General features: G+C 47.1%; 1 protein-coding gene across 1 annotated transcript; it reads right to left on the reverse strand.

Moving 5' to 3' along the window:
- Nucleotides 1-1,626: 1,626 nt before the first annotated feature.
- On the reverse strand, nucleotides 1,627-81,948 carry LOC118087029 (one cut domain family member 2). Its single transcript, XM_035119273.3, has 2 exons — nucleotides 80,826-81,948; nucleotides 1,627-5,320 (listed from the first exon to the last, which is right to left on the reverse strand). Exons 1-2 carry the CDS (start codon nucleotides 81,904-81,906, stop codon nucleotides 5,028-5,030), a joined length of 1,374 nt encoding a protein of 457 aa, XP_034975164.1. The 5' UTR covers nucleotides 81,907-81,948; the 3' UTR covers nucleotides 1,627-5,027.
- Nucleotides 81,949-144,179: the final 62,231 nt, after the last annotated feature.

Below are 144,179 nucleotides of genomic sequence, written 5' to 3' on the forward strand. Positions count from 1 at the left end.
AAAAGATGGACGGGGGTGATTTAGCTTGGGAAAGAGGGGTCTTGGGAGAGAAGGTGGGTCGGTCGCTTGTGTTCTGGGGGGGGGGGGTCTGACACCTACAACCCATGAAAGGTGATGATGATGCAAGAGGAAACATCAATTTTCTTTTTCCAGCTGCATCTCAGGTGGAGATGGGACGGGTAAAAGGTTCTTGAGAACCTAAAACGAGAAGCCAAATTCCCATCAAGACCAGCCACCTCTTCTCATGGTAGCCAATCAAGATTCCTTCAGCAAGCACATGGGCAGGACATACAGGGAACAGCTGTTCTCTCTCCCTCCCTCCCTCCCTCCCTCCCTCCCTCCCTCTCTCTCTCATTCATAAGAACATCTGGAGAGCCCTGGACAACATTTGTTTGCTGGCAACGGTGCACAAGAACACAACAGGTTTCAGCTCCTGCTCATTCGCTGACTTCCAAGGTGCTTTGAAGACCCAAACTTTGGAGCTTCAAAGCACCCTGAACCAGGCGACTGGCAGGTGGGAGACCCCACAAGGCTCTCCAGGGTCCCACAGAACGTGACAGAGAGATGGCTTCCCTCTCACTGGCTGTGTGAGATCCGTTTCAAACCAGAGATGTTTGGGACTGGACCTGCAAGCAGATCATGTGCTCTGGCACTGAGCTATGGAGTCTCTTCTTACCAGATTCATTGGTACAGACAAAGTTCTGTCTCCACCCCTATCATTCTGCCTGGACACTGAGGTCCAGTGCTGAGGGCCTTCTGGCAGTTCCCTCGCTGCGAGAAGCCAAGTTACAGGGAACCAGGCAGAGGGCCTTCTCGGTGGTGGCGCCTGCCCTGTGCAACGCCCTCCCAACAGATGTCAAGGAGATAAACAACTATCTGACTTTTAGAAGACATCTGAAGGCAGCCCTGTTTAGGGAAGCTTTTAATGTTTAATAAATCATTGTATTTTAATATCCTTCTGGAAGCCACCCAGAGTGGCTGGGGAAACCCAGCCAGATGGGCGGGGTATAAATAATAAGTTGTTGTTGTTACTATTACTGTATTATTATATCCATGAACGTTAAGTGCCCACTAAGCACATTTTGGTTCGTGTGTGCATTCGCAAGCACTCAAGTTGGGTAGGCCAGAACTAGTCTCTTGGGAGGGTGGGTGAGAAGGGAAGGACAAGGAGTAGACTGGGCTTCTGCCCCATCACCCAAAAGCAAACGAGAGTAGCCGGGAACCATCTGATTCAGAGAACTGAGGTAAGTTACTGTGTGAGTTTATAGGACACAGAAGCCAAAAGAAATGTGGTCTGCCACCTTTGGTACAAGAAAAGGCACTCGTCTATCACTCTAAAGGTCATGTTCTCTCTCTCTCTCTCTCTCTCTCTCTCTCTCTCTCTCTCTCTCTCTCTCTCTCTGTCTCTGTCTCTGTCTCTGTCTTTCTCTTTCTCTCTGGGGGGAGCAATCGAAAGAGCAAGGTATGGAGGTCTTGGGAAGGAAGAAGGTTGGCTACATCATCTATGGGTCATGGTGGGGGGCTCATGGCGTAACCATCTAGGAAGGGTTATGGCAGTAGCATGGGAACGAGGATAAGGTAGGTTGGGTGGGTGGGTGGGGGGAGTGTTTAGATTCCACCACAAACCAGGCAAGGGGAACAAATCTTTGGTATCAGGTGTGATTCTCAAATCACGAAAAACTCGAAAACTCAAGTGAGGTAGCCTATATTTTTTTGGGTCTCACTACAAACGTCCTTTTTTTTCACGCTCGGGGGCCAGTCGCTCGTCGAAAGCTTCCTTGTCCTTGGGGTGCTCTTTTTTTTTTTTTAGCCAAGGTCAGGCCCCCGTTTATTACCTTTCTTTTTTTTTCTGGCGTGGCTTCTCAGCCCTTAAATACTCCACAGAATCAGGTACAGAAATCCACTGTCTTCGCCCTCCATCGTCTGTTAGCATCAACACGTCACGACAAAGACAAGACAGGATGGGGGGGGGAAATAGGGGGCGCTTGGAGGGGGGTGGGCACTGGGCGGAGAGAGAAATATATATATATTTGCTTCCCTTCCCTTTCGCACCCTCTCTTCCTCCTTTGGCAAAACACACCTCGGCATTTGCTACATTCCCCTCCTTCCAGACATGGTTCCGTCTTCTGTTTTGGTTGGTTCAACCATCTCTCCCCCTGGTGGTCACACCCCCTCAATAGCCTAGATTGGGGCATAATCTTGGGGGGTGGGGTGGGTTTCTGGTTAAAGTTATTTTCCTCTTCTTTTTAAAGTCCATCCTCCTTTCGAATTAAATAATATTATCCGATGGTGTGGCTTTCCTTCTCCTCCTCCTCCTCCTCATTCCAGAAGTCGCCTAACCGTGGATTTAACACTTCGCCTTCAACGTAAAGTCAACAGGGGAAGGGAAAAAAACTCCACACAGATGGTGCTATTTTTACCCGCATCAATTTGGTATTGTCCCATTAAAAATCAAAAATCAAAAGACACACAGACACACAAAGAACCCCACATTTACTGGGGAGGTGGCGAGGGTGAGATTCTCTTGCCCCCCAGGCCTTCTCAACTTCCTCTCCTCCAGGCCTTTGGGTTCAAACGTTTGGGAAGCTTGGTTCGTGAAAGTGTCCCTCGTCCGCCATTGTCTCGTTTTATTTTGCCTTTGCAAGTCACTCATGACTCATGGTGCCGGCCCCTGTTGAAGACAACACTCCTTCCAGGAATGAAGAAGAGAATTGTGGTGTATCTATCTTTTTTCTTTCTTTCTTTCTTTTTTAAGGCAGGCTGTTGATTGGCACACATACACCCATGCACACACTCAAAAATAGTCAGTTATCTTTCATACGTTGCCAGAGATCCCTTTTTTTTTTTTTTGAGCTTGTTGTAGAGTTTCTTTTTCCAGGGTTTTGAATGGGGACGGGGTGGGTGGGAAAGAGGATTGCATTTCTCGCCACCCACCATGTATAGATCTGTCCTTAAATATATCTCTATCTCTGTTTTAGCAAGCAGATTCGCAATTCGGGCCCCTGTCCACCCTGAGGCCCCTGTTCCTATCCTATCGGTCATTTCTAATTCCTCACCTCTCTCTGTTGATAGCACAGGCAAGGAAAAGAGGATATAGGGGGCGGGGGGCTTGTGGGTACTCTGTGAGGAGATGGACAGAATCAATCCAGTCTGGGGGCTGTCTTCTGGAAGGGAAACCAAGGTCAAGACAGAAGGCGAGCTGCCGGTCCAGCGTCCGGGAAAAAGAGCGAAAATCCTGTCATCTCCTTTCCTTTGGTTTCATTAAAGCTTTTTCTTTCTCTCTCTCTCTTTTTCTTTTAAATACCCGAATTATGTACCTAAAATGTGCTTCGTGACCCGCTTATTTTCTCTCTCTCTCGAAGTGACGCAGTGCAACTTAGCTTTAGTTGATTCCAGGGGGAGGAGGAAGGGGTATTTTTCGGATGAGTTGCTACTCCCCCCCCCCTTCCACACTTTGGCTTGGAATTCCTTTGAGAGGAATCGTTGATAGAACAAGAACAAGAAGTCTTCTCTTCGGCTCATTCTCCTACACTTTTTGGTTGCTCTGTCTTTTTTTTCCCTTTTGGTGGATGTGAATCATGTTGTTGTGCAGTTGGCCATGAGTTAGGGTATCTATTCGTGGAGGGGTTGGTTTGGAGAGTGACGCCTTCTGTTCATGAGCTGCGTAGACAATGGGATGCAAGGAAGGGTGTTGAGCAGGTGAGCGGGGAACAAATGTGCGTGAGGACAGAATGGCAATGTTTGGTGATGCTTGCAAAGATGGTTCTCCATGCTTTCCCCTTGTTTATCCTACAAATGCCATGCTCCTGACTGGTTTTATCATCATCATCATCATCATGATTATTTTTAAAAACTTTCTCAGCCCCCTCATGCATTTTTGGTTTGCAAACTGAGAGACACCCCATAAACGCCATTCATACATTCCACCATTGATTCCACTTGCCATTGCCTAGGATGCAACAGCTTGTCCCCAAACGAATTGCAAACCATTCCCATGCGACACAGTCGCTTGCCTTTCCCCCCACACACACATCCAAAAGGGCTGTTATCAGCTTCGCGACAATGGCCCTCGTTTGAAATGGAGCTGGGGGGGGGAGGAAGGGCAAGAGGTCTGGAAACTTGGGGGCTCAGCTGTGTCCTAGAATGCAAGACCATTGCTGGTGCCAAGGTAGCCATGGCAGGAAAATAGAAATCTACCTAATACTGAGTCAGACCATAGGTCCATTTAGCTCAGCACTGTCTACACTGACTGGCAGCAGCTCTCCAGGGATTTCAGGCTGGGGATTTCCCCCAGCCATACCTGCAGTTGCCTGGCATTTATTTATTTCTTCGCATGCAAAGCAAATGCTTTACTACTGAAAGGTGAATGGTCTAGGGGTTGAAACCCAGGGACAGGGGAAAGGCAGAAGGAAGGTGTACCAGTTTGACAGGGTTACATGGATACTTGCCCTCCCAACAATTGCCCAGTGCTGGGCTGTGTTTAAGGCATCCAGCACACACTCAGTTGGCCAAGGCACCCACCGACCCTCAGCGATATGGCTTTCGCCTCCCCCATAACGGGAACTTCAAAACAGACTACCTTGAGAACATATGCAATTAAATCAGCCCCTTAACCCCCTTGCCCAGCCATCAGAATGGCACAACACCCTCTGAGCTGGGTGCTTGTTTGTTTGTTTGTTTGTTTATGGGGCAAATGGCGCCTCTCACCTAAGCCAAAGATTTTGGGGGCTGCTTGGGAGATGGCGCCAAGCAAGTGCCCCTCTGCAAATCAGCCGCCAGCTTTTAGGCAAGGGCTCTTGTGCATCTAAGACGCATGGATGCTCCCAGAGGTCTAGCAGCATTCCAATTGCACCTGGTGCTGTGTTTGAGGTATGAGTGGCGCATGGCTCAAGGTGTGTGCATGGCGGTGAGGAGAAGGAGAGCCGGCATGGAGAAGGCGATGATGAGCTTTCTGGCTGCTGTGTGGAGTTGGACAGGGCGGAGGGGGGGGGAGATGTAGGGAGCAGGTGAGAAGGAGGAGGAGGAGATCATGCTTTGGAAAAAGTGCTTGTAGATGAAGAGGGAACCCCGGGGTTGGCTCCTGGGTCTTCCTGCCAACGGTTCATGCACCTCCGGCGAGCGTTCATGAAGAAGTTGCTGACGGTGTTCAGTTCCAGGCCCAGCTGCTGTGATATGGTCATCTGCATCTCCTTGGAAGGCCGCTTGTTCTCCTTGAAGATGGCGATCAGGGTGCGGCGCTGGAGGTCCGTGAAGACGAGGCGCTGCTTCTTCGGCTGCAGGTTCCGGTCCTTCTGCTGCTCCTGCTCTTTACGTTTGCATGCTAGATGTCGTTGGAGGAGGAAGCAGGGAGGGGGAGAGGAGGAGACAAAAGAACACAGCCATCAAACGGATGCAGGACAATGCTTCTTCCAACTTTTCTGGGGGCCCTCCCCCCATACAGATGGCAACAACTCTGCTCTGACCCTTCCCCTGGCAAGAGGGCACCTCCCTCCCCCCCCAAAATACATTGGCTCTTCTGTGGTCCTTCATTAAGGCTACAGTGGAACCTCGGTTTTCAGACGTCTCGGAAGTCAAACACTTCAGCTTTCGAACGCCGGAGATACTGGAAGTAACTGCGGTTTCCGAACGCTTTTCTGAAGTTGAACGTGACACGCGGCTTCCGTTTTGAGTTTCCCGTAAGTAAATGCTTCCGGAACTAACTTGCTTCAGTTTTTGAACGTTTCGGAAGTCGAACGGTTTCCCGGTACGGATCACATTCGAAAACCGAGGTTCCAATGTATCTGTGTTTTGTATTCTCCCCCCCCCTTTCTTTCTTTTTTTTATAAAAAGATTCACCCAGTTTTTCCCAATTTCTGCACCCTTCGTCTACAGAGGGTGCAAATCTCACATTTGGACAAAGCCTCCTGCTTCTTTTGCAGGAACTAGGGAACTAGGCGCCAACCTTGCTCAGCAGCCCATACCATTTAACAATCCAACCCTCTTCTCGGAGATCTCTGGGAATTGTAGTTCTGTGAGGGGAATGGGGGAGATCCTGATAAACTCTCAGCACCCTTAAACAAACTGCAGTCCCCAGGATTCGTTGCAGGAGGAGGCCACGGCTGCTAAAGTGATATTATAAAGGTAAAGGGACCCCTGACCATTAGGTCCAGTCGTGACCGACTCTGGGGTTGCGTGCTCATCTCGCATTATTGGCCGAGGGAGCCGGCGTACAGCTTCCAGGTCATGTGGCCAGCATGACAAAGCCGCTTCTGGCAAACCAGAGCAGCACATGGAAACGCCTTCCCGCTGTAGCGGTTCCTATTTATCTACTTGCATTTTGACGTGCTTTCGAACTGCTAGGTTGGCAGGAGCTGGGACCGAGGAACGGGAGCTCACCCCGTCACAGGGATTCGAACCGCTGACCTTCTGATCAGCAAGCCCTAGGCTCAGTGGTTTAACCCACAGAGCTACTTGGGTCCCTAAAGTGATATTATATAGTGCTTTAAATAGCAGTTGGAAGCAACCTTCAAGGCTTCTCTATTCCAACCGCCCTGCAATGCAGGAGCCACCCCTAAGGAGTCCCCGGCAGACGGCCAACCAATCTCCGTCTTAAGACCTCCAAGGTTGGAGAGCCCGCCATCTTCCTCTCTGTCTGTCCCTAAGGTTTAGCTGGAATAATCCTGGCTTATCATTTGAATCCACTGGTTGCTCCGTCTTCCAAGTGACAGCCCCTTCAGATATTGAAAGGTGGCTATCATATCCGTCTTCTCTTCGCCAGGCTAAACGTACCCACCTCCCTCCGCCATTCCTTAGGACTTGTTTTCCAGACCTCTCTGGTGCGCGGTGGTGATGTGTCCTCTGTCTCCAAGCATCATTATCAAATTTCAATTATTAGTATGAATTTTAATTATTAGTATTTTTCTCTCTCTCCTCTCTCTCTCTCTTCCTTTTTTTTAAAGACTGGGCGAAGCTTTGGGTGTTTCTCAATCCAAAAAAAACCCAGCAGAGGAATTAAAAAACCTACCCTATGACCATCAGATGCTTGCAAGGAAAACAAATGAAAGATATAAACCTTTTTGGCACATCAACAGGTAATATTTACTCATTATTTAAAAGTCATCTTTTTAAAAGTCATTTTTTTAATTAAAAAAACACACACACGAAAATTTCAGAAAGCTTAAAAATGAAAGGGGGGGAAACAAGATTGGCAAAATTAGACATTGGGTCAAAGCATTTGCGACAGGCAAAACCGCCCTCCACCAATTCCTTCATCCCTTCTTCCCAGCCTACAACCCCCCCCCCCCCAGCAGCTTCCCATCAACTCACAAAATTGATTTGGTCCTTGGTCTTCCATGTATACATTGGCATCATCAGTGTTCCCCAACCTGGGGACATGTGGCTCCCTGGGGGGCCCCCAGAATATTCCAAGGGGGCCACAGGTGAAAATGTGCAATGGGGGAGCTCACAGCATGCTAGGGGGCCACAGAAGGAAGTGAGAAGTGAAGAGGGGAAACATTATTTTAAAAAAAGTCCTGATTGGCTGGTTATCCACTTGGCGACCCACCAAGACCTAGTGCTCCATTTTTTTGCCACTTCCTTGGAGCAGTCCTGGTTTGTTTCTGGCAGGAGAGGGTGATCGCCGAGGCCCCCGTTTTGACCAGTAGAGCCTGTGATCCAGGACCCCCCAGGTCAGGTAAGTGTGGCTGGTGGGGTGGCAATAGGTAGGGCTGAGCGAGCCAGAGCTGCTTGTTGCTGCTGTCAGTGCTGGGCCCCGGGGGCAGCCTGGGCCTGACTCTGCAAGGCACAGAGAGCAATCCACCCCAGCGCCTACTGGATCACGGCCTTTGGATGTTGCCAGGGGGCGCAGGGCCCGCCGGGAGCGTCAGCCCAGCTCTACAAGGCACGGGTGAAACCTACCCCAGTGCCTAGCCAAGTGGGGTTGTCTGTGTTGGGTTTCTTGAATAATCGAAGTTGCTTTTGAGCCGGTCTAATGTCAATACTGTCTGTTTAAGAAAAACAGGTGCCGGTAATTTCTGTTTAATTGCTCACAGGTGTGGGCTCTACTCCATGTATATAAGGCTCTGTTGGAAAGCATTTCATGTGGGAGTTGTGTGGGAGGTTTGGAATGTGGGTATGTAAAGTTGCTGGGAGAGGGAGCGTTTATCTTTAGTTTAAAGTCTCTTCTGAGTCAGTTTGTTTTTCTGTTAGAGAAAGCCAACCTTTTGTTTTTTACTTCTGTATACTTTAAGCAGGTCTACTGCTAGTCAGGGGTTTCATGCTAGGTTCAAACTCTTGGTGGTGTATTTTAGCCAAGTCAACTTCTGTTTGCGTATTTTGTTTTTCTATAAAACTCTGCGTGAAGCGTACTTTGAAGGGCCACTGGGAAACTGGGGTGTATGGTTTATGTTAGCACTCTTAATACCCAGTGATCCCCAATATTATTTCCTAATAGTCTGCAGTCAGAGACTGGGCAGAGGAGGGAAGGTGGGTGCCTCCTCCTGCTCCTCAGCCTGGCCCTTCCAGAGAAGGAGGAGACAGTTCAGAATTACAACAGGGGTTGGAGGGGAGGTCACAGCTTAGAGGCAGGTGGGGGGGGAAAGCTGGGGATAAAGGGAGAGGAGGAGGAGGAGGAAGCAGCAGGAGGGTGACAGCTCAGACTCAGGGTCTTTAGAGAGCATTCCAGACCCCCCCCCCAGAACACGGCATGCCTTGGAAGTAGGTGAGCAAAGAGCTCAAAGGCAGACGGCACGTCCCGTAGTGATGACTCGTGAGGAAGAGAGAGGGGTGGAGATTCACTCGGCCAAGGCCGGGCTCAGGGCACCTAACACTAGATATAAAACAGCTGATTAAAATACAACTTAAGATTAAATACATTAAAATTAAAATTAAAATGTAGCCTCATACGGAAAGGAAAGGAAAATGGGGAAATGGGGGAATGGATCAGGTTGGCTCCAGGCCAAATGCCAGGCAGAGCAACTGTGTCTTACAGGCCCTGCGGAAAGAAATCAGGTCCCGCAGGGCCCTGCTCTCAGGAGACAGAGCATTCCAGCAGGTCGGGGCCAGCGTTGAGGAGGCCCTGGTTCTAGTTGAAGCTCATCTGATTTCTTTCGAGCCCAGGACCTCTAAGGTGTTACTATTTATGGACCTTAAGGTCCTCTGCAGGGCATACCGGGAGAGACAGTCCCGTAAGTACGAGGGTCCTAGGCCTTGGGCAAAAGCCCAAAACTAACCCTTTCGCACCACATATACTGAAGCAGCTGTGGAGGTGAAACATAGGCAGGGTTTTCCCCAAGATGATTCCTACAGTTCAACCAGGGGCCTTCCGCGTGTAAGCCATGGAAAGATGGGGCTTGGGACAATGATTCCCTCTAGGCCCAGTGTTGCCTAATCTTGATGGACAGCCCAGGTCTTCGTGTGCCCAGGGTCCAGCAGCGACCGGGATATTGAGTCACTGGCTGAGAATATAGACCAGCCTCCTGGCTCTGAGCAATGGAAACTGAGGCTGACTGGCAGGCTGCCCACCGAATCAGCAAGAACAAGCACCCCTTGGAGGTCTCCGTGGTGCTGAAATGCCCGACTTGTCTTGCTGCTCCTTGGGGCCAGAACAGGAGGTGCCAACCCTCCAAGCTGTAGGCTTCCTGAGATGTTTCTTGCCAAAGATCAGACTTAGAACATTCTGCATGCAAAGCTTGTATTCTGCCACTGAGCTATGGGTGCTCCTGGTGTACAAGGGTTATATGTGGCTATGGGCTCGCCTCTGGAGAGCGTGGGTCCAGTGGCCTGTTGTGAGGAGGAGGCCCTGCACTTTAAAAATTTACCACTGCCTGTGCTCAAGAGCCCTTTTCATGGCCATGCCTAGGTGCCAGAATCAAGCCCTAGCCCAGGCAAACCATTTCAGCCTTTTACATTTTTAGTATTTATTAAATTAATATACCACCCTTCATCAAAAGATCTTAAGGCAGTTCACGGAATAAAATGCAAGCTAAAGCACAAGCAAATAAAGGAATACAACAAACCCACCCCCTTTCCCACAGACATATTTAAAAGGCGGTAGGAATATTGATTAGCCGGGTTGGAGAGGAACATTTTCTCCTGGCACCTGAAAATATATAATGAAGGAAACCAGGCGAACCTTCTGAACATGTGCAGAGTGCCTGCCCTTTTACGAAACCGCCACCCTTCCTCATGGAGTTACTCGCTGGACAGAGTGAATCCCAACATCTCTCATCTTAAGCACAGATACCAGTAAATCTCAAATAAATTCTCCCCTTCCTTTTGGAGGGGGGGGGTCTCTCTCCAAGAAGAAAGCTTAACAGGTCCCTTTGCAATTCAATATAATTACAGCTCAGCAGAGCAGGAATCAATAGCTGCTGTAGTCGGATCTATACACAAGAGCATCACCAAAGCCTCTGTTCATATTTCTCATTCTTTGTGGATCATTGTCTAGGCAGCCTTGGTCTAGCCATTCACAGGCTCCAGGGGGCATTTGTGTTGAAGGCCACTATGTTCCTCTGCTCCACAGACTCGCCGGGGGCCTCCCCTCCTTGGCAAAAGGTAGGATTAAATAAAACGGCGAAGCTACACTTACGGCCCCAGCTGCATGCGATTCTACTTAGAGTAGACTGATTAAAAACAAGGGTGACCCTGGGCCCAGGAATTTCAGTGGGTCTGCTGCTGCAAATAGGACTTGGTTGGCTACAGCCTAATATCTAAAAGAAAAGAAAAGCTTAATCTAGCGCCAGTTTCTCCACTGTACCCCTAAATGGATCTGTTTATCCTCAGCCCCCTTTGCAATGCAACCTGTAATTTTCTGCCCTGCACACAGACACACACTCGCATGCATGCGCAATGCGCATGGCTATTATACAAGCGCTGGTGACTTAGGCAAACGACAAAAGGTTGGCGCTAGGAGGAGGGCTGGCTCTGGTTGTTAGTGGGGGAAATGTTATCAAGAGGGGTTCTTTTCCCGTTCCATGTGTTGACAGCAACGACACAGCGGTTTTTGCACAAGGGCGAAGACTCCTGCAAGCAATGGGGGTGCCTGGCAGATCAATGACCGCGAGCCCGAGGCCCGGTCATAGAATCGTAGAACTGTAGACTTGGAAGACACACACACACGGGGTCATTTAGACCCTGCAATGCAGGAATCACAGCTAGAAAATGCTCTGACGTAAATGCAGGGGTTTGGACTAAATAATAATAATAATAGTAATAATAATAGGTAAAGGACCCCTGGGTGGTTAAGTCCAGTCAAAGGCGACTATGGGGTTGTGGCGCTCCCTCAGGCCAAGGGAGCCAGCGTTTGCCCACAGACAGCTTTCTGGGTCATGTGGCCAGCAGGACTCAACCGCTTCTGGCACAACGGGACAGAAGTGCGTGACAGAGACCAGAGCGCACAGAAACACCATTTTCCTTCCTGCCACAGCGGTACCTATTTATCTACTTGCACTGGCATGCTTTCAAACTGCTAGGTTGGCAGGAGCTTGGTTAGAGTGACGGGAGCTCACTCCATCGCAGGGATTCGAACCGCTGACCTGACGTCAAGAGGGATTCCTGTAAGCCCATCTCAGTTGAAAGCATTCTGAGCCGCCACAACCCTGTTGCAATGTATTCTGCTGGCCACCAGGTGGCACTATGGCTTCATCTGCAAACTAGGCCCTTTTGCTCAGAGCCATTCACAAACTGACCTCTCAAAATCCACCAGCCAGAAAAAATTGGGAAAACAGAGGTGTGAGTAACAATTTCACCTGATTTCTCCAGGATTGAGGAGAAATTCTCAGACAGTTTCTCAGGGTCAGGGCTCACCATTGGGAGTGCGGTAGATGCACAGATTATTTTCCCTTCCCACCCTAAGAATTCTTATTTTTTGCTACATGGGTGCATTTTTTAAAAAAAATTGCAGTCGTGTTGTTAGCTATCACAATACTTGGGGGATAAGGTTGTTCTGGGCCGCCGTTTTCGGGCGAGAGGCTAGGATAGCAGGTGTCTCACAGCAGAGAAAAAACAGAGAAAGTTCTTCAAAGTGGCCTTCTCACCCCCCCCCGGGGGGGGGTATGTGAGAACCAGGAACATCTCAGCAGGGGGGGGGAATATCTCCTGAGAAATTGCAGCTCAGTTCCACTCCCTCTCTCTTTTCCTCATACGCGAAGAAAAACTATACATAACAAACAGCTCCCCTAATTTGGCGCCAGTGGAAATGTAATTTTGGTATTCCAAGAGAAAGAAATGCAAGTCGATCCATACAAAGGATGTCATAGGAAAGGAACATCAAATTCCCCGTTGGGTCAGCTCCAGGGTCCCACAGCTTAGCACCTAGTCTTTAACACGCAGTTATGTGGGAATGTTCAGGGAGGCAGGAGAGGATATATTGTTTATTAATGTCCTTCCTAACTTGCATTTGCAAGTTCCTTTACTTGGCAGAGTTTATATTCCCCTTTTACACACACAGCAGATACATAGCTGTCAAGTTTTCCCTTTTCCTGCGAGGAAGCCTATTCAGCATAAGGGAATTTCCCCTTAAAAAAGGGATGACAGCTATGAGCAGATAGCTGGTTGCAGGCTCGTGTAAGCCTCTCACTATCATACAATTCAGTATTGAATTGTATGTTCCTGGTAAGTCCCCTTTTTAATTCCTCTTAAAAAGAATAAAGACGCGGCAATCTTATTCAAAGTCAGTAAAAGAAGTTTACTTACATCAGTTCACAGTTGGGTCCCTGAAGGCAGACTTAGTTAAAAAGTATATACATGTGGGTCTGTCTTATATGGAGTTTGTCCCTTTGTCCTCTGTTGCCAACAGAGTATCTCTAGCTAAAAAGCTGCTCCAGCGATGATAGGAAGTCAAAAAGAAGCGAGAGAGAGATATGGCTGCATGCCTTGCGCTTTTGTTACCTGCACAGGTAAGGCCACGCCCACCTATAGTCACATGCAAGAGGAAGGATGCTCCAGGCTAAGAGGAAACAGGAAGCTTTCGATTGGCTGCAACAAACACCCCCTTTTCATGTCCACTCTAGGCAAAAAAGGAAAGTTGTAACTTGACCGCTACTTATGTTTCACATCCCACAAGTTACACCTAGGCATATTTGGGGACAGGGGCATCTTTCCCATAGAGGCAAGTGGTGCAGGGCGCCAGGGCGCCAAGTTCTGGAGGGCGCCAGGGAAGAGGTGGAGGTTAGACGTGGCGCCTCTCGGCATCAGCTCGCCACCCTCGCCCGCCTCGCTGAAGCAGGGCTGCGCCCGGAGCCTCCGCCTCTTCTCCGCCAGAGGAACTGCCCTCCAGCCCTGCAAAGCTGCCGGCAGCGCCGTAAAAAGGTCAGCAACTCTGGTAAATGGGGGGGAGGGGTGCTGGAGGGATATTTGCACCACAGCGCCGGATATACTTAAGACAGCCCTGTTTGGGGACTTGATGGGGTTAGGAAAAAGTCATAGAAGACCAATGCAGCTCTCCTTCATGAAGCTACTTAACCAGAGGGTGGCAACAAAGCTTTTCTGTGGCGGTTCCCCCTTTGTGGAATGCTTTCCCCAGGAAGGCACGCCTGCGGCCTTCATATATATATATATATATCTTATTTAACTTATTTAACTGCTTATTTAACTTATATGCAGAATTCATCATGCGAAAGGCTGGACTAGATGAATCCCAAACCGGAATTAAGATTGCCGGAAGAAATATCAACAACCTCAGATATGCAGATGACACAACCTTGATGGCAGAAAGTGAGGAGGAATTAAAGAACCTTTTAATGAGGGTGAAAGAGGAGAGCGCAAAATATGGTCTGAAGCTCAACATCAAAAAAACCAAGATCATGGCCACTGGTCCCATCACCTCCTGGCAAATAGAAGGGGAAGAAATGGAGGCAGTGAGAGATTTTACTTTCTTGGGCTCCTTGATCACTGCAGATGGTGACAGCAGTCACGAAATTAAAAGATGCCTGCTTCTTGGGAGAAAAGCAATGACAAACCTAGACAGCATCTTAAAAAGCAGAGACATCACCTTGCCTACAAAGGTCCGTATAGTTAAAGCTATGGTTTTCCCAGTAGTGATGTATGGAAGTGAGAGCTGGACCATAAAGAAGGCTGATCGCCGAAGGAGGAGTCCCATGGACTGCCTGGCGTGCTATGGTCCATGGGGTCACAAAGAGTCGGACACGACTAAACGACTAAACAACAACAACTCTCTCTCTCTCTCTCTCTCTCTCTCTCTCTCTCTCTCTCTCTATATATATATATATATATATATATGAGCTGTACTAGCGTTGCTGTGGCTGAGTCTAAGATTGGATGTGAATTTTGTTGGCAGGTAAGACACAGACAGCAGGGTTGTCTTGAACATAGAGAAGTCCCCCCAAAAAGACCCCGGCTGTCTTCGTCGGAGCAGGAGTCACCCAGCAGCCACTCCCATTGACCTGGCACCCTGACCTCTCCCTCTCCCTCCCCCTCGCATACCGCATGTTCCCGGCAGTACTGCATACTCCCGCCGGGGTCCGCCGGGGGAAGGGGCAGGATCCAGCCGCCGCCCTCGGAGAAGGAGTCGCCGGGCAGTCGTTCCCAGCAGCCTCTGCCTGCTAATGTCAGGATCTGGCCCCTGCCTTCAGAGTAGCCACCGGGGAGTCACTCACAGCAGCCTCTGCTCGGTGATGCATTTAGTATAGTGTGTGTTCCTTTGACGCCCAGCAGATGGCGCTCTGTTTGCGAAAAATAGGGTTTTACCTGCCACAGGTGTGACACCTGTACAATCTAAGTATATGCAAACACTCCTGTATGCACATGCAACGTTGTGTCCAAATTTCAACGCAATCGGTCAAGCACTTTCGGAGATCTTTGGTCACCCACAAACGGACAATTACATTTTTATTTATATACCTAGATTTTTAGGCAACAGGCGAAACATTCATTTTCAGCTTAGACCTTTGGCTGATTAGCATTCTACAAATCTACGACCTTTAAAATATGTCTGCGGGGAGGGTGGGGTTATTTCACTGTTTCGTTTTCCTTATTTCCTTGTTTTTAATCCTGTGTTTTATTTTCTGTGGCAGTATACTGTACAATCAAAATAAACAAATAATGTCTGAAAGCTCTCCTCCTAAAGTTCAGTTGGAATCTCCTTTCCTGTAATTTGAAGCCTGGAATCTCCTTTCCTGCAATTTGGTCCTACCGTCCAGAGCAGGGGGGGAAACAAGCTCGCTCCATCCTCCATGTGATCGTCCTTCAAATATTGATGATTCATTCTACACAAGAGGCTTCCCTGCACGCGACAGGAGCAAGCCACACACACCCGCAATCTCTGGACTGTCTTCAAGGGCAGCCCCACATACAATGCATTGCAGTAATCTAAGCCGTTGTGCAACAGAGTCGCTGGTGGGTCTGCAGTGGGTCGCAAGAGGAACTTACAAGATATTTGGGGGCTCTGCTGCAGACTCTCCAAATGTCCCAGTTTTCCAGAGACAGTCCCAGATTTACAGAAGCCGTCCCTGTTTCTGATCACGGAATGTCCTGCTTTTCCTTAGGACATCCCTATTTTCACAGGAGAAATGTTGGAGGGGATGGAATAGGACGTCCCTATTTTCACAGGGACAAAGATGGAGCAGCCAAAGATGGAGAAGCTCTATACAGTCAGCAAAAACAAGACCTGGAGCTGACTGTAACTCAGATCATCAGCTTCTTATAGCAAAATTCCAGCTTAAACTGAAGAAAGTAGGAAAAACCACTGGGCCAGTAAGATACAATCTGAATCAAATCCCTTATGAATACACAGTGGAAGTGAGGAACAGGTTTAAGGATTTAGATTTGGTGGACAGAGTGCCTGAAGAACTATGGATGGAGGCTCGTAACATTATACAGGAGGCAGCAATGAAAACCATCCCAAGGAAAAGGAAATGCAAGAAAGCAAAATGGCTGTCCAACGAGGCCTTACAAATAGCGGAGGAGAGGAGGCAAGCAAAATGCAAGGGAGATAGGGAAAGATACAGGAAACTGAATGCAGATTTCCAAAAAACAGCAAGGAGAGACAAGAGGGTCTTCTTAAATGAGCAATGCAAAGAAATAGAGGAAAACAATAGAATGGGGAAAACCAGAGATCTGTTCAAGAAAATTGGAGATATGAAAGGAACATTTCGTACAAAGATTACCATAATCAAGGACAAAAGTGGTAAGGACCTAACAGAAGCAGAAGACATCAAGAAGAGGTGGCAAGAATACACAGAGGAATTATACCAGAAAGATATGGAGGTCTCGTACACCCCAGGTAGTGTGGTTGCTGACCTTGAGCCAGACATCTTGGAGAGTGAAGTCAAATGGGCCTTAGAAAGCACTGCTAATAACAAGGCCAGTGGAAGTGATGATATTCCAGCTGAACTATTTAAAATTTTAAAAGATGATGCTGTTAAGGTGCTACACCCAATATGCCAGCAAGTTTGGAAAACTCAGCAATGGCCAGAGGATTGGAGAAGATCAGTCTACATCCCGATTCCAAAGAAGGGCAGTGCCAAAGAATGCTCCAACTACCGCACAATTGCGCTCATTTCACACGCTAGCAAGGTTATGCTTAAAATTCTACAAGGCAGGCTTAGGCAGTATGTGGACCGAGAACTCCCAGAAGTACAAGCTGGATTTCGAAGGGGCAGAGGAACCAGAGACCAAATAGCAAACATGCGCTGGATTATGGAGAAAGCTAGAGAGTTCCAGAAAAACGTCTACTTCTGCTTCATTGACTATGCAAAAGCCTTTGACTGTGTCGACCACAGCAAACTATGGCAAGTTCTTAAAGAAATGGGAGTGCCTGATCACCTCATCTGTCTCCTGAGAAATCTCTATGTGGGACAAGAAGCTACAGTTAGAACTGGATATGGAACAACTGATTGGTTCAAAATTGGGAAAGGAGTACGACAAGGTTGTATATTGTCTCCCTGCTTATTTAACTTATATGCAGAATTCATCATGCGAAAGGCTGGACTAGATGAATCCCAAGCCGGAATTAAGATTGCTGGAAGAAATATCAACAACCTCAGATATGCAGATGACACAACCTTGATGGCAGAAAGCGAGGAGGAATTAAAGAACCTTTTAATGAGGGTGAAAGAGGAGAGCGCAAAATATGGTCTGAAGCTCAACATCAAAAAAACCAAGATCATGGCCACTGGTCCCATCACCTCCTGGCAAATAGAAGGGGAAGAAATGGAGGCAGTGAGAGATTTTACTTTCTTGGGCTCCTTGATCACTGCAGATGGTGACAGCAGTCACGAAATTAAAAGACGCCTGCTTCTTGGGAGAAAAGCAATGACAAACCTAGACAGCATCTTAAAAAGCAGAGACATCACCTTGCCGACAAAGGTCCGTATAGTTAAAGCTATGGTTTTCCCAGTAGTGATGTATGGAAGTGAGAGTTGGACCATAAAGAAGGCTGATCGCCGAAGAATTGATGCTTTTGAATTATGGTGCTGGAGGAGACTCTTGAGAGTCCCATGGACTGCAAGAAGATCAAACCTATCCATTCTTAAGGAAATCAGCCCTGAGTGCTCCCTGGAAGGACAGATCGTGAAGCTGAGGCTCCAATACTTTGGCCACCTCATGAGAAGAGAAGAATCCTTGGAAAAGACCCTGATGTTGGGAAAGATGGAGGGCACTAGGAGAAGGGGACGACAGAGGACGAGATGGTTGGACAGTGTTCTCGAAGCTACGAACATGAGTTTGACCAAACTGCGGGAGGCAGTGCGAGACAGGAGTGCCTGGCGTGCTATGGTCCATGGGGTCACGAAGAGTCGGACACGACTAAACGACTAAACAACAAATTTTCACAGGAGAAATGTTGGAGGGGATGGAATAGGACGTCCCTATTTTCATCGGAGAAATGTTGGAGGGGATGGAATAGGACGTCCCTATTTTCATGGGAGAAATGTTGGAGGGGTGGAATAGGACGTCCCTCTTTTCATAGGAGAAATGTTGGAGGGGATGGAATAGGACATCCCTCTTTTCATAGGAGAAATGTTGGAGGGGTTGGAATAGGACGTCCCAATTTTCATGGGAGAAATGTTGGAGGGGATGGAATAGGACGTCCCTCTTTTCATAGGAGAAATGTCGGAGGGGATGGAATAGGACGTCCCTATTTTCATGGGAGAAATGTTGGAGGGGTTGGAATAAGACGTCCCAATTTTCATGGGAGAAATGTTGGAGGGGATGGAATAGGACGTCCCTTTTTCATCAGAGAAATGTTGGTGGGTATGCTACTGCGGGATAGATAGGTGATAGAACAGTGGTCAGCAAACTTTTTCAGCCATGGGCCAGCCCACTGTCCCTCAGACCTTGAGGGGGAGGGGCAGACTATATTTTGAAGGGTGGGAATGAACGAATTCCTATACCCTCCAAATAACCCAGAGATGCATTTTAAATAAAAGGACACATTCTACTCGTGTAAAAACACGCTGATTCCTGGACCGTCCACGGGCCGGATTTAGAAGGCGATTGGGCTGGATCCGGCCCCCGGGCCTTAGTTTGCCTACCCATGTGATAGAATATCTGGGTTCTCTTCCAGCAACGCTACTTCCTTTTACCAGCCTCTGTTGGAGACAGAGTACTAGGTTAGAGAGACCTGCTAGCCAGGCTTTCACGATTGGTTCATTTAGAGCAGTGGGAGTTGTTTGTGATTGGTATGCAGCCTGCATGCCCTGAGCTACTGTGCTCTCCCAAGCAGACTGTCTGCAGCGACGCAAATTAAATCTTCCTCTGAACTCTGCAAATTAGGATGTTAGACAATACAAAAGGCTCCCGAGCTTTGCCATGGAATCTATTTTCACCTCTCTCTCTTTTTGTGTGTGGGGGGAGAGAACTTAGTCATCTAAGGGAAAGGAAGGAAGGAAGGAAGGAAGGAAGGAAGGAAGGAAGGAAGGAAGGAAGGAAGGAAGGAAGGATTTCTGTAGACAAGTGTGGCGTAATATACACATGGCTGCGTATCCTTCCGCACAATGCATTTTGTATGATACTCAGTGCTGGATTTACCGGTAGGTATAAGCTCCCAAAAAATTAAAGGGGAAAAACACCTGGATGTACATTTCCAAAATATAAGATAAAAAACAAATAAAATAAAACCTACACACAACAACAGTGGTTTGTGTTTTGTAGGCTCCTATGATGTAAGAATTGATGCTTTTGAATTATGGTGCTGGAGGAGACTCTTGAGAGTCCCATGGACTGAAAGAAGACCAAACCTCTCCATTCTGAAGGAAATCAGCCCTGAGTGCTCACTGGAAGGACAGATCCTGAAGCTGAGGCTCCAATACTTTGGCCACCTCGTGAGAAGAGAAGACTCCCTGGAAAAGACCCTGATGTTGGGAAAGATGGAGGGCACAAGGAGAAGGGGACGACAGAGGACGAGATGGCTGGACAGTGTTCTCGAAGATATGAACATGAGTTTGACCAAACTGCGGGAGGCAGTGCAAGACAGGAGTGCCTGGCGTGCTCTGGTCCATGGGGTCACGAAGAGTCAGACACGACTAAACGACTAAACAACAACAACAACAACATGATGTAAGTCATGGGCCCCGCCTGCTAGCCTGCTCCCTAAAATATCACTGCTCTGCTCCTTTCTATATATAGGGTGCCTACATTCTGCAGGTGCAAATGGCTTGAGATACCTATTAGGTCCATCAATGACCCTATAGCATATATTCAACACAAAATAAACAGTGACAATTTGTTGTTGACAAAGGACAGTTGGACATATAAAGGGCCCCATTACCTTCAGTAGCTGAGGGCCGCATCAAACCTAAATTCAGCCCAGGAAGGAAGGAAGGAAGGAAGGAAGGAAGGAAGGAAGGAAGGAAGGAAGGAAGGAAGGAAGGAAGGAAGGAAGGAAGGAAGGAAGGACCAAGAAAAGAGGGATAGAGAAACAGAAGGAGAGAGGAAATGATGAAAGGAGGAAGGGGATATATCTAACCGTTCTCGTTCTCCTTTCTTTTTCTTTCGTAATAATTTTCCATTGCAGTTTCAAAAATTTAACACCTGTGCTTCAATGCATCCTAAATTCACCTTCCCTCAACCTCCTGCCCATTTACCATGGTGTTTTAATTCTCTCCCCTTCTGCTGTTCAGTGCCTTTTATTTTTAAATACCTACACACCTATACTGCATTCTCTAATTCCTTCTAATAGTTCAAATCCTGCTCTCAAGTTCATCACACTATAATATTTCCATAGGAAGCCCCCAAAAGGGCTTCCATTCTTCCACAAAGCAATCATCTTATTTGGGCTGTTAACTTTGCCATTTCTGCATAGTCCGTCTCCTTACTTATCCATTCTTCTTTGGTGGGAACGCCTTCCATTTTTGCACATAGAGCCACGGTTTTCAACCCGTGTGCTGTGGCACCCTGGGGTGCCTTGAATGATGCTCAGAAATGTCGCGGGCAATCCCTCTTTCCTTCCCTCCCTCCTCCGATACCCTCTTGTGTCTCTGCCTCCCAAAGGCTGGCACAGCTGTTTGTTGCAGCAGCCCTGGCTACAACCTCCGTGGGCGAATGGTGCCTCTGGGGCAGGCCAGGAGCTGGGGCAGCCTTGGAGTAAGCAAGCAAGCCAGTGTGGGAGCCTAGCTGGCCAGTCCACCAGCCCTTGCTGTTGGGAATGGACAGACTAGTGGGAGGCCGGGCAGGCAGGAAGCCTTTCCTGTGCTTGTTGTCTGCAATGCCAGCCTGGGAGCTGAGTGCCCGGTGCTGAAGGGGAGCCTTTGTGCCATGCAGGCCTGGCAGCGCCCGTTGCTGCCTCCCCCCCCCAAGGCAAGCTGCTGGCCTCACATCCACCTTTGTCCGGTCTCCGTTGGGCCACTGAGGCTGGGGGCCTCCTCTTCCCAGGCCCCTGTGGGGCAGTGTGAGGAGGCACCTCTCTTTGGGGCAACTCAGAGACCAGCAGCTGCCCAGAGGCCTCCCAAAGAAAGGGGAGAGAAGAGGGGGCTGAGGGAACTCTCCACAAGGGAGGGTGTTCGAAAAAGGGTGAAGGGCTGACAGCTCTGCAGGGAAGGGGGACATAACTGGGCTCCCGAGCCCCACAGGGGTGCCACAGAAAGGATGCAGTTGTTCAAGGGAGCCGTGGACCCGAAAAGGTTGAGAACCTCTGGTGTAGACAATCCTGTCCGCTGTTGTTCTTTCGTTCTTTTCTTCACTCCCCTTGTTCTCCCTTTCCTCCCTCGCCTCCTTTTCACTCTCAATATCTTCTTCCGAACCAGCCCCAGCTAATGCGACAGGAGCCAATTGCTCCTAATAAACTGCCACAGTAACACAACCTGGCAGAGGAGAGTCTGCAGAGATGCCAGAGGGTACCTGGAGAAGCCGTGTGACAGCTCAATTTGTACCTGGTGTGAAAAGGAGGAGGAGGAGGAGGAGGAGGAGGAGGAGGAGGAGGAGGAGGAGGAGGAGGAGGAGGAGGAGGAGGAGGAGGAGGAGAGAGACAAGAGGAAGGATAGATGGAGATGCACAAGAGGGGAGACAGCCGCTCTAAATGGAAAGAAGCTGGAAAGAACCACTAGGAATAACAGTCACCCATTTTCAGGGACAGATCACAGACCTTCCTACTATTAAAAAAAAATAGTACGGGTGATCAACTAGGTTTTACCCACAGAATCATAGAATTGTACAGCTATACTAATAATTTATTATTTATACATTTATATTTATTATCCCCAGCCACTCTGGGTGGCTCCCAACAGAATAGGAAAAACACGATAAAACATCAAACATTTTTTAAAAACTTCCCTAAACAAGGCTGCCTTCAGATGTCAGGTAGTTGTTTATTTCTTTGACATCTGACGGGAGGGCGTTCCACAGGGCGGGCGCCACCACCGAGAAGGCCCTCTGCCTGGCTCCCTGTAACCTCACTTCTCTCAGGGAGGGAACCGCCAGAAGGCCCTCGGTGCTGGACCTCAGTGTCTGGGCTGGATGATGGGGTGGAGACGCTCCTTCAGGGATACTGGGCCGAGGCCATTTAGGGCTTTCAAGGTCCACACCAACACTTTTAATTGTGCATGGAAATGTGCTGGGAGCCAATGTAGATCTTTCAAGACAGGTGTTATATGGTCTCAGCGGCCGCTTCCAGTCACTAGTCTAGCTGCCGCATTCTGGATTAATTGCAGTTTCCGGGTCACCTTCAAAGGGAGCCCTACGGAAAGCGCATAGCAGTAGTCCAAGCAAGAGATAACCAGAGCATGCACCACTCTGGTGACAGAGTCTGCGGGCGGGTGGGTGGGGGGGTCTTAGCCTGTGTACCAGATGGAGCTGCCCTGGACACAGAATTGACCTGCACCTCCATGGACAGTTGTGCATCCAAAATGACTTGCAGGCTGCGCACCTGGTCCTTCAGAGGCACAGTTGCCCCATTCAGGACCAGGGAGTCCCCCAGACCCGCCTGCCCCCTGCCCCTTCTGTCTTGTCAGGATTCAACCTCAATTTAATTGCAACTTCCGGACCAGCTGCAAAGGGCAGCCCCGCAAAAAGCACATTACAGTAGTCAAGAGCATACCAAGATTTGATTGGGGAGAGGGGGAGAGGGAGAGAGGGAGAGAGGGAGAGAGAGGGAGAGAGAGAGAGAGAGAGAGAGAGAGAGAGAGAGAGAGAGAGAGAGAGAGAGAGAAGGAGAGAACCCTCCTTCCTTGTATCAAAGATAATGTGCTTCAGGATGGATTGTGCCGTGCTTGGGAACTGGGAAACTTCCTGGCATCGCCCTTTAAAAAATGACCCCCATCTGGAGCTGTTTCTGCTGGCAAAGAACCCATAAATCACAGGAAGGAGCTGATAGATTTCCAATCAAATTTTTCTTCTCACAAGCTGCCTCACTGCAGCTGCAGGACTCCTTCTTCCCCCTCCAACATCATCCCCCCCCCACCTCTGCTGCCTTCCCAACTTCTCTGGACACTCTGGTGGGCGGAGAAGGGGGGGATGGACAACCCAGGATGGTCCATTGATTCCCCTGAACCTGTCGATTTTATTGAAACCCCCAGAAGTAGCTTTGAGAACAAAACAGGTTTGGGCCTGAATGCCTTGATGACAACAAGACTCACTCCTCGTTCCCGTTCGGCTGTGCAGACTCCCTTTTAAAACTTGGTCAACCTACACCCCTGCCATTTATTATTTATTTATTTATTTATTTATTTATTTATACCCCGCCCATCTGGCTGGGTTTCCCCCGCCACTCTGGGCGGCTTGCAACAAATACCAAAACACATTAAAATATCACAGATTAAAAACTTCCCTAAACAGGGCTGCCTTCAGATGTCTTCTAAATGTCATGTAGTTATTTATCTCTTTGACATCTGATGGGAGGGCGTTCCACAGGGCGGGTGCCACCACCGAGAAGGCCCTCTGCCTGGTTCCCTGTAGCTTTGCTTCTCGCAGTGAGGGAACCGCCAGAAGGCTCTCGTAACATTTGTCCTGTAACATTTGTGTTATACACACACACACACACACACACAGAACATGCTCCTTGTAATGGCTTTGTTATCGTTTGTATGGTTGTATGCAGTGCTGTTTTTTGCAGAAAAAAGAGGTGCCAGGTCTCATCACGAACCCTTAAAGACCTACATTGGCTCCCAGTACTTTTCCGAACACAATTCAAAGTTTTGCTGCTGACCCTGAAAGCCCAAAACGGCCTCAGCCCTGTATCCCTGAAGGAGCGTGTCCACCCCGGACACCGGGGTCCATCTCCCGAGGACCTACATTGGCTCCCAGTACGTTTCCGAGCACAATTCAAAGTGTTGGTGCTGACCTGGAAAGCCCTAAATGGCTTTGGCCCTGTATACCTGAAGGAGCGTCTCCACCCCCATCCTTCTGAGGTCCAGCTCCGAGAGCCTTCTGGCAGTTCCCTCCCTGCGAGAAGCAAAGCTACAGGGAACCAGGCAGAGGGCCTTCTTGGTGGTGGCGCCCACCCTGTGGAACGCCCTCCCAACAGATGTCAAGGAGATAAACAGCTATCTGTCTTGTAGAAGACACCTGAAGGCAGCCCTGTTTAGGGAAGCTTTTAATGTTTGGTGGATTTCTGTATTTTAATTTTTTATTGGAAGCTGCCCAGAGTGGCTGGGGAAACCCAAGCAGATGGGCAGGGTATAAATAATAAATTATTATTATTATTATTATTATTAGAGAGGCAGAAGATAGATAATAGCAGGATGCAGAAGAGAGAAAAGAGGTGTTGGAAAGCTAGAGAGAAAGGTGTAAACCATAGAATCGTAGAGTTGGAAGGGACCCCCAAGGGTCATCCAGTCCAACCCCCTTTGCAATGCATGCATCTCAGCTGAAGCATCCCTGACCATCCAATCTCTGTTTAGAAACCTCCAAGGAAGGAGAGAGGAGAGAAAATAAGGGTGTGCCACTCTCACACACCCACGGCCTGTTCTGGTGACAGAGCCTTTTAGACAAGCTCTTTGCCCCCCCCCTTGGCGCCAATCCCTCCCCCAACCCATCGCTCCAGCCAGGCCCTGCCTTACCAAAGGCCTTGACCCCAGCGCTCCTCCCACTTCTAAGGGAGAGCCTGCTCCTGCCTTCCACTGTGAAGCCGTCTTTGTGTCATTCCACTCCCCGGCTGGTGCTTGTGGTTTCTCCCTCTCTCCCCCTCCCGGTGCCCATTAGCCGTAATATCTGTTAAATATTTCGACAGCTTAACAGGGGAATTGATTGCTTGTTACTCCAAGTCGGGGTTTTTTTGATGGGGCTGGAGAAATGTCAGCGGCGCTGCCGGGCCGGTTGCCAGCGGCACCTGAGACGGGGAGATCGGAATCTCTCTCTGGGGTGCTGTTCCAAGCTGTGCCTACGCAGGAGACTCAAAGCAGATTTTCCAGGGATTTCTCTGTCCTTGCCCATCTCCCACCAGGAAAGGAGCCAAGTTTCATGGATTGTTGCCATCACAGTAAGGGTGATGAATAGATGCTCGTTGTTCCATCCTATTGCTGTTTTCTGGATTGATTCATAGAATGGTAGCGGTTGGAAGTGATACCAAGGGTCATCTAGCTTTTTTGTGTTGAATATATGTTGTTGTTGTTATTGTTGTTGAGTCGTTGAGTCGTGTCCGACTCTTCGTGACCCCATGGACCAGAGCACGCCAGACCCTCCTAACTTCCACTGCCTCCTGCAGTTTGGTCAGACTCATGTTTGTGGCTTCGAGAACACTGTCCAACCATCTCGTCCTGTGTCGTCCCCTTCTCCTTGTGCCCTCCATCTTTCCCAACATCAGGGTCTTTTCCAGGGAGTCTTCTCTTCTCATGAGGTGGCCAAAGTATTGGAGCCTCAGCTTCACGATCTGTCCTTCCAGTGAGCCCTCAGGGCTGATTTCCTTCAGAATGGAGAGGTTTGATCTTCTTGCAGTCCATGGGACTCTCAAGAGTCTCCTCCAGCACCAGAATTCAAAAGCATCCATTCTTCCACGATCAGCCTTCTTTATGTTCCTGGAGCAGGAACTGGCAAGCCACTCCAGTATCCCTACCAAGAAAACTCCATGGACAAAGACAACAGGCAACCCCCCTGCAGGAATCTTAGCTAAAGCACCCATGGCAGATGGCCGTCCAACCTCTGCTTAGTCAGCCACCTCCCGTCCCACGGTCGAACAGCTCTGACTGTCAGAAAGTTCTTCCTGGTGTTGAGTCCGAATCTCCTTCCTCGTAGCTTGAAGCCATGGGTTCGAGTCCTACCCTCGGGAGCAGGAGAACACAAGCTGTGTGGCAGCCCTTCAGATATTTGGAGATGGCTCTCCTGTCTCCTCTCAGCCTCCTCTTTTCCAGGCTAAACGTACCCAGCTCCTTCAAACGTTCCTCATCAGGCTTGGCTTCTAGGGCCTTGATCTGCACACCTTCAAGATTGCCAACATCCCAGATAGCCCTCTCCTCCATGAATTTGCTTAATTATCTTTCGAAGGGGGTACGCCTGCATTGGTAAGTTCTTAATGTTTGACATTTTATTATGTTTTTATATGTGTTGGAAGCCACACAAAGTGGTGGGGGCAAGCCAGTCAGATGAGCAGAGTATAAATAATAAACTTATTATTATTTGTAGCAGTAGTATTGGGTGGTGGAGGGGAGTTATCTCTGCCCCCTGCGGGAGAGAGTCCCATAGTTTAATCATGCCCTGCATGAAGGATGACTCCCCCTCTCAAGAAAGATTATACTGTAATTACTTAGCCAAATCCAAGATCAGCTGAGTTCAGCTGTCACAAACATTAGTTCAAAGTATTAGTTCTATGGTGAAACCAAGGAAGGAGAAGCCTTCAACTGTCATGGGCACTTAATCTGAGATTCCTGCATCGCAGGGGGTTGGACTAGAGGACCTCTGAGGGTCCCTCCGAAGTATACAGTTCTATGATTCTGTTTCTTAATGCTCAAGTAAACACCAACATACAGGCTCAAATATAGCGCGTCTCCTTGCCTTCAATTACGCTGACATATTTCCAAGCCTCGGCCTTGGAATGCACTTGGGGGGGGGGGGAGGTGGCAGCATGAGAATAATCATAAAAAATAATTTTTTTAAAAAAAAAAACCCCACATCGATTGGTGCTTCTAATGAATAGCTTTGGCTCAGGGTGTTTCTAGCAGGCCATGCACAGATTTATGGGGAAGCCCCGACCGTCTGGGGCTCAGGGTAGCAGCGCCAGGAGGAAATGTTCCCCCATCAATCTCGCCATTGATGTTGGAAGCCAGGAACCTGAGAATTTCGCCCGGCTGGCCAGGAGCTTGTTATACGCATCAGATATGCTTGTTAAGAGGCGTGAAAGGCAAGCGAGGAGGGTGGCTTTGCCAATCCTGTGTCAGGTTTATTGTTCCTGGACTCCTGGCTGACGCCGACAGCTGCAATTGCCCTCTTTTCTAGCTCAGGGTGGCAACCTCACATACCCGCCAATATTTCTCCAATGAAAATAGGGACCCAGGTGGCGCTGTGGGTTAAACCACTGAGCCTAGGGCTTGCTGATCAGAAGGTCGGCGGTTCGAATCCCTGCAACGGGGTGAGCTCCTGTTGCTCGGTCCCAGCTCCTGCCCACCTAGCAGTTTGAAAGAACATCAAAGTGCAAGTAGATAAATAGGGACTGCTCTGGCGGGAATGTAAACGGCGTTTCCGTGCGCTGCTCTGGATCGCCAGAAGCAGCTTTGTCATGCTGGCCACATGACCCGGAAGCTGTCTGCGGACAAACGCCGGCTCCCTCGACTTATAGAGCGAGATGAGCGCCGCAACCCCAGAGTCGGACACGACTGGACCTGATGGTCAGGGGCCCTTTACCTTTTATTACATAATAATAATAATGATGATGATAGCTTTATTTATTCCCCTCCCATCTGACTGGGTTGCCCCAGCCACTCTGGGTGGCTTCCAACATATATAGAAACATAACAAAACATTAAATCTTCGTGGGGTCACGAAGAGTCGGACACGACTAAACAACTAAACAACAACAACAAAGGTTGTAGCTCCTTGGTTTGGGGGCGGGGTCGCAAAGCTCCTTAGGGAAAGTGGGACATTCTGGGATTAAAAACTGGTGTTGTTGTTGTTTTTAATCTGGAACTGTCCCAGGAAAATAGGACACTTGGGGGGTCTGTTTTGAATCTTCAAGGAAAATATTTCAGATTCTTCTCGTAAGTGACATTTTGCTTTCTCCTAGCACCAACCTGGCACCCGGAGGTCTCCACGTGGCCACAACTGGACCCGCGCCAGTTGCAAAACACGTCTGGCACCTGGCTAATTTCTAACACTGGCCTTATCTTCCATCAATCTGCTGATGCCCCTAGACCAGGGCTTTCCCCCCAAGCTGAACCTTGCCAGTTCTGGCACTTCTCAGTTGGACGTCATTGCCATTATAAGAGAACAAGGGAGGCATTCATGGCGAGCTCTGGCACCTCTTTTGCTAGAAAAATAACAGGATCATCAGCAAACTTGCCCATCTCATTGCTTACCCTTAATTCCAGATCATTTATGAACAAATTAAAAAGCACGTCCCGATGCCGATCCTTGGGGGGTGGGCTTCATTTTCTATACCTCTCCATTCAGAAAACTCTCCATTTATTCCTATTCTCTTGCTTCCTGGAACTTCACCAATCCATGCTCCACAAGAGGACCTCTTCCCCTAATTCCTTGACCAGTCCAATTCCTTAACCCATTCTGCACACAAAGCAGGGGCTGTACCTTCTCCTGAGAGTGGAATTTTAAAAGAAAGAAAGAAAGAAAGAAAGAAAGAAAGAAAGAAAGAAAGAAAGAAAGAAAGAAAGAAAGAGAGAGAGAGAGAGAGAGAGAAAGAAAGAAAGAAAGAAAGAAAGAAAGAAAGAAAGAAAGAAAGCTGCAGTCCTGAACCTGCTGACTTGCAAAAGGCCTGCATTAAAATCAATAGGACTTCAGAGAAAATACGCTGCAGATGGGAGCATTAAATGTGGAATGTGCTAATATTTATTTCTCCCCCAGAAATCAAACACGGGGTACAAATTTTCACCTGCCCACAGGGAATGCTGGCTTCTCAGCCTTTGCCCGACCCCCCAGATAGATATTTTTTTCCCACCAGAACAAAGATTAAAGACACTGAAGACTGCAAGGTTCTATATAAAAATAGAATGCATGCAGAGAAATATATCTAGAGGAATATGTAGTTAACAATATCTAGAATAAGGTCGGAAACAGAAGTCGAGTAGATAGCGGAGGGAAGTCTGAGGGGGGAAATGGTGGGGGGGGTGAATCGCATTTTGTTATTTTTGATTATTATTATTATTATTTATTTCTATTTTGTTTGTAGTATATTTGTTTGATATCTACATATATATTTTTCGAAAAGAATGTATGAGATATATGTGATGATTTGTATTGATTGTTTAATTAATAAAATTCATTTTTTTAAAAAAAGATTGGGGAAGGGGGTAAGGGATAATAGTGAACACCCACTCCAAGCCAGGAAAGATTCCTGCAAGTTAATTAGATGATAGATTAGATAGATAGATAGATAGATAGATAGATAGATAGATAGATAGATAGATAGATAGATAGATATAGATAGATATGGATAGATATGGATAGATATAGATAGATGATAGAGAGAGATAGATGATAGATAGATAGATAGATAGATAGATAGATAGATAGATAGATAGATAGATAGATAGATAGATATGGATAGATGATAGATGATAGATAGATATAGATAGATGATAGATAGAATGCGTCACAGAATCGTAAGGATGTTTTAGAAACCAACCCTAACCGTAATTTTAGGCTGTTTGTTTGTTTGTTTGTTTGTTTACGTAGAGCGTTTGTACCCTGCTCTTCAGCCAAAAAGACTCCCAGAGCAGCTAACACTCTAAAAATCCTTGTGCTCTAAAAAAAAAAAAAAAAGACACGGCATGAAAGGAAAAGGGGACAGGGAGGGAAGAAGATAATGAAGACTCAAACTCAGGCACCAGTTTCATGGGGAGGAGGCTGGGCTTTTTTGGAGAAGCTGATGGAGCTAAGCCTTCTGCTTCCCTTCTCTCCCACTGAGGCAGCCTGGTGGAATGGCTGCCCCCAGGCGTCAGCTGAGCGAGGCGGAGCCCTAAGCGTGGCATGTATGTTGTTGTGGGAATTCTTATAAACAACCCTGTAAGGTAGGCAAGCACTGCAATAACCGCCATGCTGCAGATGAAGGTATGAAGCTGGGAGCGACTCTTTCCCCTACGGCCCTTTCCCCTGCTTTCACTTTCACCCTGCTTCTCACTTGCCTGTAGGGTTGCCATACTGTATTTTGAAGAGCCAAAATGTCAGGAGTCCAGGTTCCCGGCTTGATAACACAGTAAGCGTAGGTAATTAAAAAGGAGGATTTATTGCAAAAACAAACAAACAGATAGCTCTGGATGGCTCTAACAAAGCCTCTGGCATCATGACTCAAGATGACCCTTCTGAAGACTGCTTCCGGCGTTGGCAGAAGATACTGAATTTACGAACTACGTCTCTTGTTTTGCTTCCTAGCTAGCAGCTCTCCCATTTGCCGACTCTTTGGATTGAGTGGATCACCTCCAACCTCTTCCTTTTCTGAGAGGCTGTCTCTGAGTTTGTTCCCGCCGGATTGTGCTTCCGGTGAGCTTTGGTTGTGTTCCAGCCTGCTCTCAGCTACTGCCTTATCAGCCTGCCTGTCAAGGTCAGGAAGGGACGAAGTCTGCAGCTGCCAGCTCTCCCCTGCCTGACTCACATCAAAGCCTCTCTGTTCCTGGCTGCTTTCTGCAGTTGGCTGCAAACCTTCGCTTGGAGCTGGCTCATTCCTGACACAAAAAGAAAACGCTACGACGACAGTCATTTTAAATACGCGTACTATATGTTGGCTATAGAAGCTGTGATTTATTGCTGAGCACAGCAGAAGAGAAAGCAAATCTCCAACCACCAGTTATGCCTGTGTCTCATCCAGAAAGCATAGCCAGAGACATTTTGGCAATTTAAAAAAAAAACCACCCAGACAGAAATTTTACCCCTTAAAAAGAGGGCATGTCCTGGAAAAAGAGAACACATGGCAACCCCGCTGGATGGAGGAGGAGGAACGCTTGAGCAAATTCCACTTTTGCTTCTGCCCCCCCCCATTCAGCAGCACAAGCCCCCCCCCCCCCCCGCAGAAAGTGACCTCGAAAGGAATGCAGCCCTCAGGCTGGAACAAGCCCCCTTGCTCTTGGAATAGAAGTTCCAGTTAGCTCAAGGTCTGATTCTGCATGGAGGACTATCAGAAAGAAGAACAGGACCGGCAGGCAGCCGTGGAATCTGGGCGCTGGGTACAGGGAGCTGGCTATTGATACCTGGCACAGATCTGTGTCCACTTCAACATCGGACCGCAGTGAAACTTCATTGCATTAATCCAGACTTTTCTTCAGGGTGTTGGGGGGCGGGGCTTGAGGGAAAGGGCTCCCCACTTGCGATGGGTTTGTAAACATGTCAAGCAGTTTTGAGCTTGGTGGTTCAGACGGCTGAGCTACAGCTCCAACCAGCTCCAGCCAGCAGTCAAAGATGATAGGCTTTGTAGTCCAACCACAGGTCAGCAGCTCATCAAATCTACCTTCCGCAAACTGGCGCCCTCTAGGTGTTTTTCGGACTCCAGATCCCAGCAGCCAGCATGGTCAAGGGCGATGTTGTCCAACAACAGGTTTAAAAATGTTCAAATTTGCCTGGGGCCTCTAGGAATTTTGGACTTCAGTTCCCACCCAGCAATGGGAATCCACGGTTCAACAGAGCTGCTCAACTCTGGTTCCCATCAACCCCTGGCTCTTCACACCTAATGGTCTTGGATGATGGGAGTTGTAGTCCAAAAGCGTTTGGAAAGGAGCAGGTTGGGGAAGGCGAGCACAAAGCAGTTCTTCTCCATCATGTCTGGACCCAGAGTGAGAGAGCTGGCCCATCTAAAGGTCTCAAGCACATCGCCATGCGCCCAACCTCTAACACCATCCTAGGCGAGACACGTCCCGTTTTGGGCTTTATGATAGATATAATTTAAAGATCCGAGAGATGTTAAAACCCATCAGTCACTCCCGGGCTGAGCTTAAATCTTCTTCCAGATGATCTATATCGCTTGAGGTATTAACGAGTTTTCCAATTTCCATTCAATCAGCAGATCTTGCCCGTCTCCTGGCACACAGGCCCATGTTGGGTCATTAATAACTGCGGTGGAAATCAGTAGCCGCGGCAAAGACTCTCCCCTGCTAGAACACTTGCATTTATATATCCCATCCTATTTACGATGCAATTTCCCCATACATTGCCCCTGAAGGACCAGGTGCGCAGCCTGGGAGTCATTTTGGACTCACAGCTGTCCATGGAGGTGCAGGTCAATTCTGTGTCCAGGGCAGCTCCATCTGGTACACAGGATGAGACCCTCCCTGACTGCCACTCCCAACAGAATATTTAAAAAACGATAAAACATCAAACATAAAAAACTTCCCTGTGTCTTCTAAAAATTCAGGTGTCTTCTAAAAATCAGAGAGTTATTTATCTCCTCGGTATCTGATGGGAGGGCGTTCCACAGGGCGGGCGCCACCACCGAGAAGGCCCTCTGCCTGGTTCCCTGTAACCTCACTTCTCGCAGGGAAGTTCCTAGTAGGTCGCTCTAACCCCTACACCATGCTGACTTTCTGACTTTCCCATCAGCCACTTTGGGCAGCTTCCAGTACATATAAAACAGAATAAAACTTCAAACATTAAAAACTTCCGTAAACAGGGCTGCCTTCAAATGTCTTCTAAAAGTCAGATTTCCTTGACATCTGATGGGAGGGCGTTCCACAGGGCGGGAGCCACTACCGAGAAGGCCCTCTGCCTGGTTCCCTGTAACCTCACTTCTCGCGGGGGGGGGGACCGCCAGAAGACCCTCGGAGCTGGACCTCAGTGTCCGGGCTGAACGATGGGGGTGGAGATGCTCCTTCAGGTATACAGGGCTTTCAAGGTCAGCACCAACACTTTGAATTGTACTTGGAAAGGTCCTGGGAGCCAATGTAGGTCTTTCAGGAGGAGTCAGAGGGAGAAGACAGGGAGGGGGAGGTGTCAGGAGCTGAAGCGCTCACAGGGGGTTAGTGAGCAGGGGGAGTCTGTGGCACCCCACTTGTCACCTTTTCCCAGGATGACAAGGAACTTGTAGTGAGCACATTTGGGGTTTGATCAGTCAACCAGCTCTAAATCCACCAAGCAGTTACTTCATCCAGACCACGTTTTACCAGCTTTTCCAGAAGGATGTCATGGGGGTGGGGGGGTGGGGACTTTGTCAAGAGCCTTGTGAAATCAAGATACACTACACCTGCAGCATTCCCCTGATCCACCCAACTTGTAACCCTATTGAGAAACCCGTGCTGGGTCTGAGTAATCACACCATCCTTTTCTAAGAGCTCACAGATTGTGTAATTCAGGACCGTGAGGGCTAGGTTCTTGCAATATATTTAAGGGAATCGCAGAGTGGCATAGCACTTGCTCCGCATGCAAAATCATAGAATCATAGAGTTGGAAGAGATCACAAGGGCCATCCAGTCCAACCCCCTGCCAAGCAGGAAACACCATCAAAGCATTCTTGGCATATGTCTGTCAAGCCTCTGCTTAAAGACCTCCAAAGAAGGAGACTCCACCACACTCCTTGGTAGCAAATTCCACTGCCGAACAGCTCTTACTGTCAGGAAGTTGTTCCTAATGTTTAGGTGGAATCTTCTTTCTTGTAGTTTGAATCCATTGCTCCGTGTCCGCTTCTCTGGAGCAGCAGAAAACAACCTTTCTCCCTCCTCTATATGACATCCTTTTATATATTTGAACATGGCTATCATATCACCCCTTAACCTTCTCTTCTCCAGGCAAAACATACCCAGCTCCCTAAGCCGTTCCTCATAAGGCATCGTTTCCAGGCCTTTGACCATTTTGGTTGCCCTCTTCTGGACACGTTCCAGCTTGTCAGTCTCCTTCTTGAACTGTGGTGCCCAGAACTGGACACAGTACTCCAGGTGAGGTCTGACCAGAGCAGAATACAGTGGTACTATTACTTCCCTAGATCTAGATGTTATACTCCTATTGATGCAGCCCAGAATTGCATTGGCTTTTTTAGCTGCTGCATCACACTGCTGACTCATGTCAAGTCTGTGGTCTACCAAGACTCCTAGGTCCTTTTCACATGTACTGCTCTCGAGCCAGGTGTCACCCATCCTGTATTTGTGCCTTTCATTTTTTTTGCCCAAGTGGAGTACTTTACATTTCTCCTTGTTAAAATTCATCTTGTTTGCTTTGGCCCAGTTGTCTAAACTGTTAAGGTCATTTTGAAGTGTGATCCTGTCCTCTGGGGTATTAGCCACCCCTCCCAATTTGGTGTCGTCTGCAAACTTGCTCAGGATGCCCTCAAGCCCTTCACCCAAGTCATTGATAAAGATGTTGAATAAGACTGGGCCCAAGACAGAACCAAAAGACCCCGGGCTCCCCTGGAAAGCTGCTGCCAGTCAGTGCGGGCGGTACTGAGCTTGGCGGACCGCTGGTCTGACTCTTCTTAAGGCAGCTTGCTATGTTGCTTATGACCCTAGGGTCGCCGCTTTCCAGCCTAACCGTTAAAACTGCGCCAAATTATAACATATTGGATTTACTTAAAATTCAATATTCTGTCTCCCTGGTTCCTGGGGGAAATGAATAGCTTTTGGCCCAGCCTCCTCCATTAGGAAGGAACAGGAGAGAGGCCTCTGTAGCCTTCAGCCCTCATAATTCTTTTTTTTTCTTTCTTTCCCCAACGCTCCCCAGCAAAAGCATAATTTCTTTGTTGACCATTTCTGCCCCTGTGTCCAGGCAGACAGGGCGGCTGGGCCCTCGCCCTCGCAGGGCTCTCCCAGCCTCGCTCTGGCACCATCGATGGGATTTTAATAGGTGTATTTTCAAATTAGTTCTGGGGCTTTCAGGACTTATCAGTTAAATGAGCTTTTTCAAATTGATTCAGAGGTCACCCAGAGAAGTTTTCAGGCTCTGTTATCTCTCCCCCAGAAGGGGGCAACGGGGAGAAGAAGGAAGTCGGAGGGAAGAGGTTGGGGGGGGGAGTGGAAGAGGCCACTGGTGGTGGGAGGGAGGAAAAGAAAGAAAGAGAAAAAGAGAGAGGGGGGAGGGAGAGAAAGAAAGAAAGAAAGAAAGAAAGAAAGAAAGAAAGAAAGAAAGAAAGAAAGAAAGAAAGAGAGGGAAGGAAGGAAAGAAGGAAGGAAGGAAGGAAGGAAGGAAGGAAGGAAGGAAGGAAGGAAGGAAGGAAGGAAGGAAAGAGAGAGAGAGAGAGAGAGAGAGAGAGAGAGAAAGGAAGAGAGGGGGGAGAGTAAGAAAGAGAGGGAAAGAAGGAAGGAAGGAGAAAGAAAGAAAGAAAGAAAGAAAGAAAGAAAGAAAGAAAGAAAGAAAGAAAGAAAGAAAGAAAGAAAGAAAGAGTAAGAAAGAGTAAGAAAGAGAGGGAAGGAAGGAAGAAGAAAGAAAGAAAGAAAGAAAGAAAGAAAGAAAGAAAGAAAGAAAGAAAGAAAGAAAGAGGGGGAGGGGGAGAGAAAGAGGGGGAGGGGGAGAAGGAAGGAAAGTAGCAGAGCAAGAGAGAGAAATCTTTCTTGAAACTAAGTGGCTCAAACAGGGGGGCGAGAAACGGCCTCTTACTTAGCTGCGAGGGAATTAAATGGAAATCCTGATATGAATTTGACAAGCCCTGTGGAACAGCAAGCAAAGATTTATCCGTTAATTATTTATCATAATTAAGTCCCGCTAATAGATTGGGAAAGCTGAGGTTCTGGGGGGATATTTCTATTTATAATGAATGCACCGGGGGAGCAAATTAGCCGAGGCTTAAGTGTATCCTCTTCCCCGCCCTGCCTCCTCCCACCCACCAAGCACTTGCAAGTCAACATTTTGAGATATTTATTTATATTCCTTGAACAGGGGTGGGGAGGAAAAGAAATCTGGTTCCCAAAGAAGATCTCGGCCGAAAGAGCTCCTCGCTCGGTTATTTGTCAGTGGGCCCGCTGGAACTTCCGAGCATAGCTGCCAAGTTTTCCCTTGTCTCTCGAGGAAGCCTATTCAGCATAAGGGAAAATCCCTTAAAATAAGGGATAACTTGGCAGCTATGCTTCCGAGTGGATCCGACGCCTGGACTTGTTTCCGTGTGAACGGGAAACGAATCCGGAGTGGCTCCTGGATTTGCATCTGGAGCGAGGTGGTTGGTGTGGGGGGGAACGTTTGAGAGACTCGAAACGAGGTTCTGTCACGGCTGGGGGAGTGGGACTCGTTAAAAGCAGTTCCGAGAGAGCTGCTGGTCAGATTGCGCTGAATTATTTATTATTATTATTATTATTATTATTATTATTATTATTATTATTATTATTATTCGCCTTCAAGAGATGTTCCACAGCGATGTACAAAATATAATTTTTTTAAAGCTAAAATGAATCGTTGCAAAACAAGTACAAAATAACAGGCTGCTTCTTTTCTTTTTTTTTGCAACACACACACGCAGAAAATTCTCAACCTTTTTCAATAAAAAAACCAAACGCGCCCAGTAAATAATCTCTAGATGAATATCCCGCCACCGCTCCTCGAACCCGGATTTCTGCGTTTTTTGTTTGGGGGGGGGGTTTATATATATGTGTGTATTTTTGAAATACATTTTTTTAAAGAAATCCCAGAGTTTCAAGGGAAACGGTAAATCCGGATTAAACGAAAGTGGTTCCAATCCGAATCAAAAGATATAAACGTGCAGTCAGGAGTAAACTCCACTGAGTGTGGGGAACTTACCCAGGAGTCAGATCGACCAGACACAGTGAAATTTACTTCTGGGTAAATATCTATAGTCTCGCTCTGTCATTTGAGTTGATTTTTGCCACTACGATAATTGGGATCCTATTTCCTTGTTCCAATCCAGCTGCGAATTTTTTGAATTTTTTTTTTTTGAGGGAGGGGTCTTATAATTTTTTCGCTCCCACCTCCCACCCAGCTTTTCCTTCTGAAAGACAAAACACGCGTAGCAAACACACCCTGTAAAAAAAAGAAAAGAACCTTTTTTCATCTGGGATGGGGGGACAAAATGATTTCAATAACCCCCCCTCTAATATGAATTCACACTATAAGGATTCAACAGAAATTAATATTCTTACTATTAATTTTAATAACAAAATTAATATTATTGATATTGAATTTAACAATAAACTTAACATTAATATTAAATTTAATAAAATTAACATCATTAATATGAATATGAATAATAAATTAATATAATTGATATTGCTTTTAATAATAAAATTAATATTGTTAATTTTAATGAAGAGGGAGCTTGGACTGGCTCTCTCTTCCTTATCTATCAGCTCGCAGACCCAGACGGGCCTTTCTGAAAAACTAAGGCGCAGGCGATAAAAGAATCAGAGAATTGGCAGGGACCCCCAAAGGTCCTCTAGTCTAACCCCCTGCAATGCAGAGGCTCCTCACTGGGCTGCTGTCAGGGCAAAACTGCCCTTTAATGGCTGGTTTTAGATACCTCGCGATGTGTTTTTACTTATTCTTTTCCAACTAGTTACTAGATGGTTTTTCCACTGTTCTGCGTTACCGACACTTTTGTGAGCCGCCTTGAGTCCCAGCTTGGGGGAAAGGCGGGGTGCAAATATATTGAAAAAACAAACAAATGAAATGAGTGTGTCCAACTGAATCCTACTCAGAGTAGACCGGCTGAAATGGGTTGGCGTGGCTAATGTGCAGAACCATTCATTCCAGTGGCGTCTACTATTGAGGAAAATTCGGGTCCGACCTTCTGTTATTTGGCAAGGTGGGAATCCATTTTCTCACTCGTGCGTCAAATGTGTCTGCGTCTGGCATACGAAAAGAAGAACAGAATCACATAATTGGCCAGTTGGGAGGGGGCCTCGAGGGTTCATCCAGTCCAGCCCCCCGCAATGCAGGAATCTTTTTGCCGCACACGGGACTCGAACCCGCGTCACCCCTGAATGAATATCTGCGGATGCAGTCAATTGGATAGGCGTTCAAAGAAAGATTTCCTGAAGGTCTCACTGTGTGGGAGAAGGATGCGAAAATAAGATCGACCGCCTCGTAAATTCTTCGCCTGACATCAAATGCTGCGTTTAATACCTCGCTTGGCTTGGCGGGATCGAGTAGCTGGGCGTCAATTCGATTTAAGGGCAGAGGCGATGCGGAGCCGGGTCATTTTCTCACGGGGTGGGGCTTGCGTGTGCGTGCGCGAGAGGGTGGGAAGGTTAACCACGCAGGTTTCCAATCGGCTTTCAGACCTCCGGGGCTCTATCCGCCCTGTGTTAGAACGTTCACAGCCGCCGCGGCCAACATGCGTGTTTAGCCGCACGTGTGAAAGCAGGCTGGGCGAATGGGGCCCGTTCTCCCGTGCAGCACAACTCCGTGCCCCTTTTAGGCTGCTCGCGGCAGAATTCTCATCAGCGCTACCCTCCACAAACCCCACATCTTTAAAGTATATGACTTTCCTTCAAAGAATCCAGAGAATTGTGGGTTCCCCCTCAAAGAACTACAATTCCCCACACCCTTAACGTGCCATAGTTCCCAGGATCCTTTGCAGGAAGCCACTTGCTTCAAATGGGGGTTACTGGGGTTTTTAAAATTATTATTATATATCTTGTGGTTTTATATTTTGTTTTTCTTCTGCGAACCGTCCTGAGACCTCCTGGTATAGGGTGGTACTGTATATAAATGATGATGATATAACAACTTTTCATTTCAGTGGATCTACCCCGAGTGTATCTAAACTCCTTTGTATACAGATTGGCCCCATAAAAATGCTAGCATTTTATATATTCCCCAATTCGAGATACGTTGAGTTAATTCCTCAGGAGTAGGGTTGCCAGACTCAATAGTGGATAGGACTTCTGTGCCTTTAATTGCCCTGCTCTCTTTTGAGTCTGGAAACCTTAAGAAAAAACCAGCAGACCCTTTGCTTGGAAATTAAACAAAGGGTCTGCTGGTTTCTCTTTAAGGTTTCCAGACTCAAAAGAGAACAGGGCAATTAAAGGCATAGAAGTCCTGTCCACTACTGAGTCTGGCAACCCTACTCAGGAGTGATTCTCAGAGTCTAATGAGCTTTCTGCCATGGAAGTCTTCCTCAAATCGAGAGCTTTTCTGGGCCAGGACTGCACCTTTCAGGGAGTGAGGTGGTACAGTCCTGACAGACAAGACAAGACTGCTTTAGTGAGATTCCAACTCTACAATTCTAGGATAACCAGTTCAAGTTGCAGTTTGTAGAAATATAGGTAAAACCCTGCATGTAGAAAGTCAGCTCGACAGGAAATGCTTCCTCCTTGATCTGCTAGCTTTCTTACTCGCAGGCAGTTTTTCCCAGTTCATTCATTTATTAGCTATTTGAGAGATTTACATGCTGATCGGGTTTTTTTTTAAAAAATAAATCCAGGTGGTTTACATAAAATGGTAAGTAAGACCAGTGCTTTTTTTTCTTTAAAAAATGTTTCAGGGTACTTTCATTTTGACTCAAGAAAATCACCATTTTATAGTTCAAATTGGGGGAAATAAATACAGTAAATGGACAAAAGTACAAAGATCCGCAAAATGTTTAGGGGTATGCGTACCTCTGTATCTCCCCCGGGGGGGGGGGAGCACTGGGTAAGGCTTGTTTTTAAAAAAGAAAAAGAAAAGGAATGAAAGCAAACTGTAAAAACAAGTCGACATAATAAAATCATCAAAAGAGAAGTAAAATAAATAAATACGCACACAACTGTACATGATAAAATTACAAATCTGGGCAGGCTAATTACAAATTAGGCCAGCCTAATATTATGTGGCAGAGGCTGTGAGTTCCAGAGACCTACATCTGCCACACTAAAAGGAAGATTTATTATTTTTTTGCAAGGGTGGAATGAACATTAAGCGACACTTATTTTTTTAAAAAAGGCCCTTGTGTCAGGCTGGTGTTCCATTTTTGTTGTTGTTGCCATTCCAATAACCACATTAGTGACATTGGAAGTTGCCAGACCGATGATCCGTCTAGCTCAGTATTTTTCAAGGCCCAGGTGGGGGGGGGCTTTCTGGCACTCCCTGAAGACCCCCAAGCACAGAACCTGGTACCTTTTGCATGCAAAAGAGATGATCTACCATTGAGCTATGTGGGACAATGGGTGGCGCTGTGGGTTAAACCACTGAGCCTAGGGCTTGCCAATCATAAGGTCGGTGGTTTAATCCCCGCGACGGGGTGAGCTCCCGTTGCTCGGTCCCTGCTCCTGCCAACCTAGCAGTTCGAAAGCATGTCAAAGTGCAAGTAGATAAATAGGTACCGCTCTGGCGGGAAGGTAAACAGCGTTTCCGTGTGCTGCTCTGGTTTGCCAGAAGCGGCTTTGTCATGCTGGCCACATGACCTGGAAGGTGTACGCCGGCTCCCTCAGCCAGTAAAGTGAGATGAGTGCCGCAACCCCAGAGTCGTCGTGACTTGACCTAACAGTCAGGGGTCCCTTTACCCTTTACCTTACCATTGAGCTATAGACACTCTCCCTAAATAATAAAGCAATAAACTAGTCCTCATGAAGGAATGGCCAATTTAATAGGAAGCTAACAGGCTGTCTCATTACCAACGCAAACCACTGGTTGATCTAGCTTGACAATGGAAGAAGAATAGAAGAGTTTGGATTTGATATCCCGCTTTATCACCACCCGAAGGAGTCTCAAAGCGGCTAACATTCTCCTTTCCCTTCCTCTTCCACAAAAAAACACTCTGTGAGGTGAGCGAGGATGAGAGACTTCAAAGAAGTGTGACTAGCCCAACCTCACCCAGCAGCTGCATGTGGAGGAGCAGGAAATCGAACCCGGTTCACCAGATTACGAGTCCACCGCTCTTAACCACTACACCATACTGGCTCTCAGTGTGTGTGTGTGGGGGGGGGGGGTTTCCCAGCTCTTCCTGGAAAGTCCAGGAACTGAACCTGGAACCTTCTGCATGCAAAGCAGGTTCTCCAAGGCTCAGTCATAAAATCGTAGAGTTGGAAGGTACCCCCAAGGGTCATCTAGTCCAACCCCCTCCAATGCAGGAACCTCAGCTAAAGCATCCATGGCAGAGGGCCATCCAACCTCTGCTTAAAAACCTCCAAGGAATGAGAGTCCACAACTTCCTGAGGTGGGCGAATTTAGCGTCCGGGAGGAATTTTGGAAAACCATCAAAACATCCAGGTTGTTGCCAATATAACCAGGAACTGTGTGTTTGAGTATCACTGTTTGCCTTTTATGGATGAATTCCCCCCCCCCCCAAAAAAAAGCTCAACAACAATGGCCTCTCATGGCTTCGAGTCCTACCCTCCAGGAGAAAACAAGCTTGCTCCATCTTCTATGTGGCAGCTCTTGTGATATTGGGAGATGACTCTCCTACCTCCTCTCCGCCTCCTCTTTTCCAGGCTAAGTATCCCCAGCTCCTTCAACTGTTCCTCATCAGACTTGGTTTCCAGGCCCTTGATCTCTTGTATCATGGTTCAGAATGGAACAAATAAGCGCTGCGCCTGGTTTTCTGCCTTCAAACCCCGCCCCCTCCATCTCCCTTAACCTCCCAGCCCATCCTGTACACACACAGCCTTAAAAAAAAGGAGCCATTGTACATCTATGGATGCTATGGGTGAGTTTATTGTACCTGCGTGGAGAGGAACTCTCTCACTTAATCCAGAGCAGGCCGTTGGCCCACATACACCGCTGGCGAGTTGGGACCCATAACAGGGGGGCTTTTTAAAGAAAGAAAAATGAAGAAATGTGTTCCCGAATGCATACCGTATTTGGGTCTGAAAAGGTTGAAGACCTAGTGTTATCTCCAAGCAGCCGTTTCTCTTTTATTATGTTCTCCCTTTGCGCCAGCCGCATGGAGGCCCTTCTGTTTACCTTGCACAGATTTTTGCAGATCTTCTCGAGGCAAGCCATTTAAACTCCCTTCCCTTGTACGCATCCTTATCCCCCCCTGCCTCTCTTCCTCCTGAGATTCTGTGTGTCATGCACTGACATTCACAGCTGCCCAGAGAGAGAGAGAGAGAGAATATTATGGGTCGCAGCCAACACGATTCTAGAACCATTGACCTTAATGGGCTTGGGTTAGCCACACCGGCCCATTTCAGTTGTTCTGCTCACTTAGGATTAATTCTGGATAAAGCTCTTTCACCGAGTCCTTGTATATATATTTTCCATTCGCAGCTCAGATTTCCACTCTGTTTAACTACACATACACAAACAAAGGACACACACACAACACAACACAACACAACACAACACAACACATAGATGTGTTTGCATGGAAACCCTCCCAGTTCAGACCTCTCTCTTTCCTTCTCCCTGCATTATTTTTGCTTCCCTTTGTCCTTTCCTCCAACAGTTTTCTCCCCCTCCCTCCCTCTCAAACCCCCTCCCCATTTTCTTCCCTCCCAGATTGGGGGTCTAGGAGATGTGTTTGTCAATATCCCTGCTTGCTGTTTTGTGCCTGATATCGATTGAGCTTCGCTGATATATTTTTTTCTTTTTTTTTAAGATTTCTGGCCTATTCATTTCATCTAGCAGTATACAGGGCTGAAATCCCCCCAGTTTCTTCCTCCTCTCCTTTATTTCATTTTCTTTCCCACAACCCTTGGCTCCGCCACTGTAAAGAAGTTGCAGATCCACAAACAAACAACAGCCCCCTCCCCTCCAAAAAAAGAATCTACCTTTAAAATAAAATAAAATAATCTCCGTTGGTGGGGAAATAACCTAACAGGGGAAGCGAATGCAACAGAAAGCTGGCATCCTGCAGTTAAAATTGCAACATTGAGGGAGATATGAAGAGGCATGTTGAGAGGGATTGAGGGAAGAGAGAAACACAGCTGGATGGAACCAGTCCTAGTTATAGTCACAAAATATTCTTTCACACTGTAGTAGAACGCAGGAAGCTGCATCGTTCCTGTTGAGTTATTGCTGCAGCCCTTTAAAACAGAGCTGTTTCCCAAACTCGGGTCTCCAGCCGGTGTTCGAAATTAGCCAGGCACCAGGTTCGTTTTCACCTGGCTATTGGCTGCGTTAAGGTGCCCAAATGGTGTGGGATGGAACATCAAAGAAAGCAGTCAAGGGCAACACTTCCTGTTTGCCCAGAATGGAAACACAGGGGGATGTTACTCCAGCCAGGAGGACTTCCTGTCACACCTGGTCTGTAGCATCCTCCCCCTGCGTGTGACCAGGTAGATGGGTGTGCCCCTCTGAGTGTGGGAATGTTCAGGGAGGCAGGAGAAGATAGATTGTTTATTAATATCCTTCCTAACTTGCGCTAGCAAGTTCCTTTACTTAGCAGAGTTTCACATTCCCCTTTTAAACGCACAGCGGGTAGCTGGTGGCAGACTTGTATAAGCCTCTCACTATCAGGTTCCTGGTAAGTTCCCTTATATCCCTCTTAAAAGAATAAACACGCCACAATCTTGTGTAAAGTATATAAAAGAAGTTTACTCACATTCAGTTCACAGCTGGATGCCTGAAGGCAGACTTAGTTACAAAGTATATACATGTGGAGCTCTCCCATGCGGATAATTCCAGTGTCCTCTGTTGGGTGGAAGCCAACAGAGCATCTCTAGCTAACAGCTGCTCCAATGACGGAGGAGGTCAAAAAGAGAAAGAGAGTGCAGCATGTCTTGTCCTTTTGTTACCTGGACAGGTAAGGTCACACCCACCTCTAGTCACATGCAAAGGAAGTATGTCCCAGCTAGGAGGAAACAGAGAGTTTTCGACTGGCTGGACCAAACATTCCCCCGCATGTCCACTCTAGGAAAACAAGGAATGTTGTACTTGACGTATCACATCACACAGTGAGACCCCCATAAAAGGGCTGGTCACGCATCCATCTTCCTCTCTTGACCCTTCTCCTTTTGCTGTTTCACATTGTTCCATTTTGATGTTCTTTTGCTGTCTGCTGGCTCTCAGCCAGCAGCACATGGGCTCAGTCCCCATATGGGATGAACCCACACTCTCTTCTGTAACTACAAGCTAAAGTCTGCCTTCAGGATCACACTGTGAACTGAACGTAAGTAAACCTCTTATTACTTTTAAGAGAAGGTTGTTGTGCCTTTGTTCTTTTTATGAGGGAACGAAGGGGGTTTACCAGCAACAATCCGATCTGAACAATCCAATCAAGAGATTCAAACGAATCGACCAACTAGCTTCCGGCAATATACAGGGGAATGTACTAGTTATCTCCTGCTTGGACTACTGCAGTGCGCTCTCTGTGGGGCTACCTTTGAAGGTGACCCGGAAACTACAACTAATCCAGAATGCGGCAGCTAGACTGGTGACTGGGAGTGGCTGCCGAGACCACATAACACCGGTCCTGAAAGACCTACATTGGCTCCCAGGACGTTTCCGAGCACAATTCAAAGTGTTGGTGCTGACCTTGAAAGCCCTAAACGGCCCTGTAGTGTAGACCTGAAGGAGCGTCTCCACCCCCATCGTTCTGCCCTGACACTGAGGCCCAGCTCCGAGGGCCTTCTGGCGCTTCCCTCCCTGCGAGAAGTAAAGCTACAGGGAACCAGGCAGAGGGCCTTCTCGGTAGTGGCGCCTGCCCTGTGGAACGCCCTCCAGTCAGATGTCAAAGAGATAAACAACTACCTGACATTTAGAAGACATCTGAAGGCAGCCCTTTTTAGGGAAGTTTTTAATGTGTGACATGTTAATGTATTTTTAATCTTTGTTGGAAGCCACCCAGAGTGGTTGGGGAGACCCAGCCAGATGGGTGGGGTACAAATAAATTGTTGTTGTTGTTGTTGTTGTTACTCTGCTACCAGATCACTAGTGTGAGTGAGGAAGGAGAATATTGAATCAATATATCCTCTCCTACTATCCACAAGACTCCCACAAATGGAATGCCTAGTTGCCATTTGGGGGCAAGATGGCTCTAGATCAGGCATCCCCAAACTGCGGCCCTCCAGATGTTTTAGCCTACAACTCCCATGATCCCTAGCTAACAGGACCAGTGGTCAGGGATGATGGGGATTGTAGTCCAAAACATCTGGAGGGCCAAAGTTTGGGGGTGCCTGCTCTAGAGTCTTATTTTTCAAAGGACTGTGATTGATTCCCAGTTAAACATCTGGCTAGTTCAGAGGACAATTTAGAGCTCGGTTAAGGACTCAATGCAGAAACAGTCCACATATATATATTGGCCTCTTCCAACCTCTTTCTCTTAATGGCAACATGGACAATTCATAACGTAGGGATATTCTTCACAACGGTGAGCAGAGCAGTGGGGGAAGCAAAGACAAGTGGCAACCATTAGCTAAAAGCATTGCTCCCTTCTCCTGCTCAGGCTGCACAGAAAAAGCATTTTGGTTCCAGAAATCCACTGCGATTGTACAGATAAAATATAGCAGAATTCTACAGGGTGGGGTCTTAAGTGTGTGAAAACAGTCCAGAACAACGATTCCCCAGCCACGCACCTCCAGATGGTGGGGACATCAGGTGCCATCCTGGCACCTGGGGCATCTTCACTCAGTCGCAAGTGGCCGATAGCCAGGTGCAAAACGCTCCTGGCGCCTGGCTAATTTCGAACAGTAGATGCACAAATTTAGCAGCCATGTGCGTAGCTGCAGATTAAACCAGGCCACAAGGCAATGGGAAGAGACAGCAAAGTTGCGTCAACATAAGAACCTAAGGAGAGTTGTGCAGCTGGATCAGGCCAAAGTGTGTGTGGGGGGGGGGGTGTCTATCCAGTGTAGCATCTCGTACTCCCAGGGGACTGCAATAAACCCCCAAAGGACCTGAGCGCAGCAGCAACTCTCCCACATCCTCCGAGGAAAATAAGGACATCCTATTCAATGATGATGGTGATATTTATACCCAGCCCATCTGACTGTGTTGCCCCAGCTAAATAAAATAATTAATTGCTTTCAGACTTTGAAAAGCTGGCATTCACTGGATTAAGCCCCTCAATGTTGCTGAATTAATTAAACTACATAGTTTTCATTGGAGTTTGAACAAATGGGCAAGCAATTGTTCCTGTTTTGTATTTCATTGCATTGTTATCTTGCGTAGTGGGCCATGCAAAACAAAACAACCCAAACCCAAACCTAAACAGCCTGGGTCCTGTATACCTGAAGGAGCGTCTCCACCCCCATCATTCAGCCCGGACACTGAGATCCAGCACCGAGGGCCTTCTGGCGGTTCCCTCATTGCGAGAAGTGAGGTTACAGGGAACCAGGCAGAGGGCCTTCTCGGTAGTGGCACCCGCCCTGTGGAACACCCTCCCAGCAGATGTCAAGGCAATAAACAACTATTTTACTTTTGGAAGACAACTGAAGGCGGCCCTGTTTAGGGAAGTTTTTAATGTTTGATGCCTTACTGTTTTTAATATTCGGTTGGAAGCCACCCAGAGTGGCTGGGGAAACCCAGCCAGATGGGTGGGGTATAAATAACAAATTATTATTATTATTATTATTATTATTATTATTATTATTATTATTATTATACCACTATCCTGAATAATGCTTTTTATAGGTACAGGTAGGTAGCCGTGTTGGTCTGACCTAGTCAAAACAAAACAAAAAAATTCCTTCCAGTAGCACCTTAGAGACCAACTTAGTTTGTCATTGGTATGAGCTTTCGTGTGCATGCACACTTCTTCAGATACCATGTGCGCATGCACACGAAAGCTCATACCTATGACAAACTTAGTTGGTCTCTAAGGTGCTACTGGAAGGAAGATTTTTATAGGGTTGGGGTGAATTTACAGAACCAAGCGGGGGGGGGGTTGTTTGAAGACTTGTGATTTAGTTAGTCAAACTATCTTGTGGACTGCCCCGAGATCTTTTGATGAAGGGCAGTAAATAATAATAATAATAATAATAATAATAATAATAATAATAATAATTCAAAACTACCTTTCAAGGTATATTTCCTCCCAAGGACTATAAGGAAGGGGCCTAACATAATTGTCTGGGAAGGATATTCCAGAGACTATGCTTGGAGGGAAATGATCCCAGTTTATTGCCGGTTGACCAGAGAACAGGCCAAGCTGCAAGTCTTTCGGGGACCTCAGCGATTCACTTTCTGATGGGGATACCCGAATTACTTAAGTCAGTGGTTCCCAACAGGTGGTCCGGGGACCCCCAGGGGTCCGCGAGCTATGCCAGAGGGGTCCGCAAGATGCTATTAGAATAAAAAATATATTAAATTTATTTCGTATGATAACAGATTTTTTGTTTTGGCCGCTTCCTGCATGAGCAGAGTCTAGCGCAAAACTAGAATTAGATAGAGGCAGTAGTTCTGCTCTATGCCGTTAGGTGGTGCTTTACAAACACTACTGTTTTGCAACGAGGCAGCACGCGCATTCTAAACGCTCACCTCCCCAAGATGCTTTGCGCGCGTCGGCTTCATTTGTGCGCTACTGCGCAGGTACGCTGTCTTCTCCATTCCTCTCCCTCCTCCCTGCCGCGTGCTGCCTCTTTGCAAAACAGTAGTGTTTGTAAACAAAGCGTTGTTTTTTGCGGAAGCTACAGTTCGCGTAGTTAAAAATGGACCATTGGTTTAAAAGTGGTTCGTTAAAACGACAAAGGCCTACAGATGAAGAGGAAGATAATGCATTTGATTTTCAAGCAAGTAAGTCAATTAATGGGGGTCCTTGTCACAATAGCGGCTCGATGAGGGGTCCTCGAGAAAATTTTGTTGGGAACCCCTGACTTAAGTACTGGGTTGGTGCAGGGGTTGGAGCAGGGGTCAGCAACCTTTTTCAGCAGGGGGCCAGTCCACTGTCCCTCAGACCTTGTTGGGGGTTGGACTATATTTTTTGGGGGGGAAGAACGAATTCCTATGCCCAAGAAATAACCCAGAGATGCATTTTAAATAAAAGGACACATTCTACTAATGTAAAAACATGCTGATTCCCGGACCGTCCGCGGGCCGGATTTTGGAGGCGATTGGGCCACATCCGACCCCTGGGCCTTAGGTTGCCTACCCCTCGGTCGGAGCATTGAGCTAGGACTTAGGAGAACAGTGCTAGGACTTAGGAGAATCAGTGCTCGGCAGTGAAGCTCAGCCTTTGGACTGGTCAAAGTTTCTGAGCCTAACCTACTTCATATAATGAGGAGGGAAGCAGGAGAGTCAAGACAAGTCTGAACTCTTTGGAGGTAAAGTTGTATATAAAGATAATGGTAATTGTCAAATAGAAAATGGAATTTGTCATGCACAGCCTATAACACTAGGCAGCCTCGCTATTAGGCATGCGCAAAACTCTTTTTATCATTTAAGCAACCATAGAATTGTAGAGCTGGAATCATTTGAAGGCAGCCCTATTTAGAGAAGTTTTTTATTTTTGATGTTTTATTCTGTTTTGAATCTCCTGGGAGCCACCTAGAGTGGCTGGGGAAACCCAGCCGGATGGGCAGGGTATAAATATAGTATTATTATTATTAGTTAGGTACACTTGCTTTAAAAATGTTGACAATCTAGTCTGTGCTTCCCATTATTTCTATTATTTTACTTTTGCCGCTTAATATTATCATTAGCATTAATTTTACAAACTCAAAATGCCTTTCACCGAAGCCTGCAGGCAGTTTTCAGTCACACCATTCAAAAAACAACCAACGATATATTTTAAAACAATACAAAACCACCACCAGAACAACAACGTAAGTTTGAAAATATGACAAATAAATTTGCAAGGTTTAGAGATGTGTGTGTACATATCAAGCAAATACCAACTTTTTTTTACTAAGCAAAACAGATTCATTCCTACAGGTATGGGACACCTGCATATTCCTGCATTGCAGGGGATTGGACTAAATAATAATAATAATAATAATAATAATAATAATAATAATAATAGGTAAAGGACCCCTGGACGGTTAAGTCCAGTCAAAGGTGACTATGGGGTTGCGGCGCTCATCTTGCTTTCAGGCTGAGGGAGCCGGCGTTTGTCCACAGACAGCTTTCTGGGTCATGTGGCCAGCAGGACTAAACCGCTTCTGGCGCAACGGGACACTGTGATGGAAACCAGAGTGCACGGAAACGCCATTTACCTTCCCATCGCAGCAGTACCTATTTATCTACTTGCCCTGGCGTGAGAGCTGGACCATAAAGAAGGCTGATCACTGAAGAATTGATGCTTTTGAATTATGATGCTAGAGGAGACTCTTGAGAGTCCCATGGACTGCAAGAAGATCAAACCTATCCATTCTTAAGGAAATCAGCCCTGAGGGCTCACTGGAAGGACAGATCGTGAAGCTGAGGGTCCAATACTTTGGCCACCTCATGAGAAGAGAAGAATCCTTGGAAAAGACCCTGATGTTGGGAAAGATTGAGGGCACTAGGAGAAGGGGACGACAGAGGACGAGATGGTTGGACAGTGTTCCCGAAGCTACGAACATGAGTCTGACCACACTGCGGGAGGCAGTGGAAGACAGGAGTGCCTGGCGTGCTCTGGTCCATGGGGTCACGAAGAGTCGGACACGACTAAACGACTCAACAGCAACAACTGGTGTGCTTTCGAACTGCTAGGTTGGCAGGAGCTGGGACAGAGCAACGGGAACTCACCACGTCGCGGGGATTCAAACTTAAATTGGATGCAAAACCCGTCTGAGCCAAGAGAATCCAGAGCATTACGCACAAAGCAAAAATCAGAACACTAGCTCACTCAGTTGCGGGGATTTGAACCGCTGACCTCCCGATCGGCAAGCCCAAGAGGCTGAGTGGTTTAGACCACAGCGCCACCCACATCCCTATTAATAATAATAATATTATTAATTTATTATTTTTACCGCACTGATGTGGCTGGGTTTCCCCAAACTCCCTTCCAACCCTAGGATACACATGTTTGATATGATATGGAAGCCCGGTTCAATCAATAGCAGGCACATCAGAACGACCCCATCCGATTGAATGGTCCAGCAGGCAGGGTTTACTTGGGCAAAGTCCTACTAGAAGACCTTAGGCACACCCAAACTCTGCCAGATCGCAGCCTTCCTTGGAGCTACATGCCTCCTGAGCAGGGCCAGATTTAGGTTTGCTGAGGCCCTCGGCTCCTGAAGGTAATGGGGCCCTTTATATGTCCAGCTGTCCTTGGTGAACAACAAATTGTCACTGTTTTTTGTGTTGAATATATGCTATATGGTCATTGATGGACCTCATAGGTATCTCAAGCCATTTGCACATAACAAAATATTTTATCAAAGTAATTGTTGAACTGAAATACAATTAAGAAGTATATTAATAGTGAAATACAATTAAGAAGTTGTATATTAATAGGCTCAGCCGGTAGAGCGTGAGACCCTGAATCGCAGGGTCGTGGGTTCGAGTCCCACGTTGGATTAAAAAAAGAATTAAACCACAGAATTAAACCACAGAGTCTAGGGCTTGCCAACCAGAAGGTCGGCGGTTCGAATCCCTGCAATGGGGTGAGCTCCCATTGTTCGGTCCCAGCTCCTGCCCACCTAGCAGTTCGAAAGCACCTCAAAGTGCAAGTAGATAAATAGGTACTGCTCCGGCAGGAAGGTAAACGGCGTTTCCGTGTGCTGCTCTGGTTCGCCAGAAGCAACTTTGTCGTGCTGGCCACATGACCCGGAAGCTGTCTGCGGACAAATGCCGGCTCCCTCGGCCTATAGAGCGCAGCAACCCCAGAGTCGGACACAACTGGACCTGATGGTCAGGGGCCCCTTTACCTTTATATTAATACTGATAGTGATATTTTAGGGAGCAGCCCATTACAGTACTTACATCATAAGAGCCTACACAACAGAAAACACTGTTGCTGTGTGAAGGTTTTAATTTATTTGTTTTTTATCTTATATTTCAGAAATGTACATCCAGGTATTTTTTCCCCTTTACATTTTTTTGGGGGGGCCCTGAGTTTAGCTTGTTTAGCTTATAAGTAAATCCCGCACTGGGCTACATGCCTCCTGAGCAGGTGCAGAGTGCAGTTCTGCAATATATGCCCCGCCAGCTCCACGTAAGGCTTGCAGCCCTGAGGAGGAGCAGTAAAATACAGCAGCTCCTTTAAAAAAAAAAAACCCGTCTCACTCCGGATTGGCACCCGGCGGCGCATAGGGAGCGAGCGGAGGCCCTGCGCGTGTAGAAACTGGGGCGGGAAAGTTGGTGGTTGGGGTGGAAGCTGTATCTACGGCAGGCAGGCAGGGGTGGACGGATCGATCGGGGAGAGACGGTGATGAATTAGGGATAGGAATCGATGAGGATCGGAGCGGCCAGAGGGACGCCCCCCACACTCCACCCCCGCCCCCCGAGAGTCCTCGCTCTGGATAATGACGCGTTTAAATGCAATCAGGGAAATGGGAGCCGGGCCGAGAGGAGAGGCTGGCCGGCCCCTCGCAGAGAGAGGGCTGGGCGCCAGCAAAAAAAACCGAGTGGATGGCGGGGGGAGAGAGAGGCTCCCTGCTTCTTCCTCTCTCTCTTTTACTATCATGTCCCTTCTTTATTTTACTTCTTCTTTCTCTTTTCCCTCTCCTTCCCCCCTCCTCTTCCTTTCCTCTCCTCTCTTCCTTTCTCTTTTGTTTCTTAACTTCCTTCCGTTCCTCTCTCCTTCCTTCCTTTTTTCCTTCTCCACCCCCCGCCCCGTGATCCTTTTAATCTCCTCCTACCTTTCCCCCTCGGTTTGTTCTTCTCCTGTCTCATTTTCCATCTTTCTTCCCCCCCCCCCACCCGGCATTTCTTTGTAATTCCTTTCCCCACCCAACCCATTTTTCCAGCTACTATTTTTCCCCTCTCTGTGATTCCCCCCCTCCCTCATACAGCGCCCTCATTTCGCTCCTCTCCTTTGCCTGCACTCCCCCCATCTCTCTCTCTCTCCATTCTCTCTCTCTATTCTCTCTTTCATTCTCTCTTTCATTCTGTCTCTCCATTCTCTCTTTCATTCTTTCTCTCTCCTCTCTCTATTCTCTTTCATTCTCTCATTCTCTCTCCATTCTCTCTATTCTCTCTTTCTTTCTCTCCATTCTCTCTCTTTCATTCTCTCATTCTCTCTTTCATTCTCTCTCTCTATTCTCTCTTTCATTCTCTCATTCTCTCTTTCATTCTGTCTCTCCATTCTCTCTTTCATTCTCTCTCTCCTCTCTCTATTCTCTTTCATTCTCTCTATTCTCTCTTTCATTCTCTCTTTATTTTCTCTTTCATTCTTTCTCTATTCTCTCATTCTCTCTCCATTCTCTCTCTCTATTCTCTGTTTCTTTCTCTCCACTCTCTCTCTTTCATTCTCTCATTCTCTCTTTCATTCTCTCATTCTCTCTTTCATTCTTTCATTCTCTCTTTCATTTTCCCTCTTCATTCTCTCATTTGCTCTCTCCATTCTCTATCTCCATTCTGTCTCTCTCATTCTCTCCATTCTGTCTCTCATTCTCGCTTTCATTCTCTCTCTCCCACACATTTTGCCCCTTCCTTTGCCAGCAACCTTCCCTCTCTACCCCCCTCCCCTCCCCATCTCTTTTTCTTTCCCCTTCCTTTTCCCAGTCTTAAACTTGCAAATGAACACCCTGGGCGAGGATCCCGCTTGGCTCCCGAAAACCTCTCCTTGTGTGCTTCTCCCCTAAATCCTGGCGCGTGTCTACCCAAAAGCAGAATCCCAACGGGTTCCCTGAGACTTACTCCCAAGTAAACGCGCCGAGGCTCGGAGACCACGAATTCCGGCTGAGCTGGTTTGCTAGATCCGGTTTTGCCCAGAAAAAAATACCACTGTCTCATTCCTAAGAGGCATTTTTAAATCATAAGCCTTTCCGGTCTCTAGTAGTGGTGTTTGTGGTCAAAATGAACAACCAAATAAAAAAAATCTTCTTTATGTCTGCCGGCCGAGCAAACGCCAGAGTCTCTCTTAATTTAATCGTATCTTAAACGAACAGAAGCGAAACACAGCAGTCATTATTAATTGTGGCTGTTTTAACATTTGCTTTTAATGTTTACCATCTTGCCTTCCCCTTCCCTTAAAACAGGGCGTTATATCGATTCTCCCCCCCCCAAAAAAAATAAGCTGTGTCCAAGTAAAACCTACTCCGAGTAGACCCGCTGAAAGCAATCCACACGATAAACTTGAACCCGTTGTTTTCACTGGGTAAAATTGAGCTGGTTACGATCCACACGTTCCTCGGTCATTTTAGCTGCGATGTTCGGGTTAGGACAGCCTTAGGCTGCTATTTTTTGTTTTGAGGTTTCAGGCAATACCTAGTCTCAAATCAATGAACAGTCTCTGCAGATTTAATAATTGATTTTACTTGGGGTGGGGATTTAATGTTTTGTTTCAGTTGTGGGGGAGGAAACGTGTCTGGGAACTAGGAACGGTTTCCCCCTCTTTCTTCCCAATGTCTTAACAAATGAAACTGATTTGTAAACATGTTATGAGAGACATTGCATATATTTCTGTAACTCAAGAAAACCAATAATAATAATAATAATAATAAATAACAACAACAACAACAACCCAATTTACAAATACTGCCCCCCACCCCGCCACATGCGGCCCCCGGCACATCCAAGAAAATTATTCCATCCGAAATGAAAATGAAAATTGTTTTTATTCGAAATGTAAGCTCTGCATTTCCCCCAAATGCCGAAGCGTCTGTCCTAACGCTTTTCGTAAGCGATTGGCTTGATAACAAGGGACCATGCTTCCGAGTAAACGCGTCTAAAACCGCCTGTTAGCAATTTCAGGGCAGGCGCAGGATTTTACGAGGTTTTCCCAGAGGGCGGCATGGAAGAAAACGCAGCTAGGATGGGTCCCTCAACACGGATTCCATAGAAACTGAAAGAACCCCCCCCCCACCGTCCCACCCCATTCTCAAATTCGGCCGTCTCCAAGATAAATGACTCTGGAACCTACGAGTTTCAAATATTACCGTTTCCTTCCAACGCCTCACACACTGTCTGCCTTCCTCACCAGATTATATTCATTTCCAACCTTCCTTTCCACACAAACACGACTCCGATCCTATGCTCCTTGTCTCACCAACCTATTCCCTGATTTCTGTGCACACACAGTACGGTTAGAAAAAAACATGTCCATCCCAAGAATCCTGGGAGCTGTAGTTCAACACACACCCCACCCCAATTAAATAACTACAGTTCCCAGCATTTGAGGCGCGCACTTTAAATGTATGTCGGGTGGACTACAACTTCCTCTGGGGGTAAGCTTCGTAGAATGCACTTGTTGTTGTTTAGTCGTTTAGTCGTGTCCAACTCTTCGTGACCCTTACTTACTCCCAAGTAAACATGCATAGAATCAGGGCTGTTAGGCGATATATATGTATTGATTACCAAACTATCTATCTACAGCAGGCATCCCCAAACTGCTGCCCTCCAGATGTTTTGGCCTACAACTCCCATGATCCCTAGCTAACAGGACCAGTGGCTGTGGAAGATGGGAATTGTAGTCCAAAACATCTGGAGGGTCGAAGTTTGGGGGTGCCTGGTCTACAGTATCTATCTATCTATATCTATCTATCTATCTATCTATCTATCTATCTATCTATCTATCTATCTATCTATCTAAAAACACTATATTCTTGGTATTGTTAGCTTGCTGCAGGCAACAAGGGTTCATAGCTGTCAAGTTCTCCCTTTTTTTAAGGGAAATTCCTTTATGCTGAATAGGCTTCCTCATGAGAAAAGGGAAAACTTGGCAGCTATGCAAGGGTTCCCTTCCAATTCTACAGTTCTATGATACCATTAACACTAACCAAATTCAGAACAGACCTATTGAAATTAATGGACCAGCCCTTTAATTTCAGTTGAGCTGCTCTAATCAGGACTAGATGCAACCCCCAGGTCACCAGTACTCAAGGCAAGATTACTGTGGCCTGCACCCAACACGATTCCATGCTTAGAGTAGACCCATCACTTAAGGCCGTGAATTTTGATGGACCTATTCTGTCTGCAAGAAGTAGGAGTCAGGAGCCGGGCCATCATTACTGCTACTGCAGCAGCAACAACAACAACAACAACAACAACAATTGTTTAAGCCTTTGGGGGGGGCTGCAGTCCTACACACACTTCTTTGGAAACAAGTCCCATAAACTCACAGGGGGGGGGGCTTCCCCTAAACCAGGCATGGCCAAACTTGGCCCTCCAGATGTTTTGGGACTACAACTTCCATCATCCCTAGCTAACAGGACCAGTGGTCAGGGGTGATGGGAATAGTAGTCTCAAATGTATATTGTACTCTGAAGGCAGGCCAGTTTAGGGAAGTTATTAATCTTTGATATTTTATCGTGTTTTTAATATTATTTTGGGAGCCGCCCAGAGTGGCTGGGGAAACCTAGCCAGATGGGCGGGGTATAAATAATATATTATTATTATTATTATCATTATTATTTGCACACTTGAAAGATCACAGCATATAAACAGACACACGAGTTTGCCAGCGGTTAGGATCCACTTGTTTATTGGGTTAGAGCCACACTTGCTCCTACCTGGGAGTAGACTCTCCTTCGGAATCATTGCAACTAATCCAGATTGAGGGTTTTACAGTGACAATTATTATTATTATTATTATTATTATTATTATTATTATTATTGAAATAATTTTATTAAAGATCTTCTTGAATTACAAAAGGACGTGCAATCTCTCTCTCTCTCTCTTTCTCTCTCTATCATAGAGCCTCTTAGTTACATAGATGGATAGAGGACAGACAGAAATTCAGAGATGGAAAGATGGAAATGGTTAAGGGGGGGGGGGAGAAGAGAAATGGATGGGTGGATAGACAGAAGACAAGGCTGAATCCAGCTCAGAGTAGACCCACTGAAATCAATCAGCCCGTTAGTGATGGCTCAGTTGTTGTTGTTGTTTAGTCGTTTAGTCGTGTCCGACTCTTCGTGACCCCATGGACCATAGCACGCCAGGCACTCCTGTCTTGCACTGCCTCCCGCAGTTTGGTCAAACTCATGTTCGTAGCTTCGAGAACACTGTCCAACCATTTTGTCCTCTGTCGTCCCCTTCTCCTAGTGCCCTCAATCTTTCCCAACATCAGGGTCTGATAGCTCAGTTAAGCCCATTCAATTCAATAGTTCTACTCTTGAGTTTTACTCGGGAGGTAGGCGGATTACAAACACTTCGTGGTATTTAAAAAAAAAAATGGGGAGGAAATTGCATTTGTTCTATCTAAGATGTCAGAGAAAAAGGAAGTCCTTTGGTCTCAGGGAACAGGGCCGTCGCTGCGTTTATTGTTTGCCTTCTCTTAAAAGGCGCTCTGAACGTGGCTTGGGGAAGTGGGGACCGTCTAGAAACGGTTTCAAAGTGGGAGGGTGTGTTTGGATTTCTTGCAAACGGTCGCTGACTCTGCTTCCACTCAGGGCCGGATTTAGGTTTGATGAGGCCCTAAGCCACTGAAGGTAATGGAGCCCTTTCTATGTCCAGCATAGCTGCCAAGTTTTCCCTTTTCTCGCGAGGAAGCCTATTCAGCATAAGGGAAAATCCCTGTAAAAAAGGGATAACTTGGCAGCTATGATGTCCAGCTGTCCTTTGTCCACAACAAATTGTCGCTGTTTTGTTGAATATATGCTATATGGTCATTTATGGACCTAATAGGTATCTAAAGCCATATGTAGAAAGGAGCAAACCAGTGATATTTTGGGGAGCAGGCTAGCAGGCGGGGACCATGACTTACATCCAAGGAGCCCACACAACACAAAACACTGTTGCTGTATGTAGGTTTTATTTTATTTGTTTGTTATCTTATATTTTGGAAATGTGCATCCAGTTTTTCTTCTCCTTTAAATTTTTTTGGGAGTTGTGCCCTAAGCTAGAGCTTGTTTAGTTTATACCTAAATCCGGCACTGTTGCCACCACACACACACACACACACACACACACGTGTGTCCCCAGGCATGGGATGTTTGGCTGGTATCTAATCCAACTCAGGTAAAAGGTAATCCGGTTTTAGGAGGGGAGGGAATGAATCCGGATTTTAGAAGTGGGAGGGGGGGGAGAATCTGGATTTAGCACACTGCTTAAAATTGCACTCACTGCAAAGGCTGAACGCTCTGGAAAAGCTTGCCCTTGACAGAAGAAGAAGAAGAAGAAGAAGAAGAAGAAGAAGAAGAAGAAGAAGAAGAAGAAGAAGAAGAAGAAGAAGAAGAAGAAGAAGAAGAAGAAGAAGAAGAAGAAGTGGGCGGGGTATAAATAATAATAATAATTCATTGTTGTTGTTTTTTGCATGTTTGAATAACAAGACAGACGGCGACATCCAAACGGATGCAATTCAATTTATTTAAAACATCTAAAACCGTGCCTGCCAAACGCGGAGGTTCAGTTCGCGCGACAAACTTCAAACGATTATTCCTTTCCCTCCCGTCCCAGATTAAAAACACCCAAATATAGTACTGCTGGTCCACGATCTTCGCCAAATTCTGTGCCTCCCTTGATTTATGTTTTCGCGAGTCAATAGCGAAACACAGACTCCGCACAAAGGTAACGAAACAAAGACGGCCTTCTCTTCCACATTCAGTTGTCTCGAAGAGGCTAAAACCGCGTTCCAGCACTTTCTTACTTAGGCGCAAGCCTCGTTGCGCTCGGTAAGGCTTACTTGGTATCTGAAGAAGTGTGCATGCACACGAAAGCTCACACCTATGACAAACTTAGTTGGTCTCTAAGGTGCTACTGGAAGGATTTTTTATTTTTGTTTGTTTTTTGACTTACTTGCGAGTAAGCAAGGCGTTGTGATCGGTTTGTTAAGCCGCCTCCTTTAAAAAAAAAAATCAAGGCCACTGGGTTTCCTAAGGGCTTTATTTTAGTTTAATCGGGTCCTTCGTTTCCCCACTGAAAGACCCCCAACGCTTAACAGACTTTTATGGGATTAAGGTGCATTGCACGCCGTGCTTACTTCCGAGAAAACTGCGCTCTGTAAAGCACTGTGGACTGGGGCCGATAGATAAGCTCTGTTATTTATTATTATATTTATTATTATTATTATTATTATTATTATTATTATTATTATTATTATTATTAATCTCAGAGCAAGGTACCTAAATTGGGCTGTGCACACACCATATATTTGAATCCTGGGAACTGTAGTTTGTCAATGGTGCTGGAAATTGTAGCACTCTGAAGGGTACGCTACAGTTCCCAGGATTCTGGGGAGGGGTGTGGGTGCTTTAAATATTCTTACATTTCTCTGAGCATGACTAACACCGGGCACAACTATTGTTATTGTGAGGAGGGGGTCGACCGCCACCGTCCTTTTCCTAGAACACCACCCCTGTCTGTTTCTGCTTAGATATCCGGCTCCCGTTCTAAAAACCAGGGCTCATTTCCTGGTGCCTACTGGGCAGCGGTGCACATGAGAGTGTGCAGAGCGCATTTCTCACACACACCCTCAGCTGGGACGGAGCAGGAGGGCGTCTCTCCTTAAGGAATGATAAAACATAAAAGCTTCAGCTTCAGACCCCGAAAACAAGAAGTCCTTGCTTCGAGGCGCAGCAGCGAGGCGCCCAACCTTAAGCCCTACACAGAGTAGACCGGCTGAAATGAAATGGGGCGAGCCTGATTTAGGCCTGTCGATTTTTCAACGCGACTACTCTAGAGTTGGCTTCTACTTCTGCTTCATTGACTATGCAAAAGCCTTCGACTGTGTCGACCACAGCAAACTATGGCAAGTTCTTAAAGAAATGGGAGTGCCTGATCACCTCATCTGTCTCCTGAGAAATCTCTATGTGGGACAAGAAGCTACAGTTAGAACTGGATATGGAACAACTGATTGGTTCAAAATTGGGAAAGGAGTACGACAAGGTTGTATATTGTCTCCCTGCTTATTTAACTTATATGCAGAATTCATCATGCGAAAGGCTGGACTAGATGAATCCCAAGCCGGAATTAAGATTGCCGGAAGAAATATCAACAACCTCAGATATGCAGATGACACAACCTTGATGGCAGAAAGCGAGGAGGAATTAAAGAACCTTTTAATGAGGGTGAAAGAGGAGAGCGCAAAATATGGTCTGAAGCTCAACATCAAAAAAACCAAGATCATGGCCACTGGTCCCATCACCTCCTGGCAAATAGAAGGGGAAGAAATGGAGGCAGTGAGAGATTTTACTTTCTTGGGCTCCTTGATCATTGCAGATGGTGACAGCAGTCACGAAATTAAAAGACGCCTGCTTCTTGGGAGAAAAGCAATGACAAACCTAGACAGCATCTTAAAAAGCAGAGACATCACCTTGCCGACAAAGGTCCGTATAGTTAAAGCTATGGTTTTCCCAGTAGTGATGTATGGAAGTGAGAGCTGGACCATAAAGAAGGCTGATCGTCGAAGAATTGATGCTTTTGAATTATGGTGCTGGAGGAGACTCTTGAGAGTCCCATGGACTGCTAGAAGATCAAACCTATCCATTCTTAAGGAAATCAGCCCTGAGTGCTCCCTGGAAGGACAGATCGTGAAGCTGAGGCTCCAATACTTTGGCCACCTCATGAGAAGAGAAGAATCCTTGGAAAAGACCCTGATGTTGGGAAAGATGGAGGGCACTAGGAGAAGGGGACGACAGAGGACGAGATGGTTGGACAGTGTTCTCGAAGCTACGAACATGAGTTTGACCAAACTGCGGGAGGCAGTGCAAGACAGGAGTGCCTGGCGTGCTATGGTCCATGGGGTCACGAAGAGTCGGACACGACTAAACGACTAAACAACAACAACAACAACAACAACAAGTAGGACTGCTAGCTTGCTGGCAAGCTCTCCAAGGTGGCTTATTATTTTAATTACTTCACAGAATGGTAAGTCGGAAAGGGTCCGCCAATGGTCATCTAGTCCATCCCACTATGCATGGTTCTCCCGTCCCTCCAAGCACAATCCCTGCAAACAACCCTGTGAGGTAGGTCAGGCGGAGAGGCAGTGACTGGCCTAAAGGCACACCCGGTGAGCTTCAGGGCCAAGCGGAGATTTGAACCCGGGTCTCTCAGCATAGCTGCCAAGTTTTCCCTTTTCTCGCGAGGAAGCCTATTCAGCATAAGGGAAAATCCCTTAAAAAAGGGATAACTTGGCAGCTATGTCTCTCAGGTCCCAGTAGCTCGCTCTAAGTCTAACCCCTAAACCATACTGGCTATCTGACTTTCCCATCTGGGTGACTACCAGTAGGTATAAAAACAGAATAAAACGTCAGACATTAGAAACCTCCCCATACAGGGCTGCCTTCAGATGTCTTCTAAAAGTTGTGCAGTTCTTTATCTCCTTGACATCTAACGGGAGGGCGTTCCATAGGGAGGGCGCCACCACCGAGAAGGCCCTCTGCCTGGTTCCACGTAACCTCACTTCTCGCAGGAAGGGAACCGCCAGAAGGCCTTTGGAGGTGGACCTCAGTGTCAGGGGTGGACGATGGGGGTGGAGACGCTCCTTCAGGTAAACTGGGCCGTTTAGGGCTTTCAAGGTCAGCACCAACACTTTGAATTGTGCTTGGAAACCTCCTGGGAGCCAATATAGGTCTTTCAGGACCCGTGTTATATATGGCCCCCCAGTCCCCCGGTCTGGCTGCCACAATCTGGATTAGTTGTAGCTTCCGAGTCACCTTCAAAGGGAGCCCCAGAGAGCGCATTGCAGTAGTCCAAGCGGGAGATCAGCAGCATTGATCTGGACGGGCCTTTCCTCCTCCTCCTCCTCCTCCTCCTCCTCCTCCTCCGAGTAGGACTTGTCGTCGTCTGCCGCTCTTTCTCCTCCTCCTTTTAAATTATTATTTATTTGTTGGGATGGGGAAATAAAACACCGACGGCTCAATTAGAGCGAACAACAGGGGTACTTAAGGAGCCAATTGTGGCCAGTGTTTAAATCTTTATTTACCAGAGCCTTGTAAAGACAGGGGGACAATTTGCATCGCTATTAACTGCTTTTCAATAGGGCATTGACTGGAACTAAAGAATGCCACTCGCCCTTCCTAATTAAACACCGGCGGAATTACTCTAAATACATATGAATACCGCTTCGCCCCCCATAAATAATCCGCTCAGACACTTTGGGAAAGAGGGAGGCGGGGAGGGGGGAGAGAAAGGCCAGGATCCGGGAGCGGCGCTCAGCGCCGACTCTGCCTCCGCGTCCCCCGGGGCTGAGAAGGAGCCGGGCTACGGCGGAGAGGCTCGGGACCACGGGGAGAGCAAGGCCCAGGCGGAGGGCGAGAAGGGAACAGGGCTCCGTGTGAAACCAAGGGCCCGCGTGAAGACATACACGCGCGCGTCCCCTAACTATAAACCTCCTCTTCTTTTTATTTTCCCTCCTCTCTCTTTCCTGTTCCCCTTTTCTTCCTTCCCTTTTCTCCCTTCCTTTTTCGTTTTTTCGTCCCTCTTCATTCTTTTCCCCTTCTATTCTTTTTCCTTTCCCCTTCGTCCCTCATTCTCTCTTTCCCTCGCTTCTGTTTCTTTCTCTTCCTTTTTTCTTGTTACTTCACCCTTCCTCCCCTCTCCTTCCTCCCACCCTTCCTTCCTTCCTTCCTTCTGTCACGCATTTATTCCTTTTTAGAGTTTTTTCCCGCTTTCCCTTTATTCTTTTTAATTTCCCCTCCCTCCCTCCCTCCCTTCCTCTCTCTCTCTCTCTTGCTCCTTTCCTCCCTCCTTCCGTTTTCTTTCTTTCTTTCTTTCTTTCTTTCTTTCTTTCTTTCTTTCTTTCTTTCTTTCTTTCTTTCTTTCTTTCTTTCTCTCTCTCTCTCTCTCTCTCTCTCTTTCTCTTTCTCTTTCTCTCCTCCCGCTTGCTCTTTCCTTCCTTCCCCTCCCTCATTCCACAGTAAGCCTGCTACATTCCTTTCCCATCTTTTCCCTTGTACGCAGAGAGCGACAGACATATACTCGCATGTATAATATAAAAGGGCTTTCTGCATCTTCCAGGCACACACCCCTCGCGGCCTTCGCCGCCCCCCACGGCCCCCCACGACGCCCGCCTGCAGAGGCACGCGGGCAGAATCCTACCATTGTTGAAGTCAACCATTCCCCCTTCAAAACAATATGGATCGCTTATAAATCACGGGTGGACTGGGGCCGATAGATTCAGCTCTCCTTCCTTCCTTCCTTCCTTCCTTCCTTCCTTCCTTCCTTCCTTCCTTCCTTCCTTCCTTCCTTCCTTCCTTCCTTCCTTCCTTCCTTCCTTCCTTCCATTGTCTCTCGGAAGATCTCCCTCTCCTCCTCCATCTCTCTCGTTGACTCCTTTCGCTCCCCTGCTATTGCCCGATCCAAGCACGGCTACAGAACAGGCTTTTGACGCTGATTCAAAAGCAGCCAGAATCGAAGCTTAGTCAATCCGTTTATTTCATATCGTATGGAAGATAACCTTTTTTTTGGGGGGTACACTCGTATTGTTTGTACAAACGTGCATTATGTGTAGAGGTGCCACACGCAGAGAAACATACGCAGGTCAAATATGTTTGCAACAGGAAACCTGATTTTAAGAAATTGTATTGAATTAAAGTGATTCGGTATGATTTGTAATAATTTGGAAAAACTAATAAAAATAATTTTGGGGGAATCAAATATGTAAAACACACACAACATATCACACGCACAAAAATTAACTATTTGCAAATTAACTGGATAGCAATGCAACTAATTGTTAAATAGATTGGTTGTAGCCTGCCAAAAACAGCCCAGGGTAGGCCCGCTGAAATTCATGGGTTTACTTCCATTGGGTTTACCCTGCCACAAATGCTTGATACATCCTGGTATACAGAATAGTAATTTTAAAAGTTGTGTATATATATCCAGCCATAATCATAGAGGGAGCCGGCACACAGCTCACGGAGCTAACTGCTGCGTAAACCCAGACACGCAGAGAGAACGGCTGTTCACTCATTTTATTGGCATCAAACACATCGCTTGGGAAGACAAGCGAACTAACGCCAGTGTCCTGGAAGAAGCAAAGATCTCCAGTCAGTGTTGAAGTGATTGATTCGTCAACATCAACTTTGTTGGACTGGCCGTGTTGTGTGGATGCCTGATGATCGTCTTCCAAAGCAACTCCTCTATTCCGAACTTAAAAATGGAAAGCGTAATGCTGGTGGTCAACAAAAGAGGTTCAAAGACTCTCTCAAGGCAAATCTTAAAAAATGTAGTATAAACAGCGACAACTGGGAAGCACTGGCCTGCGAGCGCTCCAGTTGGAGAACAGCCTTGACCAAAAGTGTCATGGGCTTTGGAGACACTCGAACTCAGGACGCAAGGGAGAAACGTGCCAAGACGAAGGCACGCTTGGCAAACCCTCGCCATGATCAACTCCTGCCTGGAAACCTGTGTCCCCACTGTGGAAGGACGTGTGGATCCAGAATTGGCCTCCACAGTCACGTATGGACTGACTCATTGTTAAAACCGTGTTTATGGAAGACAATCTTGAAGAAGAAGAAGAAAAGAAGAAGATCAAACAGAATACACGGAGGCTGTACTCCTTCAAGCTTGAGCTGTTGCCCCGGGGGTGCCCACCCCTCTCTCTCCCCTGGCAATGACTTCCCACATGCCAGTCCAGGCCCCTCCTGCTGCCAAGGGAATGAATCTTTAATGCCTCTGTTTGACTTTCTGCTCTGAGACAGGAAGGCAGCGCCTGGTTGGAGGAGAAGGAAGGGTTTCAAGCGACATGGGGGTCTCCTGTTCCTATCACTTCTGTCTCCTGTCTCTGGTCAGAAACAAGGCATCTGCTACCGTAGCTTCTTCCTGTTCCTCACCCTCCATTATTTCCCAGCTCTTTGCTTCCTCTTCTGGGGTGTCTCCTGTCTCAAACCACCAGCATCCTAGGTCCGTACTAACTTCATCTCTCTCCTGCCCTGAAGCGTCCTGGGGTGGAGGTCTGTCTCAACCACTCCTCATCTGGCCAGCACCTGACAAGTAGACCTATTGAAGTCTACAACGAGTGTGGCTTCCCCCCCCCTTTTTTTTGAGCTTTCTTCTCCTTTTTCTTCATTTTTATTTGAAAATAAAAAAGCTTACAGCCACAATCAATTAACATGTTTCCAATTACATATATCATTTCGCTTTTATATCACGTTCTTAAAGGTTCTTAATAATTCGTCTTCTACTTCCCTCCCTCCCTCCCTCCCAACTTCCCCTCACCCATGTGGATCTTACTGGTATTTATATGATTGTTTCTTGTTGTGTTAACCATTGTTTGTACTTAATGATTCTATCATTCGTACTATTATCTTGTATCCTTGCGAGTATTTCCTTTTATGTTTATATTAAAATTTATTTCCATTTCCATATTTTTCCATATATGTCTCTACACACTCCGACTCTCTCTTAACTTTTGGCTTGGAGCTGCCTCCAATTGAAGCCGTTCATTTTGCCATTGCCATAAATTCACAAATCTTGGTTCTCCATTCTGATATTTCTGGTATTTTTCCTGCTTTCCCATTTTTTTGCCACTAGTAGTCTCACCGCTGCTGTCCCGTAGAGGAATGTGTTCTTTTGGGGAATATCATTAGTTATTAAGCCCATCAGATATGCTAAGTTCTGGCTTTCTTTTTCTATCACCAGTGCTTTTTTTCTGGGGGGGGGCGCGGGGGGACGCAGGGGGACGCATACCCCTAAACATGTTGTGAATCTTTGTACTTTTGCCCATTTATTGTATTTCTTTTTCCCGATTTGAACTATAAAATGGTGGTTTTCTTGAGTCAAAATAAGAGTACCCCTAAACATTTTTTTTTGGGGGGGGGGAAGCACCGGATATCACTATGGAGCTATATAACACAATTATTATTTTTTAATGCTTGGTGTTTTTATTATGTTTTTATATATGCTGGAAGCCGCCCAGAGTGGCTGGGAAACCCAGTCAGAAGGGCAGGGTGTTAATAATAATAATAATAATAATAATAATAATAATACAGCAACAGTTCTGGAATAGGATATCCCTATTTGCATGGGAGAAATGTTGGAGGCTATGTGCTCTTTCAAATTTTACTCGTACAAACAGGAATGAAGGGAAGAAGACGAAATAATAATAAATAAAATATATTTGTGACTATCCTAGTGTGCAGCGAAATGTGCATTACAATCTTATAAACAAGATTTTTTTTATTAAAAAAAACGGATCCAGCATTATGGTGAATAGGGTACGCGAGGTAAAATTATTTAAAACCTTTATTAATCTAGCCAAAATTAAACCTTTAATTCATATTTCGTTCCACAATTCTGAAGGATTTGGCGTGTGCTAAATCCACGCCACGCCCCCAGTAGATGGGAGTTTTAAAATACCCCTTTTTACTGGATGATGCCTGGTTCGTTCATACTTAATATGCATATAAATATCGGCATACGGTAACGTTGTGTGTGTGTGTGTGTGTGTGTGTGTGTGAGAGAGAGAGAGAGAGAGAGAGAGAGAGAGAGAGGGAGGGAGGGAGGGAGAGAGTACAGTATTCATTTCTGTTTCTCTCCTACTAGAATTCGTGGCAGACCACTTGAAACCAACTGGATCTGTTTTTAGTAGTGGTAGTAGTAGCAGTAATAATAATAATAATAATAATAATAATAATAATACAGTAATAATAATAATATTTATACCCCGCCCATCTAGCTGGGTTTCCCAGCGCGCGCGCTCTCTCTCACACACACACACAAACACACACACTTTCCATTGTTTCGTAACTCTTTAAAATTATATGGAATTATGACTGAGGACGGCTGGCTCGCTGAGTATAACCTCCACACCCACCCCTTGCATAGCTGCCAAGTTTTCCCTTTTCTCGCGAGGAAGCCTATTCAGCATAAGGGAAAATCCCTTTAAAAAAGGGATAACTTGGCAGCTATGACCCCTTGACGGGAGATGATTTTCGTGCAAGGGCGACACGTGTACGCCGCCACCACGTGCGAAAAAGCGCCGCCCGCCGTGTCCAGTTGAACCCCGGCAGGGCTGCTGAGAGAGACGCTTCTGAAGATCTATGTATGCCATGCACGCAGCCTCGTGGATTGGAAGAACCACCGGGTTGGATCGCTGCCATTGGCAGACGCTGGGATGTGGACTCTGCCCAACGCTCATTAGGCAGGAGGTGTAAATGGCTTTTGGCAAGTCCCTTTGGACTTGATTATTATTATTTTTTTCTAAAGGAGCGTGTGTGCTCTTCGGCTCCAAGCGCTGACGGCGACAGAAACCGGTTTGAAACCGGTTTGCGTGGAGAGGGGCGGGAGGTTCCGACGGAAACTGTCTCAGCTGGCTCCCTTGGAGTGCAGATTCAGAGTCCTTCTGAATCTCCTGCAAGTCCTACCAGAGGCACACCGGAGAAAGCCTGAATGAGTCCCTGTACTGTACGCCAAGCTGCTCCCACGGAGTTAGCGCCACGTGCCTTAGCCCCTGGAGGGGTGGTGACCCAGATCGCTCAGCCACGCCCCCATGTTGAATTGCAGCACTCAAAGAGACGTTGCCCCACCACCGAGCATCTCTGAATGAGTCCCTGTTCTGCCTGGGTCTCCTTTCCCCATTAGAAATCCAGACTGGTGACTCCATGGGTAGTTCTCATAGGACCCACATGGCCTTTGGGATTTCTCAGGATTCCCAACAGCCCCCATGGTGAAGGCTCAGGATGACGGGGTTGGGGGGGTTCAGTTGGGGGTGTGTGTCACTGGTTCCTTTCATCCCTGCTGCACAAGTAAAATCTGAAAGAGCAGAACCTTCCCCCCGCCCAAATTTTCCAACAAAAATAGTAAAGGGTAAAGGGACCCCTGACCATTAGGTCCAGTCGTGACCCACTCTGGGGTTGCGCGCTCATCTCGCGTTATTGGCCGAGGGAGCTGGCATACAGCTTCCAGGTCATGTGGCCAGCATGACAAAGCCGCTTCTGGCGGACCAGAGCAGCGCACGGAAACGCCCTTTACCTTCCCGCCGGAGCGGTACCTATTTATCTACTTGCACTTTGACATGCTTTCAAACTGCTAGGTTGGCAGGAGCAAGGACAGAGCAACGGGAGCTCACCCCGTCACAGGGATTCAAACCACCAACCTTATGATCGGCAAGGCCTAAGCTCTGTGGTTTAACCCACAGCGCCACGTGCGTCCCTTCAACGAAAATAGGGACATCCTATTCCAGAACTGTTATCGTTGTTGTTGTTGTTGTTGTTGTTGTTGTTGTTGTTGTTGTTAATATGCCGCCCATCTGACTGGGTTGCCCCAGCCACTCTGGGCAGATTCCAACATATATAAAAAAAGTAACAAAGCATTAAAAACACTTCCTTATCCTGGGCTGCGTAACGTTCAGATGTCTTATAAAGGTCTAGCAATCAGGGGTCAGCAAACCTTTTCAACAGGGGGCCGGTCCACTGTCCCTCAGACCTTGTGGGGGGCCGGACTAATTTTTTTTGGGGGGGAATGAATTCCTATGCCCCACAAATAACCCAGAGATGCATTTTAAACAAAAGCACACATTCTACTCATGTAAAAACACCAAGCAGGCCCCACGAACAACCCAGAGATGCATTTTAAATAAAATTCTACTCGTGTAAAAACACGCTGATTCCTGGACCGTCCGCAGGCCAGATTTAGAAGGCGATTGGGTCAGATCCGACCCCCAGGCCTTAGTTTGCCTACCCATGGTCTAGTTACTTATCTCCTTGGCTCCAGGGTTGCATAACTCTGTACCCTCCAACATTTCTCCGGTGAAAATAGGGACGTCCTAAGGAAAAGTTCAAGGAATCAGAAACCAGGACAGCTTCTGCAAATCTGGGACAGTCCCCTGGAAAATGGGGACCCTTGGAAGGTCTGGAGTGGGCCTGTAATTTTCTGACTTTGAAAATCTATGCAGACAGAACCATCTTGTAGACACGTTGGCTGGAGAGACTGCGGGCTCCAGTGAGTCTAGGGGTCTCCATACCAGGTGTAAGAAGATACTTATGGTGTAAGAAAGAGATTGGAATGACGGCATTGCCTTTAAACGCTCCTCTCTGCATCCACCTTCTGACCAAACCGCAAAAATCACAGTTCTCCTGTCAGAAAGCAACGCGATTCGTCTCCAAAGTCCTCGGAAGCTTTTCCCAAGGAAAGTCCCATTGGACTCAAGAATGGTTACTTCTGAGTAGACATGGCATTGTTAGGTTGTTTTTGTTTTAGTTATGTATTGACCAAACTGCGGGAGGCAGTGGAAGACAGGAGTGCCTGGCGTGCTATGGTCCATAGGGTCACGAAGAGTCGGACATGACTAAACAACTAAACAACAACAATGTATTCTGTGTTTGCATATCTTGTGAACCGCCCTGAGACCTGCAGGTACAGGGCAGTCTAATAATAATAATAATAATAATAATAATAATAATAATAATAATAATAATAATAATGTAGAGGACCGCACTGTCCAAGTCTATCACTAGAAAGGGACATTCACACATGTGTCAAGATTCAGGTTTTCCTAGGTGTGACGTTTTGCTGGGGAAAGTCCTGCTCTGAAATTCTTTAAGAACCTGCAACTTTGCTGGACCAGATAAAAAGCCTATTTCTCTCACCTCTGGCAATCAGATTTCTTCATAAAGGCAACATTGCTGTTCTCAGCAACTGTTATTTGGAAGAAAACGGTCTGCGAACATGGTGCTGATAGCCCTCTGACCCTCTAATTTGTCTAATAATGCCCCCTCCTCTGCTTTAAGCCGTTTCCTCTTGCAATTATTCATTGATTCATTTATACCCCACTCTGGGTGGGTGGCTCCCAACCAAATATTAAAAACACAATAATTGCACCCTCGAGCTGAATATTTTCTGGATCGTTCAGATTCTCCCTCACGGAGAACTGCGGGAGGATGGGTTCACGCGCTTAGAAGAAGGTGCCTCTTGTGTCTCAGAAGGAGTCCTTGTTCTCTACTGGAGTCCCTCCTCTCAGGAATCCTGCCCACGCCAAGGAATCCTGCAGTTGTGTGCACACCCAACACGCTTGACCTTCCTCTGATAACAAGGCTTTCTAATGATGCTATCGACAGGCCTGTGGCAACTGTTACCTACGAAATACACCTCTGTCTCCCAACCTCCTCTAGGTGACATTTCTCCCTCCTCAATATGACATCCTTTTATGTTCAAATATATAAAAGGATGTCATATAGAGGAGGGAGAAAGGTTGTTTTCTGCTGCTCCAGAGAAGCGGACACGGAGCAATGGATTCAAACTTCAAGAAAGAAGATTCCACCTAAACATTAGGAAGAACTTCCTGACAGTAAGAGCTGTTCGGCAGTGGAATTTGCTGCCAAGGAGTGTGGTGGAGTCTCCTTCTTTGGAGGTCTTTAAGCGGAGGCTTGACAGCCATCTGTCAGGAATGCTTTGATGGTGTTTCCTGCTTGGTAGGGGGTTGGACTGGATGGCCTGTGTGGTCTCTTCCAACTCTATGTTTCTATGATTCTATTATTCTAACCCTTCCACATACTTCCAACTTACTATTCTTTGAAAGGGGAGGGGAGGAGAGCCAGTGGGTTTTAGAAAAAGATAAGGGGAAGGCTTCTATAAAGATTGCATCCTACCTGTGGCATTTCAAACACCTTTTAACCAGTGGAGCAGGGTTTCCCAAACTTGGGTCTCTGGCTGTTTTTTTTGGGGGGGGGGACTAAAACTCCCATGATCCTCAGCAGTCAGGGATGATGGGAATTGTAGTCTAAAAAACAGCCAGAAACCCCGGTTTTGGAAATAGTGTGATATAAATTAAATTGTAAGCTTCTAGCGGGCACAGTTTCTATTATTTACGCCCCCTTTTGCTTGTGATACTTCTTGAAGAAATATCCTGCCTCATCATAACCATCTAATACGAATTAGGTTCCACCCCATGTGAACACAATGGGAGAGTGAGGGCATCTGCCAAATTCACATAAACACACACACACACACATTTTGACATAAGTCTTGTGGGATATACAGGGATTGGCAGAAAACAGATCTGGAACTACGGATCAGTACATTTTCAAGGATATAAACAACAACAAAGGCAAACATTTATTTAACATGAACCAGAATAAAGAATTGGCCTCACCTTCTACACCTGAGTTTTGGCTTAATCCTCTTCTGAATTGAATTACTAGAGCCCCCAATTAAGCCAAAACTCAGGTGTAGAAGGTGAGGCCAATTCTTTATTCTGGTTCGTGTTAAATAAATGTTTGCTTTCCCCCGCCCCGCCCGTCCCCTTCACATTTATAATAAAATAGTAGGGAGCTGCATGTTTGTTTATTTTTAAGCCTTCTCTTGAACCACCCTAAATGTGACTGTGAGGAGCTGATATTGAAAGCTAATAGATCAATTTCTTCTTCTTCTTCTTCTTATTATTATTAATTATCCAAGGAGGGGAGAGATAAGACAGATAGCATTCAAATCAGGCTGAGGCTACAACCTTTATTAAGGTGAGGCGGGTTATTGTTTTGCTGTTTCATTTTACTTATTTACTTGTTTTTCATCGTGTATTTTGTTCTGTGAGCCGCCCTGAGATCTTATGATGGGTGGTCTTTCAAAGAAAGAAAGAAAGAAAGAAAGAAAGAAAGAAGGAAGGAAGGAAGGAAGGAAGGAAGGAAGGAAGGAAGGAAGGAAGGAAGGAAGGAAGGAAGGAAGGAAGGAAGGAAGGAAGGAAGGAAGGAAGGAATATTAAGACTAGCTCAAGTGTCATCAAATGTCCTGCTCTCCAAAACTGTTCATTGGAGAGATGGGGTATCAATACATATCAATTCGTAGAGCATGAGACTCTTAATCTGAGGGCCATGGGTTCGAATCCCACTTCCTGCATCGCAGGGGGCTGGAATAGATTACCTACAGGCTCCTTTCAACTCTACAGTTCTATGAGTCCACGATCTAAACAAAGAAACAGTCTTAGATGTAATTAACTTTTTGGAATCCAGGGGAATCTTATGGGCAGCATCCGATAAAGTTCTCCATAACAGTGAAATACTGGCTACAGGTAGGTAGCCGTGTTGGTCTGACGTAGTCGAAACAAAATAAAAAAAATTCCTTCCAGTAGCACCTTAGAGACCAACGAAGTTTGTCATTGGTATGAGCTTTCGTGTGCATGCACACTTCTTCAGGTACACTGAAACAGAAGTCTCCAGAACCTTAAATATAGTGAGAGGGTGGGGAGGGGTATTACTCAGAAGGGTGGTGGGAATGGGTGATTGGCTGATAGATGGGGTAAACCTATGGACTAAAGACTGCAATTGGTCTTACAGGAAAAAGCAAGGGGTGAGATGGCTAAAAATAGCTTTATCATGTATAATGAGATAAGAATCCAAAGTCTCTATTCAGACCAGGTCTCTCCATGGTGAAATACTTTGGCATGCAGAAGGTCCTGGGTTCAAATCCCTGACATTTCCAGGAAGGGCTGGGAGAAATCGTTTGGCCTTAAATCCCGAAGAACCACTGCAAGTATGTGTAGACAACACTGAGCTAGATCAAGCAATGGTCTGATTCATCTGTTGTTGTTGTTGTTGCTGTTGTTATTTATACCCCACCCATCTGGCTGGGTTTCCCCAGCCACTCAGGGCGGCACCCCTGAGTATTAAAAACACGATAAAACATCAAACATTAAAATTTTCCCTAAACAGGGCTGCCTTCAGATGTCTTCTAAAAGTCAGGTTGTTGTTTATTTCCTTGTCATCTGATGGGAGGGCGTTCCACAGGGAGGGTGCCACCACCGAGAAGGCCCTCCGCCTGGTTCCCTGTAACCTTGCTTCTCGCAGGGAGGGAATCACCAGAAGGCCCTCGGGAAGTGGACGGGGTGGAGACGCTCCTTCAGGTCTACTGGGCGGAAACCGTTTAGGGCTTTCAAGGTCAGCACCAACCCTTTGAATTGTGCTTGGAAACGTCCTGGGAGCCAATGTAGGTTTTTCAGGACCGGTGTTATATGGTCTCGGCGGCCGTTCCCAGTCACCAGTCTACCTGCCGCATTCTGGATTATTTTCAGTTTCCGGGTCACCTTCAAAGGTAGCTCCACAGAGAGTTCATGGCAGTAGTCCAAGCGGGAGATAACCAGAGCATGCACCACTCTGGCCAGACAGTCTGCGGGCAGGGAGGGTCTCATCCTGCGTACCAGATGGAGCTGGTAGACAGCTGCCCTGGATGCAGAATTGGCCTGTGCCTCCATGGATGGCGGCTGTGAGTCCAAAATGACTCCCAGGCTGCTTCCTGTTTCCCTCCTTTGAAATCAATGGTGCTGAATTAGCGCTGCCCATTCACTCCAATGGGTCTTTAGTCAAGTCAGGTACTGTGGGTTGCATCCAGCAGTCGCTGACATGGCAAACTGAGGTCTGCTCATTTCAATGGGTCCACTTTGAGTGGAGCTGTTGTTGTTTAGTCGTTTAGTCGTGTCCGACTCTTCGTGACCCCATGGACCAGAGCACGCCAGGCACTCCTGTCTTGCACTGCCTCCCGCAGTTTGGTCAAACTCATGTTCGTAGCTTCGAGAACACGAGCTACTGGCCCATTATAACCCTTTGTCCTACATGGGAGCAGGCCCATTATATCCCAGAAGGCTTCCTTTAAAATATATGGGATTCCAAAGTGGTTTGCTTGAGCTGAATCATACTTGAACCCCCTCCCACCCCCACCCCCCATGCACACACACAACTGACTACTTACAGGTAAGTAGCCGTGTTGGTCTGAGTCGAAGCAAAATAAAAAAATTCCTTCAGTAGCACCTTAAAGACCAACTAAGTTTTTATTTTGGTATGAGCTTTCGTGTGCATGCAGAAGTGTGTGCATGCAGAAGTGTGTGCATGCAGAAGTGTGTGTATCTGAAGAAGTGTGCATGCACACGAAAGCTCATACCAAAATAAAAACAACTGACTACATTAGCACTGCAATACATTAGCAATGGTCTCTATAGATTTTAGCTCCGTGGAATTTTTTACATACCGTGTTTCTCATATTATAAGACATGTCTTATATTTATTTTTTCCTCAAAAAAACACACTATGGCTTATTTTCAAGGGATGTCTTATTTTTTTCCTCCTCCTCCTGCCGCAGCCGGCATTGCTGCTGCGCCCATCACTATGTCTTATTTTCGGGGTATGGCTTATATTCCTTGAATGCTTAAAAATCCTGCTGTGGCTTATTTTATGGGTATGTCTTAAAATATGAGAAACAGGGTAGGTGGCATTTTTGCTGATGTTATTATCTGCTTTTATCTTCCTGAGTTTATAATGTTTTAACAACTACCTCTTGTTGTTTTAATGCTGCTCTGTTTTATATTTCAATATCCTATGGCTTTAAAAAAAACAACAGCAACTCGTTGTCAGCTGTTTGGATCCTCTTTCAGGTCTCAAAGGCAGTATGCATTATTATGTTTATGTTCCCAACTAAATCATACTGTTAAAAAATTTAAACACATTTATTCTAAAGTTACATCATACTCATAGCAGACCCATTGAAAGCAATAGACTAACCCGTGGGTCCACTCCAAGCATGACTTATTACATTGATATTGACTTGATTCATCAGCCTGCAGGATAGCTCAGTTGGCAGAGCATGGGTCGGCAAAATAAGGCCCGGGGACTGGATCCTGACCAATCGCCTTCTAAATCTGGCCCACGAATGGTCCAGGAATCAGCATGTTTTTACATGAGCAGAATGTGTCCTTTTATTTTTTGTGTGTGTTGAATATATGCTACATGGTGATTTATGGACCTAATAGGTATCTAAAGCCATTTGCACATCACAAAACATGTGTTTTATCAAAGTCATTGTTGAATTGAAATACAATCAAGAAGAAGTATATTAATAGTGAGATACAATTAAGAAGAAGTATATTGGGGGGGGCAAGAGAATGGCGCCCTAAGCTATAGCTTGTTTAGCTTATACGTAAATCCGGCGTTGGTTCCAGCTGTGGAACCCTTTCCCAAAGCTATTTGCCCAGTTGTCACAAGTTTCCCTCTCTCCATCTCCACCCACCCTGCTCCCCGCTTGCCACAGTGGCTGGTGGCCAGAGATGATGAGATCCGGGGTTCAGAAACTTCTAGAATCCACAGGTTCCCGCCTAGCCTTGCTTTATATAAGAAGTGACTTCTGTGGGATGTGAAACTCAAGAGCAGTCAAGTACAACATCCCTAGAGTGGACATAGAAGGGGATGTCTGGACCAGCCAGTCGGAACTTCCTGTTTCTCCTGGGCTGGGACAGACTTCCTCTGCATGTGACTAGAGGTGGGCATGGCCTCACCTGTGCAGGTAACAAAAGCATAGGGCTACCCACCACCTCTCTCTCTGACTACATTTCATTGAGGAAGCAATATCTGCTTAGCCTAAGATGCCCTCTTGGCTTCCAGTCAAGAGAGGACAAAGGAGGCGTCTCCTTATGGGATAGTTTTCCAGGTGTATGTAACTTTTTCTAAGCTAAGTCTGCCTTCTGGGATCCTGTTGTGAACAGAATGATGTGAGTAAACTCTTTTTATACTTTTATAGAAGACTGTGTCGTGTCTTATCTTTTAGGAAGGGAATAAAGGGGGAAATACCAGGACAGTTATTACAGAGGCTTTAGCGAGCCTGAGCAATGCGCCCGCTGTGTAACTTTAAAAAGGGGAAAGTAACTCTGCTAAATTGTGGAACTTGTTAGCACAAGTTGGAATAGGATATAATCAAATACCTGCATCCCTGAACATTCCCACAACTTCACCTCCTACTTTATGCGACAGCTGGAGGAATGACTCTGTTTAAGGAGAGGCATTGTGTCCTGAGGGGGGGGGGGTTGCCTCTTCAGAACAGGGATGGGGGGGAGAATCCGTGGGTACCCCCTCCTGATTATTCATAGAACCATAGAATTATAGAACTGGAAGAGGCTCCAATGGCCATCGCCCAACCCCCTGAAATGCTCAGTCGGTAGAGCCTGAAATTCGTAATCTCCCTTTAAAAAATCATTTTTATTAATTCCCCAACTTATTCCAGAACACGATAGCATTTTTTCCTACCCCATAAAGTTCCCACTGCCTCCTTTCCTGTTTGTTTTTTTACTCTGTTTTATTAGCTGTTTTACAACATATACTGTATATTGTTGTTGTTGCTGCTTTACAGCATGTAAGTTTATTATTATTATTATTATTATTATTATTATTATTATTATTATACTTTATATACTGCCCTATACCTGGTGGGGTCTCAAGGCGGTTCACAGAATAAAATCAAGATATATAAAACCACAAAATACATAATCAAAATAAAAATATGTTTTCGCCCTCTTAACTCCAGGGTCGTTTGATTCTCTCACTAATCCACTGCTTATATCTCAAATCCTGCCAGCAACTTCATGTATAGGTGACAGGAGAACCCATCAGCGGTCTCCAATCCTCCTCGTGTTCTCCGGGCCGTGGGTTCGAGTCCCGCATTGGGCGAAAAATTCCTGCAATTTGCAAGGGGGTTGGACTAGATGCCCCTCGGGGGTCCCTTCCAACTCCCGCCACCCTGTGATTCTGTGATAATCGCTGGCGGGAGATGGCGCATTATCCAACTCCCAACAGCTCCGCAACTTCTGGTATGGAGGGGCGCAGGTTGTCTATCACCCAACTCCAACATTGGACACATAGCTGCCAAGTTTTCCCTTTTCTCGCGAGGAAGCCTATTCAGCATAAGGGAAAATCCCTTTTAAAAAGGGATAACTTGGCAGCTATGATTGGACAACACTTGAGGGAAATGACCCGCAGTGTCTTGGATATGCATGTGTGTGTTTTCGATTCATGGGCAGCCGTAGTGGCTGTATAATGCACCCCCCCCCCCCCAAATCAAGCAAATAAATAAAAACACTTAACTAATCGACCGATTGCGTTGCAGGCAACTCGGTTCTGCACGCCCCGCCCCCGCCCCTCACAACATAAATCCCAGAAATCAGAGAAGGCCTATGGAAATCGACGGACCTAAATTTGTCACGTGTAGCAATAACACTGCCCTGAGGCTGCGTGAGCGCAGAAGCACGTTCGGATGGCCCTCTTGCCATCGAGGAATCCTGGGAACTGTAGTTTTTGCTAAGGGTCCCTGGGAATGGTAACTCTGCAGCGGCCAGAAATCTTTGGCTGCGTTTTGAAATGTGCTTTAAAAGGCACATTGCGGGGGGGGGGAGGGCTAAGTCTGGTGAGCATTGGGTGCACAACCCAGAAACTGGATTATGGCATATCTGCAAAAAGTATTCTCACACCCTGCTCTTCAGACGTTGTTCTCTCACTGTGCTAGAAAATGCGTGTATTCTTCGCGGTTATCTGGCGTTTGACCTCCCCATGAATTTACTACTGCATTGTACAGCGATTCCCTTTATATACGGTATATTCGAGGTCTTTCTAGTTGCCACAAAAGGTTTGCTCTTTATATATGTAAATTACGATAGAAAACTAAAAATGGTTCTTTCATCTCAGGCGAACGAGAATGAACCAGGCAGTAGCCAGGAAAGGAAAACGGGCGCTTCCTGGACTCATTAAACCACAACACACACGCTCATTATCTGCGGAACTCACCGCCAAATATGATGTTGGACTAATCGGGAGAGGCGAGAGAGCAAAGTCACGGAGGAGAGCAAAGGCTAAAAAGATGGAACCTCCCCCTTCAACGGCAGTCTAACTTTGAACACAATATTCCAGGGATAATAAAAGAGAGAGACTGGGGTCTATTCCTTTCGTGCGCTTTCCAGATACACCTGTTGGCAACGGGGGAGGGGGCGTTGGACTTCGGTCTGTTTGGGCGCTTCCCAATTTCACTGAGTAAATAACAGGTAGCAAATGAAGTAATCTCTCTTCTCCCCACGCTCACCCCTGCTATTTTAAATTAAAACAAACAAACACTGGATTGTGCGTAGGATCAAGTTCTGTGTAAACGGAGTCGTTCCGGTGCGTATAATTTTTCCGAAAGTAGCGCGTTAGTAGGTGGCTAACAATATTTTCATCAGAAAGCCTTGAAGGGCTGTGTTGTGTGTGTGTGTGTGTGTGTGTGTGTGTGTGTGTGTGTGTTTCGCGCGTGATTTCATTCACACAGAACCCTCTCCGAATCCGAATTAAGCCGGATTGGACAGGAAACAGAACCCTAAACTTTACCCACAAAAGGGTCTGTTTACTAGGCTGGCCTCTCTCTCCCTATCTGAGCCGCGTTGCCTCGGTTATAGATAATTGATCTCCGCCGCCATTTGTAAAATGAAGGAGCTATATACTATCGATCTGCCTGCAAGGGAGAGAGGGGGAAAGGAGGGGGTCGAGTAGGCGATGGAGGGGGGGAGAGGTCACTGAGATCAGCTGATTTTGACCTATTCAGCAACATCCAAGCCTGGGAATAGGGGGTTGGGATAATAAAACTGGCTCCATCTTTCCTCTCATATGCATATGAGTTTAGGAAGAGACAGGTGGAGGGAGGTCGAGGAAGGAGAGATTGAGAAAGGAGGGAGGGAGGAGAAGAGAAATCGAGGGTGGAAGGAAATAATGAAATATGGACAAGGACAAAGGAGGATTAAAAGCAGCAGGAAGGAAAAGTAAACTTGTAAAGAAATATGGATGGGAGACACAGGAGGGTGGGGGACGTGTTCTTGTGCCGGTGTCCTGCTCTCAGATGTCCCCTAATAGTCATCTGGGCTGGCCATTGAATGTCACTGGCCTGATCCGGCAGAACTCTTACTGTGTTCTTCAGGCCTGTCAGTGAAGGGGGCCACCGCGTCTAAACGGGCGCACGCGTGCCAGTGTTCACTGGCGATGCCATTGTAGGTTTTGCGGACTACCATCAATCAATCATTCAATCAGTCAGTCAGTCAGTCAGTCAGTCAGTCAGTCAGTCAGTCAAACTATGGCTGTCCTCCCAGACCTTCCCTGGTCGGAAAAATGCATCTGACCAGCGTTGGAAACAGAACACTGGGGGAAAATAATGGGTTTCTGGGGCTGACTGTGTCTTGGGATGCGGTGCGACCAAACCACCCATTTATTTCTTCTGAAGTCACGGGTGGAAACTCCACACAGGTGTGCGGTACAGAGATAGCCCCCCCCCCCCCAAGCAGGGGTGTCTCCTCACCTCTGGGCTCATTGGCAAACCTTGCAAGGCACTTAAATTCCCCCACGTCCCTCCACGCCTATTGCTAAGCGTCCCTTAGGGCACCGATTCGGCTCGCCTCTCTAACCACATGCACACGAAAGCTCATACCAGAATAAAAACTTAGTTGGTCTTTAAGGTGCTACTGAATGAATTTTTTAAATTTGTTTCGACTCAGACCAACATGGCTGCCTACCTGTAACCACAGATATTGAAACAGATTTCCCCCTATCTCCATCTTTGAAGCTATCAATGTTTGATTCCTTGTTTGTTTTTTAAGAAAATGATGATTCCAGAATCAGCAAAGTGTCCAGCATTTAATCCATCCATGCATTTATTTATTTTTAAACCCTCGCTTTTTAGAAAGGCACATTATTATCCTTTCCCCCGCGACAGAGACCCTATTGTTTATTAAGCAAAGGAGTAACGGCTACTATTGGCTGAAATGATTTGGCTAAATTCTACTCAGAGTAGCCGGTAGACCCATTGACTTGTCTGAGGCTGACTTCCTCTTCTCCCTCCATTTCAATGGGTTTGCTCTGCCCCAGGCACCAGTTACTGAAGGAAAGGGGTGTCAAAATTGTCTTTTTTAAAAAATTAAATTTTCATTTTCTCATTTTTTAAAAAAAAATACCCTAAATCTTTACATAATCAATCTGCATTTCCCTCGACTTTCCTCCCCTCCTTTCTGCGGTTACTTAGTTTATATCAGATGGGTGGCATACAATTATTATTATTATTATTAATTCAGTTCAAGACTGTTTGCTAATTTCCCCTTTGTATTCCCTTTTCATTATTTCTTACTTCACTTGTTTATGTCGATCCTGCTAATGTTTTAAGTTGTTTACATCTTCAAATAGCCAGTAAATCCCTCCCCCCCCCATTCTGATTTTTAAAAGTCTCTCTTCTAGGTTTCTTATTTCTTCCAGTAAGTTTCTCAATTTCTGCATACTCCATCAAGAAAAATTGCCTATAGGTTGGCTCAAACTGAAATGCACGGAGGTAAAGATTTTAGGCCCATCGATTTCAAGAGGTCCTACTTTTAGTATACAGTAATTTAGTGGGAGCTGACATTCGTTATTCATGTCCCTTGCTTTCATAGGGTCTACTCTGAGCAGGGCGCAACACTATATATTATTATTCGCATGCCATATATATATATAATATTAAAATCGTCTAAAACGAAACGGCGTTTTAAAGACACCACACACGCACACATTTTTCTTTACACCCATTGATAAGCGAAAATCGGCTGTGAACGAAACGCAGTTGCCAAGTTGTCAAGACCTTGTATAATCTGTCCACGCGCGCGCGCACACGATTAACAAGTGTACAACCAGACAGGGAGATACTACGGGCAAGCAATGGGAAATTACGTTTCGGGATGCATTTATTTATATGGCCAGTTAAAGGATCCATCTGTTTAAAAGCGAACTTTCGGCTGGCGAAAGATGGATAGATAGAATAAACGTTCAGATGGATAAGGGAAAGGAGAGAAGGCTAAAATGAGTAAGGCGGAGAATTCCCTCTCTGTAGGTTAAGCGTGTTCATTCATTTGACCATTATTAATATTAATATCAATTATGTTTTTAATATTCTGTTGGGAGCAGCCCAGATTGGCTGGGGCAATTAGTCAGATGGGCGTTATTATTATTATTATTATTATTATTATTATTATTATTATTATTATTATTCCCAGCCCATTTGGCTGGGTTTCCCCAGCCTCTCTGGGCGGCTTACAGCATACTGTATAAAAATATAGTAAAACATCAAGCATAAAAAACTTTCCTATGCAGGGCTGCCTTCAGATGTTTTATTAATTAATATTATTATTACATGCCCGTCAGCAGGTCCTATTCATATACATATATAGCGGATCACACACTGAGTAGTGTAAAGCGCATTCAACTGTATTCGATCCCTGAGGCAATTGCATATTTTAGACTTTGCAAGTTCCTTGCAGGCAGAGACCCGCGCGTCCTCTCTCGCCCCCGCCCTTTCTTTTTTTATTTCCTCTTGATCCCTCTTGATCCTGAAACGGCCTATTCCCCCATCCGTCTGTGGGCATCGCAGCACGAACTGCTTGCGGAATCGCGCGCGCGCTTGGCGCGCCATAAAGTGCCTCAGTCCTGCTCAGAGACTCACTGAGAGACGAGCGGACCCCATGCATTTCTGTAGGTTTTGCCTTCAACGGTTACGCACTGCTCAGAGTAGACTCATGGAAACGGAGAGGCGCGGCTAGCTTGGGCCTTGGTTCGTTTCAGTGGGTATCCTTCTGAGCAAGACTTTGCTCAAAGTGGCCTACGTGGTTTTCTCTCCCGCCTCATTTAATCCTCAACGACAACCCTGTGAGGTAGGACGGAGGCGACTCGGTGTCCTAAAACGTATGGATGGATGGATGGACCGACGCGTGTTTCTCTCTCTCTGTGTGTGTGTGTCACTCTAACCGATGTAGAAAACGGATCGTGCTTCGCTCATGCCTTAGCTAGCACCCGGGTTCTGCTCTTGCGCACGTCGGAACGCTGTGCCTGCGTGTTTAACACGTGGCTCACACCAGGCATTAGCACCATCATCAATTCTGGGATAAAATATTCAGGGCTGTAGCTAAATCAGAGGAGGGACGTTGAAATGAGCGCTGCGCATCCAAGTTGGTCGTGCCCTTTCCATTTCAACTGTCTGTTCCGAGCAGGGATGAATAAAGGAAGCTCCCGCGCTCTCTTGCCCTGGCAGTAAGGCCCATTCAACTCAAGTGGGCTTACTCCTGAGGAGGCAGAGACCCTAGGGCGCTGCGATTCTCCCCAGATGCTCCCTGCAATTCTCCCAAGATGAAGCCAGCGATCAGGACGATTCATAGACAGAAAGGAGAGAGGAATAGGCCACAATGTATATTATGCAGAAAAGCGGGGGTGGCGAGGGAATGGGAAGAGAAGCCCAAGACTGAATAAACATCGATCGTGCGTATTGGCCTTGCGCATCTCCCCCCCCCCCCCACCATTTCCCTGGAACGCCGTCGCTCCCTTTTTCGACACGCGGCAACGGGCAGGGATGGAACGTGTGAACAGACCCAAGCCCCTACCCTGGAAAGCGTCGCAAATTGAGGCGATAAAAAAGTTATGCTGTCAAGAGGGGATGGGCGGAGGGGTCATCTCTGCCGGAGCTCATCCTCACACACGCCCGCCACTTTCCCTGAGGCTCGGGACCGCGAATCAGCATACACGCATCCTGACCCACACACCTGTAAATCATACACCAGCCTCTTTTCTTGTAGGGGCAGGAGTTCCTGTCTCATTCCTTTCACAAGCACACCCCTCCCGCTCCCCAATAATTCTTCTGGTTTCCCCTAGAAGACCCCCTTCTCTTCTTTCTCTCTCACCCTCCCGCCTATGTCATTCCCCGCGTCCGCTCCGCAGGGTTCAGACGACCGTTTCCCTCTTCCAGAGGCGCGCGTCCAGGCGGCCAAGTGTGTGCATGTGTGTGCGCTTGTAATGCGTGTGAAATTTACAGCTGTTTTTTTGCTCCCACCCTCCACCCCGCAGCCCTCTCCAGACCCCAACACGCAGCACCTAGGCTTCTAGTCCCTAGCGCGAAGCCACCTTACCCGCCAGCCTCAAGGCAGACATCCTCTGGAACTCGGGTTCCTGCAGCCACTTCCACATCCTTCGGAAGGTCTCGCGCCCGGACTTCAGCTTACTCCACGGCTTGGGGTTCCTCAAGAGGTCGGAGAGGGTGCCCTGCGAGCGACACAGGATCCGCTGGGCGAATATGGCCTGCGGGATGCTGTAGCGCTTCAGCTCGGCGGTGATCCGCTGGGCCACTTCCTTGGTGTTGATTTCCTCCACCTGCCCGGAGCCCCCGGCTTGCGAGCCCGACGCGGACGAAGCTTGCCTCTCCCGCTCGCCCAGCAGGGCGCCGTTGGCTTGCCCGTGGGGGTGCCCTCCGTGGGGGTGCATGCCGTTGAGGGAGGGCATCATGCCGGAGCCCGGAGCCCCTAGACCCCGCGCCAGGTGTTCCTCGCTCCTGGAAAGCATGTGAGGGTCGAAGCCATTGGGGGACAGCAACTTGTCTCCGGCCAGGTGGGCGCCGGGCCCGTAGGGGGCCAGCGACTGCTGCCCGTTGTGTAGACTCAGGCCGTTGGAGAGGGGCGACAGGGCCTGCCCCATGGAGGGCATGTCCTTCGGGTAGTGGCCGTACAGGTTCCCCATGGAGGCGGCCAAGCTGCGCTCCTCGCGCATGAGGGTGAAGCTGCCGCTGACGCTCCCGGACAGCCGCTGGTGGTGCGGCGGGTGGTGCGGGTGGTGGTGAGGGTGGTGATGAGGGTGGTGATGGTGGTGGAACTTCTCGGAGACGGTGGAGATGGGCGGCAGGTGCTGCAGAGGCGTCAGGGTCGTGTAGGTGCTCATCCCCGACGGCGACTCGCAAGCCATGCTCATGGCAGGGTGGAGCGGCCCGCCCAGGGTGTGCTCCGGCCGGTAGTCTCCCGCCCCGTCGAGGATGGACGCCATGCTGGAGACCATGGCTGGCCGGCCGTGCGAGGAGACGAGGTTGCGGTGCGCCGACGGGGGAGGAGGCGGAGGGGGAGGCGGCGGGGGAGGCGGAGGCTGCCTGGCGTGCGCCCCGGCGGGGCTCAACAGCTCCCCGGCCTGGTGGAGGTTGCCGAGCCCGTCGAGGCTCAACTCCATCGCTCGCTCGCTCTCCCCCTGCCAGGCGATCCCTCCTCCTCCCCCTCCCCCTCCCCTCCCCCCCTCCTCCTGGATCTCCGCCTCCTCCTCCCTCCTCCTCCCACCCCCCTCCTGCGTCCCCCGCCGCCTTAATCCAGATCCATCTCAGGAGATCTCCATCCGGATCTCTTCTGGGCGCGCGCGCAGGGGGAGCGGCAGGGCTCAGGGGCCGCGGAGGCGGCGGGTCCCCACCCCCCTCCTGCCCAAAGCTGCGGGGATGGGCGCTCCTTTCCTCTCGGCGCTCGGCTCTGGCTTGTCTCTCTCGCCCGTTCGCCCGCTCGCTCGCTTGCTTTCCTCCTCCTCCTCCTCCTCCTCTGTCCGCCGTGGCTGCGAATCGCGCGGCTCTGCTCCTCGGCTCAGCCTCCCTCTACCCTTGACGTCACGGCGCCCAGCTACGGTCTGTCCGCCCCCCCCTCCACCGACACCACCCCCAAGCACACACACACACACACGGCTCACAACCTGCCCAGCGTGCTCCTAACGAGCGCCCACCTGCCAGTCTCAGTGTGGCTTCTCTGGTGCCTGTTATGAATGTGATTTCTGCCTCTCTCTCTGTAGAGGCATCGACAAGCGACAAGGATGTGTGCCCCCTCCCCCCCTCTCTCACACACACACGCGAGGCAGGGAAAGGCGAGTGCTGGGAGGTGGGCGGGGGGAGGGGAAAGCGGGGGTGCGGGGGGAGGCAGCAGCGGGGGGCAAGGGAGAATAGCGATATAAAATCAATTGCGGCTGGAGGTTGAGCGAGAGAGTTTCAACTAGGTTGTGGGGCGGGCGGGGGGGGAGAGTGTGAATCTGTGGGGAAGGCAAAGGCGAGAAGGAAGGAGGGATGGATAGGAGTGAGATTGAGAGAGGGGAGGGAGGAGGGGGAGAAAGAAGGAAGGAAGGAAGGAAGGCAAGGGTTGGAGGAAAGGAAAGAAATGAATGAAACAGGAAGGAAGCAATGAGAAGAAGGAAGGAAGGAAAGGGTTGGAGGAAAGAAAGGAAGAAAAAAGGAAGGAAGGAAGGAAGGAAGGAAGGAAGGAAGGAAGGAAGGAAGGAAGGAAGGAAGGAAGGAAGGGGTGAGATTGAGGGAGGGGTGGAAAAGGAAGGAGGGAGAGAGGGGAGAAAGAAGGAAGGAAGGAAGGAAGGAAAGAAGGAAGGAAGGAGGAAGGAAGGAAGGAAGGAAGGAAGGAAGGAAGTAGGGGAGAGAGGGGTGAGATTGAGGGAGGGGGTGGAAAAGGAAGTAAGGAGGGAGGGAGAGAGAGAGAGAAGGAAGGAAAGAATAGGAAGGAAGGAAGGAAGGAAGGAAGGAAGGAAGGAAGGAAGGAAGGAAGGAAGGAAGGAAGGAAGGAGCAGGGGTTGGAGGAAATAAAAAAAGGAATGAAATAGGAAGCAGTGAGACGAAGGAAAAGAAAGAAAGAAAGAAAGAAAGAAAGAAAGAAAGAAAGAAAGAAAGAAAGAAAGAAAGAAAGAAAGAAAGAGGGAGCAGGGAAAGAGACAGGAGCAGGAAAAAAGACAGGAAAGAAGGAAGGAAGGAAGGAAGGAAGGAAGGAAGGAAGGAAGGAAGGAAGGAAGGAAGGAAGGAAGGAAAGAGTACTGGACCTCTGTGTCTTGGGACAGGTTAGCTGAGCTCTTGAGGCAAGCGCCCCGTGCCCCGCCTGCCCTCTTCGCCCCTCGGCCCCGTCCGCCTTCGCCCCCCGACTGTATCAGCCAGCCATACATCACGACACTCCATCGCGCCTAATCTCTGCTTCCATCTATCACGGGCGTTTCTGCTCTATTGGTCTATCTATCCTCGCAGGGGAAGGCTCTGAGCGCGCTCTGGCGTGTGTATGTGTGTGTGTGTGTCTGCGCGTGTGGCAGGGCCGGGGGTCCACACCGGAGGCCAACCTTGCCCACCCCCCACCCCCTACTGCAACCAAGGCTTCTCATCTGCCTAACCTTTGCGGGGGTCGTTCTACCCGCCCCACACAGTCCCAAGATGACCTCTCTGCTTCCTAGATATCCCCCCCCAACACCACCGGCCCTTGGAGACGGTGTGGAGTGGGGGGGGGGGCTCACAGGAGTGGCTCGGCGCTCCGCTGTAGCACAACCGCCCTCCCCGCGCTCTGCCCTTATCGATCGCTCCAGCTCATGGGGGGAAGGGAGAGAGAAAAGATTCCGCAGATGGTCTGTGGGAAGTATTGGGGGGAGGGGGAGGGGAGCGTTTCCTAATGGGACCGGATTAAGCAGCCTGCCCCCCCTACCCCTCCACAAAGCGTCTTCTTTGATGCCTCAGGTCCAAGTACTTCTAGCTATGCTCAGAGACAGCCTCCTTAACTTACAGGGGGAGGGCGGGCGGGGTGTGTGGGGGGGAACCACACCAAGAACAGATCTACCACTGAGCAAAAGAGCTTCCCCTAGAAAGTAAGGTCCTAGTCCTCATGTTTCTGCTTTAACGGGAACCGAAGAAACTGACAGTTCATCTAGCCCAGTATTGTCTACACCAGGCATCCCCAGACTTCGGTGCCTGCTTTCAACTGCTGGTCCTCAGCTTCCCCGCCCAGGTCCCCCCCCCCAATACCCAAAAACTCTGCTTCAGCTTTTAAGCTGAAGAATAAAGGCAGTTCTCTTTGGGTTGTCTCCAGTTACATTCTACTCAAAGTAGGCCCATTGAAATTAATGGAGCTACGTAATCCAACACTGGATTTTGTCTAATAATAAAGGAATATACAGTAGTCCTAACCTGCCCTTCGTTGATACAAGCGCAGCAGGAACTGGACATGACCTCAGAAACAATCAGATCTGTTTCCCTTTTGCTTATTCTACCTGTGGACTTTTAAGGCTCTTTCAGGAGGGAAGTATCTCATCTGGAAAAGGACAGATGTGGGCAGCTGTGAGGAAATGGTGTGTTAAAGCAGGGGGGGGGGCTTTCTTTGTTCCACCCTCCCTTGCCTGGGCTTTCACTACTGATTAGACCTGGTTCAGCACTAGGCCCTCCTTTGGGATTTAATATGATCTGGCCCTGGGAGAATCCACCACAGCACCCTCTGGGAGCTGTCCCAGGTCCTGAAGTATCTGACCTTTGGTCTAAGATGGGGTCTTCTTCTTTGGCGATCCCTTGTAGCTGAGTAAGATTGTCTTCCATAGCATTGTTTTAGCAGTGAGTCCATAAGTGACTGTGGAGGCCAATTCTGGATCCACACATCCTTCCACAGTGGGGACATGGGTTTCCGGGTGGGAGTGGATCCCGGTGAAGGTTTGCCAAGCGTGCCTTCCTCTTAGCACGTTTCTCCCTTGCGTCCTGAGTTCGAGCATCTTCAAAGCCCATGGCACCTTTGGTCAAGGCTGTTCTCCAACTGGAGCGCTCGCAGGCCAGTGTTTCCCAGTTGTCTGTGTTTATGCTACATTTCTTTAGATTTGCCTTGAGAGGGTCTTTGAACCTCTTTTGTTGACCACCAGCATTACGCTTTCCATTCTTAAGTTCGGAATAGAGGAGTTGCTTTGGAAGATGATAACCATCCACACAACATGACCAGTCCAACGAAGCTGATGTTGAAGACTCAGTCATTGCTTTTGACACTGGTGATCGTTGGAAGATGGTAAGGAACCCGAGGCTCTGCAGACATTGCTGGACTGCAGTTCCCATCAACCCTGACCATTGGCCATGCTGTCTTCTGGGATCGATGAGTGCTGGAGCTCAGCAACATCCCAGAGGGCCACAGGTCCCCCATTCCTCATGTAAGAAGACAAGAAGTGACCTGCTATTCCAAGCCCCCTGTTTCCAGCAGTGGACAATTTTACAACCCTAGGAAGCTCGAAGACAGGTTATGAAGGCAATCCTTTCGACCACCATTGCTTTCCAGCTTCTGGTATTCACTGGTATCATGCTACTAAAGCTGGAGGTTCCACCTTGGTATCGTGACTTCTAGCTCCTGCTGCCTAAATGTGAATGGCTCGCATTGGAGGGTTACAATCCCTTTCAAGGCCTTGCTTTCATTTGCTGCCTGTCTGGATCGAAGCAATTTCCAACCCCCTAACGGGCCCCCACATTTCCATGAATGCTCTTGGATTGTTCATTTGTAAACTGATCGGAGGCTTCCCGTTGCGTAAGCTGCATATACATTTCACAGAATAGCTGCGAAAATGAATGAATGAATGGATGGATGGATGGATGGATGAATAAATAAATAAATATATGCACCCATATTTTTATGCTCTGAAATGTGGTTTGGAGACTCCTTCAGCGGTGTCGAACAGCTCATAAATAATAATTGGTTGTCATTATTTCTTTATTGTTTTCAGTACATTGCAAACTGTTCCGCGGGCCTGCCAATCATTGCACAGTCTTATTCTGTTGGTAGACCACGTGAGAGAAACAGTGTGGTGTAGCGGTTAGAAGGTTGGGTACTAGGACTCAGCAGACCAGGGTTTGGATCCCCTGTTTTCCTATGGCCTTGGGGGCCAGCCATTGCTTCTCTCTCTCTCTCTTTTTATTATGTATTTATTAAAGATTTTCTCAAACAACAAAACATACAAAACTACAAAACACACAAAGAAAATGCAAAACATAAGAAAATACAAAAACAAAAATTCTAACTACAACCCTTATTTCCAATCTATTGACTTCCTCATTCCACCTCCTGCTGCGATTCTTTACATGTCATCCGTAGTAAACTCTAAATCTTATATAATTTCTATTTATTACTTTAACAATACCACGCTTCTCACACCTAACCTACTTCACAGGGTTGTTGAGGAGATTAAATGAGATGCGAGTTGGGGTTTGTGGGGTGTGGGATGTGATCCAGGAGAAGCAGTCAAGAACAACATTCCTTGAAATGCTAGAGAAGACATGCGAGGGAATGTTTGGTCCAACCAGTTGAAACTTCCTGTTCCTCCTGACTGAATCATCCTTCCTTTTGCATGTGATAGAAGGTGGGCAAGACCTCACCTGTGCAGGTAACAAAAGGATGTGTCAGGCAGCACACTCCCCTCTTTCTGACTTCCTTCTTTGACCAGCTTCTAGCTAGGACTGCTCTGCTAGCTCTCAGCTAGCAGAAGCACTGGGATTATTTCCCCCATATGGGGTAGATCCACATGTACAGATTTGTAACCTCTGCCTTCAGAAATCCAGCTGTGAACTGATGTGAGTAAACTTCTTTATTGACTTTGAATAAGATTGTGGCATCTTTATTCTTTTAAGAGGGATTCAAGGGAATTTACCAGGAACGTACAATTCAATCTGAGACAGACTGAATTGTATAATAGTGAGAGCTCACACGAGCCTGCAACCAGCTATGTGCTGTGCATGTAACTCTGCTGCATAAATAATAATAATAATAATAATAATAATAATAATAATAATAATAATTTATTATTTATACCCCGCCCATCTGGCAGGGTTCCCCCAGCCACTCTGGGCGGCTTCCAAAAAAACAGAAATTCTAAAATACAAAAATCCATCAAACATTAAAAGCTTCCCTAAACAGGGCTGCCTTGAGATGCCTTCTAAAGGTCTGGTAATTGTTCTCTTTGACCTCTAGTGGGAGGGCATTCCACAGGGTGGGTGCCACTACCGAGAAGGCCCTCTGCCTGGTTTCCTGTAACTTGGCTTCTCGTAATGAGGGAACCGCCAGAAGGCCCTCGGAGCTGGACCTCAGTGTCCGGGCAGAACGATGGGGGTGGAGACGCTCCTTCAGGTATACCGGACCGAGGCTAGTGCAAGTTAGGAAGGATATTACTAAACAATATATCCTCTCCTGCCACCCTGAACATTCCCACAGGGTTAACCATGTTCATCACCTCGAACTCCTTGGGCGGGGGGAAGCTGAGCTATAAATGCAATAAACCTTGTGTGTGTTGAATAATAAATTAAAATAGCATCTCTTTCTCTCTCTCTGTGTAATATATATATATATATTTGTGTGTGTGTGTGTATCTTTCCTTACTATTATCACAATCAGGGGAAAAATATTTCAAAGACGGGAAAATGAAATCCCCTCTGCCCTGTTTGTTTGTTTTCCAAACGGCCTGGCTGAGGGTGCTTGCGGTGCAATCTGTCTCCCTACCCCACCCCCACTCTTGGTGACGTTGGCCGGACTTTCTTCTCCCCAACCGCTCTGTAATTAATAAAATATAATTGAGCTATGCTGGCTTGTTCTCCTTTCCACTGGGCAGTGACACCCCGTTGCTGGAGCCTAATCAATACAATGTCATTAGGCAAAAGGCCAGAAAATGTGGTAAGGCAGGGAGGGGAGGAGGACGAGGAGGAGGAAGAAGGAAGGAAGGAAGGAGGAAAGGCTGTTTTAAACCACCAGGGAAGATCTTTTGTAGAAAAAGCTAGGTGGAAGAAAAATGGATGTAGCTAAGGTGCTAAATCGCATCCTCTGTAGGATTGGAAGTCTCCTTCACGTGGCAGATGAATATTACTGTATGGTCAAGTCTTTCTGCTTCCCCACAGCCACTGATAATCCTTTGGGGGACAGGAGGGTGTTTCCCGAAGCTTGGGCCTTCCGCACACTAGCAAGGTCAATCTTTATACAATCGAAGCCAAGACATTTAGGTTTTTGCATGATTCAGTTCCCCCTCCCCTCAACACACCCACAATATTTTATTAATTTATTTAAAGCCCTCCCCGAACATAGAAATTTATTTCTGCTGTGTGTGTGTGTGTGTGTGTGTGTGTGTGTGTGTGTGTGTGATGTAGGCTTCGAACAGACCCCCTTCTCCCTAAAATCCTCATTTGCTGCTTAGAGGGAGTCCATTTCTTCGCACACCAGACGAATAGGAAGAACAAAGGAAATTGCTCTGTTTGAATCAGGCCAGGCCACACCTGGAACAGTGTCCAGTTCTGGGCACCACAATTTAAGAAGAATGTTGACAAGCTGGAAGGTGTGCATGTGGGATGTGATCCATGAGAGAGGCAGTCAAGGCTAGAGAAGACATGCGAGAGAATTCGAACTGCCGACCTTCTGATCAGCAAGCCCTAAGCTCTGTGGTTTAACCCACAGCGCCACCCGTGTCTGTAGAGCAACTTAAGCCCCTCTCTTTTTTTCACATCTGCATTCCCTGGCCAATTAAGTCATGCTCTGAGCAAACTCGCTGAAATCAATGGACACGAGTCGCGTGCATTGGGTTTTATCCAACTTCAGTCATCATCAGAGCCAACCGTTTTGAATTAAAGATCATGGCTAGGGCTGCAATCCTAGCCCCATTCACACGGGATCAAATCCCACTGAATTCAACAGCACTTACTTCTGAGTAGACGTGGTTAGGTTTGCACTGTGACTTGGGTCCGTTCTGTATAGGTTGGATCTAACTTATTGATTTGAATGCGTCTACTGTGAATACAAGGGACGCGGGTGGCGCTGTGGTCTAAACCACTAAGCCTAGGGCTTGCCGATCGGAAGGTCGGCGGTTCGAATCCCCGCGACAGGGTGAGCTCCCGTTGCCGGGTCCCTGCTCCTGCCCACCTAGCAGTTCGAAAGCACGTCAAAGTGAAAGTAGATAAATAGGTACCCCTCCGGCAGGAAGGTAAACGGCATTTCCATGCGCTCTGGTTTCCGTCACAGTGTACCGTCGCGCCAAAAGCGGTTTAGTCCTGCTGGAAAGCTGTCTGTGGACAAACGTCGGCTCCCTTAGCCAGTAAAGTGAGATGAGCGCCACAACCCCAGAGTCGTCGATGACTGAGCCTAACGGTCAGGGTTTCCTTTACCTTTACTGTGAATACGACTTAGTTTGTTACCACCCATAGGGTTAAGTCCAACATTAATCTTGGTGGACATGTAAGCTAGTACAGTGGTACCTTGGTTTAGGGCGCTCTACAGACACGGGTGGCACTGTGGGTTAAACCACAGAGCTTAGGGCTTGCTGATCAGACGGTCTTAAACCAAGGTGTGCTTTCCCATAGCAGCGGGGGACTCAATTTACAAATGGAACACACTCAACAGGAAGAGAAACATGTTCTTATTCCAAGGCAAAGTTCACAAACCGAAACACCTACAGTACTTCCGGGTTTGCAGCGTTCTTAATCCAGGTTGTTCACAAACTAAGCTGTTCTTAAACCAAGGTACCACTGTAAATGAATTTTGGGAAATGATATATAATGAACTGGGGAAAAAATGTTTAAAATAATTTTTTCTTTAAAAAACCTCCGAAGCTTTTCTTTTAGGAATTTTAGGTGCCAAAATCCCAAGGCAGCAGAAAAGTCTATTTTTGTACATAACCACGGCTGCGTGGTTGCTACTAGCCCAGAGATGGGGAGAAGCCGAAGCCCCTACCAGAGAAGAATGGCAGATCAAGTTGATGTATTGTGCCAAAACGGCAAAAATGACGGGAAGAATCGGAAATCAGGAAGACCAAAATTTTAATAAGGAATGAGGGAAATTTATATCTTAAAAACCATTCTAAAATGGTTAAAAATGTTAATGGATACAGGTAGGTAGCCGTGTTGGTCTGTGTCGAAGCAAAATAAAAAAATTCCTTCAGTAGCACCTTAAAGACCAACTAAGTTTTTATTTTGGTATGAGCTTTCGTGTGCATGCACACTTCTTCAGATACACTTGAAACAGAAGTCAGACCCTTATGTATATACAGAGGGTGGGGGTGATGGGAATGGGTGATGGGCTGATGGGAGTGGTAAACCTGTAGATGGCTGTTAACGACTGCTGATGGCTGCAATTGGTCCTGGGGGGAAAAGCAAGGGCTGAGGCGCTAAAGAAAGCTTGATCATGCATAATGAGATAAGAATCCTATGTCTTTGTTCATTCCAGGTGGCTCCATGGTTTTAAGCTTGGTAATGAGTTCCAATTCAGCAACTTCTCTTTCCAGTTTGTTCCTGAATTTTTTCTGTAATAAAACAGCTGCTTTGAGAGAAGGGGAATATAACTCTGCTAAATTGTGAAACTTGTTAACACAAGTTGGAATAGGATATCATCAAACAATATATCCTCTCCTGCATCCCTGGACATTCCCACACAACAGTGAGGGATGTTGTGAGTTGTACTCCAGCAACATCCGGAGGGCCAAAAGTCCCTCACACCGTTTTAGTCCCAAGGTCACATTATTCAGGACCTGGGACAGCTCCAAGGAGATGCTGTTGTGGCTCCTCCTGGGGATGATGGGAGATGGAGCCCAGCAGCCTCTAGAAGGCCACGACTCCCTCCCTCCTGTTTACAAGGTGTCACAACACCCAGCACTGGGTTCCTTTATCTGCCAAAGGTAAACAATTGTGGGATGTGATAAGTAAGCAGCAGTCAAATACAACATTCCTTGTTTTCCTAGAGTGGACATGCAAAGGAATGTTTGGTCCAGCCAGTCAGAACTTCCTGTTTCCTCCTGGCTGGGGCCTACTTCCTTTGCATGTGACTAGAGGTGGGCATGACCTTACCTGTTCAGGTAACAAAAGCACAAGGCACACAGCACGCTCTCTCTCTCTCTGACTTCCTCCATTCGTAGGAGCAGCATCATTTTAGCTAGAGATTCTCTGTTGGCTTCCAGCCAATAAAGGACACTGGGATTATTCCCATATGGGATAGTTCCACATGACTATACTTTGTAACTAAGTCTACCTTCAGGGATCCAACTGTGCACTGATGATGCGAGTAAACTTCTTTTATTGAAATAATAATAATAATAATAATAATAATAATAATAATAATAATAATAATAATTTATTTATACCCCGCCCTCCCCAGTCAAAACCGGGCTCAGGGCGGCTCACACCAATAAAATTACAATAAAACATAAAAAGCAATTAATTAAAATACAGATTATAATAAAGTATTAAAATTTAAAATGCAGCCTGATTTAAGTAGTCCATAAATCCAAGCCATGAGGGAGGAAAACACAGGGGTCAGACTAAGTCCAACCCAAAGGCCAGGCGGAACAGCTCTGTCTTGCAGGCCCTGCGGAAAGATGACAAATCCCGCAGGGCCCTGGTCTCCTGTGAAAGAGTGTTCCACCAAGTCGGGCCCAATACTGAAAAGGCCCTGGCCCTAGTAGAGGCCAATCTAGCCACCTTATGGCTCGGGATCTCTAGAGTATTGTGGTTTGTGGACCTTAAGGTCCTCCGCGGGGCATACCGGGAGAGGCGGTCCCGTAGGTACGAGGGTCCCAAGCCGCATAGGGCTTTAAAGGTCAAAACCAGCACCTTAAACCTGATCCTGTACTCCACCGGGAGCCAGTGCAGCTGGTAAAGCACTGGATGAATGTGATCCCACGGCCGGGACCCCGTAAGGAGCCTCGCCGCGGCATTCTGCACCCGCTGGAGTTTCTGGGTCAGCTTCAAGGGCAGCCCCACGTAGAGCGAGTTACAATAATCAAGCCTGGAGGTGACCGCCGCATGGATCACTGTGGCCAGATCAGGGCGAGAGAGGTAAATAAGATTGTTGTGTGTTTATTCTTTTAAGAGGGATATAAGAGGACTCACCAGGAATCTAATAGTGAGAGGCTTAAACGAGCCTGCAACCAGCTATTCACTGTGCTTTTAAAAGGGGAATGTAAACTCTGCTAAGTTAAGGAACTTGCAAATGCAAGTTAGGAAGGATATTAATAAACAAAATATCATCTCCTGCCTCCCTGAACATTCCCACAGTTGTGGCTCCTCCTGGGGATGATGGGAATTGGAGCCCAGCACCATCTAGAAGGCCACAACTCACTCACTCCTGATTATAAGGCACCACAACACCCGGCGCTGGGTTCCTTTATCTGCCAAAGGGAAACAATTTCGCTGCATAAAGCTCTGCTCTCGGACAAGTTAAGCCAGGTGAGGAGCCCATGGGCCTATGAACCAAAATGAATGGAACGCTGTTGTATCAGTGAACACTGCTGGACCAGGTCAAAGGCCCATCTGGTCCAACATCCTGCTCTCACATGGACCAACCAGAAGCCTCAATGTGAAGCAAGAAAGCAGCGCATGAACACAGAGGCCATTCTCCCCACCTGCGACCCCCGGCAACTGCCATTCAAAGGTCTACTGCCTCCGACAGGGGACAGACAACATTGCCTCCCGTGAACTTGTCTACGTGGAATGTAGCCCCAGAGGCACCCTTCGCCTGGGGAGCGTGTGCCAGCCTTTGGGAGGCAGAGAAGCGAGAGGGCATCGGAGGAGGGAGGGAAGGGAAGAGGGGCAGGGTTGCCCGCAGCACCCCTGACTATCCTTCGGCACCCCAGGGTGCTACAGCACATGGGTTGAAAATGACTGGTGTAATGGACAGGTAGATGTGAAGAAAAATAAGCCTGTGTGTATATGTAATGGAGAGAGAGAGAGATTTACAGAAGAGTTGTGTTTGTGTGCATTATGTGTGTGTAAGTACATAGAGCAGGCATCCCCAAACTGCGGCCCTCCAGATGTTTTGGCCTACAACTCCCATGATCCCTAGCTAACAGGACCAGTGGTTGGGAAAGATGGGAATTGTAGTCCAAAACATCTGGAGGGCCGAAGTTTGGGGATGCCTGACATAGAGGGTGAATGGAGGAAAGAATGAGTTCCAACACTTTAAAACAGGCATCCCCAAACTTGGCCCTCCAGATGTTTTGGGACTACAGCTCCCATCATCCCTGACCACTGGTCCTGTTAGCTAGGGATGATGGGAGTTGTAGTCCCAAAACATCTGGAGGGCCGAGTTTGCCTGTGCCTGCTTTAAAACAACAACAACAACCCCTTAGCCTAGCCTATTAGAGCCAAGGAAGAAGGAAGAAGAAAAGAAACTGAAAGAAAAGGGAGGAGGATGGAAAGAAAGAAAGAAAGCAGAAAAAAAACGAAGCAAAGGAAGGAGGGGTGTGTCAAAAAAGGACACCAGGGCTTTTAAATTTTATTTCATTTGTGTGTTCCTGTTGTTTTTGGCGGCGGCAGCTCCTCCCTTTCCTCCTTCCCCCTTCCCCGCAGATCTATCATAAACACTTCAGCTCTCGACACATAAAGATTTGTTTTCTCTGTTGGGGCAATCGATAGATATACCCTGGGAAAAATATTTCCTGGCGCCTCGACTCGCCCGCAGTTGTCCAGAGGCGACCGCAAGCCAGCTTTCCGAGGGTGGGTGGGGCGGTGGTGGTGGGAGAGGCGCACTGGTTGGCTGGGGGATTATCCAGGAGACCTTTACATTTTGGGGAGGGGTCGGCGGTGGGAGAGAAAGCACCTTGGGCATTTGATTGGGGGGGGGGCGAGGGACTTTCCCTAAGCGACTTTTTCTTGGAATGGGCGCGCGCTCTGCAGACTACCCACCCCACCCCACCCCGCTTAGAGAGGAAAAAAAGTTCTCTGCCTTCGCGGCGCTTACAGTCCGCATCAATATCCCAAGACGACTCGGCTTTCAGGGAATCGAGGAATGAACTCGCTCCACAGCTGCGAGAGCAATGGAGGTAATATGTACACCTTTCAAGGATCCGCAATATATTGGGTAACATATTGAAAACACACACACACTCACACACACACACACAAAATCGTTATCGTTATTGTATGGACCTCGGGGCAGAGATGCGGCGTCTTCCTTTCCTTCGTTTGAAGCGTCCCAGGCAAGCCACGTCACAGTCATGAACCATCAACATTATATTTTATAATAATTCAGTGTATTATTCCGGGGGACCCAAGCTATTATTATAAAATGTTGATGGTTCTTTACTGTTACTCTGTCTGCTTAGGACACTTTTTACACACACACACACAGAGAGAGAGAGAGAGAGAGAGCGCTCTGCCCCGAAGTCCTTGCAATCGCGATAATATTTCTTTATGTTCAGACCCCTGATGCCCGGAACGCTAAGAAGGCATTTTGTCAGATAAGCGGCATATAAATGAATTAATTCAAAGTCTCTTAATTTAATTTACCTTGGTCTTCCTTTCTTGGGGTGGAGAGGGGGCGGGTTGGCAGTCGACAACCAACCACCTAGAGAGTCCCTAAAAAAACTGAGTTCGGATTCCTTTTCATTTCTCCAGAAATTTAGTGGAGTTGTGTTCCACTATTGAAAGCGATGGAACTAAGTTAAGCTGGGGGGCGGTGGGGGGGGAGGCAGCTGCCCCCCATCAAGTAAATAAATAAAGAAAAAAAATACTTAACTGACCAACTGGGTCCCAGATAACTTGGTTCCCCCCCCCTTAACATAAAGCCTGCCCCTTCAAATAAATAATGGCTACGCCCATGGGGGTGTTATTAGTTTGTTCCTGTTTTCACTTCTTAACTTGCTTTTATCTCGTGAACCGCCCCGAGATCTTTTGACGAAGTGTGGTGTATATAAATTTAATAAATAAATAAAAATAAACACTCAAAACCGCTGGGTTTAAAGGAGGTATCTCTGCCCCGCGGCGACTACAATCAACATTCGGATCATCACGCCGAAAATTCTCCCCCCAGGACACGACTTTCCAGATTATTTTTATTTATTTCTTTGGGTGGGTTTTATTTGTTTGTTTGTTTTGCTTGTTTTTGTTTTGCCAAACGTGGATATTTTCATATATTCGCGGTGTGGGCTGGCAAGCCAAGTGGTTAGAGCATCTCTGCCTTTGCTGACGCAACGTCCCAGCAGGTTCAGTTCCTGGCATCTTCAGGTAGGAATGGGAGCGTCCTACCAGGAGAGCCGCTTCCAGTCAGTGCAGGCACTACTGAGCGAGACAGACCGAAACTCCAGACTTCGTAGAAGCCTGCTTCCTGTGTTTCTGTTTCTCTGCCCTTTTAGAACAGAACAATGAGGACTGGCGCCTTGCACTGTTTTTAGAGGAAGCGCCGTCGCTCAATAATAGAGCGCCTCCTTTGCGCACAGTGTCCCAGGTTCCATTTCCGGCATTCGCCAGGGAAAAACCCCTTCCTGAAACCCTGGAGGGCCGCTGCTGCCAGTCAGTGTCGACTAGACTGGTTGGACCTTCGGTATAAGGCAACTATCTGTCTTGGAAAGCTTCGAAAGCAAGTGGCCAAACGCGCTCCCTTCGGAACCCAAACTCAACGCTTTGGCTAGCAAACCCTGTTCTCCGCCTCCGCGGTGGGAGCCGAGGCAGTAATGCTTCTCAATCCAAGATGCTAGGAACGAAGGGGGGGGAGGAGGCTCATGGGATCGGATCCTGCTTGTGGGCTTCCTATTGAGGCGCCGCAAGAAGCGCATACCGGATTAGACGTTTTGTCTACTGTCATGCGCTCTGCGTGGGGCTGCCTTTGAAGGTGATCCGGAAACTACAACTAATCCAGAATGAAGCAGCTAGATTGGGGACTGGGAGCGGCAGCCGAGACCACATAACACCAGTCCTGAAAGACCTACATTGGCTCCCAGTACGTTTCTGAGCACAGTTCAAAGTGTTGGTGCTGATCTTTAAAGCCCTAAACAGCCTCAGCCCAGTAGACCTGAAGGAGCGTCTCCACCCTCATCGTCCAGCCCCGACGCTGAGGTCCAACTCCGAGGGCCTTCTGGTGGTTCCCTCCCTGCGAGAAGTGAGGTTACAGGGAACCAGGCAGAGGGCCTTCTAGGTGGTGGCGCCTGCCCTGTGGAACGCCCTTCCGTTAGATGTCAAGGACATAAACAACTTTCTGACTTTTAGAAGACATCTGAAGGCAGTCCTGTTTAGGGAAGTTTTTATATGTTTTATCACTTTTTAAAAATTATTATTATTATTATTATTCTGTTGGGAGCCTCCAAGAGTGGGTGGAGAAACCCAGCCAGATGAGCGGGGTATAAATTATTATTATTTTTATTACCGAGCAGGCTCTTCTGGTTCCTAAATGCTAATTGGCCAGCTCCAGATCCTACGCAGGCTTACCCCCAGGTAAACTTGCACCAGGATCAGGCAAGCCTTTCTGGTTCCACTGAAATACGGGAGAGCGATTGTTCTGGAGTAAAACCAGGATGTAAACTCATGCGTGAATCCTTCCGCACACACGGGGGGGGGGTGGGAATTCCCCAACCACAGGAGCCAACTCCTAGGGGTCGAGGTCCCTTTGAGGGGGCACCTCCCCGCAGACCCAAGTTAATGAGCATTGGCATTCAAATGGTGCGCGGGCACCGTGGGCACCCTTGCCCCCAACCACTCCGACTACTGACGGATCCTCTTTCCTGTGATTGGCCTTTAGCACTGAGCTCCTGCCTCTTGAAAGTCTCAGGGGTTGTACCCAGAACAAACACGCCTTGGGATCAATGGACTCGCGCAAGCCTGCTGCGCCCCAGGCTTTTAACTGCTCCGACCCCTGAGCACGACTTAGCCCTAGTCCCCGGCTTAACATGTTGGCGGATCCAGCTCGGGAGGCAAGAGACTGAGTCTGGGGGAGAGGCAGGCGGAAGGAAAGTGCCCAGGGGTTTCTTAAATCCCATTCAGATGAGGGCCTAAGGCTCTCCCCCGGCACACATACACACACTCTCCGCAACCTGCCTTGAGGGGATTGCCATTGCTAACTTTTTCCGCCTTCCTCTCCCAAACGTTGGAATCTGGGCTCCCTTGGACAAAAGTGTGTGTGAGTGTGAAAGGGAAAAAAAGGGTAGTGAGAGTGAGAGAAGATTTAACTTAAATTAATTCAATTTGCTGCATGCACATGTGGATAGTATGCCACGTATCAGTATGTGTGTGTGTGTGTATCTTACAAAAATACCTAACATGGGCGAGCGATGTTCTTTTCTTACCTGCGTCTGGATCTAGCTTAGCGATCCTGCTCGTTTTACAAACGCCTTGCTTCTTATAAGGAATATTAACTAGGACGACGCATTTGGGGCCAAATTTCTGAAGGGATCCAAGGTAGGAGGGGATCTGCAGCACGCGCGCGCACCCGTCCAATTGACCCTCGTCCGCCTTCTTTCCTCCAAACTTTTTCTAGACCGCCCCCCTTCCCCCCCACCCCCGCCAAAGAAAGGAAAAATAATAAAAAATAAAATAATAATAATAAAATTCATTTTTGAGTTCAGGCTCCCAGCGTTTGTAAGGCTTAGACAGGAGACTGGAAGGAAAGGGCTGCGCCGGGCTAAGTCCCACTCAGAGTAGACCCATTGAAAATCAATGGGCTTCAAAGGCAGGCGCGCCCATTGATTTTAATGAGTCTTTGGACACAGAAAGGAAGAAAGGAAGGAAGAAAGAAAGAAAGAAAAGAAAGAAAGAAAGAAAGAAAGAAAGAAAGAAAGCAAACGGGCTGTATCCAAGAGATTTATATTGGAGTGATTTAGTTAAAAAATAAAAAGGATCGCAGAGTTTTTATTTCTTATATTTGAAGGAACACATTAGTAATAATAATAGCAATAAAACAAGAAGAAGAAGAAGAAGAAGAAGAAGAAGAAGAAGAAGAAGAAGAAGAAGAAGAAGAAGAAGAAGAAGAAGAAGAAGAAGAAGAAGAAGAAGAAGAAGAAGAAGAAGAAGAAGAAGAAGAAGAAGAAGAAGAAGAACGCATAGCTGGAGAATAGGCATTTCAAATTCCTCGGATTATTCTACAATCCGCTTCGTTTTGTTTCGCTTCTTTTCAGGGGATGCTATCTGAAAAAACACATTTGCTAAGGACTGGTCGCAGTGGGTTAGGGAATGGGTAGGTCCTACTCCGAGTAGATCGATTTGGATTCAGCGAGACTGATTTATTTTTTAATCATAACAATAACAATAACTTTTTTCTTTGCAAAGATCTGCTAACCGCCCACCCAGCAAGGCTGCAACACGAGACGCGGAGCGCAGCGAGGCTTACTTCAGAGGAAATTATGCTTAGGGAATAGGTTTGCGGGGCTGCTGCCTCCCCGCTTTTTACACTCAGCGACTAGGGACGCAATCTTACGCATCTTTACTCAAAAGTAAGCCTCGCTGTATTCACAGGCGCGCAGTGCCAAGAACCGGCGGGTAGGTCCTTTAAAATAAATAAATAAAATAAAAAGGGAATCCTACTTAGAGTAAGTCCACTGAAATTGACGGAGCTAAGCAAGCAATTTCTTTTTATTTAATGGGTCCGCTCTGAATACGGCTAAACGCTAGATACTTCTGAATAAACCTGAATAAACCTGCTTTTGGAAGTTGCACACGCGCGCAATAGTTTAACACTCAAAAGTCATTTCGCACGGAAGCGGGTGGGGCGTCCTCCTAGAATCTAGAGAAATAAGCTATAATCCTTTAAAAAACAAAAGCCTTTTACTATGGAGTAAAGCCCAATTCAACATATTGGGGCTTCTGGAAAACACCATATATATATTTAAACTTGCAGGGTGATATCGAAGAGTTTATCGTGACCATCACCATTAATACGAAAAACAGGTTACTGTCCAGTTGCATTCTGAGTAAACCCACTGGAATTAATGAACCTTAGTGGGGAGGAATCATGCTATTTTATTCCAGCGGGTCTTCTCCCAGTAGGGGTAATGTTGGGTACAAATCCACATTCTTTCGTCATCTCCATCTGCACACCGTGTAAGGACTTTGGCACAGTGAGTGCAAGTGGCGGCGCCTTTTATCGGGACCCCCTCGCCCGCCACAGAAGTGTGGCAAGCTTTCAGCTCCTGCAGAGCTCTTCTTCAGGCTCAGCGTTGCGCCAAGAGGGAGCTGCGCTGGGGCCTTCGGCGCAGACTGCGGTTCCTCTCCATCACGAAGATGAGCCTGTTGGTCTCAATAGCTTCAATAATCGGTCTGATTATTATTTGTACTTCTTCCGTCTGTTTTCTTTTTTAAATTATTTTTCTTCTTCCTCCCTCCCTGCTCGCCTGAGGAAGAACTCTGTAGAACCCGAAAGCCCTCCGTACTTTTTGTGACATTTTGGTGGGTCGCAATATATATTAAACTCCTCCGCGCCACACCTGATTTTCTTAAACTGAAAGCAATCTGTCGCGCATCCATACATACCGAGAAACTTAAAGTCCAGGAAGGTCTGGCGAGGAAGTTTTGTGATCACCACGGAGGAAAGGGCGCGGGTGTGTGTGTGGGGGGGGGGGCGAAATTCAGCAAGATTTTGGAAGGAAAGGGAGACCCATTCCAAACAAGCCCTGCTTTGTAAAAGAATGAATGAATGAAAGAAGTTTGGGTGCCTGTGTTGAGATTTGTGATTGCGGGTAGCTCTAGTCATGCCGAGACCAGACGCCTTGAAATTAAAGGGCAAGCCTCATTTAAGCCCATTAATGTAAATGGGCCTACTCTGAGTAGGGCTTAGTTATCTATAACCCACTCTATGTGTATCTACGAGCACAGGGTATATATCTACATTCCCAGATATATGACACTGCAGGGAAGTTCTGCCATTGGGCGTCCAGTTTTCTTAAACTGTAACCTCCTCGCGCACAGAGACCCTCCAACGCTTCCCCAACCCCTGTTACAGCGCCTTACGGATAAAGCAAACCCTGTACATGCAGAAATAGATTCTAAGGTGCATATTAAATCTATCTCTAAAGGCCAGGACACGATCCAGCAGCTCCTAGGAGACGCGCTTCCCTAATTCTCATCGAGTTTCAGCAGGTTCCCTTCTGGTGGGAAAGTTTACCGTGTCTACTCTGAAGCAAACCCAGTTGAATCCAGTGGGCCTTACTCCCAGGTACGGGGTAGGGGGGGGGAAGAGTTAGGACTGCAGCCTTCAAGCCCCATTTAAACCAGAAATCCTCTGCTAAAATGTGAACAGGATCTCCCCCAAAATCACCAGCCAGGTACCGGCTTATTCCACCTCAAAAGGGAACAGAGCCGCAGCTTCTCTTCTCTCCGAGCTGAAACCAGGCATACAAATTGGAAGGGGGTTCAGCTCGGCTGGAATGTGTTCCGTTCAAAATTACATTGCTATATGGCTATGTGCCCAAGATAGTTCTCAATGAGTTTTTTTTTGGGGGGGGGATATGGAGCCTTCCAGCTTTCAAACGTGGGAGAATGGGGGACGGGACATTTCAGTGTGCTCAAATTCTTCTCCTCACATGTTCAAAGGGCATCTTATAGGAACCCTATATGAATCTAAGATTTTATATATTCTTGGGAAAGAATATGGTCTAAAGTTGGCAATCCTTCCATCCCCACCCCTTTGAACCTGGGAGTAAGCTCCCTTGAATTCATTTGAGCTTACTTCTGAGCAGATCGAGTTAGACCTTGCGCTGTGTACCCGGACGTCTTCCAGCAAACCTTAAAAAGACCGATTCTCCCTACTCAGTGTAAATAATATCATAACTATCGCGCTTGGAGAGGCTAGCCTCCATTTTCGTGCCAGTGGCAATCGCAGGCTCGGGGCCCTGACGCTCAAATAAGAAGTTGAAAGTAATCTAATTAAATAATATTTAAAAAAAATATGGAAAAGAAATCAGGAACCCCCGTGCATTAATGCTGGGTGTTTTTTAATTGTCTAACGCGGTGATTTGGGGGAGGGGGAATCATTGTTGGAAAATTTCCACATTTCCATATATTACTATTATGGTCCAGATTTCCATATAATACACACAAACGCGGGGAGGCACAGTTAGGATGTCTGGGAAGCGACTCTGTCGTGAGTGGACGACAAGGAAATGTGTGTTAAACTCTCTAGCTACGCGAGTAAATTTTTATCTAAAGACACACACCGGCTCAGAATCGGGGCGTCTTGGAAGACACTGGCGACTTATACGTCCAAGTAAACTCGCCTTTAATTATACGGAAATGAATACAGAACTTTAATCGTCACCAATAATCGTCCCCAGCTTTCTGGTCTGGGCGGGAGAATTGCCAACATTTTGGGGTACTATGGAGATGTTTGTGTTTCTGACTTTGGGTGTGTGTGACCCTGATTTTCTCCGTATCTCCCCTTTCAGCTTTCCAGCCCTCGGAGAAGAGCTCTGAAATCTTCCCAGGCCGTTTCAACAGTGCATGTTGACTCTACTCAGAAGCCCATTGTTTTCTCCTTCTTGGTGAAGAATTGAGTGGCAACTCGGCCTAAGGTTTAGGAAGGAAGCGGCGGCGGCGGGGTGGGGGAGGAAATAGATCCCTCTTGTACTGGGAATCTGCGATCTGGCCTTGACTGATCCTGCTGGGGCAATTCCGTCGCTCCGTTTTAAAACCACAGTCCTCGGAATGACGATCCAGTGATTTTGGGGGTTGTTTTTGCGGGTGGGGTGGGGGGGACTGGTCTAAAATAAAATAAAATAAACCGTATTGTCTTGGCCGCTGAAAAAATCTTTGCTGTAGTCTCGCTTCGCTCTGGGAAAACTCTGAGAGGCTGGTCTTGGGAGGGGCGATTTTTTACGGATAGATGATCCGTTTTATAAAAATGCAGGTGTGTGTGTGTAGATCAAAGGATACCCTCTCGAAACATATTTTCCCCCTCTTCAGAAACAACAATAATTCATCTTTTTATTATTATGATCCGGGGGTTGCAAATGGGGCGATTCATCCCATCACACACACTCGCTTCCTCGAGAGTAAGCCTCCGTCCAACTTACTTCTGTGACTAGACGGGTCTAAATCTGCACGGTTGCCGAAGACAAGGCGCTTCCGGCTAACAGACCCATTGAAAGCAACGGTTATGCATAAGACTATTTAAATACCGGTATACTCCTCTCTTTTCGTAGGGCGGCAACAAGTCTCGAAGCGACTTGTCCAACAAGCTGGGAACACAAAGATACTATATTAAAAAAATGTCCAAACCACGCGAAGTTCTAAAAGTGTTTTAGTCCCCCCCCTCCCGCAACAAATCAATAGGTCGAAAAATATCCTTCTACAACCAACCAAAATAAAAATAAAAAATAACCACAAAAAAGGCAGGCCAAAAATCAGGCATATGACTTGAGACAGCACAACAATAATTATGAGCGTATTTGAATACAGCCCATAATTTAGTTGCACACGGCCCATAATAATACCAGTGTGGCTTGTTGTTGAGCAACAGAATAGAGTAGACCCATTGAAATTGATGGGCATGCCTGATTTAGGCCCATTAACTTTAGGGGGGTTATTCTATTGTTTAGTTGGAATATTATGACGACGACGACGATGTCACGCCCAGAAATTACTTCTTGCTCTTTCTCTCTGCTTCCTTTATCCTTTTAGATCCCCGCTCCGGACAAAACTTAATTTTTTTAAAAAGGGGAAATTTGGTAACAAGGAACCGGGCGTGTGTGTGTGTGTGTGTGTGTGTGTGTGTGTGTGTGTGTGTGTTGTATATTTCACCTTCTTTTTCACTTTCCGGGGAAGGGTGCTTTCCTAAGGCCATCCCTTCCGAGGCGCGCTGACGGCTTCTTAAGCAACCCTCAACCCCATCTGTTTTAGTTGGCACCCCCAAATTTATTTTGAAAGCATGACATGTAACTTCTTTGCCACCAGAAAGCAGATTTTAAAAGCGAGGCCAGATCCAAGCTGCAAATCCCTCTGTGCGCCTTCGCCAACAGCTCAGAAGAAAACCGGATTGAAACCGGATTGGACCGACTTCAGAGTAAACGTGCCTTGGACCGGAACCCAAGTTCCTTCCCTCTGGAGTAGGAGACCTGCCGTCGCTGCCTCCTCTTACTTTTTTCTCAAAACGCCCTTTTCTGTCCCCTCCCTCCAGCTAAATCAGGCTGTAACCCCCTAAAACCCCATTTATCTAGGAGGTAAGTCCTGGCTGGGGTTGGGTGCGCGCTGTCAATCATTACCTCGCAGAAGGCGCCCTTACATCATTCTCCTTTTGTACTTGGTGCAGTTGGAAACCAAAGTCCAAACAAACCCTTCAAGCTTGGCGATCTTGCAGATTAAATCCGCCCCCCCCCCCGCTCCCAGCTCCACAAATTTCCCTCTTCCAAACCTCGCGCGCACACGCACACACAAACTTCAGGGCAAGGCAGGCTGGAGCTAGATTTCTGAAAATCATTTCATTCAACATTCTGGGCTAGCGAACAAAAAACTTGATGTTTTGGGCGAGAAGAGGATTAGACTGAGAGTCCATAGCTGCCAAGTTATCCCTTTTTTTAAGGGATTTTCCCTTATGCTGAATAGGCTTCCTCGCGAGAAAAGGGAAAACTAGGCAGCTATGCTGAGAGTTTTTGGGTCCGAAATTTGACAGGCTCGGGAATTAGCTGTCCTCCCCCCCCGCCCCGTGTGCAGTGCAAGTAAACTAAAAACAGCAACCCCCCCCCAAAAAAACCATACCACCCATCGATCCCTTCCCTACAATCTAGAAAGGGGTGGCGCACTCAGAGGGAACCGTCCAAGACGCCACACACAAACATAACACAATTTCTTAAAATTATCCATCTGAACAAGAAATAAAGGAAAGAAAAAAAGGGATTTCTCCAACCTCACTATCAATTTTACTGCGGCATTGATTTTATTTCTTCCTCCCCCACCTCACCAGTCTGCTTTCCTCATTTCCCCGGAAGCATTTTAACCACAATTTATTTATTTTTTTGAACCACAATATAGCCATTATTCCCCCCACTTTGATGTTCAGTGCGAATAGAGGGTTTAAGTTTAGAGGACCTATAAAATTAAAAGGGAGCGCTTTCTTTCTTTCTTTCTTTCTTTCTTTCTTTCTTTCTTTCTTTCTTTCTTTCTTTCTTTCTTTCTCTCTCTCTCTCTCTCCCTCTCTCTCCTACAAAATACACAAACAAAAAATAATTTCCACCCACAGAGTAATACGGCCCTGCCCTTCCACCGGTTTAAGATTCTTAGTCTGGCTTGATGATTTACCTGACAGTATTTTTTTTTAAATAATAATAATAATAATAAACCGCGCGAGCGCACTCTTAGCGAAACTGACAAGGCCTTGCAGATTTCACGGGGGGGGGTGCGGGTGGCGGGGCTGCATCGCTTCACTCTTTTTGAGAGAGAGAGAGAGAGAGAGAGAGAGAGAGAGAGAGAGAGAGAGAGAGAGAGAGAGAGAGAGAGAGAGAGAGAGAGAGAGAGAGAGAGAGAGAGAGAGAGAGAGAGAGAGAGAGAGAGGAGGGGGGAAATCTCTCTCCCTTTCCGCGTGAAATAGACAAGGGGCTGGTAAATTTCCTTCTGAACAGGCAAGACCCTGCGCCAAATTGATCGGAATGGGAGTTTAATCGATCGGGCTCCGCATCGATCCGCATCGATCCTCTTCCCGTCGCTTAGCAAGCCTCGCGCGCGCGCGCACCCAGCCCCACTGCAGCAAAACCAAGGGAGGTGGAAAGAATCAATGGGTGGGGTTTATTACGTGTGTGTGTGTGTGTGTGTGTGTGTGTGTGTGTGTTTGTGTCTTAACTTCCAGAAACAAGTTCCTTGGGTTGTGTTTTTTTTTAAAAAAACTTTTTTTTTACAAAAAAAGTCAGAAAGACCCCTAACACGGGGAGGTGTTTGCGTGTCCGCATGTACCCGCCTTCTTAAATGATTCAGTTCTGCGGGGACCTGGAAGCATTTTTCCGCCGTTTACGCCTGAAGGAGTATTTTCATCACACACAAGAACAAGACAAAGTAGAACAAACTACATCCCCACAACACAACACCTCTCAACTTACTGGGGAACAACCATCACCCTCCAAACGCATCAATGAACAGAACATTGACCACCAACTACCACCGAAAAGAAGTTACACAAAAAGGGACTCCACATGGACCCCTCCTGATGGACGCAATACCACACTAGATCTGTACATCGAATGCTTCCGCCACAGAATCCAAACGGATGTGACCAGAAAACACCATCGCTTACAACAAAATCTAAACCATGCTGAAAGGAGAGCCATAGAAAATCTCAGGAACAACCCAGACATTATAATTAAAGAGGCAGACAAGGGTGGAGCTGTCGTCATCATGAACAAAACTGATTACATCCAAGAGGCCCACAGACAACTTTCCAATACTGCCTTTTACATGAAATTGGACTCAGACCCCACACAAGCATACAAAAAAGAACTGAACAAGATTATTAAGGAGCTACCCCTACACATCCAAGAACAGATCCTCACAAACACACCAGCGGAACCTCGGCCAGGAACTTTCTATCTTCTACCCAAAATACACAAACCAGGAAACCCAGGACGCCCCATCATCTCAGGTATTGGCACCATTACAGTGGGTGTTTCCGGCTATATGGACTCTGTTCTGAAACCATATGCTATCAGTGCTCCCAGCTACGTACGTGACACCACAGATTTTCTGAGGAAAATACAATATTTGAACAATCTTCCTAACGATACTATACTAGCCACTATGGATGTGGAATCTCTATATACCAACATCCCACACAATGATGGTTTACAAGCCATAAGGAACACCATTTCAGATAAAACCACAGCGGACTTTGCTACCAAACTCTGCCACTTTGTCCTTACCCACAACCACTTCAAATTTGGTGATGACCTGTTCCTCCAGATCAGCGGCACAGCCATGGGCACCCGCATGGCCCCACAGTATGCCAACATCTTCATGGCAGATTTAGAACAACGTTTCCTTAACTCCTACCCACTCAAACCTCTCCTGTACCTGCGATACATTGACGATATTTTTATTATCTGGACACATGGACAACAGACCCTGGAAACCTTCCACCAGACATTCAATGACTTTCACCCCACCATCAACCTAACAATGAACCAATCTATGCAAGAAATACATTTTTTGGACACTACTATAAAAATACAGGATGGACGTATAGACACCACCTTATACAGAAAACCAACTGACCGACAAACATATCTACATGCTTCTAGCTACCATCCCAAACATACCAAACAATCCATCGTATACAGCCAGGCCTTACGTTACAACCGCATCTGTTCCAACTCTACAGACAGAGAATCTCACCTAAGAGATCTACAGCAAACCTTTTTAGAACTAAAATATCCACCTGATGAAGTTAAACAACAGATCAACAGAGCCAGACAGATACCTAGAGAGAACCTGCTGCAAGACAGACCCAAAAAAGAAAATAACAGAACACCACTAGTCATCACATACAGCTCCCAAGCTAAAACAGTACAACGCATCATCAGAGATCTACAGCCTCTCCTGGACAATGACCGCTCCCTTTCTCAAGCTCTGGGAGGAAGACCTTTCATTGCCTACAGACAGCCACCCAATCTTAAACAACTCCTCACCCACAATAATACAACCACCAGACTTAACATGGACACTGGTACCAGAGCCTGCAATAAACCCAGATGCCAACTTTGCTGCCACATACACCCAGACAACACCATTACTGGCCCCAACAACATCCAACATACCATCTCAGGACTATTTAATTGCTCATCCTCTAACATTGTGTATGCCATCAAATGCCAACAGTGCCCTTCAGCTCTCTATATTGGACAAACAGGCCAAACCCTACGCCAAAGGATAAATGGACATAAATCTGACATCAGGAACCAGAAGACAGAAAAACCAGTAGGAGAACACTTCAATCTCCCAGGACATTCTATACAAGATCTCAAAGTAGCTGTCTTACTACAAAAGAATTTCAGAAATAGACTGGAAAGAGAAGTTGCTGAATTGCAACTTATCACCAAGCTCAAAACCATGGAGGGACCTGGTTTGAACAGAGATATCGGGTTCTTATCTCATTATACATGATAAGCGATCTTCAGCCATCTCAACCCTTGCTTTTTCATGCAAAACCATTTGCAGTCGTTTGCGGTCATCAACAGCTATCAGTCAGTCAATCACCCATTTCCACCACCCTTCTGAGTGATCCCCCCTCCCCATCCCCACCCCTCCCCACCCCTTCTCTACATAAGTGCCTGGAAACTTCCATTTCACTGTATCTGAAGAAGTGTGCATGCACACGAAAGCTCATACCAAAATAAAAACTTAGTTGGTCTTTAAGGTGCTACTGAAGGAATTTTTTTATTTTTCTTAAATTGAAGTCGTCGAGCAGTTCACCAGGAACATTCCTGTTGGTTTCGATGGCAATATTCTGGAGGAAATCGGCCTGTGGGTTTCAATCTTGTTTGCAGCTTAAAAAAATGCATTAAAAAAAAGAGAGATAAAGGAATGTGGGGAGGGGAGGTAGGAGAAAGCCTGATCCTTTCAACAGTGTCCTGCTTTGAGTTTAGCTTCTCAGATAGGCATCGCAAACGACGCCTTTTAAAGCAGAACCCGCGCGCGCGCGCCTCGACTCACCCACTCGCCTAGGCGTAAAAAGGACACATTCGAAGTTTCTCTCCAACACAGCAAATCCCCTCCTTCCGTTCCTCTCTTCCTCTCCCTATTCTGCCTGCCTCTCTCTAACGGATGATGCCCAAATGCGCATCTTTTGACTGTGTGCGAAACAAACATTTCTGTTGCCCACGCTACTCTTTTTATCTTTTGCGGGTAGGAGGAATGCTACAGAATGTGGGCTTTATGTTGTTGTTGTTTAGTCGTTTAGTCGTGTCCGACTCTTCGTGACCCCATGGACCATAGCACGCCAGGCACTCCTGTCTTCCACTGCCTCCCGCAGTTTGGTCAGACTCATGTTCGTAGCTTCGAGGACACTTTCCAACCATCTCGTCCTCTGTCGTCCCCTTCTCCTTGTGCCCTCAATCTTTCTCAACATCAGGGTCTTTTCCAAGGATTCTTCTCTTCTCATGAGGTGGCCAAAGTATTGGAGCCTCAGCTTCAGGATCTGTCCTTCCAGGGAGCACTCAGGGCTGATTTCCTTAAGAATGGATAGGTTTGATCTTCTTGCAGTCCATGGGACTCTCAAGAGTCTCCTCCAGCACCATAATTCAAAAGCATCAATTCTTCTGCGATCAGCCTTCTTTATGGTCCAGCTCTCACTTCCATACATCACTACTGGGAAAACCATAGCTTTAACTATACGGACCTTTGTCGGCAAGGTAATGTCTCTGCTTTTTAAGATGCTGTCTAGGTTTGTCATTACTTTTCTCCCAAGAAGCAGGCGTCTTTTAATTTCGTGACTGCTGTCACCATCTGCAGTGATCAAGGAGCCCAAGAAAGTAAAATCTCCCACTGCCTCCATTTCTTCCCCTTCTATTTGCCAGGAGGTGATGGGACCAGTGGCCATGATCTTGGTTTTTTTTATGTTCAGCTTCAGACTTTATACAAAAAGTCTAAAGTTCTGGGCTTTATACAAAAGTTCTAATAGAGGTTGCTTCTTGCTGTATTATCCAGAGCAACAATAACCGGGGGTTGTACCGTATAAGTCCTGCTCAGAGTAGACCCATTGGAATGAGCGGGCTTCTATAAGGGTCTCAGTTTCAATGGGTTTGGTCTGATGGGTGGCCCCTAAAATGTTGTCCTCAGAGTAGACCCACTGAAGTTCCGTTCATTCATGAAGTTTGGTTCATTCATTCCAATGGCTGTTTGAGTAAGGCTGGCTTTGGGTACTCCCTCTTCTTAGTTATAGTTAATTAATTCATACTGACACGATGAATAATAATTGCAATTATTATAATAAAGCTGAATGTCGGAATATTCAGGACACATAACAGAAATCACTTCTTCACATTGTGTTATGGAACAGGAAGCAGTGTTGACCAACTTCAGACTCTCCAGGTGTCCCTATTTTCCAGGAGAAGAATCATAGAATACTGTAGAATGGAATCATAGAATAGAAGAAGAAGAAGAAGAAGAAGAAGAAGAAGAAGAAGAAGAAGAAGAAGAAGAAGAAGAAGAAGAAGAAGAAGAAGAAGAAGAAGAAGAAGAAGAAGAAGAAGAAGAAGAAGAAGAAAAGAGTTTGGATTTGATATCCTGCTTTATCACTCCCCGAAGGAGTCTCAAAGCTGCTAACATTCTCCTTTCCCTTCCTCACCAACAACAAACACTCTGTGAGGTGATTGGGGCTGAGAGACTTCAGAGAAGTGTGACTATCCCAAGGTCACCCAGCAGCTGCATGTGGAGGAGCAGAGATTACGAGTCTACCGCTCTTAACCACTACACCACACTGGCTAGTCCCAGATTTACAGAAGCCATCCTGGTTTCTGATTTGATCCCGGAATGTCCTGCTTTTCCTTAGGACATTCCTATTTTTATCAGAGAAATGATGGAGGGTCTGGAGTTATGTGAGCCCCTGAGCCAAGGAGATAAGTAACCTTTAGAAGACTTCTGAAAGCAGCCCTGTATAGGAAAGGGTTTTTAAATGTTTAATGTTTTATTATGTTTTTATATATGTTGGAAGCCATCCAGAGTTGCTGTGACAACCCAGCCAGATGGACAGGGTATAAATAAATTATTATTGTTATTAAAAACAGACGCGGGTGGCACTGTGGTCTATACCACTGAGCCTCTTGGGCTTTCCGATCAGAAGGTTGGCGGTTCAAATCCCCGTGACGGGGTGAGCTCCCGTTACTCTGTCCCAGCTCCTGCCAACCTAGCAGTTCGAAAGCACGCCAGCGCAAGTAGATAAATAGGTACGACTGCGGTGGGAAAGTAAACGGCATTTCCGTGCGCTCTGTTTTCCGTCATGGTGTCCCATTGTGCCATAAGTAGTTCAGTCCTGCTGACCACATGACCTGGAAAGCTGTCTGCGGACAAACGCCGGCTCCTTCGGCCTGAAAGCGAGATGAGCGCCGCAACCCCAGAGTCACCTTTGACTGGACTTAAGTGTCCAGGGGTCCTTTACCTTTATATAACAAAATATAACAAAAAACTTCCCTATCCAGGGCTGCCTTCAGATGTCTTCTAAAGGTTATCTAGTTACTTACCTCCTTGTCTTGGGGGGTTGCATGATTCCCTACCCTCCAACATTTCTCTGATGAAAATAGGGATATCCTAAGAAAAAGTGGAGGAACGTGGGTGGCGCTGTGGGTTAAACCACTGAGCCTAGGGCTCGCCGATCAGAAGGTTGGTGGTTCGAATCCCCATGATGGAGTGAGCTCCCGTTACCAACCTAGCAGCTCCTGCCAACCTAGCAGTTTGAAAGCATGCAGTGCAAGTAGATAAATAGGTACCGCTCTGGCGGGAAGGTAAATGGTGTTTACGTGCGCTGCTCTGGTTCCCCAGAAGCAGCTTAGTCATGCTGGCCACATGACCTGGAAGCTGTCTGCGGACAAACGCTGACTCCCTCAGCCCACCCAGGGAAAGCTTGGGGCATGATTTCTGCATTGCAGGGGGTTGGACTAGATGACCCTCGGGGTCATTTCCTGTTCTATGATTCTATGATTCCTTTTGCTCAAGGTTTACCTATTGCCTAATTTTGCTTTTGTGTGATCACATGTTAAAGGCTCAGGTCAATTCTGTGTCCAGGGCGACTGTCTACCCGCTCCATCTGGTACGCAGGATGAGACCCTCCCTGCCCACAGACTGTCAGGCCAGAGTGGTGCATGCTCTGGTTATCTCCCACTTGGACTACTGCAATGCGCTCTCTGTGGGGCTACCTTTGTAGGTGACCCGGAAACTGCAACTAATCCAGAATGCGGCAGCTAGACTGGGATCTGGGAGTGGCCGCCAAGACCATATAACACCGGTCCTGAAAGACCCACATTGGCTCCCAGGACGTTTCTGAGCACAATTCAAAGTGTTGGTGCTGACCTTGAAAGCCCTAAACAGCCGTGTTTCCATGAAGGAGCGTCTCCACCCCCATCGTCGAGCCCGGACACTGAGGTCCAGCTCTGAGGGCCTTTTGGCAGTTCCCTCCCTGTGAGAAGTGAGGTTACAGGGAACAAGGCAGAGGGCCTTCTCGGTGGTGGCGCCTGCCCTGTGGATCGCCCCCCCCAGATGTTAAGGAAATAAACAACTATCTGACTTTCAGAAGACATCTGAAGGCAGCCCTATATTGGGAAGTTTTTAATGTTTGATGTTTGATTGTCTTTTTAATATTCTGTTGGGATCCACTGCTAGCTTTAATGATGTCAACAGTGGAATTGACAGAGAGATGGGGACCAGCCTGTCAATATCATCCATCTCTGGTTGTGGATGGGGAGGGAGAGGGAGAGGGAGAGGGAGAGGGAGAGGGAGAGGGAGAGGGAGAGGGAGAGGGAGAGGGAGAGGGAGAGGGAGAGGGAGAGGGAGGGTCTCTCATAAGGCTAGACCTCAGGGACTTCCAACAACCCTGAATGTCAGAAGGAAGCAGGACAGGCCTTGTTCACACAACGTAGAGTTAAACGACGGGCATTTGTTCCCACAAAATGATGGGCTGGAAAGACCAGGGTTCAAATCCTCATTCAGAAATGAAGTTCACTAGGTGGGATCTTGGGGGTGTGTGTGTGTGTGTGTCAATCGCTGCCTCTCAGCCTAACCTGCCTCACAGGGTTGTTGTGAGGGTAGAATTAGGGGTGAGGGTATAACCATGTACTACTGTATACCACCTTGAGTTTTGGAGGATGTCTAGCTTCCTGTTCTCACAGTGGCCAACCAGATGCCCTAATGGGAAACCATGAATGGAACTAAATCATTTATTTACTACATTTATAACACAGGTCCTAAAGAATCTACATTGGCTCCCAGTACATTTCCAGGCACAATGCAAAGGATTGGTGCTGACCTTTAAAGCCCTAAATAGCCCAGTAAACCTGAAGGAGCATCTCCACCCCCATCGTCCAGCCCAGACACTGAGGTCCAGCTCCGAGGGCCTTCTGGCAGTTCCCTCCCTGCGAGAAGTGAGGTTACAAGGGACTAGGCAGAGGGCCTTCTCGGTGGTGGCACCCGCCCTGTGGAATGCCCTCCCATCAGATGTCAAGGAAATAAGCAACTATCTGGCTTTTAGAGGACATCTAAAGGCAGCCCTGTTAGGGAAGTTTTCAATGTTTGATTTTTTTTTTACTGTGTTTTTAATCTTCTACTGCGAGCCACCCAGAATGGCTGGGCCAGCCAACCAACAACCAAATGTTGTTGTGTTTAATGTCTGATGTTTTATTGTGTTTATCGGACCATTGGAATCTAGTTAGTGGCGCTCATATTATGGGGTCTACTCATGAGTATGGTTAATGCCTTGCTCAATTGAGCTAGCCACCCAGGGTTTTCCTGGGCCACTATGGAAGATATGGAAGAGAACATCTATCGCTTTCAGAGAAAGGTTACCTTTGAGATCCGTCTGTGAAGGAGGGAGGAAGGGAAGGAAAAATCAATGCACACTATAGTGTGAGATTGAGAAAGACAACATCCATCTATCACTTAGAGCTTCGATGGGATTAGAATAGTCTTGTCAACAACCGATGGCTTAAAGAGACCATTTCAGCACCTTCTCCCTCTTCTGCGTTTGTGAGATCACGCACAAACAAACCTTTCCCCTTTCTTGATTCATCATCGCTGCCACAATAATAGCCTGGGCACCCTAATGGCCAGAACCAGAACGGGGTGGGTGGGGTGGGAGGCACAATTATTTGCTGTGATTCTGCATGGTGCAGGATGTCACAAAACCGTAAGAAAGTCAGAAAAGCCCGCTGGATCAGGGCCTAACCGGTGTTAGAAACTGAGATAAGCAAGCTAGGAGCTAAAAGGTACCATAAACCTAGGTTACGGGCGCAACCACGGAATGCCTAGGTGCTTTTTTATTTATTTATAATAACAAGAATACAAAGCTGAAAATGAATGAACTGCAGCTGAAATATTATGTTCCTTTTTCACATGGTCTAGTTCAGGGGTCAGCAAACTTTTTCAGCAGGGGGCCGGTCCACTGTCCCTCAGACCTTGTGGGGGGCCGGACTATGTTTTTTTGGTGGGGGGAATGAACAAATTCCTATGCCCCACAAATAACCCAGAGATGCATTTTAAATAAAAGCAAACCTTCTACTCATGTAAAAACACGCTGATTCTCGGACCGTCCGTGGGCCAGATTTAGAAGGTGATTGGGCCAGATCCGGCCCCCGGGCCTTAGTTTGCCTACCCATGTTCTTAAGTGTAGGACTCTCTGTAGAAATCCAGACACTCCAAAACTTCACTGATAAAAAATAGGGACATTCCTCCTCCTCCTCCTCCTCCTCCTCCTCCTCCTCCTCCTCCTCCTCTTTCTTCTTCTCCTCCTCTCCCTTCTCCTTCTCCTCCTCCTCCGCTTCCTTCTTCTTCATCTCTTCTCTTTCTCCTCCTCCTCCTCCTCCTCCTCCTCCTCCTCCTCCTCCTCCTCCTCCTCCTCCTCCTCCTCCTCCTCCTTCTTCTTCTTCTTCTTCTTCTTCTTCTTCTTCTTCTTCTTCTTCTTCTTCTTCTTCTTCTTCTTCTTCTTCTTCTTCTTCTTCTTCTTCTTTCCCACCCATCTGACTGGATTGCCCCAGCTGCTCTGGGCAGCTTCCAACAGATATAAAAACATAACATGAAACATTAAAAAAAACTTCCCTATACCCTCCAACATTTCTCCAATAAACATTTGTTGTTGTTTAGTTCTTTAGTTCAACTCTTTGTGACCCCATGGACCAGAGCACGCCAGGCACTCCTGTCTTGCACTGCCTCCCGCAGTTTGGTCAGACTCATGTTAAGGGGTGATATGATAGCCATGTTCAAATATATAAAAGGATGTCATATAGAGGAGGGTGAAAGATTGTTTTCTGCTGCTCCAGAGAAGCGGACACGGAGCAATGGATTCAAGCTACAAGAAAGAAGATTCCACCTAAACATTAGAAAGAACTTCCTGACAGTAAGAGCTGTTCGACAGTGGAATTTGCTACCAAGGAGTGTGGTAGAGTCTCCTTCTTTGGAGGTCTTTAAGCAGAGGCTTGACAGGCATATGTCAAGAATGCTTTGATGGTGTTTCCTGCTTGGCAGGGGGGTTGGACTGGATGGCCCTTGTGGTCTCTTCCAATTCTACGATTCTATGATTCTATATTGGTAGCTTCGAGAACAATAAAAATAGGGAAGTCCTATTCCATCCCCTCCAGCATTTATCCCATGAAAAGAGGGACGTCCTATTCCATCCCCTCCAATGTTTCTCCCATGAAAATAGGGATGTCCTAAGGAAAAGTGGGACATTCCAGGATCAAATCAGAAACTGGGGCGGCTTCTTTAAATTTGGGACTCTCCCTGGAAAATAGAGACACCAGGAGGGTGTGGGAGACGCTCTCCAAAATAAGAGCGAATGGAGATGGGTGTTAGTTTGTTTCGTTTTGGCTGGGGAGGAGAGAAAACATTTGCCTTGCGGTCTGACTGCAGAAGCTGTTGTTTGTTTTTAAAAAAGCCACGATCAGAACAGAGTTATGGCATTAAGCAGATTACAAAAGAAACCTCTGGGAGGAAGGAAAAGCAAGATGGAGATGGACAGAGGAGTGGGGGGGGAGGGGGCGCCGAGGAAGGAGCAGGCTGAGGCAATTGAGTGCCTTTATCAATATTTCTCCCGAAAATGTATAATGCATTTTCTTTTCTGAAAAATTAATAACCTTGCTTTGTCTCTATCGACGTTTCCCTCCGGCTCGCGGTGGACGTCCAGTGGAAATCGAGCAGGGAGGGAGAAGGAGCTGGCTGACCCTCAACAAGTCCAGCTTTGGTACCCTTTCAGGGCTGGCAGCAGAAAATGCACCTCGTTTCCAGACATCAAATCTTGTTTCCAGACATCAAATCTCGTTTCCAGACATCAAATTTTTTAAAGAAGCATCATCATACAACACAAAGAAAAACCTAGTTGGAAACAATTCCCCCCCTACGTTTTTAGCTGTTCATATTTGATCTTTGAGTCCCTATCAGCGAAAAATTCGAAAGCACGTCAAAGCGCAAGTAGATAAGTAGGTACCGCTACAGCGGGGAGGTAAGCAGCGTTTCGGTGCGCTGCTCTGGTTCGCCAGAAGCGGCTTAGTCATGCTGGCCACATGACCTGGAAGCTATACGCCGGCTCCCTCGGCCAGTAAAGCGAGATGAGCGCCACAACCCCAGAGTCGGTCACGACTGGACCTAATGGTCAGGGGTCCCTTTACCTTTACCCAGGGCCGGATTTAGGTTTGATGAGGTCCTCAGCTACTGAAGGTAATGGGAGTCTTTATATGTCCAGCTGCCTTTTGTCAACAACAAATGGTCACTGTTTTTTGTGTTGAATATATGCTATATGGTCATTGATGGACCTAATAGGTATCTCAAGCCATTTGCACATGCAGAATGTAGGCACCCTATATATAGAAAGGAACAAACCAGTGATATTTGAGGGAGCAGGCTAGCAGGCGGGGCCCATGACTTACATCACAGGAGCCTACACAACACAAAACACTGTTGCTGTATGGAGGTTTTATTTTATTTTATTTTTATCTTATATTTTGGAAATGTGCATCCAGGTTTCTTTTTCCTTTAAATTTTTTTGGGGCCCCCAAGAGAGTGGGGCCCTAAGCTATAGCTTGTTTAGCTTATATGTAACCTGGCCCTGACAAAAAAAGAGAAAAACTCACTAAAAAAACCACACACACAAAGAAATTACAAACATATACCCATAAATCCAAAAGATCTTACAAACTCATGTTATCTTCTTTTCTATTCCCAATTCTGTTCTTATAGACTTCCTTCCTCCTCAATGCGGTTCTAATTTTTCTTTCTTGGTAAACTGTCTCTTTTCATCATCTTTCTCCATATAATATACTTGTAACCCTTATTTTGTTTTGCAGAAATTACTCAAAGCAAGTCCAGGTTTTTATCTGAGGACACAGTTGTTGTTTTTTTTAAGATACTCTTTAAACATTCCCCACTCTTTTAGGGATTTTAACTTGAACTGTCCCCGAATTGCATCTGTCGTTTTCGCCAGCTCGAGATAATCGAATAATTTATCCTGCCACTCTTTTTTTAGTTGGTACTACATCACTTTTTCTCCAGTTTTTGGCAATTAATATTCTTGCTGCCGTGGTTGCGTATAAGAACATGTTCTTATTTTCATTTAAGATACTTGATTCTAGTAGGCCCAATAAAAAGACTTCTGGTCTCTTTATGAAATTTTGTATATATATATGGTAAAGGTAAAGGGACCCCTGACCATTAGGTCCAGTCGTGACCAACTCTGGGGTTGCACGCTCGTCTTCCATTATTGGCCGAGGGAGCCGGCATATAGCTTCCAGGTCATGTGGCCAGCATGACAAAGCCATTTCTGGCAAACCAGAGCAGCACATGGAAACACTGTTTACCTTCCCGCTGTAGCGGTTCCTATTTATCTACTTGCATTTTGACGTGCTTTCGAACTGCTAGGTTGGCAGGAGCTGGGACCAAGCAACGGGAGCTCACCCCGTCACAGGGATTCAAACCGCCGACCTTCTGATCAGCAAGCCCTAGGCTCAGTGGTTTAACCACAGCGCCATCTGTGTCCCTCCCCATATATATATATATATATATATATATATATATATATATATATACACACACACACACACACTAGCTGGCCCTGCATGCGTTGCTGTGCATTAGTCTGTGAAATGGAGGGTAATAGCCCCCCTTCAGATACCCCTGAGCCTCAGAGTCCCCCTGAGTCGAGGCAAGATACTGTGGAGAGGGCAGGTTTCATCCCGGTGTCCCCCCCCCCTGTTCTGACCCATTACGTATCCCTGCCCTCTATTCGCCCCCACCTCCACTTGGCCTAGTCTGGAAAGCGGCCTCGTCTGCAAAGCCGAGGTGAGATATTGTGGAGAGGGCAGGTTTCATCCCTGTGTCTCCCCCCAACCCTGTTCTGACCCATTACTTATCCCTGCCCTCTATTCACCACCACCCCTACCTCCACTTGGCCTAGTCTGGAAAGCAGCCTAGTCTGTCTGATAATGGCCGCCTTGGTGGTTTCAGTTGCTTGGTTGATGATGTCATTTGGTTTGTGGGTGTGGCTTAGATTTCACAGGAAGGGAGGGGGTGGAGGAGGGTACTACGCCACTTGAGGGCGCTGTTTGACTTGGTGGAAAACCAGGTCTACACCTGCCCAGGTGTGTGATTTGAGGGGCTTTTGCCCCCAACAACGCTCGGGGAGTGGCCTGGATCGTTGTGTCAAAATTTCAGGACGATCAGTCAAGCGGTTACGGAGAAAAGTGTAGAACGCAGTTTCACGATTTTTTCTAGTTAGCATGCACCGAAGTCTAGCGTTGTTATGTATTAAGCTTGGATCCTAGAACAATAGGCAAGTAGGATCCTAGAATGCAAGAACTGATTGGCTTGCGGGAGAAGACCAATCAGGCCCCAGGAGGGAAGGTAAATCAGCCAATCAGACGGTACCCATTGTATAAATAATGTATATAAAAGCCTGAGGTTTGGAGGGCTTTTCATTCACTGTTTTACAAGCTGCAAAAAAGAGCACGGAGTCACTACTGTACAGGACTCTGAGTATATTTCAGTCGTACCTTGGATCCTGAACGACTTGCGACTCGAACGTTTTGGCTCCCGAACGTCACAAACCCGGAAGTGAGTGTTCCGGTTTGCGGACATTCTTTGGAAGCCGAATGTCCGACATGGCTTCCGATGGGCTGCAGGAGCTTCCTGTAGCCCATCGGAAGCTGTGCCTTGGTCGTCAAACGTTTTCGGAAGTCAAACGGACTTTCGGAAGTCAAGGGAAGTAATAGTACCACTGTATTCTGCTCTGGTCAGACCTCACCTGGAGTACTGTGTCCAGTTCTGGGCACCACAGTTCAAGAAGGATACTGACAAGCTGGAACGTGTCCAGAGGAGGGCAACCAAAATGGTCAAAGGCCTGGAAACGATGCCTTATGAGGAACGGCTTAGGGAGCTGGAGAAGAGAAGGTTAAGGGGTGATATGATAGCCATGTTCAAATATATGAAAGGATGTCATATGGAGGAGGGAGAAAGATTGTTTTCTGCTGCTCCAGAGAAGCGGACACGGAGCAATGGATTCAAACTACAAGAAAGAAGATTCCACCTAAACATTAGGAAGAACTTCCTGACAGTAAGAGCTGTTCGGCAGTGGAATTTGCTACCAAGGAGTGTGGTGGAGTCTCCTTCTTGGGAGGTCTTTAAGCAGAGGCTTGACAGCCATCTGTCAAGAATGTTTTGATGGTGTTTCCTGCTTGGCAGGGGGTTGGACTGGATGGCCCTTGTGGTCTCTTCCAACTCTATGATTCTATGATATGATTCTATGATTCCGTTCAGCAACCAAGGTACGACTGTAAAAGGACAATTCTGTTTTGCCTTGGCCAGGCCACACCTGCAAGACTGTGTCCAGTTCTGGGCACCACAATTTAAGAAAGATGTTGACAAGCTGGAACATGTGTAGAAGAGCGAATGTGGGATAATCAAGGGGTCTAGAAACCAAGCCTGATGAGGATTGGTTGAAGGAGTTGGGTATGTTTAGCCTGGAATAGAGGAGACGGAGAGGATATAGGAGAGCCACCTTCCATTATATCAAGGGCTTCCACATGGAAGAAGAAGCAAGTTTTTTTCTCTTGCTCCGGAGGGTAGGACTTGAACCCATGGCTTCAAGTTACAAGAGAGGAGATTCCGACTCAACATCAGGAATAACGTTCTAACATACCATCTCAGGACTATTTAATTGCTCATCTTCTAACATTGTGTATGCCATCAAATGCCAACAGTGCCCTTCAGCTCTCTATGTTGGACAAACAGGCCAAACCCTACGCCAAAGGATAAATGGACATAAATCTGACATCAGGAACCACAAGACAGAGAAACCAGTAGGAGAACACTTCAATCTCCCAGGACATTCTATACAAGATCTCAAAGCAGCTGTTTTATTACAGAAAAATTTCAGGAACAGACTGGAAAGAGAAGTTGCTGAATTGGAACTCATTTCCAAGCTTAAAACCATGGAGCCACCTGGGATGAACAAAGACATTGGATTCTTATCTCATTATGCATGATCAAGCTTTCTTTAGCGCCTCAGCCCTTGCTTTCCCCCCGCAGGACCAATTGCAGTCATCATCAGTCGTTAACAGCCATCTACAGGTTTACCACTCCCATCAGCCCATCACCCATTCCCACCCATTCCCCCCACCCTCTGTATATACATAAGGGTCTGACACTTCTGTTTCTAGTGTATCTGAAGAAGTGTGCATGCACACGAAAGCTCATACCAAAATAAAAACTTAGTTGGTCTTTAAGGTGCTACTGAAGGAATTTTTAAAATTTATTTATTTTTATATTTTTATTTAACGTTCTGATGGTAAGAGCTGTTTGACAGTGGAACAAACTCCCTTGGTAGGTGGTGGGCTCTCCTTCCTTGGAGGTTTTTAAGCAGAGGTTTGATGGCCATCCGCCAGGAACATCATCCCAGTTTCTAGGAATTGCTGATCTCCAACTCGTAGACTTCCCACAGGGATCTGGCCAACCGCTGTGAGGACAGAATGATGGATCAGATACTGTGTCTTTGGCCTGATCCAGTCATCTTGCCTTCTCTTCTTGGTGCATCTAGCTGAGAACTTGCCTGCTAGGTCTTCTGCCTGCACAGTCAGCACTCATATTGTTAATATTGGTAAATAAAGGTAATGTTTACATGAATTGCTCCATCCACTTTCCCCTCTGGATTGTGGCATTCTTTGCAATGCTAGAGAAGAAATGCGAGGGAATCTTTGGTCCAACCAGTTGAAACTTCCTGTTCCTCCTGCCTGGAGCAGCCTTCCTTTTGCATGTGATAGAAGGTGGCAGTGACCTCACCTGTGCAGGTAACAAAAGGATGAGTCACACAGCACGCCTCTCTCTTTTTGACTCCCTTCTTCGTTTGACCAGCTTCTAGCTAGGACTGCTCTGCTAGCTCTCAGCTAGCGGAAGCACTGGGATTATTCCCCAGTATGGGATAGATCCACATGTGTATATCTGTTACTAAGTCTGCCTTCAGGAATCCAACTGTGAACTGATGTGAGCAAACTTCTTTTATTGACTTTGAATAAGATTGTGGCATCTTTATTCTTTTCAGAGGGATTCAAGGGAACTTACCAGGAGCGTACAATTCAATCTGAGACAGACTGAATTGTGTAACAGTGGGAGGCTCACACGAGCCTGCAACCAGCTATCTGCTGTGCATATAAAAAGGGGGAATGTAACACTGCTGCATAAAGGAACTTGCTAGCACAAGTTAGGAAGGATATTAATAAACAATGTAGAAGAAGAAGAAGAGTAGAAGAAGAGTTTGGATTTGATATCCCGCTTTATCACTACCCGAAGGAGTCTCAAAGCGGCTAACAATCTCCTTTCCCTTCCTCCCCCACAACAGACACTCTGTGAGGTGAGTGGGGCTGAGAGACTTCAAAGAAGTGTGACTAGCCCAAGGTCACCCAGCAGCTGCATGTGGAGGAGCGGAGACGCGAACCCGGTTCCCCGGATTACGAGTCTACCGCTCTTAACCACTACACCACACTGGCTCTCCAATGTATCCTCTCCTGCCACCCTGAACATTCCCACGAAGATTCCCTGCCACCGTACTCTAACTATTGCACAACACAGCCATCCTTCTGTAGTGCAATGTCCTAGTTCTTACCACTGATTTGTACACAAGGAATATTCCTCCGAATGGCTGCAGACCAACAGTTCTGCCCATCAGTACATCACATCACTCGGCCATGAGTAATGTTCGTACCAGGTACCGCTCGGGCCAACTATGCCAAGAGAATGTCTCAAGAAGACCATTAACGGTTCTCTTTCCCCCACTCTTGGCTGTTTGTTTTCACTTAGGGCTAACATCATTGACGTTGAGCTAACATCTGCTCAATATTTGACGGGGAATCCACTGACCCTGTCAGCCACATCTCAGCCAGACATCCCTGTGTTCTTAAACCTCAGCATAAATCTTTGGTCTGATCCCGAGTCTCTGCCATCAAACTCCTCCTAATGAGGCTGGTTGTGGGCTGCCAAGATTCATGGGGGTGGGGGGAGGAGGAGGCTGGCTTTGGAGAGTCAGTTCTGGGCATGGCGAAGTTGCTTTCTGCTCACTCCGGCTTCTCCTGGCAGTTATAGGAAGGCCTTGAAGAAGCGTTGGGCAAAGAGAGCCCCCCCCTCCCACATACCTTCCAACATTTCTCTGATGTGATGTCCTATTCAATTATTATTATTTATTATTATTATTATTATCTTGAGAGTCCCATGGACTGCTAGAAGATCAAACCTATCCATTCTTAAGGAAATCAGCCCTGAGTGCTCCCTGGAAGGACAGATCGTGAAGCTGAGGCTCCAATACTTTGGCCACCTCATGAGAAGAGAAGACTCCCTGGAAAAGACCCTGATGTTGGGAAAGATTGAGGGCACTAGGAGAAGGGGACGGCAGAGGACGAGATGGTTGGACAGTGTTCTCGAAGGTACGAACATGAGTCTGACCAAACTGCGGGAGGCAGTGCAAGACAGGAGTGCCTGGCGTGCTATGGTCCATGGGGTCACGAAGAGTCGGACACGACTAAACGACTAAACAACAACAATTATTATTATTATTATACCCCACCAACAATATATGTCTGGGTTGCCCCAGACATATATAAAACATATATAAAAACAGAATGTAACATAAAACATTAAAAAAATAAACGGTCCCTATACAGGGCTTAAGATTGCCGGAAGAAATATCAACAACCTCAGATATGCAGATGACACAACCTTGATGGCAGAAAGTGAGGAGGAATTAAAGAACCTTTTAATGAGGGTGAAAGAGGAGAGCGCAAAATATGGTCTGAAGCTCAACATCAAAAAACCCAAGATCATGGCCACTGGTCCCATCACCTCCTGGCAAATAGAAGGAGAAGAAATGGAGGCAGTGAGAGATTTTACTTTCTTGGGCTCCTTGATTACTGCAGATGGTGACAGAAGTCACGAAATTAAAAGACGCCTGCTTCTTGGGAGAAAAGCAATGACAAACCTAGACAGCATCTTAAAAAGCAGAGACATCACCTTGCCGACAAAGGTCCGTATAGTTAAAGCTATGGTTTCCCCAGTAGTGATGTATGGAAGTGAGAGCTGGACCATAAAGAATGCTGATCGCCGAAGAATTGATGCTTTTGAATTATGGTGCTGGAGGAGACTCTTGAGAGTCCCATGGACTGCAAGAAGATCAAACCTATCCATTCTGAAGGAAATCAGCCCTGAGTGCTCCCTGGAAGGACAGATCCTGAAGCTGAGGCTCCAAGACTTTGGCCACCTCATGAGAAGAGAAGACTCCCTGGAAAAGACCCTGATGTTGGGAAAGATGGAGGGCACTAGGAGAAGGGGACGACAGAGGACGAGATGGTTGGACAGTGTTCTCGAAGCTACGAACATGAGTCTGACCAAACTTTGGGAGGCAGTGCAAGACAGGAGTGACTGGCGTGCTATGGTCCATGGGGTCACGAAGAGTCGGACACGACTGAACGACTAAACAACAACAACATACAGGGCTGCCTTCAGAGGTCTTCTAAAGATGGCATTTCCTTGGGGTGGGCCTTGGTGTATTTTTAATACAGTTGTACCTTGGCTACAGAATGCCTTGGGAGCTGAACATTCCGGCTCCCAAATGATCGAAAACCGGAAGTGAGTGTTATGGGGTTTTTTGGATGGCGAACGTCTGGTGCGGCTTCTGCTATTGTTTCCAGCGCGCCTGCGCAACCGGGAACCAGTCGGAACCCGCACCTTGGTTTCTGAACTTTTCAGAAGTCGGACGAACTTCCGGAACGGATTCTGTTCAGCTTCCGAGGTACGTATGTATTCTGTTGTTTTTAATAATTTGTTGGGAGCCACCCAGAGTGGCTGGGGAAACCCAGGGTGTAAATAATAAATTATTATTATTATTACAACTCCAATAACTTTCTGATGAAAACAGGGACATCCTACCATACGTTCCAACATTTCTCCCATGAAAATAGGAACGTCCTGAGCAGGGCCAGATTTAGGTTTGATGCGGCCCTCAGCTATTGAAGGTACCGCACCGGGGCCCTTTCTATGTCCAGCTGTCCTTTGTCAACAACAAATTGCCACTCTTTTTCGTCTTGAATATATGCTATATGGTCATTTATGGACCTAACAGGTATCTAAAGCCATTTATTCAACACAAAAAACAGTGACAATTTGCTCTTGACAAAGGACAGCTGGACATATTAAAGGCCCCATTACCTTCAGTAGCTTAGGGCCTCACCAAACCTAAATCTGGCCCTGGTTTCGAGTGTTTATGTGTTGTCAAGAAATTCAATTAATAGCACTTAAAAACAAACAAACAAACAAACATGGGCCATTGACCTGATCCCAGCAGGTTTCTTCAGAGGATTCTTCTTAGATGACGCTTACGGTCCCTTCCAACTGTACAGTTCTATGATTCTATCTTTGGTTTTGAACACCAGAAGAGCCCGGTTGGGTCAGAGCAGAGGCCCACCTTAGACACAGAAGAGAATAGCTCTAGAAACCACACTTTGCGGACCTTGCTCAACATTGCCGTTTGGACCTCCTGGAGATGCAATTGTAGGAATGTTCAGGGAGGCAAGAGAGGATATATATATTTATTAATACCCTTCCTAACTTGCGATAGCAAGTTCTATAACTTAGCAGAGTTTTAACATTCCCCTTTAAATGCACAGTGGGTAGCTGGTGGCAGGCTTGTTTAAGCAATTCTGGGCTGCATCAATAGGAGTATAGCATCTAGATCAAGGGAAGTAATAGTACCACTGTATTCTGCTCTGGTCAGACCTCACCTGGAGTACTGTGTCCAGTTCTGGGCACCACAGTTCAAGAAGGAGACTGACAAGCTGGAACGTGTCCAGAAGAGGGCAACCAAAATGGTCAAAGGCCTGGAAACGATGCCTTATGAGGAACGGCTTAGGGAGCTGGGTATGTTTAGCCTGGAGAAGAGAAGGTTAAGGGGTGATATGATAGCCATGTTCAAATATATAAAAGGATGTCATATAGAGGAGGGAGAAAGGTTGTTTTCTGCTGCTCCAGAGAAGCGGACACGGAGCAATGGATTCAAACTACAAGAAAGAAGATTCCACCTAAACATTAGAAAGAACTTCCTGCCAGTAAGAGCTGTTCGGCAGTGGAATTTGCTACCAAGGAGTGTGGTGGAGTCTCCTTCTTTGGAGGTCTTTAAGCAGAGGCTTGACAGCCATATGTCAAGAATGCTTTGATGGTGTTTCCTGCTCGGCAGAGGGTTGGACTGGATGGCCCTTGTGGTCTCTTTCAACTCTATGATTCTATGATTAAGCCTCTCAATATTAGATTCCTGGTAAGTTCCCATATACCCCTCTTAAAAGAATAAACACCCCACAATCTTATTTAAGATATATAAAAGTAGTTTACTCACATCATCATCAGTTCACAGATGGATCCCTGAAGGCAGACTTAGTTACGAAAGTATATACATGTGAGTCTATCCCAGGCTTCCTCAACCTCAGCCCTCCACATGTTTTTGGCCTACAACTCCCATGATCCCTAGCTAGCAGGACCAGTGGTCAGGGATGATGGGAATTGTAGTCTCAAAACATCTGGAAGGCCGAGGTTGAGGAAGCCTGGTCTATCCCATATGGAGATAGTCCCTTTGTCCTCTGTTGGCCAACTGAGCATCTCTAGTGAAAAAGCTGCTCCAACCACAAAAGAAGTCAAAGAGAGAGAGATGGCTGTGTGCCTTGTGCTTTTGTTACCTGCACAGGTAAGGTCATGCCAACCTCTAGTCACATGCAAGAGGAAGGATGCTCCAGGCCAGGAGGAAACAGGAAGTTTTCGACTGGCTGGTCCAAACATCCTCTTGCATGTCCACTCTAGGAAAAGAATGAATGTTGTACTTGACTGCTACTTATGTATCACATCCCACAGCAAGGAGGTAGCAAGAATGTTCCTTCTTATGTGGTGGACCTGCAAAAGGGTAAAATAGTATTGGGAAATAATCCATAATGAATTGAAAAAAATGTTTAAAAGTATCCCCCCCCAAAAAAACCCCCAGAGAGTCCTTTCTGTTGGGGATAATTCAGACAAAAATTCCCAGGTGTCAAAAAAGGTTATTTATGTATGTTGCTACTGAGGCCGGTGTTTTGTTAGCCCCCCAAATGGGAAATGAGCGAAGTCCCGACTAAAGAAGATTGTCAACTTAAACTGATGGAATATGGGACTTAACATATGGAGTAAGAGAACAAGAAGAACATATGTTTAGAGAAGACTGGGAAATGTTTATTGAATATATTGGGGGGGGGGGATTGTGTACACTTGAAAACGTTTCTTCAGTAGCACCTTAAAGACCAACTAGACCAGGGGTGTCAAACTCAAATTCATCGGGGGCCGCATCAGCAGTTTGGTCACCCTCAAAGGGCCGGTTGTATCTGTATCTAATAATTGTCACTGATTTATTACCCGCTGGCTGGGGCGCTTGGCGGGCCACATTACGAGGTCTGGCGGGCCGGATTTGGCCCGCGGGCCTTGAGTTTGACACCCGTGAACTAGACTAAACAACAACAACAAAGTTTTTATTTTGGTATGAGCTTTCGTGTGCATGCACACTTCTTCAGATACACTGGAAACAGAAGTGTCAGACCCTTATATATATATATACAGAGGGTGGTGGGGGTGGGTGGGAATGGGTGATGGGCTGATGGGAGTGGTAAACCTGTGGATGGCTGTTAACGGCTGCTGATGGCTGCAATTAGTCCTGGGAGGAAAAGGCAAGGGCTGAGGCGCTAAAGAAAGCTTGATCATGCACAATGAGATAAGAATCCGATGTCTCTATTCATCCCAGGTGGCTCCATGGTTTTAAGCTTGGTAATGAGTTAGTGTATCTGAAGAAGTGTGCATGCACACGAAAGCTCATACCAAAATAAAAACTTAGTTGGTCTTTAAGGTGCTACTGAAGGAATTTTTTTATTTTGCTTCGACTCAGACCAACACGGCTACCTACCTGTAACTTGAAAACGTTGGCAGCAATAAGATAAATTCAACAGTGTAAGTAAGTTTTGATGGTTGTAATAATGGAATACTGAATGGTTTAGTTTATATAAAATATGCAGGGATTCATGGCATGCAAAGTCAACCATGGAAAGAGAAGAAGGGAAGTCATTGATATTTTAAGGATGTTTAAATGAGTATTCTGCATTGTAACACAGAAAATTTAATAAAAATTATATAAAACTACAACAACATTGCCATTTGCCAAGCAAGCGAGGTCTTTGGTGCAAAATATGATAAAACGAGCAAACATTCAAATATGAATTCTTACAGGCAATCTGTTGTAATTAGTGATGGGTTCCCCCCTCCCCCGCTTTTGCTGCTGCTGTTCCAGTCCAGCCTTTGATGTGGATGAGGAATGCTTATAAAATTGGAAGTATTCATTTGCCTCTGCCCCTGTTTTGTTTTTGGGCAATATTTTTTCATTTCTGTACTCCAGCTCTCCTTTTGTTCCCTGTGCCTTTCCAAAATATGCACCCGAATGAAATCTGTGCAAAAATATGATCTGCAGGGTTAGTCCTACTCAGAGTAGGACCAGAACAGGTGTGACTCATCCTGGCCCGTTGTTCATTTCAATGAGTGCAGTTTGAATAAAGCTGAGGTGGAGGCAATCCTAAGTAAATAAATGAATGTGGGATAGGAGAGTGAGGGGGGGGGGTTATTAAAAGTGGGAAATGCCAGGAGGAAGAGAAAAGAAAGAGGGAGGGAGGGAATTATCTATAATTTCCCCCATCTATGGGGAGGGGGAGGGGGAGGGGGAGGAAGGAAGGAAGGAAATTATAGATGGAAGGGGGGAGGAAGGAAAGAAGGAAGGAAGGAAGGAAGGAAGGAAGGAAGGAAGGAAGGAAGGAAGGAAGGAAGGAAGGAAGGAAGGAAGGAAATTATAGAAGGGAGGAAGGGGGGAATTATAGGTGAAAGGGGGAAGGAGGGAGGGAGGGAGGGAGGGAGGGAGGGAGGGAAGGAAGGAAGGAAGGAAGGAAGGAAGGAAGGAAGGAAGGAAGGAAGGAAGGAAGGAAATTATAGATGGAAGGGGGAGGAAGGAAAGAAGGAAGGAAGGAAGGAAGGAAGGAAGGAAGGAAGGAAGGAAGGAAGGAAGGAAGGAAAGAAAGAAAGAAAGAAGGAAGGAAGGAAGAAAGAAGGAAGGAAGGAAATTATAGATGGGAGGGAGGGGGGAATTATAGGTGAAAGGGGGAAGGAAAGAAGGAAGGAAGGAAGGAAGGAAGGAAGGAAGGAAGGAAGGAAGGAAATTATACTGTAGATGGAAGGTGGAGGAAGGGAGGGAGGGAAGGGGGGAGGAAATTATAGATCATGGAAGGGACTGGAGGGAGGGAGTAAGAAACATGAAGGATGGATGAAAGGGAAAGGAAAGAACAGGTGAAGGACACAGGAAAAAATAAAAAAGAAGAGAAGGAAACTGGATCAAAAAAAGAGGGAGGGAGGGAAGGAAGGAAGGAAGGAAGGAAGGAAGGAAGGAAGGAAGGAAGGGGAGAAAGAAAAGAGAAAGCAGAAAACAACAAAAAGAAAGAAAGGGAGGGGGAAAGAAAGAAAGAAAGAAAGAAAGAAAGAAAGAAAGAAAGAAAGAAAGAAAGAAAGAAAGAGGATTTTCTTTCTCCTCAATCCAGCCTAGTGGTCATTTTCTCTTTCCCAAACCCCAAGCATAGAAACCAGGTCTATTTCCCACGTTTCCTGAGAAGTTGCCCCTCTCTCTCCTGGAAGGTTCTCAGGCCAGCCAAGGAGCAGAACAGAAGGCACACACACACACACACACACGGCCATGTGCCAATCCTTGTCCCAAAGCGAGCCTGCCAGCGGCTTGGCACAGAAGACGCCTCGCCCAATCTTGCCCAAGCCGCTGCGGTGCTTTCTCCCTCCCTAGGGATAAGGGAGAAGAAGTCAATATAGTTTTCGAGAAGTGCCCCCCCCCAACTCTCTTCCCTCCCCTCCCCGCACTTTTCAGAGAGGGGAAGAGGAAGAAAGGTTAAATGTGAGCTGCTATCGATTTCTCTTTTCTCTCCCCCCCCACCTCCCCACTCCCTCCAACCCCTGGAGCCAGCCTGGAGGACAGATTGCAGTCCAAACTGACCAACTGACCACAGAGGGGACATCAGAGACCAATGCTCAGATGCTGAGCCAATGGCTACCCACACGAGGCCCGTTGCTTGGCAACCTGGCTTTGTGGGGAAAGGGGGCTGGGGGGAGAGAGAGAGAGAGAGAGAGAGAGAGAGAGAGAGAGAGAGAGAGAGAGAGATGGATTTTTTCCCCCGAATGCGCCAGCCGTGCCGGATCAATTCGGCAACACAGGCTACAGTGACCAAACAGAGTCGTTTTTGCTCGGAGCACCTATCGATCTCACCCAGCTATGGGCATTGAATGGGGTTTAATAAGCCCCGAGTAAGCAGGAACAAGCGTCTAAGTGATAGCCCAGAAGTCAAACATCAACTCCTATTGTCTCCCCTTTCCCCTTTCCCCCTTCTTTCGTTCTCCTTTCCTCTTTTTTTATTTTTATTTTAATTGCTGTAGGATCTGCAACGAAAGAGGAAGCGATAAAACGCATTGACAAGGAGGGGGAATGTAACGAAGCAGTCACAAATCACACGGCCATCATACATGGGTTTTATATCTAAAAAAGAGAAAACAACCCCAAACGAACCTGGGGGGTTAAAAAGCAGGCAGGCCGTTAATCCCCAGCGGGTGTGCCACTTGTGGGATCTATTGGGTCATTAAATGATGGAGCCCAGAGGACTCTGGTGATGAAGAGGAGAAAGAAAGAAGATTCCACCTCAACATTAGGAAGAACTTCCTGACAGTAAGAGCTGTTCAGCAGTGGAATTTGCTGCCAAGGAGTGTGGTGGAGTCTCCTTCTTTGGAGGTCTTTAAGCAGAGGCTTGACAGCCATATGTCAAGAATGCTTTGATGGTGTTTCCTGCTTGGCACGGGGTTAGACTGGATGGCCCTTGTGGTCTCTTCCAACTCTATCATTCTATGATTCTAGGAGTTTGCTTGCTGCATCTCTGAATGAGTTGCTGATCTGGCTGTGCACTGCGGGATGTAACATAAGTAGTCAAGGACAACACTTCCTGTTTGCCCAGAGTGGACACACAGGGGGATGTTGCCCCAGCCAGGAGGACTTCCTGTCACACCTGGTCTGGAGCCTCCTCCCCCTGCGTGTGACCAGGTAGATGGGCGTGACCCTGGCAGACCTTATAAAAGGGCTAGTCATGCAGCCGTCTTCCTCTCATTCCTTCTTTTTCCGCCTTATTTCATCTTGAAGCTTTTCTGCTTTCTGCTGGCTCTCAGCCAGCAGCACATGGGCTCAAATCCCCATATGGGATGAAACCACTATGAGCTAAAGCCTGCCTTCGGGGAACCTACTGTGAACTGAATGTAAGTAAACTTCTTGTTATACTTTTAAAAGAAGACTGTTGTGTCTTTATTCTTTTTAGGAGGGAGAAAAGAAGAATTTACCAAGATCAGGTAAAGATAAAGGTAAAGGACCCCCGGGCGGTTAAGTCCAGTCAAAGGCGACTCTGGGGTTGCGGCGCTCATCTTGCTTTCAGGCCAAGGGAGCCGGCATTTGTGCGCAGGCAGCTTTCCGGGTCAAGTGGCCAGCAGGACTAAACCGCTTCTGGTGCAACAGGACACCGTAGCGGAAAACAGAGCGCACGGAAACGCCGTTTACCTTCCCGCCACAGCGGTACCTATTTATCTACTTGCCCTGGCATGCTTTCGAACTGCTAGATTGGCTGGAGCCGGGGCAGAGCAACGGGAGCTCACCCTGCCGCTGGGATTCAAACTGCCGACCTTCTGATCGGCAAGCCCAAGAGGCTCAGTGGTTTAGACCACAGCGCCACCCGTCCCTATGCAAACTGTGACGCAACATTGCAAGGGCCCTGTCAGAAGGCGTCTCATCTCAAGCACAACACTTCATTTCACAAACAAGAATTAGGAGGTAGTTGCTGAAAATGACATGAGCGAGCTTTTTCTATGCGGGGGGGGGGGGGGGAGGAATGGAATTAAAAAGACAAGCTTCCATCTCTGGAAGATACCGGTTGAATTCCTTCGTTGTTCTCCCTGCTTTTCAAAGCCGTATCAGAACGCTTTTCTGTTTAATCTTTATTACTCAGGAGGCTGTGAGATTGAGGCAGGATGCATTGGGGGTGGGTGGGGCAGGGAAGAATAACAATCAAATCAATATCAGGGTATGATTTTACTCTCTACAGGGGCCTAGGCACCAATATACTGTCTATCCTCCCCCCCTTCTATTAAAGAGATAGCATCAATTTTAAGCCTGAACTCTGTTAATTACCAGAGTTTGTGGGTAACACACTTCATTATGAAAGAGGAGAGTGTGTGTTTTTTATATAAAAAAAAACGACAAGCGTCACTGTTTTTATTTTAAAATACAAATCCACCCCCCAAAATCTTATTTCTGCCATTTTAAATCTAAGTTATGGGGTGATGTGGGGACCCTATTAGACACAGGTTGGATGGCCACCTGTCAGCGATTCTTTAGCCGAGTTTCCTGCATTTCATGTGGTTGGACTAGAATAATGATCATAATAAATAATAATGTTATTATTTATACCCTGCCCGTCTTGCTCGGATTCCCCAGCCACTCTGGGCGGCTCCCAACAGAATAAAAAGCAGAATGAAACATCAAACATTGAAAACTTCCCTAAACAAGGTCAGCATCAACACTTTGAATGGTGCTTGGAAATGTCCTGGGAGATAATGTAGGTCTTTCAGGACTGGTGTTATATGGTCTCGGTGGCCGCTCCCAGTCACCAGTCTAGTTGTCACATTCTGGATTAGTTGCGGTTTCCGGATCACATTCAAAGGTAGCCCCAAGTAGTCCGAGCGGGAGATAACCAGAGCATGCACCACTCTGGCCAGACAGTCTGCGTTCAGGGAGGGTCTCATCCTGCATACCAGATGGAGCTGGTAGACAGCTGCCCTGGACACAGAATTGACCTGCGCCTCCATGGACAGCTGTGAGTCCAAAATGACTCCCAGACTGCGCACCTGGTCCTTCAGGGGCACAGTCGCCCCATTCAGGACCAGGGATAACACCCACCCACCCACCATGTTAAGTTCTCTCTCTTTCAGCTCCTGCCCCCTTTTAAGGAAGGGCAGCTGCTGCTTTCCCACCCCCCAAAAAAACTCCACCCGTGACCCCCCACCTTGAGTCATCGGTTGCATGAGTTTGGGATTTCAACGCAGGCAACGGCCAAATCAATTAATCAATCATAATCGAGATTCCAAGGTGCAGTCATAATTAATTTTCAAGACCTGATTGATCATGTCATGTTTCCTGCCCCCCCTTCCCTCCCCCTCTGTGTATTTGCAGGAGCTGGGATGATGAAGTGGTGTTTTCGAAGGGAGCCATTTCCTCTCGTCGAACCTTCCCTTGGCTGCCCCTACCCCCTGCTCCTTCTGCAGGAGAGGAGGTGGGGAAGGGGCCAAAATCACCAATCTGGTGAAAAAGTTTAATTTTAAAAAAGCATAGCAATACAAAGCTGACATCTTCAGCTTTGCAATGTTTGCAGAGAACGACCGAAATGTAATAGCCCCACTTTGTTCTGCCTTGGTGAGACCACATGTGGAATACTGTAAGGTTGCTACTAATCTTACTGTACACTTGTGAAACATGGACCACTTGTAAACACCACCTCCAACTCCTTGAAAGATTTCATCGACAGTGTCTCCGAAAAAATTTACGTATCGCTTGGGAAGACAGGGGAACTAATATCAGTGTACTGGAAGAAGCAAAGATCTCCAGTGTTGAAGCGATGATTCTTCAACATCAACTTCGTTGGACTGGTCATGTTGTGCGGATGCCTGATGATCGTCTTCCAAAGCAACTCCTCTATTCTGAACGTAAAAATGGAAAGTGTAATGCTGGTGGTCAACAAAAGAGGTTTAAAGACTGTCTCAAGGCAAATCTTTAAAAATTGTGGTATGAACACTGACAACTGCGGTGTCTTTCAGGACAGGCAACTGGCAGCTGACAACACTGACAACAATAGTACCACTGTATTCTGCTCTGGTCAGACCTCACCTGGAGTACTGTGTCCAGTTCTGGGCACCACAGTTCAAGAAGGAGACTGACAAGCTGGAACGTGTCCAGAAGAGGGCAACCAAAATGGTCAAAGGCCTGGAAACTATGCCTTATGAGGAACGCCTTAGGGAGCTGGGTATGTTTAGCCTGGAGAAGAGAAGGTTAAGGGGTGATATGATAGCCATGTTCAAATATATAAAAGGATGTCTTATAGAGGAGGGTGAAAGGTTGTTTTCTGCTGCTCCAGAGAAGCGGACACGGAGCAATGGATTCAAACTTCAAGAAAGAAGATTCCACCTAAACATTAGGAAGAACTTCCTGACAGTAAGAGCTGTTCGGCAGTGGAATTTGCTGCCAAGGAGTGTGGTGGAGTCTCCTTCTTTGGAGGTCTTTAAGCAGAGGCTTGACAGGCATATGTCAGGAATGCTTTGATGGTGTTTCCTGCTTGGCAGGGGTTTGGACTGGATGGCCCTTGTGGTCTCTTCCAACTCTATGATTCTATGATTCTAAGGGCAGCCATATATTACGCTACTGATGCCGACTAGCCATGATGGCTATATTTTGCCTCCAATGTCAGAAGTGATATGACCACTGAATGTCAGTTGCTGGGAGAGGTAAGGTTGCACTCAGGTCGCGCTGGGCGGCTCCCCAGAAAATGCATCGAGTTGTCCACTGCGAGAACAGGCTGCCGGACTCGATGGGCCCCCTATGGCTGGATCCAGCCGTGCTTTTCTGATGTTCTTCTGTTCTTTCAACACACACACACACACACACACACACACACACACCATGCTTCCTGTCCTTCCCCGCTGGCCCCGCGATGCAAGACTGCAGGAGCAGCTCATGCTGGCAACAACAACAACAAAAAAACCCCGATTGAGGCAAAATGGTTGATCAATAAGCGTATTGAGCACCTCTTCAAGCTACACTGCTTTTTGCGGATTCAGAACAGGACTCGTGTTGCAGACTCAAAGATGCCCCCTAAGGCCCAATCAAAAGCCAGCAACAACGGGGGGCCTGCACAGAGCACAGCGGGGGCCCTATTCTCTGGAAGGAGAGCCCAGCAGCTCGACATCCCAGATAGGACTCGGGCGTCTGGCTTTCCATCGTGGACCAGCTTTCCCCTGGAAGTCTCCTACCAAGTCGTATGAGGAGCATCCCCAGCAATACTCAGAGATGTCAGGGTATAAGATGATGCTATGGCCCTCCCCTAAAATACGGTAGTAGTAGTAGTAATAATAATATTTATACCCTGCCCATCTGGCTGGGTTCCCCCAGCCACTCTGGGTGGCTCCCAACAGAATATTAAAAACACGATAAAACATCAAACATTGAAAACTTCCCAATACAGGGCTGCCTTCAGATGTCTTCTAAAAGTCAGGTAGTCGTTTATTTCCTTGACATCTGACGGGAGGGCGTTCCACAGGGCGGGTGCCACCACCCAGAAGGCCCTCTGCCTGGTTCCCTGTAGCTTTGCTTCTCGCAGGGAGGGAGCTGCCAGAAGGCCCTCGGAGCTGGACCTCAGTGTCCGGGCAGAACGATGGGGGTGGAGACGCTTCTTCAGGGATACTGGGCTGAGGCCGTTTAGGGCTTAAAGGTCAGCACCAACCCTTTGAATTGTGCTTGGAAACGACCTGGGTTGTAGTTTCCGGGTCACCTTCAAAGTGGGAGATAACCAGAGCATGCACCACTCTGGAGAGACAGTCTGTGGACAGGGTGGGTCTCATCCTGCGTACCAGATGGAGCTGGGAGACAGCTGCCCTGGACACAGAATGGACTTGCGCCTCCATGGACAGCAGGGAGTCTAGAAGGAAATATTCCAGTCCTCATAGTCCCGAATAGACTGTTGGTTTTAAATCTGAATATGCATTCTGCTGATTGTATTGGTTTTAAACAGGACAATGCCTTATACTGATGACTTGGGTGAAGGAATCTGCAGAAGACAGAATCCGAGTTCAAGGTGACCTGAACATTTTGGAGAGCTGGGCCAAAACTTAAAATGAATTTCCTTAGGGACAACTGTAAGGTTCTGCACTTGGGCAGGACGAACCAGATACAGAAATATAAATATAAAGATGGGGCACACCTGGCTTAGTTTAGGGTTACCAAATGTTCTCTTTTTCCAGGAAGCACCCTCTTTTTCATAGGTAGAGTCGCCCTAGTGATCCATAGGTAAAGGTAAAGGGCCCCCTGACCATTAGGTCCAGTCGTGACCCACTCTGGGGTTGCGGCGCTCATCTGGCTTTATCGGCTGAGGGAGCCAGCGTACAGCTTCCGGGTCATGTGGCCAGCATGACTAAGCCGCTTCTGGCGAACCAGAGCCGCGCATGGAAACGCCGTTTACCTTCCCACCGAAGCGGTACCTATTTATCTACTTGCACTTTGAGGTGCTTTCGAACTGTAGAAGTTGGCAAATGTGTCCGCTTCAAAATATGGCAAATATGCTAGTACATGTGAAAAGGATCTAGGGGGGAGGGGGGTCTTCGTGGACCACGAGCTGAACATGAGTCAACAGTGTGATGCAGCAGCAAAAAAACAACAACCCGCTAATGCCAGTCTAGGCTGCATCAACAGAAGTAAAGGTAAAGGGACCCCTGACCGTTAGGTCCAGCCGCGAACGACTGTGGGGTTGCAGCGCTCATCTGGCTTTATCGCCGTTCACCTTCCCGCCGGAGTGGTACCTATTTATCTACTTGCACTTTGACGTGCTTTCGAACTGCTAGGTTGGCAGGAGATCAACAGAAGTATTCTGTCCAAATCAAGGGAAGTCACAGTATTGCTCTATTTTGCCTTGGTCAAAGCACCCCTGGAGAACTGGGTCCAATTCTGGGCACCACGATTTAAGGAGGATATTGACAAGCTGGAATATGTGCAGAAGAGGACAACTAAGATGATCAAGGGTCTGGAAACCAAGCCTTATGAGGAATGGTTGAAGGAGCTGGGTGCCAGATGAAGAGGCCTGTGGCGGCCACACATATGCCTCAGACCTGACGTTCTAGAAGAATAGGATAATGATGGCACTGAAACAAAGGTTTCAAGGGGGGGGGAGAGGAACCACGTGGCTTAAAGGGCTTTCTGGCAGATTCATTCACCACAATTGAATAAAGGAGGCTGCTTTGAAGTGTGCCAATAACTGTAATTGGCCGTCCCCGTTCGAACAGCTTGTGGGGCAGGGGAGGGAACGAGGGGGCTGAGAGTGGAAAGGGGAAAGGAGCCTCTGATAGCCACCTGAGTTATATTTAGGATGACAAGAATAAAGGCAGCTCCAGGCTCTAAGTAGCCAGTAAGTGTGAAATTGATCCAGCAATTATTGTAAATATAGAGTGGGATTCTTTTTTTTTGAGGTTTTACAGGGAATCTAAGTGCTGTCAAAGACCAGGCGGTTTTAAGGAGGTCGGGGTGGGGGGGAAAGGAGGGGGGGAATCCAAACCCCATATCTGCACAGGGTCCCTTTCAACAGAGATGTGCTCTCCACCAGCACCAAAAAAAATTGTGAATTGCTCCAGATTATACAGATAAATTGAAGGGGAATAGAGAGAACCAGGCAAAACCGTTTCCCCCTGATGTGAGCGAGGTGTTGGGGGTGAAGAGGGCTGTCCACAAGAGGGTCACGCCCCATGGCAGGCAGCCCCGAGTCGGGGATGGAAAATTCCCTTTCATAATTAATAAATGAAGAATATTGCTATTCATTAACGCGGCTGCAAAGGAAGTATTGATCTCTGTCCGGCTGCTGTTTTGTGCGTGTCTGTGCGTGTGCATACACAGAAAGGGGGCATGAGAGCGACAGTTTAATGCAGCCCCCCCATCTTCCCACCGCCCCCCAAAATGGCCTCTCCAAGGAAAACTCTGAAAGGCCAAAAGAATGCAACAAAATTGGTTAAAAAATTTTGCGGAGTGGGGCTTGGAATATGGAGGGAAGGGGACGGTGCAATTTAAAGCAGGGAGGGTGGCATAACGGGAGAATCACAGTCCCATCTCGTTCCGTTCCCATTTGAATATTTGATTAATAATAGATTACAGCAAGCGTCAAGAAAAGCTCCCGCTGCCAGTCATTTTTTTTTTTAAGCAGGCGAAAAGTCAGGAAATGAGAAAGCACAGCATCACAGGGCAGTTTGCATTATTAAAACATAAAAATACATACCATAATACTAAAACAATAACATTAACCTCGCTCTTGCACACACAGTTTGAAAGGCCATAGATTGTGTGTGTGTGTGTGTGTGTGCGTGTGTTTGAAAACTGCAGCACAAAATTCAGAGAAGAAAGCCAAATGATTTATTTTATTTTTGTTTATTCATTCACTGTGTTTCCAGACACCTCCATCCCTTATTTTATTTGTTTTTTTATCTTATATTTTGGAAATGTACATCCAGGTGTTTTTTCCCCTTTAATTTTTTGGGGGGCTCCCAAGAGAATGGGGCCCTAAGCTAGGGCTTGTTTAGCATATACATAAATCTGGCACTGGTCAAATAGAAAGGTCTTTGGCACTGAAAGGGATCAAGACCTGCACCCTCGTGAGGAAGAAATGATAGGCCCTGTACAGTTACTCTCCCATTTCAAGAGACAGCCAGGGCCGGATTTAGGTTTGATGCGGCCCTCAGCTCCTGGAGGTACCGTAATGAGGCCCTTTATATGTCCAGCTGCCCTTTGTCAACAACAAATTGCCACTGTTTTTTGTGTTGAATATATGCTATATGGTCATTTATGGACCAAATAGGTACCGTATCTAAAAAGGTAAAGGTAAAGGGACCCCTGACCATTAAGTCCAGTTGCGAACGACTCTGGGTTTGCGGCGCTCATTTCATTTTACTGGCCAAGGGAGCAGGCATACAGCTTCTGGGTCATGTGGCCAGCATGACTAAGAAGCTTCTGGCGAACCAGAGCAGCGCACGGAAATGTCGTTTACCTTCCCACCAGAGCGGTCCCTATTTATCTACTTGCACTTTGGCGTGTTTTTGAAGTGCTAGGTTGGCAGGAGCAGGGACCAAGCAACGGGAGGTCACCCCGTCACGGGGATTCGAATCGCCGACCTTCCAATCGGCAAGCCCTAGGCTCTGTGGTTTAGACCACAGCGCCACCCGCGTCCCTTAATACATATCTAACCAGTGATGTTTTAGCGAGCAGGCTGTCAGGCAGGGCCCATGACTAACATCCTAGGAGCCTACACAACACAAAACACTGTTGCTGCGTGTAGGTTTTATTTTATTTGTTTTTTATCTTATATTTTGGAAATGTGCATCCAGGTTTCCCTTTATTTATTCATTTTGGGGGGGGGGCAAGAGAGTGGGGCCCTAAGCTAGAGCTTTGTTCAGCTTATGCGTAAATCTGGCACCGAGAATCATACAAAATGCATTGTGCTGAATGATACGCAGCCATGTGAATATTATGCCAAACTTGTCTACAGAAATGCAAAAAACAACAACACCCAGAAACAACCTAGGGGAAATGCAAATGAATTTTCAATTTTTTAAAAAAGGCCAAAATCTGATATTGGAAACAGAGAGAACAGAAGGCAATAGGTGCACAACCTGGGAGTCATTTTGGACTCACAGCTGTCCATGGAGGCACAGGTCAATTCTGTGTCCAGGGCAGCTGTTTATCAGCTCCATCTGGTACGCAGGCTGAGACCCTACCTGCCCGCAGACTGTCTGGCCAGAGTGGTGCATGCTCTGGTTATCTCCCGCTTAGACTACTGCAATGCGCTCTACGTGGGGCTACCTTGGAAGGTGACCCGGAAACTACAACTAACCCAGAATGCGGCAGCTAGACTGGTGACTGGGAGTGGCCGCCGAGACCAAATAACACCGGTCCTGAAAGACCTACATTGGCTCCCAGGACGTTTCCGAGCACAATTAAAAGTGTTGGTGTTGACCTTTAAAGCCCTAAATGGCCTCGGTCCGGTATACCTGAAGGAGCGTCTCCACCCCCATCGTTCTGCCCGGACACTGAGGTCCAGCGCCGAGGGTCTTCTGGCGGTTCCCTCGCTACGAGAAGCCAAGTTACAGGGAACCAGGCAGAGGGCCTTCTCGGTAGTGGCACCCGCCCTGTGGAACGCCCTCCCACCAGAGGTCAAAGAAAACAACAATTACCAGACCTTTAGAAGGCATCTCAAGGCAGCCCTGTTTAGGGAAGCTTTTAATGTTTGATTTCTGTATTTTAATGTTTTGTTGGAAGCCGCCCAGAGTTATTATTATTATGTGAGAAACGAGAAAATGAATTTGATAAGATTTGCCCATCCCAACTTCCCCCACCATCTGTAGCGGACCCTCCTCTCCCCTCTGGAGTGAACACTCTCTCTGTGCCACCCCCACCCCCCCCCACTTTCACCGGACAGCCTCTCTCCAGCAGATCTGTGTAGATCAATGCAAAATTAATTAGAGTAATCAACTCGGCTGCGCCGCGGAGATCATACGCGCAGGCTTTTCGGTGACTAATTGGTGATAACTGACAGCTTGCATCCCAAGTGTCTTAGAGGTATTAACGCTCCCCCCCCGCCCCCCACTTTCCCAGATTAATTACCTTTTCCCACCATCAGCCCCTTAGCTGTGGGGCAGTAGGGAGACTACGATTGCCATTCAGAGGGACTTTGCTGAGCATGATTGAGGAAGGGGGGAGGGAGGCTATTCTGTTGTTGCATTTGAGCCCGATGTGTGTGTGTGTGTGTTTGTGTTTGTGTGTGTGTGTGTGTGTGTGTGTGTGTGAATCAAGATTAATCTTTTAAAGGGGGAGGGAGGTGACTTTCGCACACATTCAAATCCAAGAAATTACCCATTGCTGTTCGAAGTGTTATTGGGTTGCAAACAGCAAACCCTGGCCCTACTCAGAGCAGCCCCCGTCTAAATTAATGAGCCTAAGTTAGCGAAGTTCATTGATTTCCATGGGTCTACTCTGAGTATTACTAATGTTGGATACAGCCCCATAAAACACTGCGCGTGCATCTCTCTCTAGAATATTTTTCTTTCTTTAAAAAAAAAATCAATTTTAATTAAGAATACAGACCGCTCTTGTGTCTTGTTTCAGATACGTAATACAGTAATACATGCGCTGTTCTTACTGGGTTGCATCCTGCTCAGAGTAGACCCATTGAGATTGCATATATGAAACCCACTTCAAAAGACAGCTATGGAAACCGATTCAAATCCAGTTCAGAGCATATCTGGGAAACCCAGCCAGATGGGCGGGGTATAAATAATAAATTATTATTATGATTATTATCTGTACCCAGCTAAATTCTATACTCAGAGTAGACCTATTGAAAATAATGGAGCTATGCCAGTCATGGCCTTTAATTTGAGCGGATCTTCTAATGTTGAGGGCAACCCAATATGTACCCTCCCTGCTCACAGCCTTTCCATCTTTGGGGTGATGTGCAGATTGATCCTGATAATAATAATAATAATAATAATAATAATAATAATAATAATAATAGATATCAGATAGTTGTTTATTTCCTTGACATCTGATGGGAGGGCGTTCCACAGGGCGGGTGCCACCACCGAGAAGGCCCTCTGCCTGGTTCCCTGTAACCTTGCTTCTTGCAGGGTGGGGACCGCCAGAAGGCCCTCGGAGCCTGCCACAATTCAAGCCAGGTGACTCCAACTGCAACTGCTTTGGTGAGATTAGAGCTGTCCAAGGTCCTGTATATGCTATCTACTCTATTCCGAATTCTGTATTTTAGAATTTCTGGTTTTTTGGAAGCCGCCCAGAGTGGCTGGGGGAACCCGGCCAGATGGGCGGGGTATAAATAATAAATTATTATTATTATTATTATTATTATTATTATTATTATTATTATTAGAATGGAAAGCGTAATGCTGGTGGTCAACAAAAGAGGTTTAAAGACTGTCTCAAGGCAAATCTAAAAAAATGTAGTATAAACACCTACAACTGGGGAACACTGGCCTGCGAGTGCTCCAGTTGGAGAACAGCCTTTACGAAAAGTGTTATGGGCTTTGACAACACTCGAACTCAGGCTGAAAGGGAGAAATGTGCTAAGAGGAAGGTGCGCTTGGCAAACCCTCATCGGGATCAACTCCCTCCCGGAAACCTACCAGTATGTCCCCACTGTGGAAGGACGTGTGGATCCAGAATTGGCCTCCACAGCCACTTAAGGACTCATTGTTAAAACTGTTTATGGAAGACAATATTACTCGACTACGAGTGATCGCCAAAGAAGAAAGATACTATCTGCTCCAGCTCCCCACAGAGAAAACCTCTTTGGTAGTTGCCTTAACAGGGATCCTCGGAGCTTTGCAAGGTCCTTCGTAGGCTCTGAGACATCTGACTGGATGTGTGCCCCTGCTTCTCCTGTGTGCTGCAAGTACCCACCACAGAACTGCGCAATCCGCTGGCATGCCCAGGGCACAGACTCCTCCAGAATATGCGGTCTGCCCCACAGCGCTGGCCATCGCTGGGTTTCCCCTGCTCTGAAAGTGAATGCTTAGGGGTGAGAAAGTAGAGTATGCCTCCCTTAGGGGTTCAGAGAAACAAATAAGCAGTTACCACTTGCCATCTCTCTGCCTTGCCAACCTCAAAGGTTGTCGTGAGCATAAAATGTGTCCTAGAATCATAGAATCATAGATTTGGAAGAGACCACAAGGGCCATCCAGTCCAACCCCCTGCCGAGCAGGAAACACCATCAAAGCATTCCTGACAGATGGCTGTCAAGCCTCTGCTTAAACACCTCCAAAGAAGGAGACTCCACCACACTCCTTGGCAGCAAATTCCACTGTCAAACAGCTCTTACTGTTAGGAAGTTCTTCCCAATGTTTAGGTGGAATCTTCTTTCTTGTAGCTTGAATCCGTTGCTCCGTGTCCACTTCTCTGGAGCAGCAGAAAACAATCTTTCTCCCTCCTCTATATGACATCCTTTTATATATTTGAACATGGCTATCAGATCACCCCTTAACCTTCTCTTCTCCAGGCTAAACATACCCAGCTCCCTAAGCCGTTCCTCATAAGGCATCGTTTCCAGGCCTTTGACCATTTTGGTTGCCCTCTTCTGGACACATTCCAGCTTGTCAGTATCCTTCTTGAACTGTGGTGCCCAGAACTGGACACAGTACTCCAGGTGAGGTCTGACCAGAGCAGAATACAGTGGTACTATTACTTATTACTTATTGTTCTGTGCCGTTCTATGGAAGCACGAAATCCAAACACAATAATGAATAAGGAGGGGCAGGGACTGTCTTAAGTGCAGAGACAGTACAAGTGTTTGGATTACTCCCCCTCCCTCCTACACATTATTTAGTGTTTTCCTCTATTGTTTGTTATTGGAGGTTGTTGTTGTTTAGTCATGTCCGACTCTTCGTGACCCCATGGACCAGAGCACGCCAGGCACTCCTGTCTTCCACTGCCTCCCACAGTTTGGTCAGATTCATGTTGGTGGCTTCGAGAACACTATCCAACCACCTTGTCCTCTGTCGTCCCCTGTCGTCCCCCTCTGTCGTCCATCTCGCCCTCTGTTGTCCTCTTCTCCTAGTGCCCTCCATCTTTCCCAACATCAGGGTCTTTTCCAGGGAGTCTTCTCTTCTCATGAGGTGGCCAAAGTATTGGAGCCTCAGCTTCACGATCTGCCCTTCCAGTGAGCACCCAGGGCTGATTTCCTTCAGAATGGATAGGTTTGATCTTCTTGCAGTCCATGGGACTCTCAAGAGTCTCCTCCAGCACCAGAATTCAAAAGCATCAATTCTTCGGCAACCAGCCTTCTTTATGGTCCAGCTCTCACTTCCATACATCACTACTGGGAAAACCATAGCTTTAACTATACGGACCTTTGTCGGCAAGGGGATGTCTCTGCTTTTTCAGATGCTGTCTAGGTTTGTCATTGCTTTTCTCCCAAGAAGCAGGTGTCTTTTAATTTCGTGACTAAATATCTCCATAATTGTCTAGCGAGCTAGCTAAGTGCAATCGAGCCATTGTCACAGACTTGAATGGCTGGTGATGCCGTAATGATGGCAGCAGGAGAAAGAGGGAGCTCAGTGCTGGTTAGAGGGGCCCTTGGTTGGAGTGTTGGGCCAAGAGGCAGTGTGGTGCAGTGAGCAGATCAAGGCGAGATCTGGGTTCAGCCACACACACACACACACACACACACACACACACACACACACACCACTGAGCCATGCAGCCCTGTGAGTGGCTGTGGGCCACTCGCTAATCTCTCAGCCTAGCCTTCCTCACAGGGTTGTTGTGAAGATAAAAAGGGAGGGATGTGTGCATTGCTCTGTGTTACTTGGGAAAACAAGGGGATCCAGCCAGGATTTAATATCATTTATTTCCAGAAAAATACACGGTTGTTGCCGGGCTGGCAGTGGCAACTGAAGTCCTATTTGTCCAGCTTGACAACATTTCAGCCTTCAGGTATATATAATAATAGTAATAATAATAGTAATAGTAATAGTAATAATAATAATAATAATAATAATAATAATAATAATAATTTATTTATACCCCACCCATCTGGATTTCCCCAGTCACTCTGGGCGGCTCCCAACAGAATATTAAAAACACGATAAAATATCAAACATTTAAAAACTTCCCAATACAGGGCTGCCTTCAGATGTCTTCTAAAAGTCAGATAGTTGCTTATTTCCTTGACATCTGATGGGAGGGTGTTCCACAGGGAGGGTGCCACCACCGAGAAGGCCCTCTGCCTAGTTCCCTGTAACCTCACTTTTCACATTGAGGGAACTGCCAGAAGGCCCTGGGGAGATGGACCCCAGTGTCCGGGGTGGAGACACTCCTTCAGGGCCAAGGCCATTTAGGGCTTTCAAGGTCAGCACCAACACTTTGACTTGTGCTCGAAAACGTACTGGGAGCCAATGCAGGTCTTTCAGGACCGGTGTTATGTGGTCTCAGGGCACGCTCCCAGTCACCAGTCTAGCTGCCGGATTCTGGATTAGTTGAAGTTTCCAGGTCACCTTCAAAGGTAGCCCCATGTAGAGCGCATTGCAGTAGTCCAAGCAGGAGATAACCAGAGCATGCACCACTCTGGCCAGACAGTCTGCAGGCAGGGAGGGTCTCATCCGGCATACCATATGGAGCTGTTGGCAGGGGAAGGGTATCTTCAATTCAGCCTGAGAGCCACATTCCCTTCTGAGGACCGAATGCCAGTGTTGAGCGGGTCCGGAAACCAAAGTGGGCGGGGCTACACATACACTTCCCCCCTTTGTACAGGAAGCTGGTCTCTACGCGGAGTGACTTTTATTGGCCTTGAATGTGTCCTTGAGCTCAATTCAAAGTGTTGGTGCTGACCTTTAAAGCCTTAAACGGCCTTGGCCCAGTATACCTGAAGGAGCGTCTCCACCCTGGACACCGGGGTCCAGCTCCGAGGGTCTTCTAGGGGTTCCCTCCCTGAAAGAAGTGTGGTTACAGGGAACCAGGCAGAGGGCCTTCTCGGTGGTGGCGCCCGCCCTGTGGAACTCCCTCCCACCAGATGTCAAGGAGCTAAATAACTATACAACTTTGAGAAGAAATCTGAAGGCAGCCTCGTATCGGGAAGTTTTTTGGTGTTTAATGTTTTATTTTGTTTTATATATGTTTGGAAGCTGCCTTGAGTGGGCTGGGTATAAATAACAAAATGATGATGGTGGTGGTGACATCAGGCGATTGACAGGTGGGTCAAACATGGTGCATGGGCATTGGGCAGGATCAGAGGCGATCCAAAACCAGCCCTGATCCCACAACAACTTCTGGGTTTCTCTCTCTCTCTCTCTCTCTCTCTCTCTCTCTCTCTCTCTCTCGTCCTTAATAATTACA

The sequence above is a fragment of the Zootoca vivipara genome, chromosome 6, assembly GCF_965207765.1.
Source record: "Zootoca vivipara chromosome 6, rZooViv2.hap1.1, whole genome shotgun sequence".
In the NCBI taxonomy this organism is placed as follows: Eukaryota; Metazoa; Chordata; class Lepidosauria; order Squamata; family Lacertidae; genus Zootoca; species Zootoca vivipara.

Coding starts and splice junctions, on each gene's coding strand:
- LOC118087029 (XM_035119273.3), bottom strand. CDS start 81,906: ATGGAGTTGAGCCTCGACGGGCTCGGCAACCTCCACCAGGCCGGGGAG. Junction 5,321..80,825: donor GTCTGCCTTGAGGCTGGCGG/GTAAGGTGGCTT, acceptor AACGACATCTAG/CATGCAAACGTAAAGAGCAG.